General features: G+C 38.0%; 5 protein-coding genes across 12 annotated transcripts; 1 reads left to right on the top strand and 4 right to left on the bottom strand.

The window, feature by feature from the left end:
• The first annotated feature begins 59132 nt into the window (after window positions 1-59132).
• LOC104086495 (uncharacterized) lies at window positions 59133-68280 on the top strand. The gene is made up of 4 exons (XM_009590770.4): window positions 59133-59821; window positions 60268-61128; window positions 62294-63487; window positions 65200-68280. The coding sequence occupies exons 1-4, from the start codon at window positions 59644-59646 to the stop codon at window positions 68031-68033; spliced, it is 5067 nt and encodes a 1688-aa protein (XP_009589065.1). The 5' UTR covers window positions 59133-59643; the 3' UTR covers window positions 68034-68280.
• A 354-nt stretch (window positions 68281-68634) lies between these two features.
• Window positions 68635-88280, bottom strand: LOC104086494 (RNA pseudouridine synthase 5). Of its 8 annotated transcripts, none has more exons than XM_009590765.4 (14): window positions 88068-88278; window positions 87918-87975; window positions 87815-87842; window positions 87678-87724; window positions 87488-87593; window positions 85352-85520; window positions 84476-84560; window positions 83926-84010; window positions 83664-83739; window positions 83463-83530; window positions 83271-83340; window positions 82136-82214; window positions 81633-81726; window positions 68635-68980 (listed from the first exon to the last, which is right to left on the bottom strand). In XM_009590765.4, exons 1-14 carry the CDS (start codon window positions 88180-88182, stop codon window positions 68900-68902), a joined length of 1161 nt encoding a protein of 386 aa, XP_009589060.1. In that variant the 5' UTR covers window positions 88183-88278; the 3' UTR covers window positions 68635-68899. The 8 variants fall into 8 exon arrangements, with proteins under 8 accessions (XP_009589060.1, XP_009589062.1, XP_009589058.3 ...); XM_009590767.4 differs by having other exon boundaries at window positions 87488-87578; window positions 88068-88277; XM_009590763.4 differs by lacking the exon at window positions 68635-68980 and adding an exon at window positions 69167-70918 and having other exon boundaries at window positions 87815-87832; window positions 88087-88234.
• Window positions 88281-116980: 28700 nt separating this feature from the next.
• Window positions 116981-120705, bottom strand: LOC104093008 (uncharacterized). Its single transcript, XM_009598712.4, has 2 exons — window positions 120576-120705; window positions 116981-118426 (listed from the first exon to the last, which is right to left on the bottom strand). The coding sequence occupies exon 2, from the start codon at window positions 118400-118402 to the stop codon at window positions 117482-117484; it is 921 nt and encodes a 306-aa protein (XP_009597007.1). The 5' UTR covers window positions 118403-118426; window positions 120576-120705; the 3' UTR covers window positions 116981-117481.
• Window positions 120706-123431: 2726 nt separating this feature from the next.
• LOC104093007 (uncharacterized) lies at window positions 123432-126599 on the bottom strand. Its single transcript, XM_009598711.4, has 4 exons — window positions 126390-126599; window positions 125133-125288; window positions 124662-124940; window positions 123432-124248 (listed from the first exon to the last, which is right to left on the bottom strand). The coding sequence occupies exons 2-4, from the start codon at window positions 125265-125267 to the stop codon at window positions 123622-123624; spliced, it is 1041 nt and encodes a 346-aa protein (XP_009597006.1). The 5' UTR covers window positions 125268-125288; window positions 126390-126599; the 3' UTR covers window positions 123432-123621.
• A 4017-nt stretch (window positions 126600-130616) lies between these two features.
• LOC104093005 (uncharacterized) lies at window positions 130617-140495 on the bottom strand. The gene is made up of 6 exons (XM_033655324.2): window positions 140173-140495; window positions 134017-134125; window positions 133807-133937; window positions 133610-133684; window positions 133337-133483; window positions 130617-130892 (listed from the first exon to the last, which is right to left on the bottom strand). Exons 1-6 carry the CDS (start codon window positions 140431-140433, stop codon window positions 130776-130778), a joined length of 840 nt encoding a protein of 279 aa, XP_033511215.1. The 5' UTR covers window positions 140434-140495; the 3' UTR covers window positions 130617-130775.
• Between the last annotated feature and the right edge of the window lie 3684 nt (window positions 140496-144179).

The following is a 144179-nucleotide window of genomic DNA, read 5'->3' as shown; positions in this document are numbered from 1 at the left end:
TTGCAGCCAATTCCACCGCAGTTGCGGAACCTCTTTTGCGGTAAATTCCTTCACTTCTGCGAAAATCACTTAAGTCTCTCAAGGCTCGCACCTGCGCTCCAGGTTCCGCACCTGCGGATGCGCTTCTGCGGCCCATGATCCGCTTCTGCGGAAATAGCTCCTGGAACCGATTCCTCTTCTGTGGTCCCAATCCTGCTTTTGCGGGTGCGCATCTGTGCAAACACGTCCACTTCTGCGGCCATGCCTCCCCACACTCGTCAACTCTTGCGATAACGCTTCTGCAGTCTTCACACCGCACATGTGACCACTGGCCATCCTCCTCGCCTCCGCATCCGCGACTCCCATCTCGCTTATGAGACCGCACATGTGGCCAAACCCACCATAGGTGTGATGACACCAGAACCAGCCCAGCACCAGAAATCTTCTAAGTCTAAAAATTATCCGTTAACCACCCGAAACTCACCCGAGGCCCCCGGGACCTCAACCAATTATACCAACCAGTCCTAAGACATCATACGAACTTAGTCGAGCCTTTAAATCACATCAAACAACGCTAAAAATACAAAACGCGCATCGATTCAAGCCTAATAAACTTTAAAACTTCAAACTTCTACATCGGATGCCGCAAATCAAGTTCGATTGACCTCAAACTTTGCACATAAGTAATAATTGACATTACAGACCTATTCCAACTTCCAAAATCGGAAGCCGATCCCGATACCAAAAAGTTCACTCCCGGTCAAACTTCCCAAAAATCCTCCCATTTTTCAACTTTCGCCAATTGACACTAAAATGACCTACGGACCTCCAATTCGATATCCGAACACGCTCCTGTGACAAAAATTACACTACGAAGTTATTGGAACTGACGAAACTCCATTCCGGAGCCATCTTCACACAATTCAAACTACGGTCAATTTCTACGACTTAAACTTCTATTTTAGGGACTATGTGTCCCATTTCACTCTGAAACCAAAACAAAAACTTCCCGGCAAGTCACAAAACCCAAAAATAAAATAGAGGGAGCGATAATCAGGGGTTCGGGCTAATACTCTCAAAATGATCGGCCGTGTCGTTATAATTTTATTGTAGTTTCACTTGTGGGCTTGCCTAACGATGACTTTAGGTGCCATTACGACATATTATGGGTTTTGGGTCTGACAAAATGTATTGTGTTATGTGCATTTTAATATTAAAATTATAAAGTGCATTATTTCTTGTGAGGTAATGGTTATAAATTGGTAAAAAAGTTGTCATTATCTTTGGAGTAACTCATGAAACTACTAATGCTATGATCTATCACTAATTACGCACTAAAGGTTAAATTTAATATCCACCAATCATGTTCTATAACTTTATTGTCCCACTACTTTTCTATTTTATCTATTGAAGAAGCTTTACACCTATAAGTAGTGGTGTTTCTTTCATGTATTATGGTATAAAAAAATATATTGTAGTATGCATGGAAAAAATAAGATTGGTGAAGTGAAAAAAAGGAGAAAATCTAAGTCTCCAACTTATTCTCTACAAAAGAGAATATTATTTGTTGAAGGAAGGTGTTCATTTTAGTGGAGCTTTGGACTCAATAACTTGTCCAGAGTTTGTTCAAGTCATACAACATTGTCGGATTATTGTATCCTGGAGATGACAAGTCAAAAGTATTATTGATGGACCAGTGAAGATACTACTATGGTGGGCTTGAATCTCCTTAAAGAAAGCGAGATATTCGCGCCTCAACCTGAAGAATATTTATTTATTTTTTCATCTAATTTTTCAACTGTAACTACATGTTCACCCACAAAATGAGTTCCTAATAGTGGTAATTAGCTTTATGATCATGCATAGGTAAAAATATTTTCTTCATGAAAACATTACTGCAAAACACCACCCTTTTGGAGGGGCTATCATGTCGACAACAAATTAAAGTAGCAAAATATAATAATCGATGCCTAATAAATTCAACAGAAAGAAAGTAATGGGTGGTTTGGTAGGAGGTATAAGAATAGTGTTGAATAGGGTGTATTAGTAATGGTGGCATTAGTTATTTTGAGAATATTTCTTAAAAAATTAGTTGTTTACAAAAATATCCTCCACATTCTTTAACTTTGTGCACTTTGAGAAATTTGAGGGGCAATTATGTCTTTAACCATGCTTATGCAAGTATTAAAAACCCTTGCATTGCTAATACCATTATATTTTATGTATTAATTATACATAGGATAATATCAAATAAGATATATAATAAATATTGCACATAGGGTGAAAATATGTGACATCTCCAAAAATAAGGGATTATTAATGATCATATTTGTTTCAATCTTTTTTATGTGCTAAAGACAAAATTATTATTAAAGTAAATAATTCACACACATATTATTTTGTGGTATTATTATTTTTTGCATTATGATTTTATATTTGTAACGACCCGGCCGGTCGTTTTTAGTGTTGTAGCCTTGTTCCCTTATTTATTGCATATTCTATGTTTGTTTGTTGTTATGTAACTTGTCGGGATAGTCAGTTTGGTTCCGGGGATATTTCGGAATGAGTTAGGACACTTAGTCCCAAGGTTGGAAGCCTAAGTTGAAAGAGTTGACCGGATGTTGACTTATGTATAAATGACTCTGGAATAGAGTTTTGACAGTTTTGATAGCTTTGTATGGTAATTTTGGACTTAGGAGTGTGTCTGGATATTGATTTGGAGGTCTGTAGATGATTTTGGCTTGAATTGGCAAAAAGTGGAAAAATAGAAGTTTAGAGAGTTGAAAAGTTTAACCGAGAGTTGACTTTGTGGTTACAGGGCTCAGATTTTGGTTCCAAGAGCTGGAATAGATCTGTTGTGTCATTTATGACTTGTGTGCAAAATTTGAGGTCAATCGGAGTTGATTTGATAGGTTTCGACATTGATTGTAGAAGTTGGAAATTCATTAGTTTCATTAGGCTTGAATTGGGGTGTGATTCGTATTTTTTATATTATTTGATGTGATTTGAGGCCTTGACTAAGTTTGTATCGTGTTTTAGTACTTGTTGGTATGTTTGATTGAGGTTCGGGGGGCCTCAGGTGGATTTCGGTTGGTTAACGGATTGAAATTTGACTTGAAGAGTTGCTGAACTTTGCTGATTCTTGTGCTTCTAGTTTCCTTATATGCGATCGCGAGTGGAGGATCACGATAAGTCTTTTGGGCAGCTGGGGATTTTGTGTTATGTGTTCGCGTGAAGGTGTTTGTGATCGCGTAGCTTGGGAAGCCAGTGCTATGCGGTCGCGTGGTAGGGGGGCACGTTCGCGAAGAAGGAAGAGGAGGCCTGGGTTCCACACATTGTTCATTGCGATCGCGTGAGGCTGTCTGTGATCACATAAGTCAGGGATATTTGGTCACCGTATTCGCGACCTAGTCTGTGCGTTCGCGTAGAATGGTTTTGGGCTACTGAAGATTTTGTTCTTCGTGGCCGCGAAGGAAATTCGTGGATCGCGATGTGTAATCCCTGGGCAGAATATAATTTTTCAAAAATGAGGGTTTGAGTAAAATTTCATAATTTGATTTTGGGAGCTCGGATTGAAGCGATTCTTGGTGGGATTTTCAAGGAATTGATTGGAGTGAGTGATTTTAACTCGGATTTGGTTAATATACATGAATCTATCATTGTTTTTATCATTTAATTAGCGTTTTGGGTTGGAAAAATTGTAGAAACTTCATAGGCTTTAATTTGAGGATTTGAAGGTCTAGTTTTGATCGGAATTGAGTAATTTTGGTATGGTTTAACTCGTGGTTGAATGGGTGTTCGAATTTTGTTAATTTTATTGGATTCCGATACGTGGGCCTGGGATTGACTTTTTAACTTTTGCTTAAGAACTTAGCTTTATCATATAGAATTGATTCGTATAGCTTGTGTTCATTGTATCGAGTTATTTGTGGTTAGATTCAAGTCGTTCGGAGGTCGATTCGTGAGGCAAGGGCTTGTTGGAGTAGAGATTTTCACGTTTGAGGTAAGTAACACTTTTAAACTTGGTTATGAGGGTTATCCTGAATTACGTCACTGTCATGTGGGTGTGCACCGTAGGAATTATGACTCTGTCAATTCCGTGGAACTGTGTAGTCAAATAATCTTGTTATTATCCATATATTCTCCACGTGTTAGAGAAATTGAGTTGTGATTCATGTTAGAAATCATGCTTAGGCTATTTGCTGGTACTGTTAGGACCCACAAAGGTCATGTTGCTATTGAATTACTTGCTTAATTTACAATCATGTACTCAGTCATATTTATCATTTGCATATCATATCTATGTCTCTGTTGTCATATATTAATACATAATAGCATCATTGTTTTAGCCGATTGTCATGATATTCGTGAGCCCGAGAGACTGGAGAGATTGATGACTGAGTGAGGCCGAGGGCCTGATTGTGAGGATATTTATGGGATCGGGTTGCATGTCGTAGCAGGCTTTATTGATTCATGCCATAATTGGCTTATTTTAGCGCTTGGGCAGGATCCGCCCCTCCGGAGTTTGACTTAACAGCAGTGAGCGCAGGTATCTACTGAGTACGAGTGTCGAGCGATTGGGAGGACTGAGTGACTATGAGGACTGAGTAACTGTAAGGACTGAGTAACTGTGAGGATTGAATGACTGGGAGGATTGAGTGAATTGATACTCCGAGAAAATGCATATGGTTTATCAATGCATTGCATTACATTTGGCATGCATAATTGACATGTAGACATAATGATGTATCATTCCTTATTTCAGTCACACTTGGCATATATTGCCCGTATTGTACTTAAACTGATAATTTTGAAAGAATGTCTACATTTATGTACTGTTAATTCTGTATTTGGATTGTACATGTTGTGCTCGTCACTGCTTTCATCCTAAGGTTAGTCTTGTTACTTATTGAGTACATTGGGTCGGTTGTACTCATACTACACTCTGCACTTCGTCTGTAGATTCAAGTACTTCCGTGTACGGTGGCTGCTAGCTTTTGGAGCTTTATCTGTTGGAGACTATCGAGGTAGTTGCCTTTGCGTTCGCAGAACTTGACTTCATTCTTTTCATTTACTTGTATTGTTCTATCTTTCTAGACAGTGTTTTTAGTAGTTAGACTATGGTGTCATTTAGATGCCCATGTACTTAGTGACATCCGAATTTTGGGGGATATTGTATTGAGTCGCGGTATTTTCTTATCAGTATTTATGAGGTTTTACTCTTAAACTTATTTTGTTATGTTTTCAAATTTAAAAGATGTGTGGTTTATTGTGATTGTCGGCTTGCCTAGTATTGCGAAAGGCGTCATCACGACATGTAAGATTTGGGTCGTGACAAGTTGGTATTAGAGCCTAGGTTTCATAGGTCTCACGAGTCATGAGCAGGTTTAGTAGAGTCTTACGGATCGGTACGTAGATGTCTATACTTATCTTCGAGAGGCTGTCGAACCATTAGGAAAACTTTACTTTCTTATATTCTTGTCGTGCGAATTTGTTGATTCCAAAATAAAACTTTTGTTATTCTATTCTCCCACAGATGGTGAGGATACGTGCTACCGTACCGAGCGGACGGCCACCAGTACCACCAGCTAAGGCCACGAGAGCCCAGGGACACGGTAGAGGCCGAGGTGCAGCTCGTACAGCAGCTAGAGCAGTACTGTAGACCCACCAGTTGTTCCACTTTAGGAGTAGACTACAGATGTAGTTGAGCTGGTGGGGTCAGCTCAGGCACAAGTTATGCCCATTGTGATTCAGGCCTTCAGGAGGCTTTGGCCTAGATATTGACTATTTGCACTAGCCTTGCTCAGGCAGTTTCAGAGCAGGTGATGCAGGGACTTCAGACACTGGGGGTATTACCAGCCCAGCCGGTTGCAGCTGCTCAGGCATAGGCAGGTCCCATTATGAGGGATGAGGCACAGAAGAGACTAGAGAGGTTTGGGAGGCTCAAGCCTCCATCATTCAGTGGGGTTGAGTCAGAGGATGCTCAGGACTTCTTGGATAGGTGCCAGCGGATTCTTCGTATGGCGGGTATTCTGGAGACTAGTGGTCTCTCATTTACTACTTTTCAGCTGATGTGAGTAGCCTTTAGATGGTGGGAGGCCTATGAGCGGAGCAGGACAGTTGATGTTGCACCACTTTCATGGCACGAGTTCTATGTTCTCTTCTTGGAGAAGTTTGTGCCACCGACCCGCAGGGAGGAGCTGCATAGGCAGTTTGAGTAGCTATGCCAGGAGAGTATTTTCGTGACCCAGTATGAGATGATATTTTCAGAGTTGGCTCGTCACGCAATCTGGTTGGCTCCCACATATTAGGAGGTTCATTGATGGCCTCAGCTATGGATTGCATTTTGTTATGACTCGGGAGAATGCATCAGGTGCTAGGTTCGACGAGGTGGTTAATATTTTTCGACAGGTAGAGCTGGTCCGTAGTCAGGAGCATGAGGAGAGGCAAGTCAAAAGGTGTGATGACCCAAAATGTCATCTTTAAATTTAATAAGTAATTATGTGTTCTAAGACCTCGAAAAGTACTATTTATCATTCCTCGACTTGCGTGCGCAGTCCGTAAAATTTTTCGAAAAGTGTTTATGTGAAAAATGGATTAAAATATGAAATAGAGCCTTAAAACTCAACTGAGTTGACTTTGGTCAATATTTTGAGCAAATGAACCCGGATCATTGTTTTGATAGTTCCGGTAGGTCCGTATCGTGATTTGGGACTTGGGCGTATGCCCGAAATTTAATTTGGAGGTCCCTAGCTCAAGTTATGACCATTTAACGAAAACTAGTAATTTAAAGGCTAAAGATTTCCAAGTTTGACCACGGGGTTGACTTTTTGATGTCGGAGTCGGAATTCAGTTCCAAAACTTTTCATAGATCCGTTATGTCATTTATGACTTGTGTGAAAAATTTGAGGTCAATCTGACATGATTCGATAGGTTTCGGCATCGAATGTAGAAGTTGGAAATTTCATAAGATTAAAGCTTCAAGTGAGTACGCACAAGAGCTAACTTCAAATGAGCATAACTCTCATGATACGAAGTTGTGTATAATGTATTACCTATCAAATGAAAGATCTTTGAGTCTAGTTTCTAACTCTTCAAACCGTTCATCATTTAGACATTCCTACAAGAAGTTATGACCAAATTACCAAAGGCTGACAGAATGCGATTCTACGACCATTATGCGATCGCAAAATGGTTATGCGACCGCAAACTGGTCGCAAAATGGTCCAGAACAGCCCAGTCCTGGGCACCGATTTATGTGATCATTTTGTGACCCGCACGCCAATTGTGCGGTCCATTATGTGACCGCATACCTCTTTTCGGAGGGGTAATTTTCCTATTTTCATAACACGACCCCATTTTGATAAATAGGCTTTGGGATTTATTTTGGGGCATTTATCTGATGATTTTAGAGAGAACTGAGAGTGTTCTAGAGAAAGGAAGTAGATAAAATGTCTTGTTCATCAAATTCTTTTCCAAGCCTTGAAAACCAACAAGAAATTCCTCAAGTTCTTCATCAAAGAGGTAAGGTTCTAACCCCTAATCTTCAATTTCGAGTGTGGGTAATGATGGGTGATTAAGAGTATGATTCTTGGGGTAAGTGTTCCTTATCCTATATTAATTATATTTCATGATTCAATACTCATTTACATTATGAATCCGTGAATTTAGGGAACAAAAAACAGATTTTTATAAAATCTTCCAAAAACGAGAATTAAGATTTGAAGGTCCATTTGATATCGGAATTGGATAATTTTTGTATGGTTGAACTCGTAGCGGAACGGGTGTTCGAATTTCGTGAGTTTTTCTGGGATTTAAGATGTGGGTCCCACTGTTGAATATTTAAATAAATTTAGGATTTTTATCCGGAAAATTAGTAAATTCATATGGAATTAATTCCTATGATTCGTATTGAGTATATCGAATTGTTTGTGAATAGATTTGAAACTTTTGGAGACAAATTTAAAAGGAAAAGTTGGGGTCGAGTAATTGACTGGAATTTGCAAAGCGAGGTAAGTGTCGTGGTTAACCTTGACTTGAGGGAATAGAACTCTTAAATTATTTGTTATGTAAAATGCATGTGAACGACGTATAGGCGAGGTGACGAGTGTCTATACGTCGTCAAATTAATTGTTTGCCTGCTTACTTGAAAAATCATAAATTATTTTAAATCATAAATTAATTATTATAATAATTATTTCTCTCCTATTCTTTGTCAAATATTAATTCTTGAATTCCTGCATTAATTGTTATATGCTATTTGAATTATGTGTTTTAATTGTTATTTGACATTTAGTATATTAAATATTAAACTGCCAATTTTTTTCCTGATTTCCATAATAATTTGCTATTTGTCATTGTTTGTTTCATAATTAAATCATAATTATTGTATGCTTGTTGTTTTATAATTTTATATTAATTGTTGCATTTATTGGGGAAATTTCTTCTATAAGAATTGGTAAATGGATATATTGGAGGATCGGGTTGCACGCCGCAACAAAATTGATTGAAATGAATATATTGTAGGATCGGGTTGCACGCCGCAACAGACTTATTAAAAAGTCTATATATACTTGATTGAAATAAATATACGACAAACTTGATTAAAAGGAATATATTGGGAGAGCGGGTTGCATACTGCAACAGAATTGAATGTGAATATGTTATGAGAGCAGGTTGCATGCTGCAACAGATTTGATGGAAATGATAATTGGTTACGACTGCTGAATTGGCTTCAATTATTATAAATGAGTTACCTTATTTATTTCTATTATTTGTTGTTGTTACTAATATTGCGTACAGGTTAATGTAAGTGACCCGCCTTAGCCCCGTCACTACTTCGTCGAGGTTAGGCTCAGCACTTACCAGTACCTGGGGTCGGTTGTACTGATACTACACTCTGCACTTCTTGTGCAGATTTCGGAGTTGGTCCCAGCGGCGTACCGTAGACTTGCTCGGATATCAGCTACCCAGAGGAGACTTGAGGTATAACTGCATGGCGTCCGCAGTTCTGAAGTACCCGTCTATTTTACTTTAGCTGTGTGTTTATTTCCAGACAGCTTTATTTTATTCAGACCTTTATTTGTATTATTCTAGAAGCTCGTGCACTTGTGATACCAATTCTAGGATGGTATTTAGACACCGTTGTTTTTTTTATGTATTATTCACTACATTTCAGACTTTACTTCCGCATTTGTTCTTTGTTATTAATAAATTTAGAAATTGTTTTAAAATGGATAATATTATTCTAACGTTGTCTTTCCTATCAAGTGAAATGTTAGGCGCCATCACGGTCCGAAGGTGGAAATTTCGGGTCGTGACAAAAGGCCTCATGGTTTGGGTGGCTTCAGCAGTGTTCGTTCTAGGGGCAGTCCTACCACAGCAGGGGTCGTCCTTATAGGCCCACTCAGATGACTCGTCCGGTTCATCATGGCGCATCAGCTAGCTATGGTTCATACAGTGCCCGTCTGGGTCAATCATCTCTCAGTGCTCTCCCAAATCAGAGTTAATCCCGTGCTCCATCAGTTTAGGTTCATTTGTGCCAGGTCCTTCTAGCAGTTATTCTGGTACTCGGAGCCCGATTCAGTCCCCACTACTAGTGGGGAGTTGCTTCGAGTACAGGTAGTTTAGGCATGTATGGAGACAGTGTCCCCACCGCTTTGGAGGTCCAGTTCAACAGAGGGGTCAGGCAGTGACTTCCGCACCAGTCACTTTATCACCCGCCCATCCAGCTCAGGGTGGGGCTCAGGCAGCTAGAGGTCACCCTAGAGGGGAAGTCCGATCAAGCCAGAGATTGTTGCTTCAGACGCGGTGATCACATGTATTATTTCAGTATGCCACAAGGATGCTTTTATATTATTTGACCCTAGTTCTACTAATTCCGATGTATCATCCTATTTTACTCGTTATTTGGATATGCCCCGTGAGTCCTTAGTTTCACCTTTTCATGTATCTACGCCGGTGGGCAATACCATTGTTGTGGACCGTATGTATCGGTCGTGTGTGGTGACCATTGGAGAGTTGGAGACTAGAGTTGATCTCTTATTACTTAGTACGGTTGATTTTGGCGTGATTTTGGGTATGGATTAGTGTCCCCATGTCATTCTATTCTGGATTGTCACGCTAAGACCGTGACATTGGAGATGCCGGGGTTGCCGAGGATCGAGTGGAGAGGTTTTCTAGATTATGTATCAAGTAGGTTGATTTCATATCTGAAGGCCCAACGGATGGTTGTGAAGGGGTGTCTGTCATATTTGGCTTTTGTGAGAGATGTTGGCGCTGATACTCCTACTATTAATTCTATTCCGGTATTGCGAGACTTTCTGGATGTGTTTCCTGCAGACCTACCGGGCATGCGACCCGACAGGGATATTGATTTTGGTATTGACTTGGTGCCAGGAACTCAACCCATTTCTATTCCTCCGTATCGCATGGCACCAACAGAGTTGATGGAAATGAAAGAGCAGCTTCAGGAGCTTCTTGATAAGGGGTTTATTAGGCCTAGTGTGTCACCTTGGTGTGCACCGGTTCTGTTTGTGAAGAAGAATGTTGGTACTATGCGGATGTGCATCGACTATAGGCAGTTGAACAAAGTTACAATTAAGAACAAGTATCATTTGTCGCGCATTGATGATTTATTTGACCAACTTCAGGAGCAGGGGTCTTCTCTAATATTGATTTGAGGTCTTGGTATTACCAATTGAAGATTCGGAACTCAGATATTCTGAAGATGGCATTCAGAATGCGCTATGGTCACTATGAGTTACTTGTGATGTCTTTTGGACTGTTCAACGCCCCAACAGCATTCATGCATCTGATGAACAGTGTATTCCAGCCATAACTTGATTCATTTATCATAGTATTTATTGATGATATCCTGGGTACTCACGTAGTCAGGAGGAGCATGCTCAGCATTTGAGGATTGTACTACACAAGTTGAGGGAGGAGAAGCTTTATGCCAAGTTCTCCAAGTGTGAGTTCTGGCTCAGTTCGGTGGCGTTCTTGGGGCATTGGTGTCCAGTAAGGGGATTAAGGTGGATCCAAAGAAGATAGATGAGGTTCAGAGTTGGCCCAGACCGTCTTCAACTACTGAGATACGGAGTTTTCTTGGCTTAGCCGGATATTATCGTCGCTTCGTGGAGGGTTTCTCGTCCATTGCATCGCCTTTGACCAGGTTGACCCAGAAGGGTGCTCCATTCATGAGGAGAGCTTTCAGAAGCTCATGACTGCCTTGACCACAACTTCAGTTCTAGTTTTGCCTTTAGCGTCGGGTTCATGTACAGTGTATTATGATATTTCTCGGATTGATATTGGGTGTGTCTTGATGTAGGAGGGTAGAGTGATTGCTTATGCTTCGCGCCAATTGAAGCCCCATGAGAAGAACTACTATGTTCATGACTTGGAGTTGACAGCCATCGTTCATACATGAAAGATTGGAGGCATTATCTCTACGGTGTGTCATGTGAGATATTTACGGATCATCAGATTCTCCAGCACTTGTTCAAATAAAATGATCTAAATTTGAGGTAACGGAGATGGTTGGAGCTGCTAAAGGACTATGATATTATCATTTTGTATCATCCCGGGAAGGCCAATGTGGTTGCCGATGCCTTGAGTAGAAAGGCGGTGAGTATGGGTAGCCTTGCATTTATTCATGTTGGTGAGAGACCGCTTGCATCATATGTTCAGGCATTGGCCAATCAGTTCGTGAGATTAGATGTTTCGGAGCCAGTCGGGTTCTAACTTGTGTGGTTTCTCGACCGTCTTAAATGATCGCATCAGAGAGCGTTAGTATGATTACCCCCATTTTCTTGTCCTCAAGGACACCGTTCACCACGGTGATGCCATGGAGGTTACTATTGGGAATGGGGTGTTGAGGATGTAGGGTCGGATTTGTGTGTCTAATGTAGATGGGCTACGTGAGTTGATTCTGGAGGAGGTTCACAGTTCGCGGTATTCCATTCATCCGGGTGCCGCAAATATATATTAGGACTTGAGGCAGCACTATTGGCGGAGAACAATGAAGACGGATATAGTGGGGTTTGTAGCTCGGTGCCTAAATTGTCAACAGGTGAAGTACGAGCATCAGAGACCGGGCGGCTTGCTTTAAAGGCTTGAGATTCCTTAGTGTAAATGGGAGCGTATCACCATGGACTTTGAAGCTAGGCTCCCACGTACTTTGAGGAAGTTTGATGCTATTTGGGTGATTGTGGATTGGTTGACCAAGTTCGCGCATTTCATTCTTATTGGGACTACTAATTCTTCGGAGTGGTTGGCTGAGATCTATATCCGCGAGATTGTTCGCCTTCACAGTGTGCTGGTGTCCATCATTTCAGATCGGAGCACACAGTTTACATCGCAGTTTTGGAGGGCAGGGCAGTGAGAGTTAGGAACACGGGTTGAGTTAAGTACAACATTCCACCCTTAGAAGGACGGTCAGTCCAAGTGCGCTATTTAGATATTGGAGGATATGCTACGCGCTTGTCTCATGGATTTCAGGGGTTTTTGGGATCAGTTTCTGCCGCTTGCAGAGTTTGCCTACAACAACAGCTACCAATCGAGCATTTAGATGGCTCTGTATGAGGCTCTGTATGGGAGACGGTGTCGGTCTCTGGTGGGTTGGTTTGAGTCGGGTGAGGCTAGGCTATTGGGTACTGACTTGGTTCAGGATGCATTAGACAAGGTAAAGTTGATTCAGGATCGACTTTACGCGGCGTAGTCTAGACAGAAGAGCTACGCCGATCGGAAGGTTCATGATGTTGTTTACATGGTGGGGGAGAAGGTATTACTCAGAGTTTCACCCATGAAGGGTGTTATGAGGTTTGGGGAGAAGGGCAAGTTGAGCCCTTAGTATATTGGGACTTTTGAGGTGCTTGAGAGGATTGGAGAGGTGGCTTATAGGCTTGCATTGCCGCCTAGTCTGTCAAGTGTTCATACAGTATTTCATGTTTCCATGCTCCAGAAGTATATCGGCGATCTGTCTCATGTTTTGGACGTCAGCACGGTTCAGTTGGATGGTAATTTGACTTATGATGTGGAGCCGATGGCCATTTTGGATCGGCATATTCGAAAGTTGAGGTCAAAGAACATAGCTTCAGTGAAGGTGCAGTGGAGAGGTCAGCCAGTCAAGGAGGCTACTTGGGAGATCGAGTGGGACATGCGGAGCAGATATCCACGCCTATTTGAGACTCCATGTATGATTCTAGACCCGTTCGAGGACAAACGTTTGTTTACGAAGGGGAGAATGTAACGAACCGGCCGGTTGTTTTGAGTGTTATAGCCATGTTCCCCCATTTATTGCCTATTCTATGTTTGTTTGTTGTTATGTAACTTGTAGGGTGGTTGGTTTGGTTCCGGGAATGTTTCAAAAATGAGTTGGGATAGTTAGTCCCAAGGTTGGAAGCCTAAGTTGAAAGAGTTGACCGAATATTGACTTATGTGTAAATGCCTTCGGAATGGAGTTTTGATGGTTTCGATAGCTCCGTAGGGTGACTTTGGACTTAGTAGTGTGTCCGGATATTGATTTGGAGGTCCGTAGATGATTTTGGCTTGAATTGGCGAAAGTTAGAAAAATGGAAGTTTGGAGAATTGAGAAGTTTGATCGAGCGTTGACTTTGTGGTTACCGGGCTCGGATTTTGGTTTCGAGAGTTGGAATAGGTCCGTTATTGTGTCATTTATGACTTGTGTACAAAATTTGAGGTCAATCGGAGTTGATTTGATAGGTTTCGGTTTCGATTGTAGAAGTTGGAAATTCATTAGTTTCATTAGGCTTGAATTGGGGTGCGATTCGTATTTTTTGTTTTGTTTGATGTGATTTGAGGCCTCGACTAAGTTTGTATCATGTTTTAGGACTTGTTGGTATGTTTGGTTGAGGTCTCGGGTGCCTCGGGTGGATTTCGGATAGTTAACAAATTGAAATTTGACTTGAAGAGTAGCTGAAATTTGTTGATGCATGTTCTTCTGGTTTCCTTATATGCGATCGCGAGTGGAGGATCTCGATCGCGATGAGTATTTTGGGCAGCTGGGGATTTTGTGTTATGTGTTTGCGTGAAGGTGTTTGCGATCGCATAGCTTGGGAAGGCAGTTCTATACGATTACGTGGTAGGGGGCGCGTTCGTGAAGAAGGAAGAGGAAGCATGGGTTCCATGCGTTGTTCATTGCGATCGCGTGAGGCTGTCCGCGATCGTGTAGGTCAGGGATATTTGGTCACCGTGTTCGTGACCTATTTTGTGCGTTCGCGTAGAAGGCTTTTGGGCTACTGAAGATTTTATTCTTCGCGATCACGAAGGAAATTCCGCGATCGCGATGTGTAATCCCTCGGTAGAATATAAGTTTTCAAAAATGAGGGTTTGAGTTAAATTTCATAATTTGATTTTGGAAGCTCTGATTGAGGCAATTTGTGGTGGAATGTTCAAGAAATTGATTGGCATAAGTGATTCTAACTCGGATTTAGTTAATATACATGAATCTATCATTGTTTTTATCATTTAATTAGTATTTTGGGTTGGAAAAATTGTAAAAACTTCATAGGCTTTAATTTGAGAATTTGAAGGTCGAGTTGTGATAGAAATTGAGTAATTTTGATATGGTTGAACTCATTGTTGAATGGGTATTCAAATTTTGTTAATTTTGTCGGATTCCGAGACGTGAGCCCAGGGTTGACTTTTTGAGTTGACTTTTTGAATTTTACTTAAGAACTTAGCTTTATCATATGGAATTAATTCCTATAGCTTGTGTTGATTGTATCGAGTTGTTTGTGGCTAGATTCAAGTCGTTCGGAGGCTGATTCGCGAGGCAATGGCTTGTTGGAGTAGAGATTTGTACGGTTTGAAGTAAGTAACACTTCTAAACTTGATTATGAGGGTATGAATCACTGAATTATATGTTATGTGATTGGTATTGAGGTAACGCGCATGCTAGGTGACAGGCGTGTGGGCATGCATCGTAGGAATTATAACTCGGTCGATTCCGTGAAACTGTGTAGTCAAATAATCTTGTTATTATCCATATGTTCTCCATGTGTTAGAGAAATTAAGTTGTGATTCATGTTAGAAATAATGCTTAGGTTATATGCTGGTACTGTTGGGACCCACAGAGGTCGTATTGCTATTGAATTACTTATTTAATTTGCAATCATGTACTCAGTCACATCTATCATTTGCATATCATATCTCAGTCTTTGTTGTCATATATTGATACATCATATCATCATTGTTTGAGCTGATTGTCATGATATTCGTGAGCCCGAGAGACTGAAAAGATTGATGACTGAGTGAGGTCGAGGGCCTGATTGTGAAGATATTTATGGGATCGGGATGCACGCCGCAACATATTTTATGATTCATGCCATGATTTGCTTATTTTAACGCTTGGGCAGGATCCGCCCCTCCGAAGTTTGACTTACCAACAGTGAGCACACATACCTACTGAGTGCGAGTGTGAGTGCCGAGCGATTGGGAGGACTGAGTGACTGTGAGGACTGAGTGACTGTGAGGATTGAGTAACTGTGATGATTGAGTAACTGTGAGGACTGAGTGACTGTGAGGATTGAGTAACTGTGAGGATTGAGTGACAGGGAGGACTGAGTGAACTGATACTCCGAGAGGATGCATATGGCTTATCACTGCATTGCAGTACAGTTGACATGCATAATCGACATGTAGACATAATGATGTATCGTTTCTCATTTCAGTCACACGTGGCATATTTTACCTGTATTGTACTTAAACTGATAAACTTGAAAGCATGTCTATATTTCTGTACTGTTAATTCTATATTTGGACTTTACCTGTTGAGCTCGTCGCTGCTTTCAGCTTAAGGTTAGTCTTGTTACTTATTGAGTACATTGGGTCGGTTGTGCTCATACTATACTCTGCACTTCGTGTGCACATCCAAGTACTTTCGGGTACGGTGGTTGTTAGCTTTTGGAGCTTTATCTGTTGAAGACTATCGAGGTAGTTGCCTTGGCGTCCGCAGATCTTGACTCTCCTTCTTTTTATTTACTTGTACTGTTTTATTTTTTTGGACAGTATTTTTAGCAGTCAGGCTATGTTGTCATTTAGATACTCATGTATTCAGTGACACCCAAATTATGGGGGATATTGTATTGAATCACGGTATTTTCTTATCAATCTTTATGAGGTTTTACTCTTAAACTTATTTTGTTATGTTTTTAAATTTAAAAATGTATGGTTTATTGTTATTGTCGGCTTGCCTAGTATTGCGATAGGCACCATCACAACATGTGAGATTTGGGTCATGACAATATTACTATTCATCACATAAGCATTATTGGGATAACTATAAATATTTCTATGAGATTAAGATGAATCTCTTTATTAAGTCAATTGAAACTATTGATAATTACCTTAGATTTTGATGAGATCAATATTTCAATCTTTCTTCTTAGAATGCATTAATTTGACCTCACAAGCTTGACCAAACATGTTTTCATCATAAATTTGGATTTAAAGAGTAAATATTCACCTACAAATTTTTCTTCTATTATTATAAAATTTAAGATAATATAATTTTTATTCATCACATAAATAATCTATTCATTATTAATGAGTGAATAATTAACTTCTACGTTATAATCCTGCATAACTAATACGTGAACTAAATAATCCTTTAGGGATCGTTTGATTACAATGATAAGGGCTAATTTATTATTTCAAATAAAATATAAAACTATTTTATCTTGTGTTTAATTGCATTATTTAATTTAGTTGGATAGGTTGAAATATTTCTTTAAACCCTTTTTAAGTTGCGCCTTAAACGAACAAAACAAAAGAAAAAAAGAAAGAAAAGTTAAAAAGAGATGTTTGATAATTTGGGGGATTTTATTTCCGTAGTCCTATTCATCCCTCTTTGTTTGTTGGATCAGATATCGTAAATCAACTAAGGTAAAAAGCGAAGCTTTATAATGATCTTTGTCAATCTCTGGTAAAGTTGTAGTGATCTGTGATTTATAATTAGGTAATGTTTTTTTGTTATAAATATGCTGATAGTTACTTGCATGTTTTGTGGTTATGATTCTGACTTCTGATGCGTAAACTTCTCTCTCAGTGTAGAAATTTGTTAACAGAAAGCTCTACATTTCAATCCAAGTGACTTCCATAATTTATTACTCGTGTTTTTTTTAAAACATGTATTGGATGAGAACGGATTTGTTTATTACTTTTTTGATGATTTGTAGGATGGTCTGCTTGTTTTGATACTTTAATATATGGGACATTTTGAATACCAGAATCATGGTTAATAAAATTCTCATAGAAAAGGTCCATTATGGGTTGAATATTGGTTAAAGAATCATAGAGAAATTACTATCATTAAACTTTTTATTGAAGAGAATTCTATGGATTGATGGACGTAACTCCTCTCCATTTTCCCCATGTTCTTTTTTGGATGTGAGATACTTGTCATATTTTATAATCAATGGTTTATATTTAATTAGTTAAAATAAGGTTCTAACCATGATTAGGACAATAAATATTTTCATAACATATTTATGAACTTTTCCATAATTACTCCTCTTTCCAGATTTCTGAACTTCCATCTCCTTAACTCGTATTGATTTTCCTCTTTCCTCTATCTAAAGGATTATTAAATTGCAATACAGTAATTGAACATTATCGATGTAGTAAGTTGATTTAATTTTTTTTATTTTGCTTTACTCTTTACATTGTGCATCTTCTGGTATCATGCCCGTTCGTAGTATTTTTTTAATTAAAAAAAAAGATAAAAAGTTATTTTGTTGGTATTGGCTTGTAATATGCAGGTTCTGATGCACATTTGATACTAAATAAATGACTGACATTGTATTGTATTTCTTCCTCTGTTTTTCATGGATCAGATTAATATTGACTAATTAGTGATGCCAATGATCAAGATATTGACAATAATATATATATATATATATAGCTTATGGAGTTTGAGTACAGTTTTTTGTATTTGGTTAGACCAACGATAAATTTTTCAAATTTTAAATATTGTCATATTAATTTACATTTTAGCAAATTTGATCCAGTGCATTATTGATACTCAAAGTTTTCCTAAACAATAAAATATATAGTCAAGATAAGAGTTATATAGTCAATAGAAAGGTTAGAACTTTGAAAAATAATAAATTTATGGATGAGAAAAGTGTAGCTAGAATTATGAGATTGCCAAATTTTTATGGAGTAAATATGGCATATCTTTATTCTAACCATGGCTAGAACCTTATTTTAACTAATTAAATCTAAACCATTGATTATAAAATATGACAACTATCTCCGATCCAAGTAAGAACTTAGGGAAAATGAAGAGGAGTTCCATCCCGGATTAGTGTACTTTTTTCCAGGATTTAGTAGCCGTGGGCATGTGGTCCAAATGGAAACTGATAGAGAAAAATAGGTGTTTAGTTTTACAGTGAAGCAACGATTGATGAAATAATTGAAAATCAAGTTCAATTGTATGAAAGTGATAGTGATTTTTTTATTTCTAGTAAAGTGATAGTGATTTATCTACGAGATTGTGAGGAGCTAGGAAAGTGTTTAATTTGACGGTAATTTTTTTTTCCAAATTTTATCTTTAATGAAACATTAAGTGATACTTATATGAGCCTATTTCTAATGTAGAATGTGAGAATTTAGATGAGTAACATTGTTAAATACAAAGCAGCTGTAAACTAAACACTCACAAATGACATATCTATGTCGACGAATGTTTTTAGTTAGAGGAATGACTTAGATGAGGAAGGAGTGATGAGAGATAATGAAAAACTAATGAAACAATTGCGTGCACGAAGCAATACTGAATTATGTTAGACTTGAATTTAGTGATGGTCATCAATTTAAGGGTGCACTTGAATAGCATGCTATCAATATAAATGCTTAGAGAAGGGCTCAACTTGATCTAAGTCAGCAATTTAAAATGGTGTGTCTGACATGTTTGGTGCTTTAAGAGATCCAGTAGTTGGTTTTATATGCTTATTTCTTAAGATGGCCCTACGGAAGATGAAAGATATAGAAACGATAAAATAATCTTGTTATCATTGCAGTTACTGAATGAGTTAGGAGGTTTTGAGGGACAATGGAAAAGAGTGAAGTTAATAAAGATACAGTATATGATGCAGCCATTGACGTCGAAAATGGAGTAGTAGGGAAGGTTGATGAGGGGTTGGAACAACAGTCACTAAGTTAACTGTTCCGACCAAACACACTCACGCAAGTATACGCGGTCGTCAAGTAATAAAGTGACTCAAAGTCGGATGTCGAACCCACGAGGACTTATGATTAACTATTAACTAAATTAGCCTATCTTAATTATCTAAACAAGAATTAAATCTAAAAATATTTTATTCTAACTAATTAAATAAGAAAAATATAAATAATAGACTTTGAACAGAGAAAGAGCAGATTTTAAGGATCTCAATGTAATGAAAACGATCTAGGGTTATGGGCTATCTAACAATCCTATTGTATTCTTCAATTGAATTGACCGACTAATTTATCTAGCTTATTGGTTGACAGGGTTAATGCTCATAAGAATCTGTCGAGTTCTTACTCGCCTATTCAAGCTAACCTAACGCCTATATGTCTATGGAGTTAGAATCAACAAGAACGCATTTATAATTCCTGTAAATCAACCAAGCAAGGCAATTAGGTATATGTCTATCCTAACCACGAATCCGTTCCCCGATGCCCGAGTTCAAGAACTTGCCCTACTCAATCCTATATGCAATATAGAATTCCCACTTTCGAGTTCAATTCTAGATTCGTAGATAATATTCAATTGGTGATCAAGCAATTAAATAATTAAGTGCAAGATTGAATAAATAAACTAATATGATAAATCAAGAAGTCAAAATCAATATCCGAATAACAATAGTCATGAAAGAACCACAACCCTAGAACGTGAAGTTTAGCTCCACATAGACATGGTAGCCAAACAACAAATCATATAAAGAAACATAAAAATTACTAAGTTTGGTGGGAGAAAGAAGAAACTTGATGAATTCCGGCCTCCACAGCTTTTTCGTGGCTTTTTTTTCCTCTTCCCAATATGTTAGATAACCTAAAAGAGGCGTTTTTAGCTTATATATTGCGTACAAAAGTCGTGGGCCAAAGCTCTCCTATTCCTAGTCCAATTCGGCTTCAGGGATTGATGCTAAGGTGGATGCGACGCATCCACCTTGTCCTCCATTTCAATTTTTGCCTGCGAAGGTGGATGCGACGCATCCACCTTGTCCTCTATTTCTCAGCTTTGCACGCGATGGTGGACGCGACGCATCCAGCCTTCTCTTCTACTTCCCAGTTTCGCACGCGATGGCGGACGCTATGGCCCAACTTCACTGCTAAGGTTGCATGCAGGATGATGTTTTCCTAGGTTGGATGCGACGCATCCAACCCTTCTTCCTCTGGCTAAACCACCTTTTCTTCATATTTTGCACTCCGAACACCTTAAATCGTCACACATAACTTAATTAGTCATCAAACCAATAATTACACCATGTTGGGCGTTTTAAAGATTAAATAACATCAAGAAGTGGTTAAAACATGGGCAAAGTAACATCAACACATATCGAAATATGCCAAACATCATTAACTCAAAAAAAACCTTACAACTGCTTGGAGTGCCTTATGGACGTGGTATGTGTGCTATTTTGACAGGATATATAATAGCACTTTTTCCATGTAGAAATTTTTCAAAAAGTCATGTGCTGGAATTGTTTTTCCTATTCCTGATATGGAAGGAGTTGTTGCTCATACTCCTAATATATTTGCCACAGTGGGTTGAACAAGTGAAGAAATCCTACTATGTTCAAATGCTGAGAACAAATCTAAAAGGCATTCATTGTACGGGATAAAATCGGATCACATTAAATGCTCGAATGATAGAATAATACGTGAAACCGGAAACAGATAGAAGGCGAAGCAAGTAGAAATCAAGGCCGAGGACAATGGCTTCGATTGACACCGGGCAGACCCTGAGGAACATTGTTAACGGGGGAAGTGAATATTTGCCACCACGTGACATTCAATGAAGAATATTGCTCAGTATTAAATACACAATCTATTACAGAGAATTTTGGCATTCATAGCCTGACGTTGTATACTCACCAATGGCCCCCATTATTGTCATTTAAGAGGGGCATAATACTAGGACCTTATTCCCTAAGTATAGCTATAAATAGTGACTTCAACAGCCATTGTAACACATAAAAATTCTTACAAACTTATGCTACACATTATTCTAAGCTCAATAATACTTTATTTTTTGTCTATCAATATTCTTGTTGCTGTTTTCGGAAGCCTTGCTCCCGGGACCAAGTTGTTTGCTATCTTATCTCGATTTCAATGCTAAGTTTTGCATTCTCTTTAATTATTTATGATTTTTGGATCAAATCGATTTGTTTTTCTATAAACTATGTTATAAATTCAATTGTATCGTTTTACGGGTAAATAGTTTGACGCCCACTGTGGGGTTTAGACAGTTGCGTAATTGAGTTGATCCTAGCATCTATTACTAATCTGTTTGATTCTTTTTTTCCTAGTGAAAAATTGTAAAAGATGGCAGATAACGATATCAACATTGCGCACAATGTTGAGGCACAAGGAAATCCGCCTCAACACAAAGATTCGATCAGTGGCACCCACAATGAGGAGGACATAGCCACGCCGCTCTATGGCAGGCAATATCCACGACACGTACGTGAGGTGACTCCCGATGATGCCGAAGACGAGCACATTGCAAAAATAATAAGGATCTTGAGAGAACAACAAAAGGCCATCATGGGCCATCTCTCACGGCAAGACCAAGCCGTGACAGAATTGAAGCAAGCATTGTCGGGTGCTTCCAACAACGATAATTGAAGAGGTCCAGTTCTTTCTTGTGCCCCCGCAAATCAAACAGTGCAAAGGGTGATAGCAACACCCCGAAGGGTGAGGTCGGCTTCGATGGGGCCGGGGGAAATGGCAGCGGATCTGGTAACAACAACAGGAATGATCCCTTTAAAACCAAGCTCATGCGATTTATGAGGGGAATAATCGCCTCAATGGATCAAATTCCGGGCGCACCGCCAGTGTTGAAGGGACCGGACTCAAATAAATACACCCAATTGCTGTTCAAACCGAGTGTGGCACCAGAGTTAATCCTTAAGTGGTTCAAAATGCCAGACATACCAAAAATATGATAGGACCTCGGATCCTCAGGAGCACATCACCACCTACACAATGGCGGTGAAAGGAAATGACTTAACTCCGCACGAGATTGAGTCAGTCTTGCTGAAGAAGTTCAGGGAAACCCTCATGAAGAGGGCCCTGACATGGTTATCACTTTTACCCGAGCACTCATTAGATTCCTTTGAGATGCTCGCGGATTCTTTCATCAAGGCCCATGCCGGGGCCATGAATGTACAGGCCCGAAAGGTCGACATATTTAGAATTATGCAAGGAGAGTCTGAACTGCTGTGAGAGTTCGTGACCAGGTTTCAGAAGGAAAGGATGCTGCTATCGGTCGTACCAGATGAATGGGCAACTGAGGCATTTACTAAGGGGTTGAATCCGAGGAGCTCCGACGCTTCTCGGAAACTAAAAGAAAGCCTGCTCGAGTTCCAGGCAACTATATGGGCAGATATCCACAACTACTACGAATCAAATATAAGAATAGAAGAAGACCAGCTCGGTTTCCCGGCATCAACCAAGGGTCGGGATCGAGAAAAGAACAAGGATAAGTCGAAGGACGATTTTGATACAGATCGGCGATCTTCTAAGGGCCAGTTTTTGCCCTATGAAAGGGCCGAAGGACGCGGTAGAGGTTTTCGGTCGGCGGACAGGTTTGCTACCTGTAGGAGAACTGATCGTGGCCGAAATAACAAATCATTGTAGGACAAAAAGATATCAGGCTCCCGGGATTCCACCTACGCCAGACTGTCCAAGTATAATCTCGATGTCAGCATGGTGGAGCTGGTATCGGCGATGAGGAACATTAAGGAAGCACGGTTCCCGTGGCCGATGATATCTCATCCTAGTCAGAGGGATTCTTATCTATGGTGTGAGTATTATGGGACTAACGGCCACCGGACTGGGGACTGCCGACATCTGCACAGGGAGGTGGCGACATTGCTGAAAAACAGCAATCTCAGAAAGTTTTTAAGCGACCGAGGTAAAAATAACTATGGCTACAACCGGGATAACGCAGAGCCCTCGAAGATAGGAGAAGATCCTCCTCGACTAACAATCAACATGATTTTCAGGGGGGAACGAGATTAATAGTGTAACCTTTTCAGCAGAAAAAAAAAAGACAAAGGTATCGGTGACTCATAGCAAGAGACTCTAGGAAGTCGTCGAGGATGATATCACCCTCACATGGGAGGACGCCGATGGTCTCCTACTACCGCGCAGCGATGCCCTGGTAATTTCTCTTACTGTTTTAGATTTTAAATTAAACGTATTTTGGTGGACCCAAAAAGTTCAGTCAATATCATTCAATGGAGAGTAGTGGAATAAGCCAAACTAATCGGAAGCATCATTCTGCCCATAAAGTTGCTCGTCTGGTTCGACTTACTAAGTGTGACAACCCGAGGGGATATCTTTCTGCCCACAAACGTCGAAGGGGTCATGAAGACTACTTTGTTTGAAGCAGTAAACGGCGACATGGGCTACAACATTATTCTTGGCAGACCGTGGCTATATGAGATGAAGGTTGTGTCGACAACATACCATCAACTTCTGAAATTCCCAACTCCAGAAGGAAATTAAAAAAAAAAGGGGATCAACCGGCAGCAAAGGTGTGGCATATCAATTACAGGAACCGACGCCCGCTCCCAAACCAAATGAAATCGACAAAGGAGAGGGTCGTCGGAATCTTATCAGGTACCAAGGTATTTCCAGGTACTGAAAGAAACGAACGCAACCATCCACAACAGAAGAACTCGAACAAGTCGCATTGTTCGAGAAGTTCTTAGAGAGGAAGTTCCACTTGGGGACAGGATTAAACCCCGAGCTCAGGTCAGGATTTATAGAATTTCTTAAAATTAATGTTGATTGTTTTGCATAGTCGCATGTGGATATGACATGTATTCCGCTAGAGGTGGTCGTCCACAAGTTAAGCTTGGATCCCGGCATTCCTCCGGTAAGGCAAAAGAAGCGCCTGATTGCCGAGGTCAGAAACAGGTTTGCCAAAGAAGAGGTAACTCGATTACTTGATATCAGTTCGGTCCGGGAGGTAACGTATCCCGACTGCTAGCTAACGTAGTAGTAGTAGTTTCAAAAAAGAATAATAAATTTTGTATGTCTGTAGATTATAAGGATCTGAAAAAGGCGTGCCCAAAAGACTTGTTTCCATTGCCAAACATTGATCAAATGATTGATGCGACAGCCGTGCACGAATTGATGAGTTTCCTCGATGCTTATTCCGGGTAAAACCAAATCAAAATAAACCTGTAGGATCAGGAAAAGACTCCGTTCATAATGAGCTTTGACACATATTGCTACAATGTGATGCCTTTAGGGCTTAAGAATGCTAGAGCCACTTATCAGAGGCTCGTGAACAAAATATTCGAAAAGCAGATAGGGAAAACAATGGAAGTTTACATAGACGATATGCTGGTTAAGTCTTTGAATACAGGTGAGCATGAGAAATACCTCCAAGAAACTTTTGACATCCTAAGGAAGCACAACGTAAAGCTTAACCCCGAAAAGTGTGCATTCAGAGTCAACTCCGATAATTGGTTCCTGGTGTCACAAAGGGGGATCAAAGTCAATCCCCATAAAATTAAAGCCATCGAGGACATTCCCGACCAGTTGTCAAATATGAAAGAAGTCCAAAGGTTAACTGGAAGACTGGCCGCTTTAAGCAGGTTCATTTCTCACTTCTAAAGAAGAATAACAACTTCGAATGGACTCCAAAATGTCAGCAGGCCCTAAAAGACTTGAACAGGTATTTGTCAAGCCCTCAGTTACTATCGAAACCGGAGGAAGGCGAATAATTGCTAATTTACTTAGCGGTCTCGGAGGTAGCAGTAAGTGTCATTCTAGCCCGGGAAGACCAAGGTACGCAATCTCCTATCTATTATGTTAGCAAAATTTTAACGGGAGAGAAAAGTCGTTACCCCCACCTCAAAAAATTGGTTTTATCTCTCGTAGTCGCCGCTCGAAAGCTAGGCCTTATTTTCAATACCACCTGATAGTCGTGGTGACAACTTTTCCCCTGCAGAATATCCTTCACAAACCTGAATCGTTAGGTCTACTTTTCAAGTAGGCAGTAGAAATGAGTGAATTTGACATCGAGTATAAACTCAAGACTGCGATCAAATCACAAGTTTTGGCCAACTTTGTGGCCGATTTCAGTCTTGGACTGCTGTCTTTGGCCACCAAAGAAGTGGTGATGGTGTCGGAAATGACATTGGGAGTTTGGACCTTGTTCATAGACGGAGCTTCCAATGTGAAAGGATCCGGGCTCGGGGTATGTATTAATTACTCCCTCGGGAGAAACCCTGAGGCAGGCCATAAAATTTGTTCCCTTGACTAACAATGAAGTCGAGTATGAGGCTTTGATGGCAAGACTTGAACTGCCCTGGAGACTAGACGCCGAGGTCATTGAAATCAAATATGATTCTTAACTGGTGGTAAATCAGGTATACGGGATCTTCGACACCAAAGAGGAACGCATGCAACAATATGTGGCGAAAGTTCAAACTATGCTCGCACGGTTCAGGGAATGGTCAATCACCCACATTCCAAGAGAAGAAAATGCAGAAGCAAACGCACTGGCTAATCTGGGCTCATCCACGGAGATGAAATGATCAGATTCTGATCTGGTCGTGCAGCTTATACATTCGGTATTGGATGACTTGGTTTGGGACAGGAGAAATGAACTACCTTGAGCACGGAAAACTGCTTGGAGACCCAAAGGCATCCCGGGCACTCCGCACCAAAGTAGCTCGCTACAGCTTCTGGGGAGGCCAGTTATATAGAAAGTCATTCCAAGGCCCGTTGGCCTGATGCTTAGGAGCCTCCGAGGCTAATTACGTCATGAGAGAAGTTCACGAATGAGTCTGTGGAAATCACTAAGGTGCGGACTCATTAGTGTTAAAGTTAGTTAGGGTCAGATACTACTGGCCTCGGATGGAACAAGATGCTAAGGCAATCATTCAAAAATGTCACAAGTCTCAATGCCATGCATCGTTAGTACACCAACCGGCAGAGCTATTGCACTCAATATTATCGCCATGGCCATTCATGAAATGGGGGGTGGATATAGTCGGTTCGTTGCCACCGACTCCCGACAATGTAAGATTTCTTTTGATTTTAACTGATTACTTCTTTAAGTGGGTTGAAACAGGTCCTTATCAGAACATCGGCGAGCGCAATGGGGTCGATTTCCTATGGGAGAACATAATTTTTAGGTTCGGAATACAAAAGGAGATAGCCTGCGACAATGAGCCACAGTTCATAGGCGCAAAGGTCACAAAATTCCTTGAGGATTTGAAAATCAAAAGAATCATATCTTCACAATACCATCTGAGTGCAAATGGCCGAGAGGAGTAGACAAACAAGGTGATTATTCAAAACCTCAAAAAGAGATTGGAAGCAGCCAAAGGCATAGAGCCCAAAGAGTTACCAGGAGTGCTATGGGCATACAGGACAATGGCCAAGTCGAGCACGGGAGAGACACCTTTCTCTCTCATATACGGAGCAGAAGCCCTGATATTGGTGGATATGGGAGAACCTACCATGAGATACTCTTGGGTGGACGAAGAAACAAACAACGAAGCGTTGCTAGTCAAATTAGAGGTGCTTGACGAACGCATGGACCTGACGCACATAAGGATGGTGGCCCAGAAACAAAGGATGGAAAGATACTATAATCGAAGAACCAATCTCTGTTATTTCAAAGTGGGAGACTTGGTTTTAAGAAAGGTGACTCAAAACACCCAAGAGCTTAACGCAGGGAAGATGGGCCCGACATGGAAAGGCCCTACCGAGTTTCAGGCTTTCAGCTGTCAAAGGGAAAGGATCATATGAACTGGAAAACCAAGACATAGAAAAATTTCCAAGCAATTGGAATGTGGCACACCTCAAAAGGTATTATTTCTAATTAGCACTGCTTATACTGAAAGTATGTGCTGCACTATTTTTCCCTTCGTCCAGCTTTTGTCCCAATTGGGTCTTTCTGGCAAGGTTTTTAATGAGGCAGCAACGAAAAGCATACTATGAAGGAAACACCATCAGCAGAAATAAGACCTTTAAATAACAAGGCATGGAAATAACAAATCACTACGGTATGGTTAGATAGTATTTGGCTCTATCGCAAAGTTCCTAACGGGAAACAAAGCTTGCTATCGGACCAAAGATTATCCAACCATTCACTAGTGAAATCCTCAAAGGAGCATGAATTCTAGTGTTCCAATTCGCATTCTTCGCATTCTTCGCATTCGAACGTTGGGGGGATGGTATGAGAATACGGCAACCTAATTGCCACAGAAACTGGGACTACAAAATTCGGGAAAACAAATGTCTCGTCGGGACCTGGGACTGCGCAGCTAGCATAGTAGAAACAAGTTGTACAAATTAGCCATAAGTAATGGCAATTTCATTTTCAGCAAAATGATTGCTTATGTACTCTGAAGATGGAAGCAATAAAACATAGTCCTTTTATTTTTATCTTTTTTCTTGTCCAAACGATAAATTAATTTTATCATTTGAAAGTTAATCAAGTACTTCAAATGCTAGTGCCAGAATGAACATGAGACGCCCTCTTCAAGAGCACCGTAAATATAAAAGGGCCCTCTCTTATGAAACCCTCACAGTTAAGGGTTAGTTCCGCAAGAGTTTATACCCGGAACTCATATGCTATCGGGAAATAATGCACCCAAAGCCTTGCATAATTCAACGCAAAAAGTAAACTTTGCATAATTTTGAAACTAAAAGCACTTTTATATATCAAAACGTGCCAAGTAGCACAAGTACAAAAATACAAAAGAAAACAAAAAAAGGGAAAAGAAAGCAAAAAACTAAACTACAGAACCCCCCAGAACTTGGGGGGAAGAGAAGCATTTGTGCCCCCAAGAGAAGTAGGCGGATCTGCCTTCAGCTCGGGATCTTGACATTTATCATTATCCTCTTTAAGTTACTCCTCAGTTCCCGAGAACTCGGAACCAAAACCAGAAGAGTCAGTTGCATCGGGCCGAGCCGGGAGGCGCCTTCAAGCGGTTGACTCCAGCTCTCGGGCCTTGGCGATTTCGGCATCAAAATCAATGACGCCCGCTTTGGACTCTTCCAAGTTCTTTCTCCTCATGATATACATAGATATGTTTTCTCAATAATGAGGTAATCTGCTTGGCGCTAGAGTTCTAGTTTAAGCCGATCGACCTCGATCGAAAGGTCATCCCGCTCGGATCTCGTGGCCCTAAGGTTGAGATCAAGGTCACGAATAGTGGTTATGTGAACCTTATTATGTTCCATGACCCTCTTCTACTTCTCCTCCATCTGGGCACGCTTCTCCTCAGCAGAAACAGCCTCTTCAGCTTTGGAGTTCATGGCTGCCTCCAAGCTATCCAATCTCTCAGTAGAGGCAGCCTCGCACTAAGCAGTAGCAAGCACATCATTTTGGACCTTAGACCATTTAGCCTTGACTTCTTGAAAATTTACACTTACCTAGGAGGCTTCTTGTCTAAAGGTCATCACTTCCTGCTCGCTCTACTGCAATCGAGCCTCCAACTCACCGGTTTCAGGAACTTGTGCTTCCAGTGCAGGGAGGCGAGCAGCAACTTGGTCCCTCTCGGCCAGCAGTTGATCACGCTCGGACATAAGATATTCTTTATCAAGGATGAACTTCTGAAGGTCCTCGAAAGCAAGGAAGTTGGCCTGCGAAGCAAAAACCCAAGTTAGAAATCTTGTCATAACAAATTAAGAGAAAGCAGACAGTAAACACGAGTGCCATAACGTTGTTGCATTGTGTATGGCGTTGTTTATCACACACTCCCCCGAAAGAGAGTGTATTTTCTTCTTGTCTTTCTCTGAAGCCAACGGCTTCAGGTAATTAGCGAGCTCTACCGGTCGAGATAGTAGATGGCACTCGATAAAGACCGAGAGGGAGACACTTCTCCTCATCTAGGGATCTGCAAAGGGGGCGAGTAGTTGTGTCCCAAATTCCCATGGTCTATGTACTGGGGAGGAGGGACATCCTCCCCTCAGGTGTCCGCAGCTAGTGGGGGTGATGTAGCAGTTGCTGGTGATGAAGGTATGACCGGCATGGAAAAAGATGGAGTAGACGGTGTTGTGGGTTGAGAAGCAGCTGCGGCAAAAGCAATGCTGGTTGTAGGTTGCTCAGCAATTGAAGACGGAAGAGGCCTGGTTCTTAGCCTCATAGTACTGGGAGCAGCAGCTGGAACTGGAAAGGGAAGATCAGCATTCTCCACTAAATCAAACTCTCCCCAGAGCGCTTGGGCTTCGTCCTCGGTTAGGGTTATAAGCTCTTCAGATTGAGCATTTCGTTAAGCTGATGAAGGTCGTTGTCTCCTTTGTATAGAAATCCCTTCATCACTAGCTTCCCCATCATCATCAATCACCACAGTGATTGAGGCTGACTCAGGCAAGGCTTTCTTTACCTTTTTATTTTTTCCCTCGGGCGAGGAAGAGCGTCGCCTTTTTGGTTGCTTGCTCTCTTGCCGGGGACTCCGAGAGGAAACACTTGCACAAGAAGCATATCCGATAGTGCTTGTTCGAGTGAAGGCCTCCTTCAGAAACCTCGCAGACTCTGCGGGATTAGCCAAAATATCCTACTCGGGGATAGTAACAGAGCCACGCAGAAGACTTGAAATCAATGGAAAAAGAAGTTAACCAATTTACTTGCACACAAAAATAAGATGAAGACAAGATTGGTTTCGTCAGTCAACTTACCAAGATATTTGGCCTTCCACCCATATTTAGGGGCCAAATCTTACCACCGGCTGGTCTCAAGCGTGGTAATGTCCAGGATCTTCTCAACCCATTGGTCGAAGCCTTCAACCCTTAGTGGTGTCCACCGAGTTGCTGAAATAGTGAAAAGATAAGGATCAACAACAACATAAAATGATCTGTTTTCAGGGAAAAAACAAACTTTGAACTTACGTATACGAGTCCATGACTCAGGGAAAGATAGAGTTGTGGCCGGGATAATATCCCTGGTGGAAAAAACAACAAACCGCTCCATCCATCCATGGTCATTATCGTCATCCATGTTGGTGAGCAAAGCATGGTGGCCACGTTTGCTAAATATTATTACTCCCCCACAGAAAATCTTGGGTGAGTAGAGGTTCATCATGTGAGACAAGGTGAGTTATTCCTTCATCTCCTGGCACAGTCGCCGTTGACAATCCACCGTTCGCCACACTGAAGGGCCCACCTGTGCCAAGAAAAATTGATATTTGTGGCACAACTCCAAATACACCCAAAGTAAATGGGTACGTATAAACGTACATGAAACCCTTCATAGAGGGGGTTACTCGCTTCACCAGTTCGGGAGAGATGATATTCAGAACATGGCAATCACAATCCTCCTTCATATCAGGAATGCTAGAAGGACGGATGGAAGAAGGGTATATGCCAAGAGCCCATGTACAAGAACTCATAGAAGGGAACTTCTCTTCGAAATCCTTGGCTGTGTTGAGTCTTCTAGGAATGATGCTAACAGTAGGGAGTCAGAATCAACGATGTTTTCTTTGTTTTTAAGAGAACCTGAGTTCTTGGAAGAAGAAACCATGATTAGCAGAAGGTAATAAGAGTTCGTTGAAGAAGAAAAGAAGAGTGAAGGCAAGAAAGAGTTGAATGCAAAAAAATTAAGAGAGTTTGTAGAAATATGAAGTGTAAAAAGAGAAGAATGAGGTGTATAAGTAAAGAAATAGGCGACTAAAATCGTGGCCATGATTACCTCGAGAACTGGCGAAAACATTGCCAAATCGTGGAGTGACACGTGTTCGGAGTATTAAATGCGGAGAGACGTGCGTCTAATCAAGCGTCAGAAACTTTTCAAAAAGGATCAGAAAAACTTCCGTCAAGGAATCTTCACCAACTTCCCGATGACATAAAGATGTGCCACCAGAAAGCAAGGAAACTATCTGTATGGGATAAAATTGTTTCACATTAAATGCTCGAATGATAGAATGATACATGAAACTGGAGACAGACGGAAGGCGAAACAAGTAGAAACCAAGGCCGAAGACAATGGCTTCGATTGATACCGAATTCCATAGTATTAATACACAATCTGTTACAGGGAATTTTGGCATTCATAGCTTGTCGTTGTTTACTCATCAATGGCCCCCATTATTGTCATTTAAGAGGGGATTGATTCTAAGACCTTATTCTCTAGGTATAGCTATAAATAGTGACTTCAACAGTTATTGTAACACACAAAAATTCTGACAAACTATACTACACATATTCTAAGCTCAATAATACTTTATTTTTTATCTATCAATATTCTTATTGCTATCTTCGGAAGCCTTGCTCCTGGAACCAAGTTATTTGTTATCTTATCTCGATTTCAATGCTAGGTCTTGCATTCTCTTTAATTTATTTATTATTTTGGGATCAAATCAATTTTGTTTGTCTATAAACATGTACCGTTTTACGGGTAAATATTCATAGTGCAGGAAAAGGAGAGCTAATGACCCAAAAATTACCAACATGGTCAAGATATCATTCGATAGTCTCTAAAATGTATGGTGTTGGGCATAGCTTGTAGGACTGGCTATGTCATGACCCAAACTAATCCCTATCGTGATGGCGCCTATCGTGGAACTAGGAAAGCCGACTCATTTCCAAAACAAACCGATATTTTTATTTCAAAGATAATTCCAATGTTATTTAACATAAAAACCTTCGTAAAGGAGTTCCAATCAAAATAAAAGTGCGGAAGGAAAAGCCCGACATCGGGGTGTCACTAATCATGAGCATCTACAACAATCTGTCTAACAATATCAAGGCTAACTCAGCCTGAAAAATAGCTAAATACAACTAGAGGAAGATAAGAGGGAGAAGAGCAGGGGCTGCGATCGCCAAACAGCTAGCTTTTTATCTCCAAGAAAATCTGCAACCAGAATAATCAATAACTGCTACCATGTCCAGCTACACCTAAATCTGTACACAAGGTGCAGGGAGTAACGTGAGTATGCCAACTCAGTAAGTAACAACAATAAATAAAGACTGAACAGTAGTGATGAGCAATAAAGCATATAACATTCATATCGAGAAATCTCAGTAAAATACTACATGCTTTTAAAATCAGGGTTTGAATCAAAACATCTCGTTTAACCCAGTTCCAGTAAAAATCATTTAAAGATATTTTTCAACAGTTTTTAGACATAGGAAAAAATGCAAAGGTGAGCAAAAATGATGAAAACATAAACAACCCCTCGGGCAAAACATCACTCATATACAGCCCCTCGGGCAAACCTCACAGTCATTTGTGCCACTCGGGCATACCTCACAATCACTCTTGCCACTCGGGCATACCTCACAATCACTCATGCCTCCCAGTCACTCGCACTCGGCACTCGCACTCAGTAGGTACCTGCGCTCACTGGGGATGTGTACAGACTCCGGAGGGGCTCCTTCAGCCCAAGCGCTATAATCTGTATGGACAACTCACGTGCTGCACGGACAACTCACGTACTATGATAATAAAGTATGTTGCAGGCGGGCAGCCCCGATCCAAACTCATCCTCATAATCAGGCCCTCGGCCGATATCAATATGCTGCGGCGTGCAGCCCGATCCCATAAATATCCTCACAAATCAGGCCCTCGGCCTCACTCAGTCATAAACCTCTCAAGCCTCTCGGGCATTTCAGTAAAACAGGGCATTCGGCCCAAAACATTTATATGCATCAAAATAGAGTCATAAAACGGAGTTATGTGGTAAACAAGTATAAACATGATTGAGTATAGATTTTCAATCGAAAACAATGAGAGGATAGTAAGAAAAAGCCCCTAAGGGTCCAAACAGCACTGGCGCAAGGCCCAAACATGGCATTCAACCCAATTTACAGAAACTCTTTCTAAAACATATAAGTATCATATAGTTTCAACAAAGTATGCAACTTTACAGTTGCTACGGGATGGACCAAGTCACAATCCCCAACAGTGCACGCTCACACGCCCGTCACCTAGCATGTGCGTCACTAAAATAGTAGAATGATACAAAAATCCGGGGTTTCATACCCTCAGGAATAGATTTACAATCGTTACTTATCTCAAACCGGTCAAATCTCTACCCCGCAATGCTCTTGCCTATGGACTCGGCCTCCAAATGCTCCGAATCTATTCACAATTAGTACAATACTATCAATACGCGCTAATGGAATAAATTTCACAAGAAAAGCTACAAAATTAGACCAAAACCCAAAATTGGCTAAAACTCGGCCCCCAGGCCCACGTCTCGAAATCCGACAAAAGTCAAAAAAACTAGAAAGCTCATTCACTCACGAACCTAACCATACCAAATTCATCAAAATCTGACAATGTTTGGTCCTTCAAATCCTTAAATTACTCTCCAAATATTCCAAGCCGTAACCCCTCATTTTTACTAATTACAACAATTAAACAACGGAAAATCACCATATATATGAGTATTAGGGCTCAAGCAACTTACCTCACTGATAGCCCTTGAATCACCCTTCAAAAATCCCTCAAAAAGCTCCAAAAACCGACTTGAAAATGGTGAAAATGAACCAAATTCGCGAAGGGTTCTATTTATGGTTTCTGCCCAGGTTTTTCGCACCTGCGGAAACTTTCACGCTTCTACGCCACCGCAGCTGCGAAAAAATCCATCACAGGTACGGAACTCACTTAGGAGCCCAGCTTCCGCATCTGCGGCTCAAAACCCCGCGCCTGCGAAGGCGCACCTGCGCGTTTCCTCCGCTTCTGCGAAGCCTGCCCAACATCCCCCTTTCCGCATCTGCGCCCCAGGTTTCGCACCTGCGGGCTCGCAGATGCGACCTCCAACTCGCACTTGCGCAACCTGCCTAGCCCAGCATTGCCCGCACATGCGCACTCCCCACGCGCACCAGCGGCCTCGCACCTGCGACTCTTTCTTCCGCAGGTGCGAAAATAGCAGTAGCAACAGCTTCAACTGCATTTTCCAACTTCGACAAATCCGTTAACCACCCGGAATCACCCTGAGGTCCTCAGGACCTCAACCAAAAATATCAACAAGTCATATATCAATATACCAACTTAGTCGAACCTTCGAATCACTCAAAACAATATCAAATTATCAAATTACCCTCGGATTCAAGCCTAAAAACTTCTAAATTTCTAAATTCGGCAACCGATGCCGAAACCAACCAAACCACGTTCGAATGACCTCAAATTTTGCACACACATTACAAATGACATTACGAACCTACTCCAACTTCCGGAATTCCATTCCGACCCCGATATCAAATTTTTCACTACCGACCGAAATCGCCAAATTTCTAATTTCACCAATTCAAGCCTAATTCTACCACGAACCTCCAAATCACATTCCGGACGCACTCCTAAAGTCCAAAATCACCTAACGGAGCTAACGGAACCATAAGAATTCAATACCGAGATCGTTTACACATAGGTCAACATCTGGTTGACTTTTCTTACTAAGTTTCTACTTAAGAGACTAAGTGTCTCAATTCACTCTGAAACCACTCCGGTCCTGAACCAACTAACCCGATATAATATAATATATCTGAATAACACAAACAGAAGTAAAAATGGGGAAACGTGACTATAACTCTCGAAACGATCTGCCGAGTCGTTACATGCTAGAACCCTACTAAACAAAAATATTGAGGATCTTAGGTTGTTAGAACAACAACTAATTCGCACTCCCAAGTTAGTTTTGGTTGGATATATGTATCCTCACGCTATACTTTGACCCATTACCATTTTTCATCACACTCGGGTGAGTTCAGGTTGTTGATATAATTTACTTATTTTATAGTTTGTTCTACGTGTCCTATTGTCCAATATTTATGAACAGCTGGATGTGTTTTCAATTGCAAACAATAAAGAAATATGTCAGTACAAGCCATAAGATGAAAGGATATATTTATAATATATAAAGCTAAAGAGTGGCATGTAAAAGGGTTGGTTTCGGTTTAAGGGGAGGCAACCAAGTTAGAACCAGGCCACTAACCTTTGGGTGGGGCCCGTCCCTAAGCCGTACAATGGTTTTTTCTTTCAAAAGCAATTCTTCAAATAACTCGGTAGAAATGACACAAGGTAGCCACTTTAAAGAGCTGTTATTTAGGACTTAGCCAATGCATACTGAATTTGAGCTTTTCAGTGTAATTTTTCAGGACAAAAAATTTCTGAATTATCCTAAAGTTAAGATTTTTAGGTAAAATTTTCAGGACAAAATAAGTACTGACTAATCTCTAAATAGCATCCCTGAAAATGGCTATCGGTGCACTTGCCTATTCATTTTGAAACATTTTAAAAATGAAAATTTGATAAATAACCTATATGGTGTAAACTTGTAATTTTAAGAGAGATTGTGAAAGTAACTGTTATTTTAAACAAAAACTATAAACAATGTTGCGGCCAAACGCACGCAAGTATACATGTTCGAGAAGCAATAAAGTGATCAGTAGAGTATTTTTCTCACGAGGATTTGTGATTAACTACCAATTAAATTAAATTAAATTAATCTATCCAAATAATTTTCTAGAGTATGATTATTTACTAAAACTAATATAGAGTATTAAACTAAAGAATTAAAGAAAACAAGTTGTTAAGTTTAAATATGAATTCAATTAGAGAAAATATTCCATAACTATGGGCCATCTAATAATCCCGTTGAGTTTTTCCCTTAAATTGTCTAATTAATTTAACTAGTTTATCGATTGATAGGGTTTATATTACTCATAGCATTCTCTCGAAGCACTACTCGCCTATTCAAGATAATCTAATACCTATAATTCTATGAAAATAGAATTAACAAGAATGCATTAATAATTTCTGTATAGTAAACAAGCAAGGAGATTAGGTATAAGCTTATACTAACCGAATTTGTTCCTCGTGGTTCAAGTTCAAGATCTTTCTCTACTCAATCCTATATACAATATAGAATTCTCATCTTCGAGTTCAATTCTATATTCATATATAGTATTCAATTGGTGATCAAGCAATCAAATAATTATGCGCATGATTGAATAAATAAACCAATATGATAAAATAATACGAACAATTCAAGTTTCAAACTACAACATTCATGTAGCACCCACAACCCTAGAACTAATAAACTATGAAATTAAAGAAAGGAGACGAAAAGATAACTAGTTGAAAGCTTTATCTGAGCGTGGTCTGCGTTCACTGCCTCCAAAGTGGTATCCTCCCTAAAAAATTAGATTTAGAATCCCTTTTATTCAAGTTAAGGCGCTTAGGACCCAAAAAGTCCTTCTCCAAGTCGAAATAGGACAATTCTCAAGATTAGGCGACATGGGAAGCGCGTCGCACCAGCCTAAGCGTTGAAGATTTTGGAGTTTTATTTTTAGCACCATAGGTAAAGTTAGGCGCTAGCATGGATGCTAGAAACTAAACCGACAAAATTTTCAACTTGTTTTTTTATTCTACTCCTTCCGTCTCATATTATCAGTCGTGGTTACTAAAAATAGTTGTCTCAAATTATTTTTTATTTTAGAAGTTCAAGATAAAATTCATTATTTTTTTCTTTTTTACCCTTAGTAATAGTTATTCTCGAAGACTACAAACACCTCAATTATGGATAACTTTGTTCAAATACTAATGTAGAAAGATTAAATATTAAAACATGAATAAGGGTAAAGAAGTCAAAAACCCATCCTAATTATTTTTTCTTAAGGGGCGTGTATAAGAGAATCATGACAGATAATTTGAGACTGAGGGAGTACAATATTTGTTCTGTTATTTTGTTTGAGATGAGGTATTTCAAATAGGGTTAGCATCTTAGTCCTGACAATACTATGCTTTCAATGTATATTTTATCCCCTTTCAAAAGGAATACACAACTCTTACTATGTAAACTTTGAGAAAAATGATAGCTGACTTATATCCAATTTATATTATTCCTCATAAAAAAGGTCAAAAGTTATGTTTAGGCAATGATGCATCACAAAACTAAGTTAGTTGAAATAGGTGACAATAATTTTAAACTCAATGCCATGAGGTCAATGGTTTGAATCTTAATTGAAATTCTGGGAGTTGAAACTTTTGAGTTTTGACGAGGTTAGCGGAGGGAGGCTAGTCTATCTTGGGGCAATCCAAACCTAACAAATTACCATCTTTAGGCTTTTAGTAATTTTCTTTCTCTTTGGATCTTCTTGATTGTGTGTTCTCAGGTTTCTTTCTTTGCGTGTTTTCCTTAACCATTTTTGTTGTTCTTTGGTTAAATTTCACATATGAACTTCCCTTAGGATTGGACTCTTTCTTATAGTCCTTTTGCCAGCATAAATGAATCTTCTATCCAGGTTTAATTTCAACCCTTCTTCCAAGACACCTTCAACCAACTGTAGAGATATGGGGAGATATATGGACACTCTAAGTGCCTTGTTGATGTGATGCTCACACAACGAGGTGCTCTCTATTAATTAGATGGTGGACGAAGCTAAGTCAACAAAATGCAATAAGGTTTGGCGGAATTTTGTCAAATGTGATCACCTTGGGTACACGGCTCATTGCTTCTTAGCGACTATGTGTTGATAGAACTAATGTTGGTATGACCAGCGAGTTCGTTAGATAGTTGAATGCAAAGGTAGTTTTCGCAATGGACGAAGAGGGGTTGGCTTGTATCACTCATCTGAATGTAAACTTGAGCCGGGAGAAGAGACCATACTCTTATATTAGGTTAATTTGTAAGGCACATCATACGGAAGGGTTGAATAGCTAATATATTCAGTTTCGCTAAATTCTTCTCGTTTTAGTAAATGATTCTCTACTATCTAATTTCAATGGGGTAAATGATACAATTACCCACAAAAATAAAACTATTTACCGTTGCCTACCTATTTATTTTTCTACCAATCAAACTAATTATATTTCCTACTCATGATAACTTTTGTGGGTAATTTTCTCTTTTTTCTCCTTTTCTTTTACATTTCTCTGCTTCTTTTATTTTTTTTCCTTCTTTTTTCCTTTTCTTTTTTTCCTTTTTCTTTTTCTTTTTTTATTTTTTCTTCATTTCTGTTCATTTATTTTTTGCCCAAATTATATTATTATTATTATTATTGGTGGTGGTGGTGGTGGTGGTGGTGGTGGTGTCGTTATTATTATTATTACCGTAATTTAATTTCACACTAATTTTGGCTCCTTCTTTATTTTTTAATTTTTTTGTTTATTTTGTTTATTTGTTGTTTCTTTTCTAATTTTATTTAACTCCTTTTTTCTTTTATTTTTTTTTTCTCTTCATAATCTAATTTCACTGACTTTTTTCTCTTTTTTAGTATTCTTTTTTTTTTATATACAATAAAAAATAACTGATAAAGTAAATATTTGTTCACCTTATTTTTAATATAACTGGTATAATTTATATTTTGTCTTTTTTTTTCTTATTGTTTTATAATTCAATTATTAGAACAACTTATACATTATAACTATTTTCCTTCTCTTTTTTGCTTTAATATTTTTTTCTTTTTTAATTCTTATTTATCATTATTTCAAAATATTTTTTACTTCATTTTTTCATAATCTAATTCTGCACACATTTTTGACTCCTTTATTTTTTTTTATTTTTTTGTCTTTTTTTTATATTACTTATTAAAAATAACTTACTTTAGCATATAGTATATCAAAAATAATATATTAGTAGCAGTTGAAGTATATTATTGCAGTATACTATGATACCCACATGTTATACATCATATACTGACTGGGTATATGTTATCGAGAACTCTATTAGAAAATTGAAAAAGGACACAATGAATTTGGTTTTTGAAATTTTTTTTAAAAAAACTAAATTTAACTATATTGTTACATTATACCATATATTGTAATAGTATATTGTTGCAATAAATTATACACTATCGAATTAAATATGATATACCAAAATAGTATATAATATATTATTTTGGTATATATCATAAATTAGTCTTCTTCGCTAGTTCAACTCAATTTCAACCTAAATTTCAAAATATTACTCCATAATTTCTACCAAATTGACTCAAACTTTAGCCACAACCTCCAATCAAATATTTCAAACTAAATATTTTGGTTTAAGAAAAAAAATTAAAAAAAATATGAGAACTCCGTTGAAAAGTTGAAAAAGAAGTCAATGAAAATTTCAAAAAAATTCTAAAAGGACCAAATTATACTAGTATACTGTTACACTATATAGTATATTCTAATAGTATACCGTTGGAATGAACTGTATACCAAAATGGTATATAGTATATCATTTTAGTATATAATACAAATTTTTATTCGCTAGTTCAACGCAATAAGTTATACACTATTGAATTAAATATTATATACCAAAATAGTATATAATAGTATGTTATTTTTATATATAGTACAAATTAGTCTTCTTCGCTAGTTTACCTCAATTTTAAAAATCTACTCCATAATTGCCACCAAATTAACTCAAACTTTAGCCACAACCTCCAATCAAATCTTTCAAACTAAATATTTAATTTAAGAAAAAAAATTAAAAAAATATGAGAACTATGTTGAAAATTAAAAAAAACACAATGAAAATTTAAAAAGGACAAAATTGTAATAGTATATTGTTACACTATATAATATACTGTAACAGTATACTGTTGGAATAAATTGTATACCAAAATATTATATAGTATATTATTTTGGTATACAATACAAAATTTACTTCTCCGGTTCAACTCAGCTTTAACCCAAATTAAAAAAAATTACAGCAAAATCTCCACCATGGGAACATCATCTAAAACTTGAACAAGGATTTGAAAATTTTGTAAATCTAAAAAATGATCCAATTATAACGGTATACTATTGCAACATATTATATACTATTGTAGTATATTGTATATTATTGCAGTATATTGTATACTATTATGAATATTATTGTAGAAATATTATTATATGTACTGCTAAATTATATTGTACTAGTAAATTGTATAATATATCGATATACTTTTAGTATTTTGTATACGGTAATGATATATTGTTGGATAATTGTGTTTCTTCAGATTAAATATTTTCAAGCTCAACAATGAAAGGTCTTCAAAATTTTAATTCCAATAATCACCTCAAATGAGCTCCAAATGCAACCAAATTTCCGTATAAACTTCTCAAAGGTACTATAGATAACATAAAGTATCATTTGCGAAATTCATGCTGATTTGTTTAGTTTATCGTCGAACTATATCAAATTTTAAGCACCGAAATCACAATCAAATTCCGGAAAATAACTCGAACAAGGACAAATAATAACAAAAAAATATGTAATTTGCAGGAAGGGAGAAAGTGTTTTTTAGCGATGAACGGTATTCATGGGTCATGATTTCATTCAACAAAAAAATTAAATTACATGCATGTATAAGTTAATTGAATCGTAATTTGTGCATATTGAGCAAACCTCTTTTGATGTATACACAAAATTATTAAATAGCTAAATAAATATTGCTACTCCTTACACCCATTAATTTGTCAAAATTTTACTTTGTGAATATCATAGAAATATTGTCTATCATATAAATAATTCAACCTATAAAAATAAAAGCAAGAACAAAGAGAGGAAATTGATGAAGGAGAAATGAAAAGTTTCTACCGTGGGTTGAAGGAAGGAAGATCAAGTGTGGTTCGGTATAGGTTCATTTCACCTAAAGCCTTTAAAGACTTCCTTAATAAATGGGCATGTAATAATTTTATATGAAATAAGTAAGTTTAGTAATTATTATCCAATTGGATAAAATCGTATAATTACTTTAAGTTTAATAGATAGTCCCCGTAAATTCCTCATTTCTTCAATAGGGAAAAACAGCGAGGTGCAAGCCTCAATCATTTGAGAAATACATTTTCTTAATTAGTTAACATAAGTCCACCTCAACGGGACAAAAACACACATAAAAAGTGACCCCGAAATAAAACTTATAATAACATCTCCCTACATATTTACTCAACTACATGTACAAGTACAACTAAGAAAAATTGTCAAAATAAAATCTTTTCAAGCATACCGTGAATTCTAACTATTCGATGCTACATTGCGAAATCTTAACATATTAAAATCCCATTACTTGATCATGTCGAAATCCTTATTCATGGCTAATTTACAATGGTAGGGCTAGTGTCACGACCCAATTCAAACTATATGTCGTGATGGCGCTCAACGTCGCCGTTAGGCAAGCCAACAGTGAACATCCAACTTAATTTTTTATTTTATTAATTTCAAAATCGTGAATTTTATTAGATAAAGAAATTAACGCAATAAAATCATGGAAACTTACAATTTAAATAGAATAAATAATAAGAGTGTGTCAATGCTAAGTAAAACCACAAACAAATTCTAGAACAACCCAAAATCAGGTGTCACAAGTGCCTGAGCGTCTGCTAATGAGTACAATAATAATACAACATCTATCTGGAATATAAAATAGACATGATAAATTAAATAAATAAGATGGAGACGCTGAGGGTTGCGATGTATAGCATAGAAAGCAACTCACAATAAAGTCCCCTCAATAGTTGCGCCTACGTGCCGGGATGACCACCAAATGAACCTGTCAAATCATGCACGTTTAGTACAAAAGTGTAGCGTGAGTATGTAAATCAACGCCTACTGTAACGACCCGACCGGTCGTTTTGAACATTTATACTTCGCTCGGCAGTTTGAGGGCATGAGTAGCTCCGTATGATGTAATATGACTTATGTGAATCGTCGGTTTTGATTTTCAGGTTATTCAAATTTGAATTGAAAAAATGATTCTTAGTTAGAAGCTTTAAATTTGAAAGAGTCGACCAAGTTTTACTTTTTGTGAATTTGAACTCGCAATGGAGTTCTAGTTGTTCCATTAGCTCTATTAGGTAATTTCGGACTTTGGAGCGCGTCCAAATTGTGATTCGGAGGTCCGTAGTCGAATTTGGCTCGAAATGGCAAAAGTTAAAATTATGGAAAGTTTGAGCGGGAGTGGACTTTTTGATATCGGATTCGGATTATGATTACGGGAATTGAAATATCTTCGTTACATTATTTGGGACTTATGCGCAAAATTTGAAGTCATTCCGGATTGATTTGTTATGTTTCGGCACGAGTTATTGAATTTGAAAGTTCAAAGTTCATAGATTTCGATTTGAGGTGTAATTCATCGTTTTAATATTGTTATGCGTGATTTGAGGCCTCGAGTAGGTCCGTGTTATGTTATTGAACTTGTTGGTATATTTGGACGGGGTCACGAGAGGCTCGGGTGTGTTTCGGATTGATTTCGGATCATTTTCTTCAATGTTGCTATTGCTGGTTCTGGTATGACCGCACCTGCGGCTGGTTTGCGCAGGTGCGAGGTCGGAGAAATGATGAAGGGGTCGCAGGAGCGAAAATATTGCTGGGAGCAGGGTTCCGCAGAAGGGGAGATTGCTTCGCATCTGCGAAGGCACAGATGCGGTGAGTTGAGCGCAGAAGCGACAAGTGGGCGCGCACCTGTGAGTACGGCAGATGCGGGAATTTTACCGCAGGTGCGAAGGCATACCTCCAGTACTTCTCCGCAGAAGCGTATTTTTGCTCGCAAATGCGATGCCGCAGAAGCCGCTAATGTGTCGCAGGTGCGAAAGTGCTAGGCAGAATGATAAATACAAGGGTTCGCGATTTTGGCTTCATTTTAACATTTTCAAGTTCGGATTGAGGCGATTCTTGGAGCAATTTTCATATTGTGGACTGTGGTAAGTATTCTCTACTCATTTTTTATCTTATATCACAAATCTAGGATCGTTTTTAGTAATTGGATTGTGAATTTTATAGAGAAAATTGGGGGGTTTGGCCTAAAGATTCATAATATGAATTTTTGAGTTTTGAACATCGAATCAGAGTCAGATTTGAGTAAAACTAGTATGGTTGGACTCGTAATTGAATGGATTAGTGGATTTTATAAATTTTGTCGGGTTCCGAGGTGCGGTCCCGAGATGGGCTTTTGGCCGATTTTGGGCTTTTGATTCAAGATTTGATCTTTTCGATTGGGATTGGTTCCTTTAGCATTGTTTGATGTATTTGAGTTATTTTTTGTTAGTTTTTGAGCCGTTCGGAGGTCGGAACGCGTGGGATGGCATTTTAGAGCATCGCTCGGCTTGTTCGGTGTTGGAATTGGCTTGTTCGAGGTAACTCTTCTAATCTTAGTGCTGAGGGTATGAAACCTTGAGATGCGTGTTATGTGATTTGTGTTGAGGTAACGCATATGCTAGGTGATGGGTGTGTGGGCTTGCACCATGTGAATTGGGACTCTGTTGTTTCCATGGCATTGAATAGTGGCCTTATTTTGTTGATATCCGTATTTTCACTATGTGATAAAGTAATTGAGCTGTCAATCATGCTAGATATCATGTTTAGGCTTTATGCCGATATTGTTTGGACCCATAGCGGTCGTTTCTTACTGTCATCTCACTGATTTTATTTATATTTCATACTCAGTCATATTCATGAATTCATACCATATCTCAGTCTCAGATATTATTTATTGATACATCATATCATTGTTGTCGGGCTAGTTTCATAAAATTGTGAGCCTGTGAGTGAGACTGGAGAGATTGATGACTGAGTGAGGCCGAGGACCTGAGTGAGAGTGATATTTTGGGATCGGGCTGCATGCCGTAATATATTATATTGATTATATTTTATATGGATCGGGTTACACGCCGCAACGAGCCTTCGGGTATATATATATATATATATATATATATAATTTGATCGGGTTGCATGCCGCAACAATATTGAATCGGGCTGCACGCCGCAACAATATAGCTCTTAGGCTGAAGGAGCCCCTCCGGAGTCTGCACACCCCCAGTGAGATTGCTGGGAGCAGGGTTCCGCAGAAGCGATAAGTGGGCGCACACCTACGAGTGCGCAGATGCGGGCATTTTACCGCAGGTGTGAAGGCATACCTCCAGTGCTTCTCCGCAGAAGCGTGTTTTTGCTCGCAAATGCGACACCGCAGAAGCGGTTAATGTGTCGCAGGTGCGAAAGTGCTCGGCATAATGATAATTATAAGGGCACACGATTTTGGCTTCATTTAAACATTTCCAAGTTCGGATTGAGGCGATTCTTTGAGAAATTTTCATCTTGTGGACTGGGGTAAGTGTTCTCTACTCATTTTTTATCTTATATCACGAATCTACCTTCATTTTTGGTAATTGAATTATGAAATTTATAGAGAAAATTGGGGGTTTTGGCCTAAAGTTTCATAATATGAATTTTTGAGTTTTGAATATCGAATCGGAGTCGGATTTGAGTGAACGAGTATGGTTGGACTCGTAATTGAATGGGTTGTTGAATTTTATAAATTTTGTCGGGTTCCGAGGTACGGGCCCTGGATGGGCTTTTGGCCGATTTTGGGATTTTGATTCAAGATTTGATATTTTCGATCGGGATTGTTTCCTTTAGCATTGTTTGATGTATTTGATTTATTTTTGGTTAGTTTTTTAGCCGTTCGGAGGTCAGAACACGCAGGATGGTATTTTGGAGTATTGCTTGGCTTGCTCGGTGTTGGAATTGGCTTGTTCGAGGTAACTCTTCTAATCTTAGTGCTGAGGGTATGAAACCCCGAGATGCGTGTTATGTGATTTGTGTTGAGGTGACGCACATGCTAGGTGACGAGCGTGTGGGCGTGCACCATGTGAATTGGAACTCTGTTATTTCCATGGCACTGAATAGTGGCCCTATTTTGTTGATATCCGTGTTTACACCATGTGATAAAGTAATTGAGCTGTCAATCATGCTAGATATGTTTAAGCTTTATGTCGATATTGTTTGGACCCATAATGGTCGTTTCTTACTGTCATCTCACTGATTTCATTGATATTTCGTACTCAATCATATTCATGCATTCATACCATATCTCAGTCTCAGATATTATTTATTGATACATCATATCATTATTGTCGGGCTAGTTTCTTGACATTGTGAGCCCGTGAGTGAGACTGGAGAGATTGATGACTGAGTGAGAGTGACATTTTGGGATCGGGCTTACGCCGCAGCATATTATATTGATTATATTTTATATGGATCGGGTTGCATGCCGCAACGAGCCTTCGGACTATATATATATATATATATATATATATATATATATATATATATATATATATATATATATATATATTATTGGATCGGGTTTCACGCCGCAACAATATTGGATCGGGCTGCACGCCGCAACAATATAGCGCTTGGGCTGAAAGAACCCCTCCAGAGTCTGCATATCCCGCAGTGAGCGCAGTCGACTATATATATGTGGATCGGGTTACACGCCGCAACGAGCCTTATGGTCATATATGGATCGGGCTGCATACCGTAGCAGGTATTGTACAACACTGAGTGATTGAGTGTGCTGAGCCTTGAGCATAGTGAGAGAGAATGCGAGACAATGAGATTGAGTACTCTGAGAGTGTGCGTTCATGAGTTCATCTCTGAGATACATTGCATTGACATGCACACATGATATACAGGCATTGAGATGTATTTTCCTCATATCGTATGGTATCACATCATTTATGATTTCTCACACATGTTGACAGATGGGCATAATGATGCATTTGTTTTGCACTGGTTATCTAGAAAGAAAACAAATCCATATAAACTCATGTATTTAACTCAAAATTGTGAAGAAAGCACTTACCCTATTATGATTGATGAAGATGGCACTCCAATGTGCTCCAAAATCGGCTCCCATGGGAGAAATGAATTGAGATAGAGCCAAATCCTCATTTTAAAGAAGACACTGCCCAGCCCCGACTTCCGCACATGCGGTCACTTGACCGCTTCTGTGGTTCCGCAGGTGCGGCCCAACTACCGCTTTTGCGGTCTTCCACCAGACCCATCAACTCCGCATCTGCGGCCACCATCCGCTTCTGCGGCTCCACAACATAACTTTGGATGGGAATGTACTATCACACCTTTTAGTTGATGTCGATGAGAAATGAACGGACATGTACAACTGGTGAATGAGCACGGGCTCATAATGGGTTACTAATCATGTAGTAAATGTACCTAGTGCAATAATGTTGGAAGATGTCGGCATGTAATTTCCACAGGTGGGTTATCTCCTGTGAGCAGGTTAGCGGTCGCGTGGCTGACGAAGCCTCTGTGAAGAATTCTACTGGCTATCCGGTGAGAGGTTGAATATAAAACATGGCTAGTGATTCAGAGTGTTCATGAAATGGTTAACAGGAAGATTTTGAGGCGGATTAGTGGGTTGATTGTACAAGATCATGTCAATGAGGGATAAAGAGCCTTGGTAGATTCCAGAATTATGCAATGGTAGCTTCAAGCTAAGTAGGAGAGCCCTCACCACCTACGATGGGATTTCATGGTTGTCTACTAGTGAGATTTTTGCTTATTGGCATATTGGTGGGTTATTACGACTAAGGAAAGAGAACATCAACTGTAATTTGAGCAAAGGATTGAGGAATGTGTGCTATAGTTGGCCTTATTGACTCATGTTCGGGCTTTGGAAAGATTCAGGATTTATGCTTCGTGTAAAGGTGATTTACAAGGAAAGTGATTTACTCGGGTGCTTCTTGAGAGAGTGTTCATGTGCTAGTGGAGCCTTGGAGTTTGATTATATTCGGGACCAAGTCAGAGTGGGTGACTCTCACAAAGGTCCTAGTGGATTCTAAAGTTAAAGTGTGGTTCTTAAGGATTTCGAGTCCATAGTATGGTTAAGTATTGAGTTGCTGCAGCGGATTATAAAAGGGGCTTGGAGTGTTCTATGTTATCTTCGGTATGCGGTGTAGCAGTAGAAGAATGGGAGAAAATAACTTCGAAATCATAGGAAAATTATCAGAATGAGTGTACCCGTTGAAGATGCGAATATGCGCATAAGGAAAGTATGTGATGGTTCATGGGTTTTGAGACAAACGTGGTCTCATGAAATAAGGTCGCTCAGGATGAGTGCGGAATTGGGTTCATGATGTTTTGAATGGAGCAATTATTATTTCTAGGGCAAGTCCCGAGTAAATTAGAAGAAGTGGCTCGGTTGGTAATGGTTGAATCAACACGGTTATGGCATTGACCAGTTTCTCCAGCGTGAAGTTATACATGTGGTTTGTGGTTGTACACTTGGGCTTGAGCACCACCACAACTTGGTTGATTTGGGAGGTATTTGATTCGTATGGCTTTGTGGTGTAAAGGGATTTCCGAAAGAGTTATGCTAGTTTAAACCACTACTCGAGGTTTGTATTTTCTGTGGTTATGGGAATTTGACTGCGTGTTGCAATGGTTCTCTTGAAATGAGTTAAGTAAAATATTTCTATATGATGAAGTGTTTACCCTATTAGTGGTTTCGGAGTTATGATGAAATTTTTGTGCTCTTGCACATTGGAATGATTTAGTGTAGTGAGTAGCATGGGATTTGGAAGTTGAGGATCAAGGTTGCGGTTCGGTATTGACAAGAATGTCACGAGCTCGGATGAGCGAGAAAGGACTCAGATGGTTAGAGTCAGCTGGCATTATTTTGGCGTCATCTGAGATTGGTGTCTGGTGTAAAGAGGCTTTGCATACTGAATGCAGATTCTTGAATTGCTTTACAGAGTTGGTGTAGCCGGTAGTATGAATGTGCAGACTCGTTGTCTGGTGCGAAAGGTCAGGGGAGCATGTCCCACTGAAAGATTGTATAAGTATGACAGGTAGTCACTTAAATGATTAAAGATGGAAACCAAGTATGGAGGTTGTGGTACTATCGTTGATGTGAGAATTTATGCATGAAGGGCGCTCGGTTCATTTGGTTATGAACTGAGAATGTTTGTTCTGGATTTGGCGGCTATTCTTGTGTGTCGTGGGAAAAAGGTTTACCCTAGATCCTTGAAAGGTTGTTAGCCCAGTGCGGTACGGTCAGAATCAGTTTGAGGTCCGTGGATGGATCTAGATATGAATGTGGGGTCTATATCGGTCTGGATGTGTTCATTTCAGCATAGCGCTCCTTGTGGAGGAGTATTCGTACGTTGGATGTTATTTCGCCTCCGACTATTTCATGTAATACAATATTGTGCCGTGTGAGTTGTGAAACGGCTTGATGATTTCATATGTGTTGAGGTTCCGCGTAGCGATGGTGTTATGTGAGCAGGATGGCTCTCGAGAGTTAGATAATATATCGCACCTTAGTTGTGCTTGAGTTTTGTAGCGTATGGCGCTATCTGTCTCCCCAGGGATGGTATTATGCACTTGGCATGTTTGTGGCCGATATTCGGGTATTTCGTAGGTACGAGCATTTTAGCTCGGTAACTAATTCCTTACAGATTATTATGTGTGAATCAGGTGGCATGCCGCCACAGACATGTTGTTTGGATCGGGTTGCACGCCGCAATAGTGTGATGTTGAGTACAGTTCTCTATATCTATTCTTATGTGTTTTGTTTCTCATTTTCTGAGGAAGGTTCATAACGCCTTTTCGGTTGCTTAATTAGTTACGTGGGTTGAGTAGTTCTTTCCAGAGTTCGTTTTCCTTATGTATCACATTCAAGTTTGTAGTTTGTCGGCATATTGTGGTATCATATGAGATTTTTGGCAAAGTCTGAGGTGGATTATTGCCTAGGCAACTTATACTGGGAGAGACAGGATTATTGGACCTGGGGTTAGTGTGATCAGATCCGTATGAGGCATAGTTAAAGAGCAAATATCGGTATTCAGTCCAGAATGAGGTAATAGTTCTTGTCAAGGGGAGAAACTCAATGAATGGTTGACTCAACAGTTGATTGTAAATTTTTACGCATCTTTTCTGCTGCGGCAGCATTACAAGAGTTGGAGCAGGACATGTATGTGGCATGAGGTGTGTTGTGGACATCAGGTTTGTGGAATTTCGGCTATTGTTATAAGAGGATGTAATTATGGTCATGTGAATTATGTGGTGCATGGTGTGAATTCAGTAAAGGTATGCAGTCATGTTTTGGTACATCGTGTGGTGATTGATACGGTAATCGTATGTTGGAAACATGCATGGCAGAAGATTTCGGATGTTGGAATTTGGCTCTAAGGCAAATTTGACTAAACAAAAGGGGAATCTTCAGATTTACTCGAGCCAGTGTGCTCAATTGAGTTGTGGTAGAACGGGTAGGTGCACGAAGTTCTAAACAGTGATTTCGGATAACTCCAGCGCAGTTCTTAGCACGTTTGAGGACGAACGTATGTTTAAGTGGGAGAGAATGTAATGACCTGACCGGTCGTTTTGATCTCTAACGAGTCGTTCGGTGGCTTTAGGCCATGAGCAGCTTCACTTTAGGTATTATGACTTGTACGCGTGGTCGAGATTGAATTTCGGGAAGTTCGGATTTGAATTGGAAAGAAAATTCTCATTTCGAAAGCTTTAAATTGGAAGAATTGACTAAGATTGGATTTTAGAGTAAACAACCTCAGAATCGGGATTTGAAGGTTCCAGCAGGTTCATATGATGATTTCGGACTTGGGCGTATGTTCGGATTGAGTTTTGGATGCCTCGGGAGCGTTTCGGGACCTATTGTAGAAGTTAGCATTTTGGAAGAATTCCATAAATTTTGGTTGAAGTGCATTTCAATGTTATCAATGTCCGATTGGAATTTCGAGTCTGAGAATAGCTTCTTATGGTGATTTAGATATTGGGAGTGCGTCTGGAAGTGGATTTGGAGGTTCATAGGTCATTTTGGAGTCGTTTGGCGAAAGTTAGAAATTTGAAGGTTTTTGAGAAGTTTAACCGGAAGTGGACTTTTTGATATCGGGGTTGGAATCTGATTCCGGAAGTTGGAGTAGGTCTGTAATGTCAAATGTGACTTGTGTGCAAAATTTGAGGGCAATCGGGCGTGATTTGATAGGTTTCGGCATCGAATGAGGAAGTTCGAAGTTCTAAAGTTCATAAAGCTTGAATTGGAGTGCGATTCGTGGTATTAGCATTGTTTGATGTGATTTGAGGCCTCGAGCAAGTCTGCATTATATTTTGGAACTGGTTGGTGTAATTGGAAGGGGTTCCGGTGGCCTCGGGTGGATTTCGGGTGGTTAACGAATCGAAAATAGAATTTGAGGAAGGGCTGAAGCAGCTGGGCATCTGGTGTAATCGCACTTGCATGAAGAGGGACACAGGTGCGAGCCCGAAGGTGCGGGAAAAGGACTCGCAAAAGCGGATTTTGCTGGAGGAGGCGTGGATAACATATGCGGTCGAGATCTGCAGAAGGGGGACCGCACCTGCCGGCGTCGAGCCGCAGATGCGGAGTTGAGGGGTCTGGTGGAAGACCGCAAAAGCGGTAGTTGGGCCGCACCTGCGGAACCGTAGAAGCGGTCAAGTGAACGCAGGTGCGGAAGTCGGGGCTGGGTTATGTCTTCTTTAAAACAGGGGTTTGCTCTATCTCATTTCATTTCGCCCATGAGAGCCGATTTTGGAGCACATTGGAGTGCCATATTCATCAATCATAATGGGGTAAGTGCTTTTTTCGCAATTTTGAGTTAAATACATGAGTTTATATGGATTTGAACATGGGAATTAGTAGAATTTGGAGCTTTTGTGGAAAAACCTAGAATCTTGTATATTTGGATTTTGACCACGATTTTTGGACATGGAATTGAGAATAAATTATATATTTTAGTCCATGATGTCATGGGCAAAGTTTATCTTCAAAAATTTTCGGAATCCGGGCACGTGGGCCCAAGGGCGATTTTATCGACTTTTCAAGCGGAGTTGGGAATTGTTGTAAATAGGATTATAATGAGTATTTGAGTATATATTAATGGGTTTGCATAATTATTGACTAGTTTTGGAGCGTTGGGCATCAGTTTGAGTCGTCGGAAGGGCTTGGGAGCCGGTTATGGAACTTCGGAGTGAGGTAAGTTTTCTTTCTAACCTTGTAAGAGGGAATTTACCCCATAGGTGAAATAATTCAATATGTGCTTTTATTTGTGGGGCTACGTACGTACGAAGTGACGAGAGTCCGTGCGTAGCTACTATTATGGTTATGTCTGGGTAGTCTAGGACCCAAATCGCGTTATATTTGTGATGTTTGCATCCTACTTGTTAATTTAACTGTTTAAAACATATTAGAACTTGATAAAGGAATTTTAAAAGGTTAAACTTCACCTACTTGGGTTTTCAGATGGGTCACTTGACCGTTAATGAGAATTGATATTTCTTTGAACATCAAACCTAAATAAATCCTTAATTTGGTTGTTTGAATGTGTTTATCTTTTGTGGAACGGGCTGAATGCCTCGGCAGATTAAATAGATGCATCTATGGTTCGCGTCGTTCGACCCTCCGGCAGTGCACAATTTAATATTATGTTGGATCGGGTCGTACGACCTCGGCATGATTTGTGCATGACATAATTGATTGTTTTGGAATTTGCAATAAATGATATTGCCTCCTTGGCCTGAGATAAATTGTTAAATAATGGGAGATAAATTTGGAGATTTCTTAATTATAAAAGAACTGTTTACTTACTTTAAAATATTGAGCTTGCAACTGTTCATATAATCCATACTTAATTATATCATTGATATCCTATTTATAGCCCATAGTAAGTGTCGAAGTCGACCCCTCGTAACTACTTCTTCGGGGTGAGGCGGGATACTTACTGGGTACACATTGATTTACGTACTCATACTACACCTGCTGCATATTTTTGTGCAGGTACATATATGTCTAGAGGCCTTGTGGGCGCAGAGGCACGGTTATTGCGGGAACTTATGTGAGCTGCACTCTCTACTACGATCTACAGCCAACAGAGTTTCCTTCAGAGTATTTATATTTCTCCTGTCCAAATTTGTATTCCGGACTGATGTTGTATTTTATTTTCCTTCATAGTTGATGCTCATGTACTTGTGACACCGGATTTTGAGATGATTATGGGTTGTTCTGTATTGAATTTGTTAAAAGTATTATTATTACTCTGTAAATTCCCATTCTTTACTATTTAAATTGAAGGAAAATATGATTTCAAAAGTAACAAAATGAGAACCCAACTAAGTATTTATTGTTGGCTTGCCTGACAGTGGTATCCGGCGCCATCACGACCTTATGTATTTTGGGTCGTGACAAGCAGGGCAGTATGACTGTTACTCAGTATGAGTCCCGTTTTGTGGATTTAGCTCGTCATGCTCTCCTTTTACTACCTACTTAGGGAGAGAGAGTGAGGAGGTTTATTGAGGGACTTACTCACCCTATCAGGCTTCAGATTGCCAAGGAGACCGAAAGTGAGATTTTCTTTCAGGCGGCTGCTAATGTCGCGAGGAGTATCGAGATGGTTCTTGCACAGGATAGAGTGAAGGGGTTTGATAAGAGGCCTCGTTAGTTAGGTGGGTTCAGTGGTGCCTCGTCTGGGGGCATGGGTAATTTTGGTAGGGGTCATCCTCCCAACCCATTTCATTCAGCACTTCAGGCTTTTCACGGTGCTTCAGGGAGTCATAGTCATATTATGCCTTACTTTGGGCAGCCAATATTTAGTGCATATTCAGCTCCTATCAGAGCACCACCACTCCAGAGTCACTACAGCAGTTATCCAGCCCGTTCGAGTCAGCTTCAGTTTCAGCAACCATGGCAGCAAGATGGGTGTTATAAGTGTGGGAACATTGGTCACATCAGGAGGTATTGCCCTAGGTTGTCGAGTAAAAGATCTCGGCAAGATTCTTGTGCCATCATACCAGCACCGGTTGCTTCATCGCCTGCTCAGACAGCTAGAGGTAGGGGTCAGACAACTAGAGGTGGAGGTCAGGCCATTAGAGGTGGAGATCAGGCCATTAGAGGTGGAGGCCAACCAGTTAGAGGTCGTCCCAGAGATGCAGTTCAGAGTGGTGGAGCCCAACCCCGATTTTATGCTTTTCCAGCTAGGCTTGAGGCCGAGTCATCTGATGCTGTGATCACAGGTATTATTCCAGTTTGCCATAGATATGCTTCAGTTCTATTTGATCCAGGATCTACTTATTCATACGTGTCCCCCTATTTTGCTTCATATTTGGTTATGCCTTGTGATTCTCTGAATGCTTTTGTGTGTGTATCTACACCGGTGGAAGACTCTATTGTAGTAGACCATGTCTATCATTTATGTGTGGTTACTATTAGTAGTCTTGAGACTATTGTGGATCTTCTACTTCTTGATATGGTAGATTTTAATATAATCTTGGGTATGGATTGGCTGTCTCCTTATCATGCTATATTGGATTGTCACGCCAAAACGGTGACCTTAGCCATGTCGGGGTTACCTCAACTAGAGTGGAAATGGACTCTTGGTTATTTCACCAGTAGGGTTATCTCTTATGTGAAAGCTCGACGTATGGTCGAGAAGGGGTGTCTAGCTTATTTGGCTTATATTCGCGATCCCATCGCAGAAGTTCCTTCTATGGATTCAGTTCCAGTTGTCCGTGAATTTCCATATATATTTCATGTAGATCTGCCGGGGATGCCACCCGATAGAGATATTGACTTATGTATTGATTTAGCTCCGGGCACTCAGCCCATTTCTATTCCACCATACCGTATGGCCCCACCGGAATTGAAAGAATTGAAGGAGAAGTTACAAGACTTGCTTGATCAGGGATTCATTAGACCCAGTGTCTCGCCCTGGGGTGCACCAGTGTTATTTGTAAAGAAGAAAGATGGTTCAATGTGAATGTGTATAGATTATCGACAGTTGAACAAGGCTACTATCAAGAACAAGTATCCACTGCCAAGAATTGATGACTTATTCGTTCAGCTTCAGGGTGCCAAGGTATTTTCAAAGATCGACTTGAGGTCTGGTTACCATCAATTGAAGATTAAGGCATCTGATATCCCTAAGATAATTTTTTAGACTCGGTATGGGCATTACGAATTCCTAGTGATGTCATTTGGGTTGACAAATGCCCCAACAACATTTATGGATTTGATGAATCGGGTGTTCAAGCCCTATTTGGATTCTCTTGCGGTTGTATTCATTGATGATATCTTGATTTACTTCAGCAGTCGAGAGGAGCATGAGCATCATCTCCAGCAGAAGCCGCATTTTCAGTCGCAAAAGCGACGCCGCATATGTGGACATTTCATCGCAGAAGCGAAAATTGACAGAACATTAAGGGGTCGAAAATTACTATTTTTCTTCATTTCGTTTAGACTTTTAAACCTCAGTTTTTGGGCGATTTGAGGGAGTTTTTCAAAGGTTCGAATTGGGTAAGTGTTACTTATCCTATAATGATTATATTTCATGAATCCATGTCTATATTCATCATTTAACTCGGATTTAGATGGAAGAAATTGAAATTTTTGTAAAACTTTTCAAAAACGAAAAATTAAGATTTGAAGGTCCATTTGACATCGGAATTTGGTAATTTTTGTATGGTTGGACTCGTCTCAGAACGGGTGTTTGGATTTCGTAAGTTTTTTTGAGATTCGAGATGCGGGCCCCACTGTCGATTTTTTAGATGAATTCGGATTTTAATCAGGAAAATTAGTAAATTCATCCGGAATTAATTCCTACGATTTGTATTGAGTATATTAAATTGTTTATGAGTAGATTTGAGGATTTCAGATACGAATTTGTGAGACAAAGGTTTATTGGAATCTTGAATTTGGTTGCAAAGCTAGGTAAGTGTCGTGGTTAACCTTGACTTGAGGGAATATAACCCTTGAATTATTTGCTATATGAATTTCATGTGTAATGATGTATAGGCAAGGTGACGAGTGCCTATATTTTGTCAAATTAATTATTTGCTTAATTATTTAAATATCTTAAATTATTTTAAGACATGAATTAATTGTTATAATAGTTGTTTCTCTCCTATTCCTTGTCAAATATTAATTCTTGAATTCCTGCAATAATTGTTACATGCTTATTTGATTTATGTGTCTTAATTGCTACTTGACATTTAGCATATTAAATATTAAACTGCCTATTTTCTCTCTAATTTCCACAATTAACTGCTACTTGTCATTGTTTGTTTCATAAATAAATTATAATTATTGTATGCCTTGATGCTTAACAGTTTCTCATTGAATGTGGTATTTATTGGAGTATTTTTATTACATTTAAGAGTTGTTAAAATATATGGGGGGAACGGGTTGCACGCCGCAATAAATTAATTTAAAGTTTATATTGGGGGGAATGGGTTGCACGCCGCAACAAATTTATTTAAAGTTTATATTAGGGGGAATGGGTTGCACGCCGCAACAGATTTATTCTAAGTTTATATTGTTAGAGCGGGTTGCACGCCGCAATGAAAACAAGTTGAGGGATTATGACTGCTGAATTGACTTCAATTATTAATATTATTTACCGGTCTTACTACTATTCCTGTTATTATTATTATTATTATTATTATTATTATTATTATTATTATTATTATTATTATTATTATTATTATTATTATTATTATTATTATGTACAAGTTAATGCAAGCGACCTGCCTTAGCCTTGTCACTACTTCATCGAGGTTGGGCTCGGCACTTACAGAGTACATGGGGTCGGTTCTACTCATACTACACTTTGCACTTCTTGTGCAGATTTCTGAGTTGGTCCCAACAGCGTACCATAAACTTGCTCAGATTTCAGATACCTAGAGGAGACTTGAGGTATAACTGCACATCGTCCACAGTTCTGAAGTCCCCATCTACTTTATTTTAGTTGTGTGTTTTCTTTCAGACAACTTTATTTTATTCAGACCCTAATTTGTATTATTCTAGAAGCCCGTGCACTTGTTACTCCAGTTCTGGGATGGTATTTAGATATCGCGTTTATTATGGATTATTCACTTTATTTCAGACTTTATTTCTGCATTTGTTTTTTTGTTATTAATTAATTTAAAATTGTGTTAAAATGGCTAATTATATTCTAACGTTGGCTTGCCTAGCAAGTGAAATGTTAGGTGCCATCATGGTCCCGAAGGTAGAAATTTTGGGTCGTGACACCCTGTGGAGACGATAATCAAATTGTATTATCTTTGGCTAGCGAGCATCAAGTTTGTGTTGTGTTTTACGCTCGTTATTAAGCCGGGGCCGATATGTGTGTGTGTGGGGGGGGGGAGGTTGCGGGTTCATGTGTACCCATTTTCTCTCCATAAGCCATGTATAATAATGTTATATTTTTCTAACCTACTTAAATATCTATATGTGCACCAAAAACTTCAAAGAGTCATATGGTACAATATTTATTAGGCGCACCTTAATTTGTAAGTGAGAATGAAGAATCTATTTTTTTTCCTCCCTGTTGATTCTCTTTGATCCCCCTTTGTTGGAGTTGTTGCTCCTTTGGTGATTCTAACCCACAAACCTGGAGTTGTAGGTGAAGGGTGCTGAGCATCTGAGCAAACCTCTCTTGTCGAGAATGAGAAATCTAATCCCATGATTTACGTGTTGTTTTTATAGTTTTTATTCATTTATTTGATTTATTCTTTCAAAATTTCCAAGTCCTACGCATTAAAGTTCTTATTCTTCCCTTGTTATTATTATACCAAATGACTTCGTTAAAACTAGTACGAGCGTATGATGTACTAATGTAGCATATAATTAATGGATTCAATTTATTGTAATATTCATACAATTGATGGATTCAATTTAATGTAATATTCATATTTTTGATTCAGAATATATATTTATGTTAAAAATTACTTTTAAAAAAATTAAATATTAATCTTTAATATATAATTTTAAAAGTGTGATGAGTTCAGTGGTAAGAATCTAAAAGTTGTATTTGTTAAACTTTAAATTTTGAATCCATCTCTTCATATAGTGCACACATCTTCTTAAAACCTAAACCCCTCCCTAATAATTAAGAATAGGAAGAAGAAAATGTCTATGACTCATACTTAGATGAGGAATTTGATTTTATAGAAAAAGTTAGAAATATTTTTTACCCCAATCAAATACTATCACATACTTCTTAGTTCATATATAGAATAATGAAAATATACTTTACTCCGAATTGTCACAATTGAACAAAGGCAATTTACTAAAAAATCTAGTAGTAACCGCTCTTTTACCCATAGACGCAAATGAAAGAAGAAAAAGAAAAGACAAAATAGCTTAAACCCCTGTAAATTTGGTAAGGATTATTAGTTATACTCTTGAACTATTTGTGGTCTTAATTACTTTCCTATAGTTGTTACCCTTTCGACGATCTCATCCCAAGAAAGTGGCATGCACTCGCCTGCCACGTTAAATTTCCTGTCCATGTGGCATGTTTTGAAAAATAAAAAATATATTTTTACCTTTTTAAGTGTGTTATCTTTTTAGATAATCTTTTTCGGATAATATTTATAATAAAACTTGGCTAGAACTATATTATTTAGGCTATTTTTTTTATTTTGCTAAAAATAATAAAGTTTTAGTTATTCTTTTTTAATTTAACCCGAAAAAAAGAAATATACAATTAAAATAAATAGTCAAGGCATCTAAAAAAAATATAAAAAGTATATTATTTAAACTTCATTATTATGGCTATAATTTTTTATTTAGATATAAAATATGGAGCTCTAAGAAAGTATTTTTTCTTTACAGATTTTACCAGTATAAATATACAGTTGAAATAAATAGCCATTGCATCAAAAGAAAAAATAAAAAGAGTATACAATTGCAAGTTCATTATTTTGGCTATACCTTCTTTATTTGATAAAAAATAATAGAGTTGTAGCCAATTTTTTTTTACTGATTTGACTCAAAAATAAAAATAAAAAGTTAAAATAAATAGTCATTATATTTAAAAACAAAATAGGAAATACACAACTAGTACTCTATTATTTTAGTTAAAACTTTTTTTTTTGGCTAAAATGATGAAATTCCAACCAATCTTTTTATAAATTTGGCCCGAAAAAGAAAAAATATGCAGTTGGAATCCAACAAATAGACTTATATTTATGGAAGAAATTAAAAGGAATAAAAATCGGGGTACTTAGTATATTAAGATGAACCATGAAAAAATACATAGTTAAAACCTACTTGGAAGTTGATTTTTCAAAGTTTCTTCACTCCCACGCGCTTAAAAGAGAGTGCATCCATACTCTTTACCACATCAAGGGGGTTAATGACTCATAAAAAACCAAGTTAAGTGGATAATTAAGAACATGAATAGTTTATGAATGTAACTAATAATTTGTGTCCATTTTAGGATTTTTTTAGGTATTCCGCCAAAACAAAAAACAGGAGAACAATCTGAATGTGCTTGGGGCTCGATTGGATTCAACTATGCACTCGCATAAAATCAAGCATAGCAATGCATACCATTTTTATATATACACAATAATTCAGAATTACTTGTACGCTATTCAATTTGTTATTTTTGTTGCTCACATAAATGACACACTCAATTAAATTATAATACGAGTGTATGTATTATCCTAAGGGAGATAAAAACAAAATAAAAATACAATGATTAATAATTTGGAAATAAATAATAACTAAAATAACCCCTTATATTGAACAAATATTTTATTACAAAGTAAGTAAAATATGTATTGAAATTGTTTTATTGCTATTAATCCTTGCATAGTTAGTCTTAGACCAAATGACCTAATTTTCTCAAGGTACATCTATGATGAAATAGATAAGATCTTTTCACCTTTAATCGAATATTCTATAGTTTTGAGAATGAAAAAAGAATTCAGGATAAAAATATTTTTCTTTTAACGATTTTTATCGATATGTATTTGAATTAGTCGGGTATCCAAGCGTTGGACATAGTATGGGAAACCAAAACAAAAGAAAAGGTATTAACCAGGATTGTAAATCATCCACAGAGCTAAGGGCATAATTGTAAATGATAAAGCACAAAGTAAAAGGTGGTAAAACGAGGGAAGGGGGTAGACAGAACCGCGACCAGTTCAACAGTTTCGATTTCCCAAGTTAGAGAGAACAACCTTTTCTACTAAATTTTTATTTAAATAACCCACAAAGGAAAAAATAAATGAAAATAATAAATGCACGTAGATACTAAACAATTAAAATAAATACTAGTAGCAATAGCAATAAAAAGAAAAGGAAAATAAAATAAGAATCGGATGCAAAAGTTGAATGAAATGTGGCATAATAAGTGGGTTGAGATCCGTATACGTTCCCTCCCTCTCTCTCTTATCTCATCTCATCAAAGAGAGGGAGAAAAAGAAAAGAGAGAAGAAAAACAAATTAAAAATCCTTTTTTTCTTCTTTCCCTCTCTTCTCTCTATTCTCTCTTTCTCTCTCTCCGGGGTTGCCTCTTTTTTTCCTTTGTCCCTTATCAACAAATACACTCTCTTCTCTTACCCTCTCTTTTTGGTTCTCTGATTCTCCATTGAAGAATCACCACAAGAAGCAGAAGAAGAAGACAGCAAGATTCGACAAACTCTCTGTTCAATATTTGTTTTTATTTTAGTTTTGGAAAACCCTAACCCTAGTTTACTTTTTCTTTTTTTATGGTGGCGCGGGGTGTTTGGTGCAGTTTTGGGATCTTTTATTTGTCACGGCTGTTATTTCCTTTTTTCTGGCCCTGATTTTTGTCTGGGGTTGTTTCGATTTTGGTTTGGATTTTTTGTTGTTTGGTTTGATTTTGGTGGTTGTTGAGGTCTGGTGGAAGTTTTAGCTTGATATTTGTGTGTGTGATGCAATTGAGGAGAAAAAGAATAGATGCCGTCGGAGCCATTACCTTGGGATCGGAAGGATTTCTTCAAGGAGAGGAGGCAGCACGATCGTTCAGAACTGTTGAGGGGTGGGCCCCGCTGGAGGGAGCCTCCGCCGCGCCACCACTACGGTTCTTCTCGTTGGGTTCCTGCTGATTTTCGCCCTACTAGAGGCGCCCCTCCTGGTAAGTTTTTTAATCTTCTTTCTTTACTGCTGCCCCTTAATCTAGGGTTTCTATTTTGTCGTCCTTTGGGTCAATTTAGCGCTTTTCTCGATCTAGAAATTCGTGCGGGTCTTATGGTTTTTGTTTTAGATCTATAATTATTTAGTTCTTTGGGGTTTGAATAAATATGGTTTCTACGGTATATATGAACTTGTGTCTAGGGCTGATCTGTTACCTAAACTGCACAAAAGTTGACTTTGGGGTTGATTTTTCTCCTTAATTGTGTGTAGATCTGTGATTTTCTTGCTTTATCTGTTGGTGTATTGTTTTGCACAAGTTAGAAGTCATGTGAAATTCGTCTTTTTGCCCTCTAAAAGTCTGGTTATTTATTTTGTTTATATCTGTTGATTTTTGCCTCCTTTTTTGGTTACCTTATTTTTTGGGGGTTTGAATTTTTTCTGCTGAAGGTCATGGTAAGCAGGGTAGTTGGCACATGTATCCAGAAGAATCCGGACATGGTTTCATGCCTTCTCGTTCCAATGAAAAGATTGTGGATGATGAGAGCTGTCGGCAGTCTCGTGGGGATGGTGGTGGGAAGTATGGCAGCAGGAGTAGTAGCAGGGAAAATAGGTCTTTTGGTGGTCAGAGGGATTGGAGAAGAGGTGGTGGTCTCTCTTGGGAAGCTGCTGCATCCCCCAGTGGTCCTGTAAGACAGCACGATACTGCTACAAATGATCAGCGGCCAGCGGATGTTATGGTCCCACACAATTCTGAGCATGTCAACAATACATGGGAGCAGTCTCACTCTAGAGACCAGCACAATAAGAGTGGTAGCGCTAATGGAACAGCAAGCACGGGGCAAAGATTTGAGAGGGGGAACTCGCTGGGTTCAATTGAATGGAGGCCACTGAAATGGGCTCGGTCTGGAAGTTTATCGTCAAGGGGATCGTTAAGTCATTCAGGCAGCTCGAAAAGCATGGGAGTCGATTCTAACGAGACAAAGCCTGAGTTGCAGCCTGGAAACTCAAAAGCTCTGCAATCTCCTACCGGGGATGCAACTGCATGTGTAACTTCTGCTGCCCCTTCTGAAGAGACTTTTTCCCGGAAGAAGCCGCGCCTGGGTTGGGGTGAAGGACTGGCCAAGTATGAGAAGAAGAAAGTCCCCGAGGATAGTGCTGCTAAGGTGGGAGCTTGTATCTCTGGTGATAGTGTGGAACCTGGTCATCCTCACCCCTTGAACACGGCAGATAAAAGCCCAAGGGTTGCTGTTTCTCTGGATTGTCCCTCTCCTGCCACACCTTCGTCAGTTGCTTGTAGTTCTTCCCCAGGTATTATTCTCAAGTAATTCCTTATTGTAATGCTGTTAAATAGGCGCACACTGTGGATTTACTCCCATCCTTTCTGTAGTGGCAAATTGCCAAAATATAAAAAGAATGCCAAAAAACAAATAATTGACGGGGAAAAGAACACTGAAAAGTATACATTAACCTTATCCAAAAGAAAGAAAGAAGCACGCTGGGAACGATGGGATCAAAGTAGTTGTTTGTGTGTTAAAGGACCTGAACTGTCAGGAACTGTACTTAGGCATTTTCTTTGATCTGTATGTCTTTATTCTAGCAACTTGGACACATTTTCAGTCTTAATTTGAGTGCTGAAGAGTTATACGTCGGAAAATGATTATGTAGTTCAATTTAAATGTAATATCCCCACTTTCAAAATTTAATTGGATAGGGTGAAGGTCATGGATTTCTGATTTGATTCAAAATCATCGAACTTTTGCATTTGCAGGCATAATATGTAATGCAACCTTCACCTTTATGAATACATTAAAAGACAAGTTTCACAAATTTGCTAGTAACTGAAATGGTAGAGTTATTTTACTTGGTATGCTCCTAATTCAACAAATCCCACTATCTATTGCTTGGTACTTTAACTCTTTCTGTTATTTTTGGATTCTCCGCAGACCCAATATGTGTAACGGCTCACTAACTTATAACATTTGTTTGGTGTGGGAGCATATACTTTGCATCGGGACTACTGCATATCCCTGTCTTGAAAGATTTGATACTCGTTGTGGAGCTTTTGTAGTAGTCAAGAAAGATTTAGCTTTTATTGCTCCCATTCGTTGGTTTGCTGAAGGATCAAGACATGCATCTGATTATCTATGTTTCTTATCTGTATTATGGTTTCGTAGCAGAATCCTTCCTAGAATCTCCTTTCTCTGACTCCATTTATTAGAGAAAATTGATATGTTCTTTGTCTTGTCTTCTGTATACATAGGCTTGCCTTTTTTATTTCTGTCCCTGTATTTTCTTTTTAAGTGGGTTGATATGATATTATGGTTTTGCAGTTGAATACCAGATAGTGAGACTAGTTAACCTTCTTAAGTACAAGAGATTAAGAAAAGATAAAAATTATTCACATTTTGTTTGTGTTTGGTTGAGAGAATTAGCATCTAATTCACAGTTTTTGCCCATGATATGATAATAACAGGTCTTGAGGATAAACAACCTGTCAAGGCAACAAACATTGACCAGGATGTTGGTAATTTATGTGGCTCCCCCAGTATCATCTCCCAGTATCACTCTGAGGAATTTGCTTTTAACTTAGAGAATTTTGATCTTTCACAAATCTCCAATTTGAACTCTTCAATCAATGAATTGCTACAATCCGAGGACTCAAGTTCCGTGGACTCTGGTTTTATGAGATCAACGGCAGTGAACAAGTTGCTAATCTGGAAGAACGATATTTCAAAGGTGCTAGAAAAAACTGAAGTTGAGATTGATTCACTTGAGAATGAACTGAAGACAATGATATCTGAACCTGAATATACCCAGCTTGTTCCATCTGGGTCCTGTTCTCCACGAAAAGAGTGCAACTCAAACTCTCATGAAGATCGAGGCACTACTGATATAGCTTCTAGACCTGCTCCATTGCAAGTTGTTATACCCGAAGATGTAATTGGACAGGAAGGGACTAATATACAGGAAAAAGAGCACACTGAGGTGAAAGTTGAGGACATTGATAGTCCAGGCAGTGCAACTTCAAAGTTTGTTGAATTACCCTCAGAGAAAGATACGGCACCTGTTGATGCCATGAAACATGTTGGTGGAATGTTGATTTCAGATGACAGTAAGTCTTTAAGTAATAATGTGAAAGTGTGCAGTTCCACTGAGGACAAAGCTAAGTCTAGAAGTTCAGATGTGAAAGTGTGCAGTTTTAGCGAGGATATGGCAAGGGATACACTTGCCTGCGGGGAGAGCTCCCAGCTGACTGCCCGTTGTTCTCGACCTGTTTCTGATGGCAGTTTGAACTGTGGAAAAGATGCTTTATATAATTTGATATTAGCTGCCAACAAAGACACTGCATACAGAGCATTTGATGTATTCAAGAACCTACTGCCTGCTGGCAAATGCAGTTTTGATTTTTCAAGTGTGTCTTCTTTGCAAATTGATCATGCGGTTAAGGAAAGATTTGCTAGGAGGAAGCAGTTTAAACAGTTCAAAGAAAAGATCATTGCCCTCAAGTTTAGGGTACATCAGCACCTTTGGAAGGAAGATATGCGCATGCTTTCTGCAAGGAAGTTTCGTGCGAAGTCTCAGAAAAAGTTTGATTTTAGCCTGCGCCCTGTGCAGATAGGACATCAAAAACACCGTTCTACAGTTCGTTCACGATTTTTGACTACTGGTATGTTATTTCCTTTATCTTTTCTTTCTGCACCTTGAACCCCCTTGCTTTTTTTTTTTTTGTGTCAAAATAACCCGCTGTTAGTTTATTTGCTATGCTATGAGTGTACATTTTCGGCATCATAATCCTTTTATTTTATGCCTATAGTTGTGCTTGATGAAAATATGTGTTTGAATGACTTTATCTGTCTCCTGGCGGGTATCTTTTATAGATTTAAAAATTCTGCTATACCAAAGTCGAAGAAGTTTCAAGATGGGGATATTTTGGTGCCGTGCTGCAACCTTACACTCTTCTTGCCAAGTTGGTTCCACTATCCATTGAGATAAATTTTAAGTGTGATACTTTTGTTTAATATGTGGGTACAACATTCAACATTGTGGTCCAGAGTTAGGGAGTAGTTAGATGAATTAAAGTTAAGCTGCTATTCTATTATTTGGAATTAATTGTACTTAATTTGTTGTTCGTTGCCCGGAGGGTAGTCAGACAATGTTATAGCTCCTACGAACTAGGGGTTTGGGGTTGGGGGGGAAAGACTTCGTGCTATTTCCGTGGTCCTCTTTTTACTAGTTCATGGCATTGGCCCTCATGAATTAGAATCTATTTTGATAATCTAGACAGAGTTTCTACTTCGATTTTTTTTCCCAATCTTTACCACAATTTTGCTCTTTGATTTGAAAGGTACTTTCTTTTTTTAAGTTTTAAAATGTGGAATTCTATTTTTAAGCTTTCTTGTCTCTTTACGTGCTGGAGGTCTGATCCAGAAAAAATGTTTAGTAGGTTCTTGCTAAGTTGCTCGGACTCGGGTGTGGGTATCTGATATGGGTGTGGATCTAGAGGTTGAATCCAACATTTTGTAAATTTTAAGATTCATGGATACGGATCCAGATAAAGGTCCGGGGATTTGGCTGTATCTTAAATAGATCTATAAAAATATGCCTAAATCATGAGACATTATGTGGAGAACGTACATGTAGCATGTAGAATCCGTATTATTCTCAAGTTGTAGGTAGCCATCTAGAAATCCACAGTAGCTTTTGTCCTGAGAAATCAAAATGCCAAATCTTTTCTCTAATTTTTCCTTAGGTTGTGGTCATCGGTCAAAGTACCAATGTTTATTGACCATATCCGGTACGTATCCCACACCCAAGACGTTTGCAATAGCTTTTGTGGAGGACTAAAATGGGGCGATGTTTGAAATACTCTTGTATATTTTAGTCATGTCTTGCAGGTTGTGCGTGGCTGTCTAATGCTTTCAATAAGTAGCGCATTGTAAATTCTTGTTGGAATTTAGATATCTACAATTCCACTTCATGAAAGTTTTTGTTTCTCACGTTATAAGTAGTGTTTTAAAGCAATTGCCGAGGGGATGACTGGGGATGACTGACTGGTTCAGGCGTATAAGTGACAACAGGCTAGCAACCCGAAGAACCAAGTTTTATATCCCAACTACAACACTCAGTGTGAGAGAGCCCATCTGTACCAGCTTCCATGGCAGGTTTACCCTTGCTTGTGGGAGAGGTGCGTGAAGCTGTTTTGGACGCAAAAGAAATTACAACTTCCTTGAGATATGCATCCTATGTCTGTAAATATGTGAAGCTGTTTTCATCTTTTTCTTCTTTAGCTTTAGCTTAGCAATATCCCAGTGGCTTTGTTTGCCTTCATGTTCGTTTTCTTTGCAATACTGATTTTAAAAATGTCCATTGCCAATGCAGTTGGAAAGTCAAACCTGGTACCCTCATCGGAAGTATTGAACTTTGCAAGCAGGCTGCTCTCAGATCTTAGGACGAAGGTCTACAGGAACACGTTAAGGATGCCTGCTTTAGTTTTAGATCAGGAGAGGACGATGTCAAGGTTTATTTCAAAAAATAGTCTGGTGGAAGATCCCTGTGCTGTTGAGAAAGAAAGGTCTGTGATCAATCCATGGACGTCAGAGGAGAGAGAAATTTTTATTGACAAACTTGCTATCTTTGGGAAAGACTTCAGGAAGATCGCTTCTTTTCTTGATCATAAAACAACTGCTGATTGCATAGAGTTCTATTACAAGAATCACAAATCAGATTGTTTTGAGAGAACAAAGAGAAAATCAGATTATTCTAAACAAGCAAAAGTTTGTTCTGCAAATACCTACCTTGTTGCTTCTTCTGGGAAAAGATGGAACCGTGAGTCTAATTCTGTTTCTCTTGATATCTTAGGTGCTGCATCAGCAATTGCAGCTAATGTTGAGGATAGTATTGAAATTCAGCAAAAGTGTACGTCAAAGTACTCAGTTCGAATGGTCACTGAGCACAAGACGTCCAGACACAATGAGTTGGAGAGGTCAAACAGTCTTGATGTATGCCATAGTGAAAGAGAAAGAGTGGCTGCTGATGTTTTGACTGGTATCTGTGGTTCCTTATCATCAGAAGCTATGAGTTCCTGCATTACAAGTTCAATTGATCCCGCAGAAGGAAACCAGGAATGGAAGCACCAGAAAGTGGGTTCATTGACCAGATTGCCCCTGACTCCAGAGGTTACCCAGAGTGTTGATGATGAAACCTGTTCAGATGAGAGCTGTGGCGAGATGGATCCTACTGATTGGACGGATGAAGAGAAATCAATCTTCATCCAGGCTGTGTCAGCTTATGGCAAAGATTTTGTTATGGTATCAAGATGTGTTAGAACAAGATCCCGGGAGCAGTGCAAGATATTCTTTAGCAAGGCCAGGAAGTGTCTCGGACTGGATAAGATTCTTCCTGGACCTGGTAATTTGGTGAGGCAGGATGTTAATGGTGGAAACGATCCTGATGCTTGTGTTATGGAGACTGAGCTGTTTTGTAATGAAAAATCAAGTTTGAAGTTGAAAGAGCTATCTGATTTATGTGTGAGTGCAGGGATTTCAAAGCCTGATATGACCAGCTTTGATGATAAAGATGGGGCTGGAGAACTGGATTCAGTAGATACTGAACTTGTGTCAAAGAATTCAGTTCAGGTAAATTGTCATGTGGATAAGCAAAGGGTGGAATTTAACAGGCATTGTGAGATTCATATTGGTGCTTGTACTGAAAATGGCCGAGGGGATGAAAATATGGTTACGGTTTCTCAGGAAGGTGGTGTTCAAATTGATGGAGATGTCTCTGAGAATGGTCCGGCTGACATATTGTGTGCCAATAAAGTTTCTGGCGAGCATTTAGGGGAAGAAATAAAGGAAGTAGTGCCTGAACGTGATTTTAAAAATAGAAAGGCAGATAGCGCTGAAGTAAGTAGGTCAAACTTCTTTTTGGAAGATACCGAGTCCAGTATGGTTTCGTCCAGGAGTAATTCGCGTCTTGCTGCTGTTAGGGGAGGTGAATTGTGCCCTCTTAATGGATCTCAGAATACGACTCTTCTGGAATCTGATTCTGAGTGTAAGCCTGATGTCAATTACTCAGAAAGCAATATTTCAGTTCAGAGGAAAAAAATGCCTCGAGCTTCTAATGCTGTTTATTTATCAGAACTAGAACTTGAGAATGTTGGTGATCAGCAGCGTGAGAATGCTACTCAATCAGCTGAGCAGCCCTTGCCGAGTACCTCACAGATAGCCCATGTTGATTCCAGGCAGATTCTTGGCAGCTATTCATTGGGGGAGTCAGCCACGAAGGAGAGTGGAGATGGCTGCAGTACATCAGCTGCATTGCAAGAAATCCAGAAAGTGGGTAAGAATCTACGTTCAGATACGTCATCTACAACTGGTTTCTTTCTCCAGAGGTGCAATGGTACTAACCGAGAACAGACAGTAGGAGGTAGCTCATCAAATGTGGATAAACCTTGTAGGAATGGTGATGTGAAATTGTTTGGACAGATTCTCAGTAAACCATGCCCTCAAGCGAATACCAGTTCTAATGCGCAGCAGAGTGATAGTAGCAATCAGCAGTTGAAAGTTTGTAGCAATATGTCCAGTGCAACTCACAGTTTAGATGGGAATTCAGCTACTGCCAAATTCGAGCGCAATAACTTCCTGGGCTCTGAGAATCATCAAGTAAGAAGTTTTGGTTTCTGGGATGGAAATAGAATACAAACAGGGTTTTCTTCGTTGCCTGACTCTGCTATCTTGCTGGCAAAATATCCTGCTGCATTTGGTAATTATGCGATAGCTTCCAGCAAAGTGGAACAACAGCCTCCTTTGCATGGGGTTGTGAAGACAGCCACTGAGCGGAGTTTGAACGGTGTCCCTGTCTTTCCAACTAGAGATGTAAGTAGCAACAATGGAGTAGCAGCAGCAGATTATCAAGTGTACAGGAGTCTAGATGTGCAGCCTTTTACTATAGAAATGAAACAGAGGCAAGATGCGGTGTTCTCTGAGATGCAAAGAAGAAATGGGTTCGATGTGGTGTCTAGTATGCAGCAACAGGCAAGGGGTGTGGTTGTTGGTAGAGGAGGGATTCTGGTGGGAGGGCAGTGCACCGGCGTCTCTGATCCGGTGGCTGCAATCAAAATGCATTATGCCAAAGCCGAACAATTTAGTGGGCAAGCGACAAGCATCATCAGAGAAGATGATTATTGGTTAAGTAAGGGGGACATCAGCAGGTAGTTGATCGCAAGGGAGGCCACAGTGGATGGTCTCCATGGCAATTCTCTTTTTGCCACAATGTACAATAGTTTTTGTAATTTTAATTCAGGAAACTTATAGGCAGTAGACGGTAGCAGTTGCCGTCTTTTTGGTTACGGAATTCTAGGTGTCTGTAATATTTGCCAGTAGCTTTGTATTTGTTGTATTTGATGGAAATACAGCAATAATTTATCAGAAGCTTGGGAGGTGGAAGAAATTTATCTTACAATGTTTTTCCCTTCTTATCTTGTCCTTACCTACAGCTACATGTTTTTCTTTTTGGTGTTTGATATCATTATTAAGTGGCTGCTGATTTAGTTCGGCGGCTCGTTGGGGTGGTTATTTCTAACTGCAGCAGAGGATTACAAGGAATGTTGACTGTGGAAAGAGAAGCTTGTCTCTAGTGGATTCTTTTCACTTGGGATGATGATTGCATTTGGATAGATATTGGTTGGTGACAGCTGGCCTCTTTGACAGGTGATTAAAGAAAAAACACGGGGTTTCTTTTTAGTCAGGTCCCACCGCACCTATCACTGACTTATTGTTTTCACAGGCCCAGCCGCAAAATATCTGCCTCAGGACATGCTGTAAATATCCCACTAAGTTTTTTTTAGTCTTGTCTAAATTTAAAAATTCTCCATTTCTCTTCTTTCCAAAATCTTTTGACCAAAGAAAACGGAAAAAAGAAAAAACACGCTTCTTAAGTTATATAAACTTACAAGTCACATTAACCAACATTTTGCCATGACTTGAATCTTTAAATCATTCTTCTGCATCTGCAGGCCAAAGAGGTAGGATAAGCTTGACTACCCAATTATTGGCACAAGCAGGGGCCACGGAATATACTTCTAGCTGGAATTTGGCTGATTCGCCTTGCGTTCTTCTCGTGTTTGAAGGATAGATGGTAGAGGTGCTGTAATCTTGATAAGCTGCAAGATGAACAACTACTGTCAATAAGTTTACTTTGAATTGAAATGCATAGCAACGTACCCTTGTTTAAACCAATAATTAAATATTTACACATGATCCGCTTTTTATAGACCCCAAACAAGATCCATAGAATAAAGGTAATTCAACTATTGTTTGCAAAAGAGGATACTGAAGTTGGTCACTTTCGATGCTACAATTCCTATTACCATCGAAGGAGTAAATCACCAAACGACTATGCCCTTATACTTCCACCCTCACCTTACCAATTGTTTAAATGGAAAAGGGCCAAATTGCCCCTTTGCTATTGGAAATAGAGCAATTATACCAGTTTGATTGTAGTCCCAAAATTACCCTCGCCGCTAGTCAAATGGCTCGTTTATGCCCCTAAAAACTGACGGAGCTCTAGGTGTGATTTTAATCCCACTAAAATAATATTTTCTTGCTGACATGGATTTCCAAAATCCATGGGAGGGGTATTTTATTCCAGCATAAGGCCACATGGAAAGGAAATTAAAATATTTAGAAAGTCTTCCTCAGTTGGTTTCCCCTCCATGGCTGTCGAAACTTAAAAGAAGCACGTATACACAAAAAGTTGAAATCTTCATGCAGAATGTCATTACATATATATAAATGAAAACCAAATAAGCAATTGAGAATAGCATTAAACTAATAATGGTTCAATTATCTTAGCAGGGTAGTCAGAAACAGCCAATTCTTGGTCCAGCACCAGCTCCACCATCGCTGGTGTTGCAGCCGGTGCTGTAGTGCCGGTTGTTCATCAGAGCATTTGAACCAAATGTTTCAACTCCCGCTAAAGCTTTTTGTTCAGGATTTGGGAGTTCTTCGACTTCGTTACTTTCTTCCTTAAGCGAATAAGATTCAGTAACAACAATTCCTTCCATATCAATTTCAATCTTCATGTTTCCTTTGTCTCCGGAGCAGAAGATTTCTCCCGGAGTCCCGGGAAAGATATCGGTTCAGGTTGGGGGGTGGTTTCCTTCTCCAGCACGAGGACATCAGAGACGACAATCTTTTGGGTCAGAAGCTAGTTTATCGGCCATGTTGAGATATATACTATTAATCATATGTTTAGATATATGATTTATTCAATTTTAATAAAGATTTAAATAGATCATATATTCGTCTGTTTGTCCATTTACTTGTATAGTACTCCCTCCGTTTCAATTTGTGTGTCTTACTTTTCTTTTAGTTTGTTTAAAAAAGAATGCCTCTTTCTATATTTAGTATCTCCTTAACTCCAACTTTCCACATGGCAAATTTAAGACCACAAAATTTAAGGGTATTTTGGTACATTACACACATCTTTAGTGTAAACACAAGATTTAAAAGACTTTCTTACTTTCTTAAACCCCGTGCGAAGTCAAACTAACACATAAATTGAGACAGAGGGAGTAAATGATTTAGTGTATATAGTTTTAGCTTACGGAGAAGGATCAAATATATCCCTGTACTATGAGAAAAAGTTTAAATATACCTCTCGTTATACTTTGTGTCCAAATATACCCCTTCTGTTATACTATTGGTTCAAATATACCCTTCTTCTGTTAAGTTTGTCCAATGTAGATATCCAATCCTACATGGCACTGACATACACCACAGTGCCCCTAACTCATTTTACCCTCCACCCTTCTATTTTTTTCGCCACTAAAATTACTTAAGTTTTGAAGCACCTAAATGGAAAAGAAGTAATTTCTTTCCATTGTAGAAAACATCAAAAGATGAGCATTGGCACCAGTGACAATGATGGGCTTATCACAAGATTTGCCCTCAGCTTTGTGTTTGTTTTGCCTTTTTTTCTTGAAAGCCAGGCCTGCTAACATTATGGCCTCCGATGAACTAACTGTTCCCACTCCAATTGCTGTCTCCTCTTCCAATGGCACGCTGAATAAACGTGCTATCATGTTCACGCACCGATTCTGCAATTTTATTTAAGTGTCGAGCTTTTTAATAATAATACAAAATAATTAGTGTCCTAATAAAATAATTCATTGATTATTAGTCAGTAGTGTTTTTTTACCTAGTTTACATAGTCTTATTCCAAAACAGCAACCTTCTGTCTTGAACACCATAATGAAGCCAAGTAAAATGAAACATGAAAAGTAGTGTTTGTTTTTGTATACGATTTTTCTGGGCATGGGCTTGACATTGATTGCCATTAAAACCCCATGCCCTTAGCTCTCCTCAGTAAGTTCCTAAGCTAATCAAGATTGGATATTTAACACTTTCTGCTTTGGAAATAACTTCCGCACACTTTGATGATGTTACTTGATTTCTTTTATCTTCTAGCAAAGCAGATATAACTATGTTCATCAAAATTTTGATTGAATAAAAAGGATTACCTGCGGTTACGGTGGCAATGATGGTGGAGGGGAAAAAATTTTAGTGGTGGAAAAACACATAAAGCTGGGGTAAAATGGGTTAGGGGCGCTGAGGTGGATGCCTCATATGTCAGTGCCAATAGTATATTTGATGTCCACCTTGGATAAACTTAACGGAAGATGGGTATATTTGAACCAATAGTATAACGACAGGGGTATATTTGGACTCAAAGTATAACGAGGGGTATATTTGGACATTTTCTCATAGTACAATGCTATATTTGGATCTTTTCCGTTTAGCTTATACACAGAAGATTAAATTATCGGTTCTTATAAGAATAAAGTTTGAGTTCACAATCTAATGATGAAATTGGACAAATCATCAGAATAATTAATAGTTTAATTACGATTTCTTGTGCTAGTACATTTATACGTATTGAACGGACCAAGTAGAGATGAGTATTTTATACTGATTTGATAAAATAATCCTCTAGTCCATTAAATATACTTATACTCTAAATCTTGATATAATTATTATCACTTGTGTATATTATTTATTATTTTAATTTATTAAAAGGCGAGATTCTTTTGTGAGTCAATATGCCTGATAAATTGGCCAATAATGATATATATTAGCGATGTAATGATTAGTTGAAGGAATTCATGTCTCCATATTGAGATTGATGATACACCTTTACTGGCCGATGAATTTTGTATTCGATACATAAAATAAGTTAAGTGAAAGTTTAAAGGAAATAAGTAATAAATTAAATTGTCATTGATTAATATCTGAATCTTAACATGAGGAGTTAAATAAATTTAATGGAAGAATTTTAAAATTGAACTGAGGAGTGCAATTACGAATTTTTAGTGGAATAATTCGTGATTTATTATGATAGAATTAATTCAAATATTTCAAATTAATTCCATAATAGGAAGCATCATTAATTAAATTATGTGCTCCATGTTGTGCCTAAATATTAGGAAATAAAAGAAATTCCAATAGGTTTTGGAGAAAGGCTTTAAACCCTTAAAATGTGTGTTATAAATGCATGAGTTTTTCCATCTAGAGGTAGGCGTTTTCTCTAGCCGTATTTGGGACATGTTTTCCGAGAGAAATTCGTTCACTCGAATTTTGCTATTTTTGGGTATTATCTAGGTAACACGGGTGAAGACGGTGGAACTGTTGGATCATGATCTTGCTGGTCAGGAGTAAACTTGGTGGTGTTTTCGTTGGCCATCCGCGAAACTGGAGTGCTACTTGATCGACGAGTTGTGCTCATGCTTCAAGAGGTAACCCGTATAACTTTGTATATGCTAGTTGTCTAAATTACATGTGATTTTGATACTAGTATTGCTTCTGCTTCATATAATAACCCATCAGGCCCTATGTGATGAATCTCAAAATCATATGAAAGACAAAAAGAGGGATATGTTTTTATTTTTCTGAAATATTTTGATTTCCTTTCCATGTAGTTGTAGACTTTTGCTGAAACAAAATATATGCGCCTAATTGATTTTGGAAACGGTAGATTTTGAGAAGAAAAGGCTTTTTGTATTTCTGTGTGTTTTTTACATCCCTAAGCAAAGGTATTTATACACTAGGTCTTATGACTATTTTAGGAAGGGAAATAAATCACAATCAATTTACAATCAATCAGAATAAAATCAAATCTCAATCAGAATCAAATCTTTCCTAATAATTAAACCAATCAACACTCCCCCTCAGGTTGGTGCAAAGATGACGCACATGCCCAACTTGCAAACCAGTATATGAAAAGTATGTTTGTGAAGACCTTTGATAAACACATCAACTAGTTGCTTTTCTGATGACACATGAAACAAGTTCAAGGCACCAATTGTAACTTTTTCTTTGATGAAGTGTCGACCAATTTCAACATGCTTTATTCGGTCATGTTGGACTGGATTATAAGCTATGCTGATTGCAGCCTTGTTGTCACAATATAAGGAGCGTTTCCGCTTTTCAGAGATTCTCAATTCCTCTAGTAATTTTAGTAACCAAAGTTCCCAGACACCCTAGGCCATGGCTCTATATTCTGCTTCCGCACTTGATCTAGCAACTACACTTTGCTTCTTGCTTCTCCAAGTAACCAAATTCCCTCCTACGGGTGTACAGTAACCGGATATAGATCTTCTATCATCTAAAGATCCAGCCCAATACGCATCTGTATAGGCCTCCACATGAAGGTGACCATGTTTGGAGAAAAACAGACCTTTGCCTGGAGCAGATTTCAGATACCGCAAGATGTGAAAGCCAGCTTGCATATGAAGATCTCGGGGATAATGCATGAACTGACTCACCAAGCTGACTGAATAAGCTATGTCAGGTCTAGTATGAGAGAGATAAATGAGTCTTTTAACCAACCTCTGATACCTCCCCTTATCAACTAGCTCTCCAACTACTGTTTGTAACTTGTGATTACTTTGCGATTCTGCTGATTTGCAACCTGTCATACCGGTTTCTTTCAAAAGATCCAAAATATACTTTCTTTGAGAAATAAAGATTCCTCTTTTTGATTTAGCAACCTCAATTCCCAAGAAGTACTGCAATTTTCCTAGATCCTTGATCTCAAATTCCTGTGCCAATAGCTTCTTCAATCGGGTCATCTCCTATTTGTCATCTCATGTTATTACTATGTCATTAACATAAACTATGAGAATAGTGAGTTTATCCTTTTGATGTCTTATGGAGAGTATGATCAACATTGCTTTGTTGGTAGCCGAAGGAGATCATTGCTTTGCAAAATCTGTCAAACCAAGCTCTAGGGGATTGCTTCAGTCTGCACAACTTTCTTTGACTTTGTTCAGTATCAAATCCAGAAGGAATCTCCATATACACCTCTTTTTCTAAGTCTCCATGAAGAAATGCATTTTTTACATCAAACTGTTGTAAGTCCCAATCAAGATTAGCTACACAAGATAAAAGAATTCTGATAGTGTTTATTTTTGCAACAAGGGGCAAATGTCTTTTGATAATCCACTCTATAAGTCTGAATGAATCCCTTAGCCACCAATCTTGCTTTGAATATTTCAATCGAGCCATCAGCTTTGTTCTTCACAGTGAAGACCCATTTGCAGCCAACCAACTTTTTGTCTGGTGGTGAAGTGACAAGTTCCCAAGTCTCATTTTTTGATAAGGCCTTCATTTCTTCAATCATAGCTTGCTTCCATTTAGGATCTGCAAAAGCATCCCTCCAATTCTAAGAAATAGACAAGGCAAAGGCTCTATAGGAGGGAGACAAAGAATTATAGGAGACAAAATTAGATAAAGAATGTTTAGTGGTACAAGATCTGACTCTTTTTTTGTAAGCAATAGGCACATCTAACTCATTAGGAAATGTAGATAACTCACTAGTAGAAGAAGGTTCAGCTTCGGTAGATTTCATGATGGCTTCGTCTACTCTATTTCTCCTTGATTAAGTTTTCAAATCAAGCCTATCCAAACGCCCAATAGTCTCTCCCTGAATTCTTTCTCCAATTTTGCTTTCCCCTGTGACAATATCATCAAGATGTCCAGTAATGGTACTAGGTAGAATCACACTACCTCTTCCTCCTTACTGCTCTCCCACTGAAGAGATGATGAGGTAATACTGAAATAGGATTCAGATTCTCGAAAGGTAACATCCATGCTAATAAAAGATCTCCTACAGGGAGGATGATAACATTTGTAACCTTTCTGTGTCGGAGAATATCCAATGAAAACACACTTTATAACTCTAGGATCAAGTTTCCCAGAATTCCTAGTGTGGACAAAGCAAACAAACCCAAACACCTTTGGAGGAACAATATATTCATTCTTACCCTTTAAAGCTTCCAGGGGACTATGAAAATTGAGGGTTTTAGGTGGCATTCTGTTGATAAGATAGGCATCCACTAGAATAGCATCCCCCAGTAAGGTTTTGGTAGATACATGGTGATCATAAGAGATCTTACTACTTCTAACAAATGCCTATTTTTTCTTTCAGCGACCATGTTTCATGCACTAGTGTAAGGACAACTAGTATGATGGACTATCCCATTGGACTCCAAATAAGCACCAAATCTTTTATCCATGTATTCGCTGCCATTGTCAATTATCAAAAATTTTATTTTGGCATCAAACTAAGTACAAATCATCTTATGAAATGACTGAAAACGAGAGAAAACTTCACTTTTGGCTTTTAACAAATATACGCAAGTCATCCTAGTGCAACAATCAATGAAAGTAACAAATCATCGACCACCAGACAAAGAAACAGTTTGGGTAGGACCACATACATCAGAATGAATAGTCATAAAAGGAGTTGTGCTTCTATTATCACTCACAGGATAAGAGTTTCTAGTATGCTTGGCACATTCACACGCATCACAGAACAAAGATTTAAATTGAGTCCTTGAAAACAAATCAGGATATAACTTCTTCAAAACAGAGAATGATGGGTGTCCTAACCGTCTATGCCGCTATATTATTTCGTGGTTGACATCCTTACTTCCCCAAAAAGGCTTGACTAGAGTTTTGAATTCCATCTAATATATACAAATCATCACGCAATCTACACTGCCAATCATTTCCCCTGTTTGAAGATCCTGAAAAATACAATGATCGGGGAAGAACTCGATTTTACAGTTTAGAGCTTTCGTGATGGCAATAACAGGTAAAGGATTGACAGGGAACCTAGCGACATGGAGCACGGATGATAGTTTAATATTAGGAGTACAAACGAGTACAAACGACAAAATCTATTCCAGAGATAGGTGTTAAAGAACCATTGGCTATTTTAACATTATCTCCTTTGAGACACAAAGAATAGTTTTGAATGCCTTTAGAAGAGCCTGTCATGTGTCTATTTGCACCAAAATCAACAATCCAAAAATTAAGGTGAGCAGCAAAAGCAATATATGATTGCATATAATTGGATGTGGCAACATTAGCAAAGTCAAGTTTGGCTAGGAGGTGACGGAGAAGCTGAATTTCATCCGAAGACAAGATTTCTCCAAAAACCGTCTCCTCGAATGCCTCTATATTTTCTGCCCATCAGAAGGAAATCCGAAGAAAATTTCTCAAAAATAATCTGCCTCGCCGAAAACTAAATTTGTCTCGATGGAACCTTAACTCCGGTGAACGGAAAAATCAAAACTGGTAGGGATAGGCTCGGAATGTTCCAGCAACCCCAACAGAAAGAAATTCCAACCAAAAACTGAACAAAAGGAGTTTATGCTGCGGACAGCCACCAAGAGAGAGAAAACTCGACCTCTTTGATAAAAACAGAACCTTAGTGCTGTGAGGGAGATAACTCACCTAAAAAAGGCAGCAATGGTTCTGATACCATGTAGATTTTGAGAAGCAGAAAAGGCTTCTTGTATTTCTGTGTGTTTCTTACATCCCTAAGCAAAGGTATTTATAGACTAGGTCCTATGACTATTTTAGGCAAGATTTGATTCTGATTTGATTCTGATTTAGGAAGGGAAATAAATTACAATCAATCAGAATAAAATCAAATCTCAATCAGAATCAAGTCTTTCCTAATGTATACAGACGAGGGTATAATTGCTCTATTTTTAATAGTTTAGGGACAATTTTGGCTCTTTCCCTTGTTTAAATCTCTAATCAATCACATTTGTTTTTGAATGATACTTTCATACACCAACCAGCCAAATCAAAATAATTTTCCAATCTCTCATGTGGATGCATTTCGAGGCTAGAAGGTAATTTCACAAAAGAAACAAAAGAAAGGGAAAAAATGAAAGGCCAAACTTGGAAAAAAATAGGCAAAAGAAAATCACATTGAAAAAAGGCATCTGGAGCCACCCTCTCTCTCTCGGAGCACCACTATGACCTAACATGAGCCCCCATTTACCTCGCCATTCTCCTTCCCACACCTTATCTCTACTCATTGCCCTTCCACATCCCTTTCACTTTTTCTCATGCCCACGCATGGCATTGGCTCCGATAATACAACATCAAACAAAAAGTCTTTGACATTTATAAGAGTAAAAGCAAAGACTAAGACTACTACTTATACCCTTCTAGCAAATCAAACTCAGCTATGAAGCTGGTGGGTGATTAGTTGGCTAAATTAAACAAAACTTAGGATTTGTACATGTCCTAGCTTCCCACCATCCCTATTCAACAATGGGATATCCTAGAACCTGACTTGGTCTTTGGGCCTACTTTTTTTGGGGTTAATTCGTCAAATTCTATCGACTTCATCTCTCCCTTTGTTGGTCTTAGTCGCAATTGACCTCAAATTTTATGAACAAGAAACTTGTTCCTTTACCCTTTCCAACGCTGGGAGCAAGTTGGCTCAGGCATCAGAAGGCTACAACAGTGATCTCCTCCCAACTGTCGTGAGGAGTGGTAATTGGCATCAATTTGGCTGTTCACTGAAGTTCTAAAGCAGTCAGCTCTTCTCAACCTCCTGTAGAGTCGTCAATATGAGCTTAGCCCGCTAGGCCGGCATAGCACATCCCGTGATTTGATAGGATTGGGCTAAGATTTTTGAAACCCATCTAAGTACGAGACATTTTTAGCCTGACCTAAATAAGCCCATCGCCTATAAGGCTTGAACGAAGCTAGGCTGGCTGGCCCGTGGGCCAAATAAAAAATTTATTTAAATGTTATTAGTTTTTAAAATTTAGTTATTTCTTAATGTTTAACTAATTAACAATGCATATGAATTGTAGATATAGATGAAAATAAAGATGTTAAGACCACCTTGTCACAAGTGGATTCGAATGTGCTTGACGTAGATGATGCGTTAAATATGTCACAAGTGTCATGAAAGTTTTCTCTGAGTAATTTGTTTGAGTTTTGACTTTTAACAAATATAATAGTGTCCTCCATTTTTTGTGTTTTATTGTAATCTATTAGAATAATGTCAAAAGTTATTAAGTTTTGCAGAAACTTTCTGTCTAACAAGATGTTTTTTGAATTGCAAATACATTATAGGTTAGAACTTAAATTTTAAAAAATATGAAAATATTTTCAAAAACTGGTGGGCTGGCCCATGGGAGCCTACAAGTGATGGTTGGCAATCAACGTCGATTTTGGCTCCTCACTGAACTTCTAAAACTGCACATTCCCCTCCTTCCCCCACCTTGCAAAATACACAGCTCTCGACTTCTAAAAATTGCACATTTGTCTTCCATATCCCATTAGTTTATGAACTCTCATCAAATTATTCATTAGACATCTCCTTTATAATACCTCTTATTATATTTGGAAGTCAAAAGGAAGAATATCTATCTCACTGAGACCATTCACACGCTACTTATACAATAAGATGTTCTATCCTTGTAACTTTTGAAGTTTGAACAAAGATGTTTTACCTTCTATTGGCCGATATCACCTTCTTGAAACTTAGCCTCATCCCGTACCTCCCTTTGAACATCTCGACACCTCTATGGTTTTACCCGCAACACCATTAGAAGATTCTACATTTTTCCTACATCTCCCTTCACAACACATATACTGTTGACCTTGTTTTTTTCTGTTGTTTTTTGTAAAGATCAACACTTTTGACTTAGGCTCGTCACTAGCGTCCTATGCTATATTTGGATGTTCACATCTTGCATCGGATCCTTCGCCTACAACTTGTCACCTACACATAACTCACTAGTGGTCGTTTACAAAGGTATCCTACTACTCGTACTCGTTATTACCCATTATGCCTTTTTGGGTCGTATTTGTCCTTTATTTCAATTCTAAATCTAGAGAAGAAACTTTTTCTGATTCAGTCCCGTGACAATTTATGTTTTAGATATGTTTGATTTACACTCTAGTGATATCTTGGAGCTCATTCCTACTTCTAGGTAAATCAATTGTTGGTTGCCAATGTGTGTTACGTTAGTGAGGGTTAATCTTTAAGGACAGGTTAATCGGCTTAAGGCACATTTGGTTGCCAAATGTTATGTACTGATTTTTGTACTAGGTATAGTGATATATTCTCTCCCGTGGCTAGGATTGCTTCTATTAATTTTTTCCTATCCATCATTGTTGTTAGTGATTGGCCTCTTCATCAATTGACATCAAAAAATGCATTTCTCCATCAGGAACTTGAAGATAAAGTATACATGGAGAAACCACCAAGTTTTGTTGCTCAAACGAAGTATAGTGATCTTGTGCTTTGATCACTATATGATTTGAAACAATCACCTCAATCATGGATTGGTAAGTTTAACACAGTTATTCAGGAGTTTGGCATAACCCACAATGAAAGTTGATCATTCAGTGTTCTCTTGACACTTCATCAGATATGTATATTTGGTAATGTATGTGGATGAAATGCGTGTAAGGATTTGGAGGCATTACCAAATTGAAACATCATTCGGTCAGTATTCTTGTACCAGGATCTAGGCAAGTTACATTGAGGTATTTCCTAAGCACTCACCTCAATCCCGATTAGGTATTGCCATTTCATAGAGGGAGTATGCTCTCAATATTCTTGAAAACACAGGCTTGACAGATGTTACACCTATTGACATCATATGTATCCAAATGTTAAGCTTATAGAGGGTGAAGGGGAGCATCTTGGTTTTCCAGGAGGTTGATCAAAAAGTTAAACTATCTCATCATAACTTGACCTGGTATTATGTTCTCAATAAGCATTGTAAATTAACTCTTGGATTCTCTGTGCGCACCTATTGGGATGCAGTGATATCGTTCATATAAATCTGCTTCATGAAAAGTAATGCTCTATGAGGATTATGAGAAAACTGCTGCGTACACGGGCACATTGAGCAGATCAATTTTAAGATGTTATACTTCCAAATAATGCTTTCTAACTGGTATCTTGGTAGAGTAGAAACAAAATGTGGTTTCAAGATCCAATGCAAAAGCAGAATATTGAGTCATAGTACTACGACTTATGAAATTCATATGAATGATGAATCAATCAACAAAGAAAACTGAAGTTCAGAGAGATTGATTGGATGGACTTATGTGTAATAATCAAGTCAATTCATATTGCATTTACTCCAATGCTTCATGAGAGGACCTCAAGTACACAGAAATCATTTGTTATTTTGTCAGAGAAAAGATACTCTCAAGATACTCTCAGGACATATTGTCACACAACTTATAAGGTCAAATCACCAAGTCCCTCAACGGTCTTTGAAATAATTATAAACATAGATTTCAATACACCATCTTGAGGGAGAGTGTTATATAGGTTGTATAAGTGCTCTACATTGGGAGATGTAATTGTATACTTTGAAAAGCGTGAGTATAAAACAATTCAGGCATAAGACATTTGTCTCATTCTTTCTCCCAAATCTCTCTCCCATGTCTCTTATTTCTCACCAAGCAGTTTGAGGGCGATAGACAAGTCATTGTTTGGGTTGTCAACAGTAATTGGAAGGATTATTTAGAGTTAAATGCAACAAATTGAGGATCAAATGAGAATAACTGACAGAACGAGAATCAGATCATTACTAAGGTCATAGTCTTGGGACTCGTTTGGAAAACTTCCCTTCCTTAGGTTTCTAGGGAGAGGTTAGATTCATTTAATCTGTGCATATTGAAGGCCTTACATGCAAAATTTTGTCCAATAAAACGAGCAATTAGTGGGGCTTAATGGAGCAATATATTGAATTTACTTGTTTAATCTAGGTAGCAAAACTTTTATTCATCCATAGCTTTCATTTTAAAAGAATTATTAGAGGATATATGGCTAATGACATCAAAACAAGCATCTTAGTTAAGTATTCCTCTGATCAGTTATGTAAAACTGCAAATGACCTAAGTTGCTCCGACATAGCAGTTTAGGTGCCGCACCCGTGTCGACACGACACTAGTATGGGTGTGGGTATGGGATCCGTTCAGGATCGGATCAAATAATTTTGGGTATGTTGTCCATGACAGATGGAAATATTCGAGACGAGATACAATTTGATTCCCGAAATCAGAACTAAAACGGTGGTAAATTTGAATAAAATAGCATACCTTATCTAGGAAATCAATCTTTTACTTATCTACAACTTGAGAATAAAAAAAAATCCACACTTTACTAGCTATACGTAAGTATTCCACAAAATTTCTCATAACTTAGGGATATTTTTACATTTTTATTTTTTGAATTATTTTTAGCCGGATCCCTGCACCCGGATCCGGATCTGTACAAGGATCCGTATCCCCGAATTTTAGAATTTACATCTCGAAAGATCCGACCTCTAGATCCGCACTTGTGTCGGATACCGCACCCGTGTCTGAGCAACTTAGCAAATGACTAACGTAGATTTTTTTTTTGGTGGTAGGTAATGACTAGCATTGAAATTACTGGCTTCTAAAACAATATTGTGAAAAACAACTAACCTCATTTGTGATTGGGTGTATAAGAACTATTTGATGTGCATGCAGGTTATATCCACAGTCTCCAGGAACAGGATTCTCAGGTCTTTGATAGCCGCTAATGAAAAAGTAAAGCCAACTAAAATCAGGTCACGATATTAGCAGCATCAGCAACTATTGTTATTGTTTAAAGTGATTAGACAAAATAAAAAAACTCAGGTACTTTCTGTCTCAATTTTAAGTAATTTGACTATCTTCAAAATTAGCATAAAGAATAAAGCTTCTTTTCGTCCAAAATAGGCATAATTTATATGCCTCTAGAGAAATCCGTAAGCTTGTTGTCCATAACTGTCATGAAAAAGGACTGTTGATTACTACTTCCTTGTTTAATATGATAAAGCTGTGGAAGCAGGGTACTATAAATAGCACACAAAACTACTGTTTTCTACCATGAAAGCAATAAGATGTCTGACCGAGGGACTAATTAATTAAAATGAAGTGCGACAAACAGAACTCTAATTCCATACCCATCTTTCTCAAAACTTTCATCCATTAATTCAGGATCAAAGCACTTTGGTTGCCCGCCAGAAACATAAAGAGGATCACCTGGTAAGATATACAATATCTTATTAATCATAAAAAGAAAGGAACCAACAGAAGAGCTGCTTGACTACTTAACAAGAGCAGAAGAACTGCTGTAGCATGCAGAGAAATGTTACAAGAGCAGTCCTTATTATTTGCAAAAACTAATCGATTTTGGTTGGTTAGTTTGTTCAAGGTATACAAATTAAGATTTCAGAACCAATCTCTTTCAACAGACCCAGTAGGTCCAGGAAGGCAGTAAGATTATTACCTAGAATTCAGCTTCGACAGAATTACAGTTAGCTCAGGCTAACATTCTTAGCCTTTTGCATTGACCACATAGTGCAGGGGAAGCATACACAGTATAAAATCTGAACACAAGATACTTGTTGAGGAAATTACATTATGGATGATTCCATAAGGAAATGGTAATTGTTCCTTTTTTAGCTTGGAAGTGTTTGTCAATGGAATAAACATCTAAACCTGCAATTTTTATTGTTTTTTGATAAGGTAAAGGTTTATTAATTAATGTACCAAGATGGTACCAGAGGAAAAAATAAACCTGCAATATTTATAACTATTTGATAAGCCAATCATATTTGCTTGGCTATAACCCAGAGAATGAAAACACATTCCAACCCCCCACAGTTTCAATCACATACTATCTAGAAGTAGAGGGCCTCGTATCATCTTCATCAGAATGGTCATTGACATTCTGTAACAAAAGAAGATGCATAGTCCACAGATTAAGTTGAGGAAGTATTCCAAGATCATTCTCTTATTATCATAACCCAATGTATAGTCTGAGGTTCTTCAATAACCTTTTCTCCATTACTCGTGCACTAAGGTAGATATTACTGATATGGTTTCATAGAACTAAGAACTATGAACGTGTGCGTTGCACCAAACCAGAGTCGAAGTACTGGTCAACATATGGCTGGTCATCTGAAGTTGGTGAACTTCGTGTGTCATTAATTCTTTTTTTGGGCATTTCTTTTAACAGACAAACTGATTTCTACTTCTATTTTTATTTTTATCTTTTTATGATGGGGGAGAATGTCTAATAAAATTTCAGATTACCAATTAGTGGAAGTCCAATGAAAGAGAGGTGGATACGGATTTGGTGTGGCCTTCCAGATTGAATTTCAACCTGTTGAAAACATACAACATGAAGGAAAGAAAATATTAAGGTTACATCTCCTTCTCCAGGGTAGGGAAGGTTAAGGAAGGTGGCTATAATAATAAATTTCTTATGTCTTTGACTTCTAATACCTGGACCAATGTGCTGTTATTCTCTAAATCTCTTTCAAGAACGTGAACACTGCTCAGAGCTGGCTTCCCTGGAAAAGAAGTTCAGCAAGGAATTAAGCCAAAAATAGTGTCTTTTGAAGCAACACTGGAAATGGTAACTGAAGGAATCTTTATAAAAACTAATCCAGGAGACTGTTTGTCCAAAAAAACAAATTTGAAAACCTGAAGGAGAAGCAACATACAACCCTTTAGCAACTCCAGGATATTTAATCGTCCCAATCGGTTGCTTGATGAGAACCTATCAGTCAAAATTACTTTTAATTTCCAGTAACCCAGTGGATTGGCTACCCTAAAACAGACACTCCAACAGAAAAAATGAAACCAGACAAACTGAGGCGAGAAAAAGTGTTAGAAGGTTACAATGTAAAACATGCATAGAAGGACAAAAGGGGGAATGTAAGGGAGAGTAATGCTATAATATTACCTCATCCATATCAATCACACCACTTACAAGCGCCCGATATATCTTGCTAATTTTCCTCATTTTCTTGCACTCTGAGTTGGTGTATCTATACAAATAAAGTTCACCATCTTTAACATAATGAAGGTGGCTATAAAAGCTTCTTATTAAGAGTAAAATGGGAAGTTTAAGTTAAATTGTTTCCAAATTTAGAAAGCTATTATTCTTTTTGAAACGGATTTAAAAGGAAATGTTGCCACATAAACTGGAACGGAGAGAGTATTATCTTGGGACTGAAAAGTGTTATATGTTGATAGCTAGTGACAATTTAAAGATAGTACGCAGACTAGCATATGCTTCCACAATTTTCTCCAATCAAGAGAGTTTTGCATGCTTAATTAACAATCTCTTTCAGAACATTAATAAGACAACTCGATGCATCAGCATCCAACACTGGAACATAGACATCAAGCTGCGTTTATTATTTTATCACTCTTAATGAAATTAGTAATAGCAGCATAAGGCATGTCAGGAAAATAGGGCATGTATAATTGGTGAAGCAGATTCAACATACTTGTCTTCAACAACCGATGTCCCCTCAGCAAAATATGCCGCAAGGCGAGATTTAGCGAGCTTTGTTTTCGCACAGAGAAGTATTCCTGGAACATCCCATAAAAGGAATAAGATTGTTTTTTCTTGCTTGATTTCAGAAAAAGAAGACAGGGAACTGTCAAAATGAAAATTTTATATTGTTACAAAGTGTTCATAATTCCAGAAAGAAGCGCTGTAGCATGATGACTCGACTTCGTATCGGTTACTAGATCTTGAGAATAAGATCATGATTAAACTACTACTAGGCCCTATTAAGAAAAAGGGGGAGACAAAATTCACATTTCTTGAAAACTAAAACTAGGCAAGAATAACGTGCTGCCATGACAGAGCACGATTAAAGCTCCACCTTGTGGCAATTACATACAGAATACCATGGAGAGTTTCTTCTAAGATGGACTAATATACTGATTTTTAGATCACGTAAAAATCCAAGAGTGAAGTTGGAGGCCAACAATCATGACACTGATTGTCACATTGAACGACAATTAGCATTGAAGGGACAAAAACTATTTCAAAAACCATATCATTATCACTTCGCTTCAATGTTGTCCAGAATCGGCAATTAATGTGTTTCTGTTTTCTTTGCTGGATGGAGGTGAAAGATAGCTTGAATGTTAATTTTTTATTACATTTACATTTAGTATTTCCATTCAGTAATTCAAATATAAAATTCTCTACTACCATTGATACAGGTTTATGTAATTCTGTTCTTTTTCAATAAAGGAGATACCATGACATAACATTAAAGTCATCTTTCATATTTTACTTGTAGCAGAAATTCATTCTTTATTCAATAAGTAAACTTGGAGCAGAAATTCATGTACCCGTGATAACTCACCTGATGTACCCCTTCCTAGGCGATGAACTGGAACAGGATGTGTTTTTCGACAACCCGATGAAGAGGTTGTCAGCTTGCTCACATGCCATTGGAGTTGTGTCAAGACAGTCCGCTGCTGGAACAACCCTCCAGGAAGAACTTGCAAACCAGAAGGTTTATTTAGAGCAATCTGAAATGTGAGAATCCATAACATGAATATACCTTTGGCCCATATAGGAAAGCGAGAGAAATTCTCTACGAGCTATGCTACAATATGCTCTTTGTTTCACTTGTATTTGTTTCATTCTCTTTATGCATCCACTTACAAGATTTCCAACTGCAGGCTAATTTATTTTAACTTGTTAAAATTTAAAATTTTCGTTCAAGATCAAAACAGGGCCTGTAGAAAGAAAATCGATGAGATTACAACTAAGCCTGAATTCCAAGCAACTTGGGTCACTATATAGATCCTTTATATCAATTATGGTCCATTTGGGCCTATTTTATTCCAATACTGGAATTTGCCTTTAGTAATTTGAATACTCGAAACCTAGGAATTCTTTAAATCTCACATTTATTCCTACAAGAACATACAAATCCCTAACCAAACTAAAAGGACTTTTGGCAAACACAGATCCTGTAAGTGTAGCAACAACGACTAAACCTTAATTCCAAACTGTTCGTATTGCTTATGGATATATGCTTCCATTGTGTTATGTTCTTTGTTAAATCTGTATGGATGTGAAGGGATTGTAGGTCCATTGAGACAATGTCCCTCCATTTGATTTTTGGTCTACCTCGGTTCATTTGATAAATCATCTTAGTGACACACCTCCGGATTAGTGCATTTGGAGGTGTACATAGGATACAATCAAAGATCTTAAGCGGGTATATCTAATTTTATCCTCTGTGTATGCTACTTGCACTTTCTATTGAATGTGATTACTTTTAATCTTTTCTAATGTTGTAAGATAGCACATCCATCTTGACACAAGCATTTCTACAATACTCATCTTATGGATATGTCAAACCTGAGAGGCCCTACATTCATCTACAATCGTTCTATAGTCTATGCTTCCCTAAAAGGCTAACGCCATAATCCCGTCTAATCTCACACCAAGTTCATTCTTCTTCCCTGAACTAGTAGTGTATATATTCTTACTTTTACTTATCCAAAAACTCTTGCTATCTAAAATGTTTCTCGATAATTCAAACCATTGATTGACCCTTTCAGTAGTTTCGAATATTGTTTGCAAATAGTATTCACGGTGGAATCCCATCATATATACTATTAGTTAATCTATAAATAGGATAAACTAGTACAGACACAAAGTAGATCCCCGGTGTAAAGCCACAATTATGATATCATAAATAGACTAGACTTATGCTGGTCGTCAACCTACAAACTTCTTCTAAAGAAGCAAAGTAAGGCACTATGAAACATAAACTTCCAAAGCTCAGTGATAAATGCCCCTTTAGTTAAGTGATCACATCACTTGACAGGATTTTGCAGAAGATAACAAGAATTGCATCTAAAGTTTGAGTACCATAGAATCTACCAAGGCGGTTCTTTAATTTTTTCCTGCCAATCAAGTTTTCATAGAAAACCTCTTGAGAAAATGGTTAACCAGCAGCCATTTTACAAAAATTACAAGGAAATTGCATAACTTCTTTGATTTGTTACTTACCTTCTCAAAAGAAATTACAAGGAAATCGCGTTTATTTTATTTGGGGGGGGGGGGGGGAGGTGGAAGGAATCTAGTGCAAAGATTTCAGTCTTTTACTTTAAGGTTGGTTAAGCCCAATATGTATCTAGGTGTCTTTAACTTTTCTATTATTCACCTATGTACGCAAGTAGAGTCCCCTCTCGACACATTATCAACACACGCATGGACATCAATTTTTCCTCTTGAATTTCCCAGTTTTTCCAGATATTTTTCTATTAACCAATACAAACCTTTTTGGATGAACATACAAAAAGTTTCAAATTCATCAATGATACAAAGAGCTACGCAGTGATGTCAGTCCCACACTTCGATTGGCAGTGTCAATGATCAACATCATAATAAACGGAGATTCTTCCTAGACTGATTAATACGATCACATTAATAAGTTATAAAACTTTGATAATAAAACAGAAGCTCAAATTTAATTTACCAAATAGTCATCTTCAAATAGTACTTGTAACAAGTAAGGTGCATCAGGTTCTCTCCAAGGAAGTCGATGATATACTAGTTCTGTACCAGCTCTGCTCATCCAAAAACTACACTTCAGAATTCAGATATTGAATCACGCAACATAACGTAGGCTAAGTATTGCGAAAAGGAATTCATTTTACAGAAGTGACCTGAGTTCAGTATCTGGTATAGTAACAACTTTACTGTCAACTGTTATCTGCAACAATTAAGCATGACCAAGCTTCATAATCTCAATAGTCCATGTGCATTAAACATCCAATTTAACCATTATCCTTGAGGAATTTACCTGCTTATTTTGAATTCTCTGCAACCAACTGCTTTACAAATTAGTGTCTGAATCTTCAACAATACAATCACAAAAAAATTATTAAATTTTTTGATAAGCTTACCCTTGTAAAGGAGCAGAACTTTTGTACTTTCTGGAGTAGAATTCGATCAGTGTAAGACCTGTAGATTTTGCCAAAAAAAAAAAAAAAAAAACTAAATTTTTTTAAACAAAAAGGTTTGTGGAAAAATGGGTATATTTTGTGTAAATATACCAGCATCAATGGGTCGGACCATGTCATGGTAAGTTAATCCGTCATTAAATTCCGGCCAGGGCTCTCCGAAGTACGCCGCTGACGGCGGCGCAGCTAGTTCTGCTTTCTTCGACATTCCTAAGTCGGAGTCGGGAAAATGTTGACGGAAGCCACTTACAATGGCATGCGCGTGTATGGCCAAAAATATTTTGTTTTGCCCCAACACTTCTTTTAACAAACACTATTAACTTTTAAAACTTAAATATATCATTAAGACGCAATTCTAATCTAAAAATAAACTAATGAATTATTTCTCAAGATTTTGTGTTACACCGCAAAAACGTTACTAATCAAAAACTATTTTATATGTAGCTATATATATTGAATATCCAAATAATTTTGTTTCAAATTTCTTGTCCTCGAGCTCAGCTTTGCCCTTTTTCCTTTGAGGAATGTCTTAGGGATAAGGCAATATTTTTACTTCGCAGTGGTTTAGTGAAGCAATGGAAAATCTTAATTTAAATCTTATCACTTTTGAGTTCTTAAAGACTCTTTTTCTAAGAAAATATTGTTAAAGATATAGCATAATTTGCTAAAAAATAAGAGAGAGAAATCCAACTTGTTTGCTTATTTAACTTTCACGAGTTTTGTTTTATAAGCACTCCTACCAAAATTATTATTTATTTGTTAGTGAAAGGAGTATAAAACTTTTCGAACTCACTTCTAAGTCTTGAAACGACAAATTTTAAAATAATAACGTGTGCTTTAAAGTACAAAATTAAATGGTTAAAAAATATAAAAAAATCTAAAAAGAAATATTGAAACATTTAATTTTCGTTCAAGAGATGGGAATGCAATGATTTACATATTGATCTCATGAGTCACCGCAATCATATCATAGTTACCAATAAAGTAATTTTTATGTATTTAATTTTGAATTAATTCAAATGCTTAAAGTAATTTTTATGTATTTAATAGACGTCAAACTCACATAGTTACTAAGAACTTTATTACATTTTAATATTATTTTTTCGAGACTTTTACGAGTAATCATGACTTTAAAAGCTACATATATATCGGAGTCTTACTATTTGCATCATGAAAACTAATAAATTAAAATGGATATCGAAAAATATCTCAAGACAATCCAGCTATTGGTTGATTGATATGATTGGGTTATTTTCTAGTTCGATCTAATAACAATTTTCAGTCACAACAGAAGGTAATAGAGTATTGCTACACTCAAATCTATTGACCATGGATTCACCGTCAAAGATAGAGCTAGAGTACAAAATATGTGTTCATGGGAAGCTAATAGCTTTTGCTCAGTCATAACTGTATATTAATTTGATATCGTTGTAGAAATAATATAAATTTCAAATTCTAGATCCGGTTTTATTCACCATGCCTTCGAAGTTGAAACCAATAAAGTTTAACGAGTCTATAATTAAAAAATAATAATAATGGAGATACATGGCATGTAATGTAGAAGAGCTAAAGTGAAAACTCCTTTCTATTTTTACCTCCTTCCTCTAACATTCCTTCAACCACATATCATTATTTACCTGAAAAATTGGATGGCGTTAAATTTATGTATGGTTCTAAGGATACGTAAAAACTACATATATATCGGAGTCTTACTATTTGCATCATGAAAACTCATAAATTAAAATGGATATCGAAAAATATCTCAAGACAATCCAGATATTGGTTGATTGATATGATTGGGCTATTTTCTAGTTCGATCTAATAACAATTTTCGATCACAACAGAAGGTAATTGAGCATTGCTACACTCAAATCTATTGACCATGGATTCACCATCAAAGATAGAGGTAGAGTACAAAATATGGGTTCATGGGAAGCTAATAGCTTTTGCTCAGTCATAACTGTATATTAATTTGATATCGTTGTAGAAATAATATAAATTTCAAATTCTAGATCCGGTTTTATTCACCATGCCTTCGAAGTTGAAACCAATAAAGTTTAACGAGTCTATAATTAAAAAATAATAACAATGGAGATACATGGCATATAATGTAGAAGAGCTAAAGTGAAAACTGCTTTCTATTTTTACCTCCTTCCTCTAACATTCCTTCAACCACATATCATTATTTACCCGAAAAATTGGATAGCGTTAAATTTATGTATGGTTCTAAGGATACGTAAAAACTACATATATATCGGAGTCTTACTATTTGCATCATGAAAACTCATAAATTAAAATGGATATCGAAAAATATCTCAAGACAATCCAGATATTGGTTGATTGATATGATTGGCTATTTTCTAGTTCGATCTAATAACAATTTTCAGTCACAACAGAAGGTAATAGAGCACTGCTACACTCAAATCTATTGACCATGGATTCACCATCAAAGATAGAGCTAGCGAGTACAAAATATGGGTTCATGGGAAGCTAATAGCTTTTGCTCAGTCATAACTGTATATTAATTTCATATCGTTGTAGAAATAATATAAATTTTAAATTCTAGATCCGATTTTATTTACCATGCCTTCGAAGTTGAAACCAATAAAGTTTAACGAGCCTATAATTAAAAAATAATAACAATGGAGATACATTACATGTAATGTAGAAGAGCTAAAGCGAAAACTGCTTTTTATTTTAACCTCCTTCCTCTCACATTCCTTCAACCACATATCATTGTTTACCCGAAAAATTGGATAACGTTAAATTTATGTATGGTTCTAAGGATACGTAAAAACTACATATATATCGGAGTCTTACTATTTGCATCATGAAAACTCATAAATTAAAATGGATATCGAAAAATATCTCAAGATAATCCAAATATTGGTTGATTGATATGATTGGGCTAATTTCTAGTTCGATCTAATAATAATTTTCAGTCACAACAGTAGGTAATAGAGCATAGCTACACTCAAATCTATTGACCATGGATTCACCATCAAAGATAGAGCTAGAGTACAAAATATGGGTTCATGGGAAGCTAATAGCTTTTGCTCAGTCATAACTGTATATTAATTTGATATCGTTGTAGAAATAATATACATTTCAAATTCTAGATCCGGTTTTATTCACCATGCCTTCGAAGTTGAAACCAATAAAGTTTAACGAGTCTATAATTAAAAAATAATAACAATGGAGATACATGGCATGTAATGTAGAAGAGCTAAAGTGAAAACTCCTTTCTATTTTTACCTCCTTCCTCTGACATTCCTTCAACCACATATCATTGTTTACCCGAAAAATTGGATAACTTTAAATTTATGTATGGTTCTAAGGATACGTAAAAACTACATATATATCGGAGTCTTACTATTTGCATCATGTAAAAACTAATAAATTAAAATAGATATCGAAAAATATCTCAAGACAATCCAGATATTGGTTGATTGATATGATTGGGTTATTTTCTAGTTCGATCTTATAATAATTTCCAGTCACAACAGAAGGTAATAGAGCATTGCTACACTCAAATCTATTGACCATGGATTCACCATCAAAGATAGAGCTAGAGTACAAAATATGGGTTCATGGGAAGCTAATAGCTTTTGCTCAGTTATAACTGTATATTAATTTGATATTGTTGTAGAAATAATATAAATTTCAAATTCTAGATCCGATTTTATTCACCATGCCTTCGAAGTTGAAACCAATAAAGTTTAACGAGTCTATAATTTAAAAAAAATAACAATAAAGATACATGGCATGTAATGTAGAAGAGCTAAAGTGAAAACTGCTTTCTATTTTTACCTCGTTCCTCTGACATTCCTTCAACCACATATCATTGTTTACCTGAAAAATTGGATAACGTTAAATTTATGTATGGTTCTAAGGATACGTAAATTTCCTTCGATACAAAGATAACAATATAAGTATTTTGACTATGAGAATAGGAAGAATGAATAAGATGAATTAAACAAGCACAAGGAGATATCTTTTATCTATGAGAAAAAAATCTATTTTTTTCAATTTATTTCGTGCCCCCATAGCTTACAAGGATCACCTCTTTTATAATAGAGGGTCATTGCTTTATCTATAATAAAATAATAAAATAATACATATAGTGGAGGACCCATGATGATTTATCTCTTCCTCGATTCCCGTCAAGATTCTTTCCCTTGGTGCGGTTGTAACGGCTCTTGTCTGTGAGTTCGATACTGGCTCAAACTCGATACTGTCTCAAGTTCGTTATTGGGTCGGCCCTTTGGTCTTACCTCAAGTTCGACCTTCGGGATGGGCGTGGTGCGTTTCCGACCTTGAAGCGACGCCTTGTAGATCGATTTGGTCATGGACTCGATAAGATTATCGAGCCAACTCCTCGAACAGCCTTCGGGCTCGAGGCTCGTTTGTACTACCCTCAGAACTCACTCCCAAATTCTACTCCGGTTTCTTGCCATTCGAACTCGATCGAACGTAGGAAAGCCTAAATCTATTTTGACTGTATACAAATAGTCCCCTCGATTCTCATGAAGGATGCGGTGAGAATCGACATGATCTTCGACGGGTCTATCGGGCAACAAGCTAACATTTTATCAGGGGTCGATTATGACGTATGTGATAGATATCCCCTCGATTTAGTCTTTCAAGGTATTTAATGCTTGTCAGATGGTGGTCGGCCACCTCTGATATTGAACCGTCATGATGCGAGCCTATAAATAACCCTTCCATATAACTTTTACCACTTTTGCGCCTTCTCTCTTCCAAATTCTCTTATTTTTCCTCTCTATTTTGTTGCTTTAGAGCCATCTACACTAGAGTTTTGGTGCCATCAATTTTTCACTTTCCTTTGCATTCCTTCCTCTCATATCAATGGCGAAAACTTCAAAAGTTGTAACTCAGAAGGAGAAAGCTTCTTCTTCACGGTCGTCCGACGACAAGGCGCCGGTGGAGAATCCTTCATTCGTTCCGAGTCGATGCGAGCATGTGTTGATGTACATGTGCTCTAAAATGGAGGGTCATCTCGAGGACGTCAGAAAAGGCTGCAACTGGGTTCCTGAGGTCGTGTTGCAAATTCCATTCCCTGAAGAGAGCGCCATCACTCATATAGAGGGTTTTTTAAGTGTTTACACTTATCCCTTCACGTTGGGACCCGTCGACCCAGTGGTTATCGATTTTTGCAAAAGATATCAGGTCACCCTCGGTCAAATTCATCCCTCTTTATGGCGTATAGTGATCTTACTTCGCTTCTTCTCTATCAAAGCCGGGGGCTGGATTTTTCTATGAATCACCTCATACGATTGTATCGACCTCAAATATTTTGAGGACTAATCAAACTTCATCGTCAGGCATCGAAGGCTTTGATGTCGAGCATCGACGAAGACAAGGATCGGGGTTGGATGGGTCGTTATATTCGGGTGAGGACCCGTGACCTTATTCCGGAAGAGAAGATGACGTTCCCCGAAGAATGTAATTTCGACCGTAAGTGATTCTTGTTTGCTTTTCATGTCTTTTCCCTTTTTTTCTGATGTCTTTCCCCGATATTCAGTTTCCCCTTGGATGCCACAAGCGGTACCTGACCTCGAGGATTGGGTTCGGAAGTTAGCCTCGACTTCCTCTTATGCCGAACGCGCTTGGCGTGATTTGGCTAAAGGTAGATGAGAGGCCAAGAACCATGGTAAGGTTTTGCTTCTTGTTTCCTTCGAGGTATTCTTTGTGTTCTATTTGTTACCGATTTCCTTTCATGTAGGTGTAACCAAGGATGCCGCTCTGAGGCTTTCGAGCGGTGAAGAAGGAACCAAGTCCCCGGTCCCGCAACCGGGGAAAGATAAGAAGCGAAGAGCTGCCTCTCGGTCAGAGGACCCCAAGCCCAAAATTCGGAGGGTGAGGAGGAAGGCAATTGCCCTTCCAATTGATTCGGTCCAACGACTGAGAGAAGAAGAAGAAGAAGAAGATAATGCCTCGGCTTTGGTGATCCGATCTGCGAAAGCTATCGAGGTTACTAGAGCTCCCAAGCCGATGGCGGCTATACCGGTCGGGGTCAGTCCTGAAGTCCCGAGTTTTGATCGGAGCACCCCGAGTGATTTGCTTGGGGATATGACAGTGGGTCATTCGCCTTCTCTTCCAACTTTTTCTAAGGAGGCATTAAAGGAAGCTCGAGAATCGAAGACCCCCGATATGGACGGAGGCTCTAGCGTAGGGGACCATTTTAGGGATTGCTTTACTGGAGTCGATGATGCTTCCGATATTGGTGACGCTTCTCTTCTACTAAAGGAGGCTCAACGTTTCATTACTCGGGTAATGATTTTTCTACACTTGGTTTCTTTGTTCTTTTCTATACTTGACTTGTGTTTTTTCCCTACTGTGTAGGCCATTAGTAGGTTTTGAGTCGATCTTAGCCAGTGTAAGGCCGAGCTTCGGAAGGTCTCGGGTGAGAGAGACGCCCTGCGTCTTCTTTACAGCCAAAAGAACGAGGCTATAAAGGACCTCCAAGCGGATTTGGCTAAGGTCTGTGAAAAAGAGGCCGAACTCGATAAACAAGTGAGCCTCGTTCTGTTAAAGTATGGGTCTGAATCAACTGTGGAAGTTAACCCTTCATTGTCTCAGCTGCAACAAAAGGTTGAAAAGATCGGGTTACTTCAGGAAGAAGTTGATCAAATCCAAGTTGAATGCAATCGGTGGAAGGAGACTCTCGACCGCCTGGCTGCGGAAAAAGAAACCATTTTGACCAAATTATTATCGGCCGATGTTCAACTTCGAAGCGTCAAGCAAAAGGGGTCGGCTCAATCTAAGAGGATCTAGGAGCTTGAAACACGGCTTGCTGATGCCAAGGCGAAGGTTGAGTCATCGAAAGTCTTGGCGGATAAGTCCATTGCTGTGTATCGGGCTGATGCTGCGGCTGCTCAGATGGAGGCCTGGGAGGCTGCCGACGCTCAAGCTCATTGGGTTGCCGAACTTGCTAAGTGTAGGTCTTGGAGGGAGACCCTCGAGGAGATACACGCTCAAGGTTTCGACCTTACTGAAGAGATAAAAAAGGCTAAAGAGCTTGAAGCTGAAGTTAAAGCCATGGCTTCTGATGATGATGATGATGGCGGCAGCAAGAGCGGATCCGAGGATGGGGAAGAGCTCGACAAAGAAGCGAACACCCCTGAGGATGACCAGGAAGCTTAGTTTTAAATTTTTTTACGTTTGTAATCAATCATGTAGGAAATTTTGTATATATACAACTTGGTCGACTTGTTTTTGTATTGTGAAGACCTTAATCAAATTTTGGCTTCGTAGTCTCTATGATCGATCGATAGTCTTTTCAGACTTGAAGTGATGTAGCCCTTAGGCTTGCTAGTTGAGTCAATGATTCAAACTTGAAGAAATATAGCCCGTAGGTGTAATGGTTGAGTGAGTGTTCGCTCAAACTTAAAGTGAAAGTAGCTTATAGGCTTATTAGCCGTTGAGTGAATGTTTCGAACTCGAAGTAATGTAGCTCGTAGGCGTAATGGTCGAGTGAGTGCTTGCTCGAACTCGAAATAAAAGTAGCTTGTAGGCTTATTAGTCGAGTGAATATTTCAAACTCGAGGTAATGTAGCCGTAGGCGTAATGGTCGAGGGAGCGCTTGCTCGAACTCGAAATAAAAGTAGCCCGTAGGTTTTTTAGTCGAGTGAATGTTTCGAACTCGAAGTGATGTAGCCCGTAGGCATAATGGTCGAGGGAGCATTTGCTCGAACTCGAAATAAAAGTAGCCCGTAGGCTTTTTAGTCGAGTGAATGTTTCGAACTCAAAGTGATGTAGCCCGTAGGCATAATAGTCGAGTGGGTGCTTGCTCGAACTCGAAATAAAAGTTGCCCGTAGGCTTATTAGTCGAGTGAATGTTTCGAACTCGAAGTGATGTAGCCCGTAGGCGTAATGGTTGAGCGAGTGCTTGCTCGAACTCGAAATAAAAGTAACCCGTAGGCTTATTAGTTTAATTTAACTTAATTATGTTTGCGTAATAAATCTCCAAATATAGGAATTTTCCTTGGATATAAGATATCGGTAAAGAGGAGAACTTTCTTCACAAGTCACTACACATGTGTTCCTGTTTCGCGTCTGGGTTCAGGCCAATCTACATGAGCATGGTTCGTTTCGGCCATTTGGCTTTTACAATTTTTCCTATTGGAACCATATTGTTATGAAATAATTTTCTTGCATCTAAACTCGATGTATTTGAGGGCCTAATGCCCCCCAGTATTCGAGGTCGATTGTACAGAGGTCTCGGATATTTTTGTGAGTGTAGCACGATCAATGGTTTCCTCATTAAAAACTTTGCCGAAAAACCCATTTGGGATAAAACCGGTCTAAGGGAAAAAGAGTGCAACGCGTGCTTTCAAGCGAAAGATCCATCTTAGCTCTTGTTCGGACTTCTGCAGGGGTCGGTTTTGAAATGTAAATGAATATGGAAGGGTTGTACCTTAGCAATAGTACCGTTTTAGATGTGATACATTCTAGCTGCTTGATAGCTGTTTGCCGTTTATAATGTCGAGCTTGTACGATCCCTTTCCGATGTTCTCGAGCACCTGATATGGTCCTTCCCAATTTGGTCCTAGTTTTCCTTCGTTCGGATTCGTTTATTGATGGTGACTTTTCTTAACACTAAGTCCTCGGGCTTGAAATGGCGGAGCTTGGTTCTTCGATTATAATATCTTTCGATTCGTTGCTTTTGGGCGGCCAATTAGACGAGAGCAATTTCTCGTCTTTCGTCCGATAATTCAAGGCTGGTATTCGTAGCCTCGTTATTTGATTCTTCCGCCGTGAACCGAAATCTGGTACTAGGTTCACCGACTTCGACTGGTATCAATGCTTCGGACCCATATACTAAGGAGAAAGGGGTCGGCCCCGTACTGGATTTTGACGTTGTCCGGTATGCCCAAAGGACTTCGGGTAGGATTTCTCTCCATTTTCCTTTAGCGTCGTTCAACCTCTTCTTCAGGTTTTGAAGAATAGTTTTGTTCGTTGATTCGGCGTGTCCGTTCCTACTGGGGTGGTATGGTGTTGAAAGTATCCTTATTTTGTGATCTTCGAAGAATTTTGTTACTTTGCTGCCAACGAATTGCTTCCCATTGTCACATACAATTTCTGCGGGTATCCCGAATCGGCATATGATATGATCCCAAATAAAGTCTATAACTGCTTTCTCTCTTATTTTCTCGAACGCCTGCGCTTCAACCCATTTAGAAAAATAGTCAGTCATAAATAAAATAAATTTTGATATACCTGGGGTTGATGGCAGAGGGCCGACGATATCTATTCCCCATTTCATGAATGGCCATGGGGATAGGACTGAGTGAAGTTGCTCTCCAGGTTTATGGATCATTGGCGCAAACCTTTGACATTTGTCACATTTACGAACAAATTCCTTAGCATCTTTGCCCATATCGATCCAATAATAACCTGCTCTGATTAGTTTTTGAACTAATGTATCGGCACCAGAGTGATTCCCACAAGTTCCGTCGTGCACTTCCCGTAGGATGTAATCGGTATCTCCCGGACCCAAGCATACTGTCAACGGTCCATCGAATGTCCTTCGATATAGCGTTCCGTCCGAAGCCAGCGTAAATCGAGCAGCTTTAGTCCGTAGGGCCCTGGAATCTTTAGGGTCCGATGGGAGCTTTCCGCTCTTTAAGTATTCAATATACTTGTTTCTCCAATCCCAGGTTAAGCTAGTAGAATTTATCTCGGCGTGACCTTCTTCGATTACCAATCTCGAAAGTTGAACGACAGTCCCCGAGCTCAAGTCATCTACCTCGACCGACGATCCCAAATTCGCAAGCGCATCAGCCTCATTATTCTGTTCTCGTGGAGCATGCCGTAGAGTCCATTATTTGAAATGGTGCGAAGTGACAAGCAGTTTGTCTAAATACCTTTGCATTCTACCTTCTCGGACTTCGAAGGTTTTGTTTACTTGACTCACCACCAGCAAAGAGTCACAATTGGCTTCAATGACTTCTGCTCCCAAGTTTCTAGCTAGCTCGAGACCTGCAATCATGGCTTCATACTCGGCCTCGTTGTTAGTCAGCCTGATAGTTTTAATAGCTTGCCTAATAATGTTACCCGTGGGTGGTTTCAAAACTATGCCTAGCCCGGACCCCTTCACGTTCGAATCCTCGTCCGTAAAAAGGATCCATACCCCCGATGATGTACCCGATTTCAATAGGAGTTCTTTTTCGACTTCGGGTACGAGGGTTGGTGTGAAGTCGGCCTTGAAGTCTGCTAAAATTTGAGACTTGATGTCCGTACGAGGTTGATATTCGATATCGTACCCACTGAGTTCGATGGACCATTTGGCTAATCGGCCTGATAGTTTGGGCTTATGCAAAATATTACGAAGTGGGTAGGTGGTTAATTACACATATGGGGTGACATTGAAAGTACGGTCTTAACTTTATAGAGGGACTTATCAGTGCAAGTGCCAATTTTTTTAGGTGCGGATATCTAGTTTCCGCTTCTCCTAAGGTCCGACTTATATAATAAACGGGAAATTACGTACCTCGCTCTTCTCGAACTAGGACACTGCTTACGGCGACTTCCGATACTGCCAAGTACAAGCAAAGTTTTTCATCTGTTTTTGGAGTGTGAAGTAGTGGTGGGCTCGATAGATATCGTTTCAGTTCCTCTAATGCTTGTTGGCATTCCGGTGTCCAAGCGAAATCGTTCTTCTTTTTGAGTAGAGAGAAATAATTGTGACTTCGATCTGATGATTTCGAAATGAATCGGCCTAAGGCTGCAATCCGTCCCGTTAGCCTTTGTACAGCTTTCACGATGTCCACGATGGCGATGTCTTCGATGGCCTTGATTTTGTCGGGGTTAATCTCGATTCCCCGATTTGACACCATGAAGCCGAGGAACTTGCCCGAACCGACCCCGAAAGCATATTTTTTGGGGTTGAGCTTCATGTTGTATTTCCTCAAAATCTTGAACGTTTCCTGCAAATGGGCCAAATGGTCCTCTGCGCGCAGGGACTTAACTAGCATGTCATCAATATAAACTTCCATTGATTTACTTATTTGTTCTTCAAACATTTTATTTACTAGGCGTTGGTAAGTAGCCCCCGCATTTTTTAGCCTAAAGGGCATCACATTATAACAATATGTTCCATATTTGGTGACAAATGAAGTCTTTTCCTGGTCCTCCGGGTTCATCTGGATTTGATTATACCCGGAATAGGCATCGAGAAAGGTGAGGATCTCGTGGTCGGCCGTGGCATAGATCATGCGATCGATGTTGGGAAGCGGAAAGGAATCTTTGGGGCATGCTTTGTTCAAATCCTTATAGTCCACACACATTCTAAGTTTGTTCCCTTTTTAGGCACTACAACCACATTGGCTAACCATTTGGGATATTTCACCTCCCGAATGGACCCTATCTTGAGAAGTTTGGTTACCTTGTCCTTTATGAATGCGTGCTTTTCCTCAGACTGGGGTCTTCTTTTTTGCTTCACCGGTATGAACTTAGGGTCCAAGCTTAGCCGATGCATCGTTATGTATCCCTGTTATATCTAAATGGGACCAGGCAAAACAATCAATGTTATCGATAAGAAATTGATCAAGTTTCTTTCTGAGTTCGGGGTTCAACCCCGTTCCCAGGTATACCTTTTGTTCGGGCTAGTGCTCGATTAGTATGACTTGCTCCAGTTCCTTAATTGTCGATTTGGTGGCGTCGGAATCATCGGGGATCACGAAGGACCGAGGGATCCACTGATCATTCTCTTCTTCGATGTTCTGGTTATCTGGCTAGGTCGAAGCCAACATCTGTGATTGCTATTTGGTGTTTCGTTCTCCTTTTGAGCCCGATCCCTTTATCGGTGAAGGCGAGGATATTGATTTTACTTCCTCGACGGCGAACATTTCCTTTGCGGCCGGTTGTTCTCCGTACACTATTTTGACACCGATCGATGTTGGGAATTTGAGGACCTGGTGTAGGGTCGAAGGCACAGCTCTCATGTTGTGGATCCATGGCCTTTCAAAAAGGGCGTTGTATTTCATATCGTCTTCGATCACGTGAAACTTTGTTTCCTGGATTATTCTGGCCACGTTTATCGGTAGGATTATCTCGCCTTTGGTGGTTTCACATTCCATATTGAATCCGTTTAGAACCAGAGTTGCGGGTATGATCTGGTCCTACATGTCGAGTTGTTCTACGACCTTCAATTTGATGATATTGGCCGAGCTACCTGGATCGATTAACACACGCTTAATTTTAGTTTTATTCATAAGTACGGATATTACCAGTGCATCGTTATGAGGTTGGATGACTCCCTCTGCATCTTCATCATCGAAGGACAAAGTCCCTATGGGTGCATAATTTTGAGTCCAAGATCGCTTTTCCCTCACAATCGATGTTTTAGTGCGTTTAAGCACCGGTCCATGAGGGGTATCGCCGCCGCCGATGATCATGTGAATGACGTGCTGCGGTTCTTCTTGTTCGTTTTGCTTGCCGAAATCCCTGTTCTTAAAATGATTCTTCGCCCTATCACTCAGAAATTCCCGAAGGTTCCCTTGGTTAAATAAGCGGGCTACTTTCTCTCTTAATTGCCTGCAATCTTCCGTTCTGTGGCCATGAGTGCCATGATATTCGCACATTTATTTGGGATTCCTTTGGGCAAGATCGGTCTATATGGTTCGAGGCCATTTATTATCTTTGATGCGTCCGATAGCCGACATGATGGTGGATGCATTAATGCTGAAGTTATACTCTGATACTCGAGGTGCTTCTATAGGATCAGTATATTTATCAAAGCCGCTCTTGCTCATAAGTCCCCGAGAATTTTTCCCTCGATCAATCTTTCGATTGTTCCAAACTGTATTACGTGCTGAACCGTTGTTCATCCGATCTACGTCGTACAGTTGATATCAGTCTCTGTTCGACCTTTGTTCTCTGTAGATCTCCCTCTGGTTTTTAGTAGCTGTCCTGTTCTGATGCACGGGTCCATACAGATCTCCCAACTGTTCATCCTCGACCCTAATTTTCAATTTATACCGGTTGTGTATATCTGCCCAAGTTATTGCTGGATAATCGATCAAATTTTATTTCAGCCGATGTGATGCTGTAGAACTTAGCTCGTTCAACCTTTGGGTGAAAGCTTGTACGGCCCAATCGTCTGTGACTGGTGGCAATTCCATGCGTTCCATTTGAAATCGAGATACGAATTCCCTCAGCATTTCAATACCCCTTTGCTTTACTTTAAAGAGGTCTGATTTCCTTGTTGCAACCTTTATGGAACTAGCATGTGCCTTTACGAACGACTCTGCTAACATGGCAAAAGAATCGATGGAATTTGGTGGCAAATTGTGATACCAGATCATTGCTCCCTTCCAGAGGGTCTCCCAGAATGTTTTCAACACGGATTCGATCTCATCGTCCTCCAAATCGTTACCTTTGATGACACATGTGTAAGAGGTGACATGTTCGTTAGGATTGGTCGTGGGAATTTCAGGCATACGGAATTTTTTGGGGATTGGTTTTGGGGCCGCACTCGAGGGAAAAGGCTTTTGTATGAATTTTTTTGAATCAAGCCCTTTTATCATTGGTGGAGCCCTCGGGATTTGATCGACTCTGGTATTGTATGTTTCCACTTTCTTGTCATTGGCTTCGACTCAATTTGTGAGTTCATCGAGCAATTTAGTCGATTCGGGAGTGGTCCCCGATTCTTGCTCGTTTGATTTCACTATGGCGGGCTCCGTTCTGGGGGTGATTTCTCGAAGTGGATTGGAATTCGGCCTGCTTTGTATATGAGTTTGGCTCTGTAACTGAGCTATCGCTACTTGTTGGGCATGTAGCATCTCGAAGATCATACGCAAGCTGGCCCCGATTTCCCCCGCATTTTGGGTGTCTCAGGCTACGGATCGAGTACCGCCCTGAATCCTTCTTTCTGGTTCGGAACGCTGATTCGCCTCAAGAGCTATTTGTGAATTGACATCCAATGGTACTTCAACTCGAATTTTGGGTACTTCGATTCGAGCCTTACTGCCATCGTTAAGTGGCCTTCCGGCCCCGGGTGCCAAGTTGTTGGTTTCATCTTGAAGGCCTGCTTCGAGGTCGATAGGTAAGGCCATTGCCGATTTGAAGTTGTAAGCTGGTGTGTACTGTAGATTTATATCAAATAATCTTTGTTATCCTTAGCCCCACGGTGGGCGCCAAACTGTTTACCCAAAAAATTAGATAAAGTTAAATTTATGTATGGTTCTAAGGATACGTAAATTTCCTTTAATACAAAGATAACAATACAAGTATTTTTACTATGAGAATAGGAATGATGAACAGGAAGAATGAATAAGATGAAGTAAAACAAGCACAAAGAGATATCTTTTATTTATGAGGAAAAAATATGTTTTTCCAATCTATTCTGTGCCCCCATAGCTTACAAAAATCCCCTCTTTTATAATAGAGGGTCATTGCTTAATCTATAACAAAATAATAAAATAATGCATATAGTGGAGGACTCATGATGATTTGTCTCTTTCTCGAATCCCGTCAAGATTCTCTCCCTTGGTACGGTTGTAACGACTCTTGTCTGTGAGTTTGATACTGGCTCGAACTCGATACTATCTCGAATTCGTTACTGGGTCGGCCCTTCGATCTTACCTCGAGTTCGATCTTCCGGATGGGCGTGGTGCGTTTCCGACCTCGAAGCGATGCCCTACGGATCGATTTGGTCACGGACTCGATAAGATTATCGAGCCAACTCCTCGAACAGCCTTCGGGCTCGAGGCTCATTTGTACTACCCTCAGAACTCACTCCCAAATTCTACTCCGATTTTTTGCCATTCGAACTCGATCGAACGTAGAAAAACATAAATCTATTTTGACCGTATACAATCATGTAAACCGATTTTTAATTATTCAATTCCATTTGGAAATTTGAACGGCATGCTGATGCCATATTTTGTTGTTCATGGATAGATGGCATTAAAATTCAAGTTAGACACGTAATTGAAGGTTCTGCTGATAATTTGAGGCTTTAAAGTTGAATTTTCAATGACGTATGAGTTGAGAATACTTCTCGTTATGATATTTTAATTTGGACTGAATATTACCAGTAGTATATTTGGTGAATCACAATAAGAGTGATCATGTAACACTTTCTGGTAAAAATTTTATGTGGCGCTCAGTTTTGTGACGCCCATTAAATTTGTGACTTAAAAAAAAAGTTTAACTGATACCCAATTTTTGGATAACTTTAAATAAATACTCTTTTTTCTTCTTCTTTACTTATGTTTTCTTCTTCTTTGTGCTAAGAGTTTCTTATTCTTCTTAGTTGTAAAATGGGTTTGTTACATTTACCGTTGTCTTGACAATTTGATGATTGATATTTGTTTTTTATGATATTTGAAAGTTATGTTTCAAATTGAGTTCATTCTAAGTAAATTTAGGCATTGAATAACATATCGGTTTGTTAAAATTTAAAGAACAAGTTTATGTTTCATAACTTAAGATTTGAAACCTAAAGTTGTATTCAATAAATTAAACTATTTAAGATTCAAATTTATGAGGTTGCATTTGAAAGACAGAAAAATCATATTTGATTTCTGAAGTTGCATTGAAGAGATTAAACTACTTCGGATTCGAATTTCTGAAGTTGCATTTGAAAGATAGAAGAACTTCAGATATAATTTCTGAAGTTGCATTACATAGATTGTACTACTTTAGATCTGAGCGGGTACACTTTACAAAGTTTTGTGCAATGCAGGTATAACTTCAATGGTGATACCAAAAGTGGATATATATGAAAATGCCCCCACTTGCTATTATACCTGTTGTAATCTTAGACCGAACATAGAGGCATGACCTTTTTCAGTTTATAAATTATAACTTACTGGGTTCCTATAACCTGAACGAAGTCATTGGTATAATCAGTCAGCATAAAGATTACTAAGGTTGACATATTTGAACAACTAGTTTATATCGGGTAAAATATGTTCATATTTAGTGATCACATGATAAAGCGACACGTGGAATCGAAGACAGAAGATGGCCAAACCCGGAGGCAATGATCCCGCTTGTCATCGGAGAGAATGATACTCATAAAGACAAAATAAATGTCGTCATCTGGTAGCATTCAATGAAGAATATTCGACGGCATTAAGTGCATGATCCGTTATAGAGAATCAGACATTCACTGTCCACCGTTACACATTCTTCAATGGCCCTCATAATTGTCATTAAAGAGGAGCTTAATCCTAGGACCTAGTTCATTAGGTATAACTATAAACAGTGAGCTCTATCATCATTGTAAGGACACGAATTTTCTGACAAGCATACACTATACTTCATTAAAAGCTCAAATAATATTTTACTTTCTTTTTTATTTGCAATGTTCTTATTGCTCCCGGTAGCTCTGCGCCCCGAACCAAGATATATGTCGTTTATCTCAATTTTTAAGGCTAAGTCTTATATTTCTGTCTAATTCATCTATTATTTTTGGATCAAATTAATCCATTTGTCTATAACCCACGTATAAATTCAATAGTACCATTTTAAGGGTAAACAATTTGGCGTCCACTGCGGGATATAGATAGTCGTGTAATTAAATTGATCACTGCATATGTTACTAACTTGTTTGATTCTCTATTCTTAGCAAAAATCATTAAAAATGGCAGATAATGGTGTTAACAGCACACACAACGTTGAGGCCCAAGGAAATTATCCTCAGCATGAGGATTCAATCAATGATACCCGCAATGAGGGGAACGAGGCCACGCCGGTCCACGACGGCCGATATCCGCGACATGTTCGGGAGGCGACTCCTGATGACATTGAAGAAGAACACGTTGTTGAAGCAGTCAAGGTCTTGCAAAAGCAACAGGAGGCCATTATAAGCCATCAATAAGATAAGGTCATGATGGAGCTGAAGCAGGCATTGTCGGGAGCTTCTAACAATGCGAATGGAGAAGGCCCAATTCTTGCCTGTGCTCCCGCAAACCAAACGACGCAGAGGATCGACATTCAACAACAACACCCCGATGGGCGAGGTCGGCTCTGATGGGGCCGGGGGAAATGCATACCATCACAACAGCGAGAGTGATCCCTTTAAAATCGAACTCATGCGATTTATTAGGGAAGTAAATGCCTGAATGGATTAAATCCCGGCCGGACCACCAGCGCTGAAAGGCACGGACTCAAAGAAGTACACACAATTTTCGTACAAACCAAGCGCGACATCAGAATTGATTCCGAAGCGGTTTGAATTGCATGCGTGCCAAAGTATGATGGGACTTCAGATCCTCAGGAGCATATCTCCACCTATAAAATGACGGTGAAAGGAAACAATTTAGCTCTCCATGAGATTGAGTCAGATTTGCTGAAGAAATTTGGGGAGACTCTTATGAAGGGAGCCCTGACGTGGTATCCGCTTTTGCCCGAGCATTCCATAGACTCCTTTGAGATGCTCGCGGACTCTTTCATCAAGGCCGATGCCGGGACCAGAAAGGTACATCCTCGAAAGGCTGATATATTCACGATTGCTCAAGGAGAGTCCGAGTAGCTGCGGGAGTTTGTAACCGGGTTTCAGAAGGAAAGGATTTTGCTCCCGGCCATACCGGATAAATGGGAGGCTGAGGCATTCACCAAAGGTCAGAATCCGAGAAGCTTCGATGCTTCCCGGAAGTTGAAAGAAAGTTTGCTCGAGTTTCAGGCAACAACTTGGGCGAATGTTCACAACAGGTACGAGTCAAAGATAAGGATTAGGGATGATCAGTTCGGTTTCCCGGTGTCGGTCAAGGGTCGGGACCAAAAGAAGAATAAAGAGAAATTAAAAGACGATTTCGACACAGATCGACGGTATTTGAGGAGTCGGGTTTTGACCTATAAACGGGCCGAAGGTCGTGGCAGAGGTTTCTGGTCGGTGGATTAGATTCGCTACCAATAAGAGAACTAATCGCGGCCGAAACAACAGGTCATTCCAGAACAAGGCAAATGTCAGGTTCTCAAGATTTTTCCTACCCTAGACTTTCAGAATACAACTTCAACGTCAGAGTAGTGGTGCTGGTATCGGCTATGAGGAACATTAAAGAAGTACGGTTCCCGAGGCCAATAATATCTGATCCCAGCCAGAGGGATCCTAATTTGTGGTGCGAATACCACGGGACAAACGGTCACCGGACTGGGGACTGCTGATATCCGCGCGAAGAGGTGATGACATTGCTGAAAAACGTCCATATCAGGGAATGTTTAAGTGACTGGGCTAAACACAACTACAGTCACAATCGTGATAATGCAGAGCCTTCAAAAGCTAGAGAAGATTTTCGGCGATCAACATGATCAACGTGTTAACGGGGAACGAGATTAACGGGGTTACATTTTCGGCGGCAAAAAGACGAAGGTATCAGTGACCCATAGCAAGAGACTCCGGGAAGTCGCTTAAGATGAAATTACTTTTACAGAGGAAGACGTGGATGGACTGCTACTACCGCATAACGACGCCCTAGTAATCTCTCTAAATGTCTTATATTTTAAAATTAAACGTGTTCTGGTGGATCCGGGAAGTTCGGCCAATATTATCCAATGGAGAGTGTTGGAGCAAACCAAGCTCACCAGAAGTATCATTCCAACCACAAAACTCCTCGTCGGGTTCAATCTTGCAAGCGTGACAACCCGGGGAGAGATCCTGCTGCCCACGAATGCCGATGGGGTGATGAAGATGACCCTTTTCGAGGTAGTGGACGGCGATATGGGTTACAATATCATATTGGGGAGACCATGGTTGCACAAAATGAAGGTTATGCCATCAACAAATCATTAGTTGCTGAAATTCCCAACTCCCAAGGGAGTTAAACAAATAAGAGGTGACCAACCGGCACCAAGGGAGATGAATGCAATCTCAGTCTCCAGTAGAAAATGGAAGGAGCTTGCGGCATAGCAATTACACGAACCGACGCTTGCTCCCGAGCCAAGAGAAATCAACTAGGGCGAAGAGTCGTTGGAATCCTATTAGGTACCAAGGTACTTTCAAGTGCCGGAAGAGACGGACGTAGCCACGTCTACAACGGAGGAACTTGAATAAGTCGTATCATTCGAAAAGTTCTTAGAAAAGAAGTTCCACTTGGGGACAAGACTACACCCCGAGCTCAGGTCTGGATTTATTGAATTTCTTAAATTTAATGTCAATTGTTTTGCATGGTCGCATGCGTAAATGGAAGATATCCCACCAAAATTGGTCGTACACAAACTAAGCTTGGATCGCAGCATCCCTCTGGTAAGACAGAAAAAATGTCATATTGCCGAGGCCAGAAATAAATTTGTCAAAGAAGAGGTAACTCACTTACTTGATATCGGTTCAATCCGAGAGGTAAAGTATCCTAATTGGCTAGCTAATGTAGTAGTAGTTCCAAAGAAGAATAATAAATTTCGCATGTGCATAGACTATAAGGACTTAAATAAGGCGTGCCCAAAAGACTCGTTCCCATTTCCAAATATTGATAAAGTGATTGATGCAACGGCCGAGCACGAGTTAATGAGTTTCGTCGATGCTTACTCTGGGTACAACCAAATCAAATGGACCCGGAGTATCAGGAAAAAACTTCATTTATCACGAATTTCGGCACATATTGTTACAATGTGATGCCCTTCGGGCTAAAGAACGCCGGGGCCACTTATCAACGGCTCGTGAACAAGATATTTGAAAAGCAATTAGGGAAAACCATGGAGGTTTACATAGATGATATGCTTGATAAGTCTTTGAACGCATGTGATCATCTCAAACACTTGCAAGAAACTTTTGACATCTTAAAGAAGCTTAACATAAAGCTTAACCCCGAGAAATGTGCGTTTGGGGTCAACTCTGGTAAGTTCCTGGGATTCCTGGTGTCACAAAGGGGGATCGAGGTTAACCCCGATAAAATCAAAGCCATTGAAGACATCCCGAACCAGCTATCAGGTGTAAAAGAGGTTCAAAGGCTAACGGGGAGATTAGCCACTTTGAGAAGATTCATTTCCCGGTCTTCTGAGAAATGCCATCATTTCTTCTCGCTGCTCAAAAAGAAGAACAACTTCGAATGGACCCCAGAATGTCAACAAGTTTTGAGGGATCTGAAAAGGTATTTGTCAAGTCCTATGTTACTATCGAAACCGAAAGAAGGCGAAAAACTTTTAGTCTACTTAGCAGTCTCGAGGTAGCGGTAAGTGCTGTTTTAGTCCGTGAGGACGAAGGTACGCAATCTTCTATTTATTACGTTAGTAAAATTTTAACGGGAGCAGAAACTCGTTACCCGCATCTGAAAAAATTGGCCTTATCCCTCGTAGTCGCTACTAGAAAGCAAATGTCTTATTTCTAATGTCACCTGATAGTTGTGGTGACCACTTTTCTCAGGCAGGCTGGCCAAATGGGTCGTCGAAATGAGAAAATTTAACATAGAATATAAACCTAGGACTGCAACTAAGCCACATGTTTTGGCCGATTTCTGTCCAAGACTTTTACCTTTGGCTACTAAAGAAGCAGTAATGGTGTCGGAATCGACATCAGGAGTTTGGACCTTGTTCATGGACAAAACTTCCAATGTGAAAGGGTCCCGGCTTGGCGTAGTATTAACCACACCTTCGGGAGAAACCCTAAGGTCCGGGCTTGGCGTAGTATTAACCACGCCTTCGGGAAAACCACTAAGGCAAGCCATAAGAATTGTTCCTCTGACTAACAATGAAGCGGAGTATGAATGTTTGATTACAGGACTCGAGTTGGCCCGGGGACTGGACTCTGAGGTCATAGAAATTAAATGTGACTTCCAGTTGGTGGTAAATCAGGTCTACAGGATCTTCGAAGCCAAGGAGGAACGCATGCAACAATATATAATGAAGGTTCAGGCTCTGTTTGCCCGGTTCCGGGAGTGGTCAATCTCACATATTCTGAGGGAAGAAAATGCAGAAGCAGATGCACTAGCTAACCTTGGCTCGTCTACGTAAATGAAAGAATCGGACTCTGGTACGGTCATACAACTTATGCACTTGATACTGGACGCATATAGCTATTACGAGGTAAATGCGACTAATTTGGTCTGGGATTCGAGAAACAAAATTATTGACTACCTCGAACACGGGAAACTGCCTGAAGATCCTAAGGCATCTCGATCGCTACACGCTAAGGGAGCGCAATATAGTTTCAAAGGAGGTCAACTATACAGAAAATCTTTCCAAGGCCCGTTGGCCTGATGATTGGGATCCTTTGAAGCTAATTATGTTATGCGAGAAATTCACGAAGGGATCTGCGGGAATCCCTATTGGCCACGGGTGGAACAAGACGCCAAAGCTTATGTTCAAAAATGTGATAAATGTCAACTCTACGCACCGTTGGTACATCAACCGGCAGAGGTGTTGCACTCAGTTCTGTCACCATGGTCGTTCATGAAATGGGGGATGGTTATCGTCGGACCACTGCCCCCGGTCCCCGGTAAGGTAAGATTTCTTTTGATTTTAAATGACTATTTTTCTAAGTGGGTTGAAGCAGATCCTTATCAGAAGATCAGCGAACGTGAAGTGGTAGATTTCTTATGGGAGAACATAATTTGCAGAATTAGGATACCAAAAGAGATAGCCTGCGACAATAGGCCGCAATTTATAGGAACAAAAGTCACAAAATTCCTCGAAGATTTGAAAATCAAGAGGATCACATCATCACCTTATCATCCGAGTGCAAACGGCCAAGCAGAATCAACAAACAAAGTGATTATACAAAATCTCAAAAAGAGATTGGAAGAAGCTAAAGGAAAATGGCCTGAAGAGCTTCCAGGTGTACTATGGGCATACCAAACAACAACCAAATCGAGCACAGGGGAGACTCTTTTTTCTCTTGTGTACAGGGTAGAAGCCCTGATCCCGGTGGAAGTAGGTGAACCTACCATGAGGTATTTTTGGTCAAATGAAGAAGCAATGTTAGTCAGTTTGGAGATGCTCGATGAACGCATCGACTTGTTGCATATAAAGATGACAGCTCAAAAGTAGCGAATAGAGAGATATTATAATCGAAGAGCCAACCTCCGTTATTTCAAAGTAGGAGACTTGGTTTTAAGGAAAATAACTGAGAACACCCGAGAACTCAATGCGGGGAAGCTAGGTCCAACATGGGAAAGCCCCTACCGGGTTTCAACTGTCATCGGAAAAAGGTCATACGAGTTGGAAAATCAAGACGGAGAAAAGATACCAAGCAACTGGAACGTGGCACACCTCAAAAGATATTATTGCTGATGAGCATCGCCTACACTGAAAGTATGTGCTGCACTCTTTTTCCCTTCGTCTAGTTTTTGTCCCAATTGGGTTTTTTTGGCAAGGTTTTTAACGAGGCAGTACCAGAAAGCATACTACGAAGAAAGCTTCAGCAATAAGACCTTTAAATGACAAGGCACACAAGCAAGGAACCACTACGGAGCAGTTAGATAGCCTTTTACTCGAAAGCAAAGTTCCTACCGGGAAGTTGAGTTTGCTATCGAACAGATATTACCTGACCGTTCACAAGTGCAAGACACTGGGGGATTGTTAGATAATCTTTGGATCGATAGCATAAATTCCTAAGGGGAAGCAAAGTTTGTTACCAAACTGAAGATTATCTAGAAATTCACTAGTGGAATCCTCGAAGGTGTAAAACTTACAGTATTCAAATTCGCATTCGAACATTGGGAGGGAATGATATGAGGATACGAAAACAACGACTGCCACTTCGACCGGAGAAACCCGAAAATATAATTGTGTCATCAGGACTAGGGACTAGGGACTGCTCGACCAGCCGCGTAGAAACAAGTTGTACAAGTTAGCCAAAAGAAATGACAATTTCTTTTTAGCACAATGAATGCTTATGTACTTTTGAAAATGGAAGGAATAAAGTAAATTCCTTTTATTTCTACCTTGTTTCTTGTCTATATGATGAATTAATTTTATCATTTGAAAGTTAAACAAGTACTTCAAATGTTAGTGTCGTAATGAACAGAAAACGTCCTCTTCAAGAACACCGTAAACATAAGAGGGCCCTCTTTTATGAAAACCCTCACGTTAAAGGGTTGATTTCGAAAGAACTTATACCCAGAATCCAAATGCTTTAGGGGGAAAATACATCCAAAGCCTTGCATGATTAGACAAAAACAGTAAAACTTGCGCAAATACTTAAATGAAAAGTGTGCAGAGACTTGCACAAATACTCAAATAATTCACAGCAAAAGTTGCACAGATACAAAAATATGGAAAAGAAAAGAAAACTTAAGCTACTGCATCTCCGGGACCCGGAGGAAGAGAAACGTATGCGCCCCTAGGAGAAGTGGATGGATCCGCCGCCGGCTCATCATTTTGGCCTTCAACATCATCACCTTCCGCTTCTTCTTAAGTTCCCGATAACTCAGAACCGGAACCAGAAGAATCAGTAGCATCAGGCCAGGCCGGAAGACCACTTTTTGCAACTAACTCCAACTAACGAGCCTTAGCGATTTCGGCATCAAAGTCAATGACACTCGCTTTGGCCTCTTCCAAGAATTTTCTCCTCATGTTATATATAGCATATATTTTTTCAACAATGAGGGAAGTCGCTCGGCGTTGAAGTTCTTCTTTAAGTTGGCTGACCTCAGCAGAAAGTTTATCCCGCGTGAATATGGTGGATCAGAGGCTGACATCAAGCTCGTGGACAGTAAAGCTACAAATTCTATTATGCTCAACGGTCCTCTTATGCTTCTCCTCCAATTGGGCATATTTCACCCTGACAACAATAAGGTCTTCAGTTAGGGGTCGGCATAAAATCCAAAAAACCAAAAAATCGGACCGGATCGAACCGAACCGAATTAGTTCGGTATTTCGGTATCGGTTCTTTGATTTTTCAGTACTAATTCGGTATTATTTTTTCAATAGTTCGGTACTTCGGTACGGTTCTCGTATCGAAATTTCAATACTTCGGTAAACCAAAATAGCGAAGTACCGAACTTTTGAAAAAAGATAGAGTTGATCTTTAAGCAAATAAAGGTTTTTGTTGTTTCCGAAACCTTATAAAAAGATTATTTATTACTCTAAAAATGCAAACATTTTTGTTAGAGATATATAACTAGGTTTGGGTCATCTTTTGATGAAGTTTTCTTCTATTTTATGACAGTGCACTAGTTTTTTATCCCATGGTCGGAGAACTTCCTTTTTGTCTTAAGATGCTATATATTGGAATGATGGTGGTAGTATATATATACTATGTAATACCTCTGGACCACACTAAAACTATAGATTGTCCAAAATTAAATAAATCCATGCTTGCAGACATCACATTTTTGGACTATTATCCCAACATTTGTGGAACATAGTGATGTAGCCCAATTTTTTGTGCTTCAAATTATAATTCTTCTCTGAATTAGTGTAGTGTGATTGATGTCTTGTTGCCGTTTCTTCTTTATCTCTAGTTCTTTCATTAGAAAATACATTAGAAAAACTGATCTTACCTCTGGAAATACAGAACAAAACACATTAGAAAAACTGATCTTATATTCTTATGTGAAATCTTGAATTAGAATTCTCCATTTTTTCATTTACAAAGACTTGGTACGATACCGAAACCGTACCGAATCAAATAAGAAAATACTGAACCGTACCGAACTATTTTGATACGGTATTTGATATGCACGATTGATAAACCGTATGCCGAAATACCGTATCGAAATTCTTAAATACCGTACCGAAGTACCGAACGCCCACCCCTATCTTCAGCTTTGGAATTTAAGGCCGCCTCCAAATTATTTAATCTTTCAGCAGAGGCAGCCTCACGATCGGATGCAACAAGAACGACATTATGGACTTCGACCCATTTGGCCTTAGTTTCTTCAAATTGATCCCTCAACGAGGCGATCTCTTGGCTAAGGGTCACCACTTCTTGCTCGCTATGCTGCAATCGAGCCTCCAACTCAACAACCGCAATAGCTCGAGCATCCAGTTATGAGAGGTGAGCAACAATTTGGTCCCTCCCGGCCAAAAGCTAATCCCACTCGGAGGTAAGTTCCTCTTTATCACGAATCAACCTTTGAAGGCCCTCAGAAGCAAGGAAGTTGGCCTGCAAAACAAGAGTGCAAAGTCAAAATCTTACCATAACACAGATAAAAGAAACAACAGAGAAAGCAAAGACTATACCGTTGCTGCATTATGTATGTCATTGTTCAACAAGCACTCCCCCGAGAGAGCTTGTATCTTTTTCCTATCTTTTTTTGAAACCAAAGGCTTCAGATAATTTGCAAGTTCCACCGGTCGGGACAACAGATGGCATCAGGTAGAAATCGAGAGAGTAACGCTCCCCCTCCTTTGAGGATCTTCCAAGTGGGCATCATAATTTTACCCCAGGTTCCCATGAACTGGGGAAGAGGGACGTCATCCTCTCGAGAAACTGTGGCCGGTGGAGATGATGTAGTAGTTTCTAGTGGCAAAAATAGAGTTGGTGAAGAAGGAGATGAAGATGATGGCGTTGAAGGATGAGAAGTGGTTGCGGCAAGCACAGTGCTGGTTGCTGGTTGCTCTTCAACCAAATACGGCAGGAACCCAGTACTCAACCTCACAGTGACAAGCACGACGATTGGGATTCAGAAGCGGGAGTTGGCATTTTCAACCATATCATACTCTCCCCAGAGTTCCGAGGCATCATCCTCAGTTGGTGTAACTAACTCAACAAATTGAGCATTCTGTTGAGTTGAGGAATGTCGTCTTCTTCTATGTAAAGAAGCTCCCTCCTCGTTGGTTTCTCCTTCATCGTCGATTACCACGGTGTCTATGCCGGCTCGGGCGGGGGACTCATCGCCACAACTTCCGGGGATGACTCGGGTGCGGCACTTTTTGCCTTTTTATTTTTTCCCAAACGCGGAGGAACGCCTTCTTTTTTGTTGCTTGTTCTCCGGTCGGGGACTTCCAGAAAAAGCACTTGCACTAAAAGCAGGCTCGGAGATACCTGCTCGTGTAAAAGCCTCCGGCAGCAGCCTTGTCGCGTCAACAAGATTAGCCAAAACGTCCTCCTTGGGGACGACAACTGAGCCCTCGGGTAGGCCTGAATTCATCAAGAAAGAAAGGCTAATCGACTTACTTATGTGAAAAGCAAGGATAAGATAAGTTCAATTTACCACGATTTTTGGCCTTCCACCCGTATTTGAGGGATAGTTCTTTCCACGTGCGGGTCTCGGGCATGGTAACGTCCAAGATTTTCTGGACCCACTGGTCCAAGCCTTCAACCCTAGGTGGTATCCACCGAGTTGCTGAAACGAGCGAAAGAAGAAGGGTCAATAAAATTATGGAGCGATCTTTAACAGAAGGAAAGACAAATGGAGAACTTACGAGTGCGGTTCCATGATTCCGGAAAGGATGAAGTCGTGGCCGGAATGATGTCACTGGTGGCAGCTGCAACGAACTATTCCATCCACTCACGGTCGTTATCATCATCCATGCTGGATAGCAGAGCATGGCAGCCACACTTGCTGAAATATATCATTCCCCCGCGAAAAATCTTGGGGGAATAAAGATTCATTAACTGAGCTAGGGTTAGCTCCTCTCCTGTCTCCTGGCACAGATGCCGAAGACAAGCGACTGTCCTCCACACAGAAGGACTTACTTGAGCCAAACATACTTGGTAGTGGATGCAGAACTCCATGATGACAGAGTCAAGCTCACCACTCAAAGAATACACCCCCAAAGTAAAGGGATACATATAGAAATACCTAAAATCCTTCTTGGGTAAGGTTATCCGCTCGGCCAGGTCGGGAGCAATAATGTCTAAATCTTGGAAATAATAGCCTTCCTTCACAACAGGAATACTGGAAGGACGGATGGAAGAAGGGTATATGCTCACGTCCCATTTATGAGGGTTAGCAAAAGGAAATTTCTCTTCGAAATCTTTAGTTGTGACAAGACTCTTTGGGATGATGTAGCTCACCGTAGGAGGAGGAGCATCATCGGCTTTACATTTGTTCTTTGAAGAACTAGGGTTTCTGCTAGAAGAAGTCATTTTTTATTAGAAAAAAAAAATGACACGTGGAATAGAAGACAAAAGATAGTCAAACCCGGAGGCAATGTCCTGCTTGTCAACGTAGAGAATGATACTCATAAAGTCAAAATAAATGCCGACATCCGGTAGCATTCAATGAAGAATATTCTACAACATTAAGTGCATGATCCGTTCACGGCATAATTTTCCATAGTTCTCACTGTTTTCATGATGAGGCTTCATATCAAATTTTTGGTATATCTTTCCTTCCACAGAAAGCCTTCCTACAAAATAGAATTTTCATTCAGCATGATGTGAAATAATCTCACAGATGCAGCTGTCAAACCATTAAGAGGTCCTCACCTTGAGCTGACTCGGAAAATATAGACATCGGAACAAAATCTGTAGACATGTCCATGGAGTAGAGAGTGGGCATGTTTCCAGATGAAGTGCCAGCCAATTCCATGGTAAACTGGTCATCATGCAAATAATGTATGAAAATTGGAAGGAAAAAGATATTGATAGCAAAGAGGACTGGCATGCTAATAAATTACTGCAACTCTCTCCTTGACCTGAAAAGATTGACAGATGAAATGAAAAATGACTGATGTTACATCAAAAGCATTTTTCGCAAGATCTTATAAATAACAGAGCAGAGAATTTGTTGACTATTTTGTAAAACACATGGAAAGTCGGTTGCATCCTAAAGCACATTAAGCCCCAGTCCTTGAAAGAAGAAGAGGAACTATTTACTCTGTCATAAGGATATGGAAAAATGTATATACAATAGACAATATAGAAAAAAACAAAGCTTACACCATTCGTTCTTCTTTAAAAAAATAAAAATGAGTAGAAGGTTTTTTCATTAAAAAGCTCCTGAACAGGGATCTTATCTTCTTACAGCAGAAGGGTTGGATGATCTTCACTTTATATCCTATCTGAACCAGTTCATAAAAGATTTGAAGATCTAATTTTGACAGTACAAGTATGACTGTGCTGTCAAACAATGCAAAATACTTCTAAAGATGATTAATTGTGGGAAGGGCACGTCCCTTGCATGTTCAACATGTCCCGTGTTTTACAAAGGTGTGGGAGTCTTTCAGAAGAATCTGGTTTCATAAGCATAGCATACAATCAGACATTTTTTAATGAAGTATGGAGATTCACTAAATAGATATCAGACACACCTATCTCTCCAATTCAATTCATTATTGCCATGTCTTTCTTCTTAAGTACTCTAGGTAATGCTCTTGATATACTAACACAGATAAGCTGTAAAAAAAAAGGAGCAGAGAACCCACCAGGTATAGGAAAGAGTAAGAAAATGAGAGAAATGAATCAGCAATCTATTAGGCTATGTTTACTGAATTCTATATAAACTATGTGTGAGAATGTACCGTAGAAAAATCTATTTATTAACAATGATACAATGAGCCCTATATATAATATATATTCTACTCCTACTACATATGGGAATAGGATTATTTATATATAACTATTTAACACTCCTCCTTAAGCCGGTGCATACAAATCATATGTACCGAACTTGTTAAATATGTAACTAATAGGAGAATCAGTGAGGGACTTGATGAAAATATATGCAAGCTGATCATTCGACTTCATTACGAGTCATGACAAACTCCTGGATAACTGTGCTGAACTTACCATTGTAAGGACACGAATTTTCTGACTAGCATATACTATACTTCATCAAAAGCTCAAATAACATTTTACTTTCTTGTTTATTTGCACTGTTTTTATTGTTCCCGGTAGCTCTGCTCCCGAAACCAAGATATCTACCATTTATCTCGATTTTTAAGGCGAAGTCTTATATTTCTGTCTAATTCATCGGTTATTTTTGGATTAAATTAATTCACTTATCCATAAACCATGTATAAATTCACTTGTACCGTTTTACGGGTAAACATAGTTTTTGGCCATGTGAAGAAAGGCAGAGATCATTACCTCTCTCTTCATTATTATAGACGTACCACAAAGAGGGAAAAGAGGAAAAATAAAAAGGAGCCCAACGATAGCCAGACTTCTAGAAAATAAAGATAGTTTCTTCACAAAACAAAAGGCATTTCAGAAGCTCCTCAAAGACCTAAGGGTTATTGTTCATCATCTTTTGAAATAAGATTGAGACAAATGTATCGAGCATATACAAAAGGAGAGACAATGGTGCACCGACACATTCCTTTACTGTGCATAATGTCACATGCAATGAATAGTGCAGCCCTAGCATAGCTCAAATATCAAACAACAAATAGGAATTCCCTTTGATAAATATAGAGACTTTAAGAAGAAAAACAATGGGAAGACCTTATTTGGTCCGAGTGGCGGTTAAAGAATCACCATTTCACCCTCTACTAAGACAAAGATCTTTAACATTGTAGAGAAAATGACTCCCTCATATATGGGTGGGGAGTGGGGACACCTTACATTCTTGAACCGATAACCATCTTCTGGAGCTGATCTACCGCTCTGTTAAACTAGCCATCAACACGATAATCCCTAGAAAATCAATGTACAGAACTGCATGGCAAAACCATTCGGTTGTGTGTTGAAAATGCTGTAGGCCACGTTAGCGGAAAAACTCAACATGACCAGCAATATCCCTGCACAACATTTTTGCCTCGCTTGCCAACTTCAAGCTTCTTGAAATCACAAGTCCGGTTTTTTTATGTGTTGATGTTGGTTTATATAATTTGGCATCCTCCTCATTTCCCAATGAAAGAGCCTCCCTAGCAGGAACCACATTTTCCCACCAAAATTCCCACAAAATTCCATGCATTAACTCCCAATAACTCCGCTCTCTGTAGACACGGAATATTGTGCTTCCATTTGGTGTCCAGCAATACACATCAACCCAATCTCTGTCCATGATTTCCATTTGTCCCTGCACCTGAGGCATGTAGTAGAACGGCATAGTTTCCCATGGCAGCCCCTTTTCTGGCTTTCCTTTGTTATATGGGCATTTCACTTCCAGGATCCCACCCCCCGGCAAGCATCCAAGGAGACCATCCGGAGAGGCACCAACCCAACCCAATCGCTCATCCGAATGGACTGCAAACCCAAGTGAGCTCACATCGCGGCCAGTGATGCTTTTATAGTGCTCTATGGCTACTGCTTCCATGAGAACACCCCAATCCATGGCACACCTGCTAGCAGATTGAATCAATTGGACATCTGGAGAAAATACCTTCTCATGCCAGAGCTCATTTCGTCGATTCCCTTTCCAGAATCCTAAAGCAGTGCTGAAGGTGCTTGTAGTCAGTTTGTCCTTGCGTAAGGCAAACCACTCATCAGAACGTTGTGGAGCATTTGATTGGGTCAGGCACGCTGTCAAAACATGTGATGGTGGAGGATAACTGATGAGAGGAAAACTTGGTGTTGCCAAAGTTGAGAAGCTCCTCAAGAAAACAATGCCGTGATAGTTTCTGCCAGGAAGTGGCACCGCTGCTTTCTGAATGCTGCTGAATCTAGAAATGCAGGCATTTGTCATAGCTGATGGCTAACTGTTTCAATCCTGCAAATCAATAAATAAAACCATGAAACACATGCAGAAAAACAGCTTGCTCGACAGAGCAAGTTTAGACTGTAACTCAATGATCGGGAAAATGGTCAAGGCAAGACAAGAATTTTCCAAAACTAATTCCTAGATCATTTTGGTGTGAACAAGACAGTAGACAAAATGAAATTTTTGGAAACTAATGGAGGATACTGGTAGTGGCGATTTTGTTTTTTCCTAATACATATTAAATCAAACTAGCTCAATTTAAGGCAGCAAAACAAACAACACTACTTTTCCAATCACACCGCGAAGGCAAACATTTAGAGAGATTCTTTTCCTTCTTTTTTTTTCTTTTTTTTCTTTAATAAGAGAGTTTCTTGAAATTCTCAATTGCTGTTTTTTCATTCAATTCAATTCAACATAAATCCGAAAATTCATCATCCAGCACACTCTCAAAAAACATCCAGGTCTAGGGACAGGACCGAAGGTTTATGCATGGAACAATGGCCTTCCAAGTAGTCACATCTTGCACTCCCATTAGAAATATGTATGAAAGACATGCATATGCATCAATTACCATTCTTATGTTTAAGAATCCTATTTGACGAGAGTGGAGCTTGAGCAGAGGCGGATTTATAGCTCAAACCATGGGACACGTGAACCCATGGTCTCTCCGTCAAATTAGGTATTTTATGTACGTATTTTCTAGAATTGGTCTAATATTATCTATTGGCACCCATGCCCCAAAAAGATTGAATGTTGCACTTGATTGAATATTGAGTTATTTACCCAGAGGATCATGGATCAATTCCCACTTAATACATTTTTTTTAGTAGTGCACCCATGTTCAAGAAATCCTATATCCATCTCTGAGCTTGAGAGCAATCAAGAAACGAGGGATTTGGGGAGCTTGCAACAGGACAAACAAACTATATAAAGGAAATTTTTCCTACTCTCATTTAGTCATATTGATAGAAACTATCCCGTACCAAATTTACAATTTAGCAAGAAAAATGTTTTAGCGCCCGTTTGGATGAAGATTGTCCCTGTTAGGTCAAATTCAAAGCCTTAATTTTTTTCCCACCTATTTGAATATGCTTAAAATTTTGGATTTGAAAAACAGACTCAAATCACAGCTTAGTTTAGCTCTAATTTTGGGATTCACTCCAAATGACACTTAAAAATGTGAATGACTCAACTGAACTCTAGAAGTTTGAGGTCGCCTTTTGAAGTCCAAATGTTTCCATCCAAACAGACCATTAAGCTAGCATTTCGCCATAGATTCCCAAATTTATTTTGAAAAATCTGATTTGGGTGAAGTTTGGTTTGAAGATGAAAATGTGTTTGAATTTCAAAACATATTTGTCTTATACCAACAAGTTCTAAAAACTATCACAAATACCCAACATTACCTTCATCAATAACATTCATTATATTATCGCAAACCATAGTCCTAAACATAAATAAATTTGGTACAAAATTATCATTTTTAAAATGAACTACATAATACATTATCAGATGACCGAGAAGACGAAGCAACATTGTTACAAAATAATAAATGGTGGGTTCTTTTATAAAATACAAAAGTTTGGGGCAATTTTTAAAAAATGTAATAGTAATATTTTGGGCTGGTTTTGGGATTTGAGTTTTAGGTTTTGGGAATTTGTCAAAATATGAATAAAATTTATGAACAAACATGTATTTGCCAAAAAAAAAAACCAAATATATTTTGGCAAAATCTATGGCCAAACGGGTACTAAAGATATACACCCCACTATTCAGAAAAAGTTCAGATTTCAATCTTATCTTTTACATACTCAGCCAAATTAAACTAAAAAGAATGACTTGTGGAAAGGGATACAAGGTGTTTGAATAATTGCCTATGAGAACATCTTTCCAGTTTTCGTGAAACAAAACTAATGTTATTATCCTAGAGACAGGAAAAGGAGCTCAGAAACAAAATCTAACAAAAGGGTGTTATTTTTTGCTTATAAAAATGAAATAAATCAACGGGAACTAAAGAATCCCACATTAAACCCTGCAATAAGGAGACTCTCCCAAGAAAGGGTAATCTGAAAAGCTACTCTTTTCTAACCAGTTGAAGGTAAAAGGCTTATCAGCTTAGAAGCTGGAATTTCGAAATGAAAGTAGCTGTTGAAAATACCTGCATCGGAAGGCGGGAAGCGGGTCGATGGAGCTCTATCCAAGATTGCGGCAAAATGTGGAAAAAAATGATTTTTAGGCAGACCACAGTCCACAAACATCTCTTTTAACTGTTGAGGTAGCGTAGCGGTAAAAGAAAATGAAAATCTATATTCACTATTAAACTTTAACGGCAAGAAAATAACAGATTTTAGGTCACGTCTAAGTTTTAAGCATTATCACATTACTTTTGTCACTATTAATTCATTGGGATATTTTCCCCTTTAATTTGAACTAAACTAACCAAATTTAACAAAACTTATAATACTAGTATTGTCCAATTATTTATTTTTATATATGCCTAAGGACTAAATTAAATCTACCTCTATATTTTAAGAAACGGTAAAGGGTCAAATATACTCATTTATTTTCGAAAATGGTCTAAGAATACCCCTCGTTATACTATTGGGTTATCTATACCCTTGCAGTCATACTTTAGGTTCAAATATACCTCTCATTTAAACGGAGGGACACGTGTCATCGTCCTGTTGGTCAATTCTAAATATCTTCTAATTAATTAAAAAGACTCATTAATCATACCCGAAAAGTAATTTTTTTAAAGCAATTTTTTTCTAAAAACTGGAAAAAAACTGAAATTATTTTTTTTTCCAGTTTTTACAAAAAAAACTGTTTTAGAAAAAACTAAAAAATATTTTATAAAATAATGTTTTTGAAAAAATTAAAAATAAAAGCTGAAAAGTAATTTTCTAAAGCAATTAAAAACAGAAATATTTATAACTAAAAACTGGAAAAAAAAAATATTTTTTCAGTTTTTACAAAAAAAACTGCTTTTAAAAAAAGCTGAAAAATATTTTCTAAAACAATATTTTTGTAAAAATTGAAAAAAAAAAATTCTAAAGCAGTGTTTTTGTAAAAACTGATTTTTTTCCCAGTTTTTAGTTATAAATATTTCAGTTTTTAATTGCTTTAGAAAATTACTTTTCAGTTTTTTTTTAGTTTCTACAAAAATAATGTTTTAGAAAATATTTTTTAGTTTTTTTAAAGCAGTTTTTTTGTAAAAACTGGAAAAAAAAAATATTTTCGTTTTTTTTCAGTTTTTAGTAAAAAAGTGTTTTTAGTTTTTACAAAAAAAAAATATTTTTCGGGTATGGATAATGGGTCTTTTTAATTAATTAGGAGATATTTAGAATTGACTAACAGGACAATGACACGTGTCCCTCCGTTTAAATGAGAGGTATATTTAAACCCAAAGTATGATTGTAGGGATATAAATAACCCAATAGTATAACGAGTAGTATTCTTAAACCATTTTCAAAAGTAGAGAGGTATATTTGGCCATTTGCTGTTTAAGAAAGCATTTTTGCCTTTTCCCTATAAACTTTTCTTTGAAACTAGATACGCGAAAGGAAAATAGAAAATAAAAAATTGAGAAAAATAGTTTTCTTTTCTTTTGTAAAAGATATCTAAGAACAAAAAATAACCATATGCTAGTTTATAATGTATGAATTATTTATGCAGTGAATAATATATAATAAGATGATTGTTATAATGCATGAATTGCTATGCGGTAAAGTATAATATAAGAGGAATGTTATATAGTTTTACCGATTTTAAGTATGTTTTGTATTTAAATATTTTTATTAACTCATTACTAATATACATTCTTATTAACACATTATTGTCAACCAAACACTGCATGAAATTATACATGAATTATTTTTTCTCTTATATGATTAACCAAACGCCCCATAAGTTGAGTGGGAAATCATTCTTCATAATCCTTCTAATTAAATACTATATTATGTTATGCAAAATTTCATGATGGGATTATTTCTTCAATCACTCCAACTAAACGACCACATGGAGAGATGATCAAACTCCCTTGGGTTCTTGTGTTTATCGAAAAGGGGTAGAATTTGGTGAACCAAATTCAAAAATGATCTTACATCTCCAATTAACTTTTGGCAGACCAAACGAATAAGGAAAATGAGAAAATTTCCTAAGTTGAGACTACTTTGCCGAATAAATAGCATTGAAATAAAGTGCAATCAGCTTTTGTGTTACACTTATCATTCCACCATTAAGACCAAGTTGATCATAAGGATGGCAATAGGATAGAATAGAACTGAGTTAAAAACAGATATACAGTGTAGGGTATTAATAAGTCTTTGCGGATTTACACGAATTTACCCAATTAGACAGGAATGCGGGGTGGGACATGATAAGCCTTCGCGGGTTTGCTCCGCGACCGCAATGTACCTCACCGCTTGCCATCCTAAAGTTGAGCCAGGGAGGTGTGACCGTGGGGAAGGATGCAAAAGAAGCAAAAAAAAAGAAACATAGAATCAAAATTTAAGTTTTCCTTTAGGAGAAAATAATACAAGGGCACAATAACAAAAAAAAAAAAATATATATATATATAATTCCACAAGTGGGAAAATTTTTACTATGTGCCTCACATACACTAATTTGGGTCTAAAGAAGGTAGTGTGTACACAAACCTTACCCCAACTTTAAAAAAGTAGAAAATTCGTTTTTAATAGGCTCTCGGCTCAAAGAAGGATTAAAAAAAAAAAGCAGTAGCGCCAAGCAGTAAAAAATAATACATGAAAAATAAATTTAAAATAAATAAATAAATAAACTGAATGACTAAAAATCAAAATTTCAAACTACGGCACATGTTGTAGGTTGCAAAACTGCTCAGTTATGCTATCAATTACACTTTTAGTACATCCATAAAAAATTGTCTCGTATTTTCCCTTGCATTAACGAATCTTCAACGTGTGGGTTGACAATTGCTAAACACAGAAACTTTGACATTCAGACTAAAGCTCAGATAGAAAATCACTTTCACGTATTCTGCTACAGAAAACACACTCAAATTTTATAAATATATCAACTGTGTCAATAAACGAGAAACAATGCTCAACCCCTCCTTTATTTTTCAATTGCTGAATGTTGTATGCTGATAAAAAGAAACATAAAGAAAAGATAGATCAAATGCGACCTCATGAAACATATCATTACAACATCAACGATTCCAAGCATCAGCTAAATACACTGGTTGTTGAAGCGGGGCCAGCAATCTGCAGAGGACCTTTGCTCCAATCAACAATCTCACCGCAGTGTCCACCTCTAACTCCACTAACCACGAGTTGACCGTTCGCAGGAGTTGAGTTTTCAGTAAGTATCAATTTTTTACTTGCAACGGCTTTCAGCCTATATCGTTCAGCCCTAGAGCCTATGACTTGTCCCAAGATAGATGCTGCTATGGTAAATGCCATGGCCGCTTTAGGCATCAACACAGACTTCCTGAGCATTCCAATGAATGGTACAGCTGCATGTACAGCTGCAAACCATGATGGCGAAAATTTTTCTGTGTGTTCTCTCCATATGCCTAAAGGAATATTTGCAGCCATGCCCATAACACCAATCACTAAGACTTTTGCAGGTAGAGGTTGTGGCCGTAAGTTCTTTGCGAAGGCAGTCTTTGCTAGAGCAGCACGCGCAGCAACTATTGCAGGGGGGCACCTGAGGTTCATACCAGGAGGGGGCTGAAAAGCCTTTGCCACAAGAGGAAGGACATTACTCACTGCACGGTAGGACTTCGCAATAGGACAATTCCCACTCTGCAACCACTCATTGCTTAGCGCTTCATGTTTTGAGTCTCCTCCCTGAAATACCAAAAGGGGTAAATTAGCAAAGAAGTTATCAAGTTGAGCTCTGGTTACCATTTACGAAACCTTTCCTATTTTTTTCGTGATAGCAATAAAGAGTTCCTTTTAGATGGAAATGACAAAAAATTTGGAGTTCAAATAGTTCAGCAATTTTGACATATGGCTAATCCATTAGAATTAATTTGGATCAAAAGTCAAACATAGTTTTTTCACTAAATACATGTCATAAAACATTTGGCATAATCTACAGTTACATGATTGCTTAAGATGCTTGGTGCAGAATCTCGACTCTAAATTCCACAATTCTAACGTCGATGCTATTATAAAAGATCTTTTTCTTATAAGGAATTATGAAAGAAGATCTTATAATATGAAGCTCTTTATGATTCTGAAGTAAAACCAAAACGTACCTTGGAAGAAGAGTCTTTTTTATTTGATTTGGAGTTCAACTTCTTCCACTTCTCTGAGAATGCATCAAAACCAAAAGGACCTCCAGATCCAAAAGCCGAGAGGCTTATGGTAGCTGCTTTTGCTGCCAGAGGGTTGAAATTAGGTGATGCAGGTGCAGCATCGGGCTTCATGGATGATCTCCCCGAAAGTGGAACAACACCATTCTGCCCATGGAAAAGCCGGAATGCCATGTCAAAATTAGGACCATCCTCAAAGATAGGACCTTTCCCGTCACGTACCTATGCAGATGCAAGGAAAACATTGAGCTCACACTAATTCGTTTGACCAAAAACAGCCTAACCACCAACAATTTAGCGGTATACTAAAATAAGAACCCATTAGGAGGAACAGTTCATCAATATGTAAAGCATTGAACAAATATAATATGAAAAAAGCTATATCAACAAATCATCCAAAAATTGAGAACTTACTGGAAGTGGGAAAGCCATGGAGCTTGAGAAGGAAAAGTTTGTTGGCTCATTGATGTTCCGCAAAAATGGGCACCTAACAATATCTTGCTGGATAGTTGAAGAATCATCATTTACATTCCTAAAGAAAAAATCCATTCTACCGGAAATGAAGCTAACCTACACAATTAGAAAAGAAATTTAAGCAAACGAAGCTTCACAAATCCTTTTCATCAGAGCAAGCAAGATCAACAAATAATATCACAAGAGCAACCACCTTTTTAATAAGATCATGCTTTAGGAAGTCAAAGCTAAGAAACAACAAAAGGGGGAGAGCACAACTAAAATCCATTTAGAACTATAATCCCTAGAAGAGCCCCTTTAATGATTTTCCGTAAGGAAAAAACAAGCAACACAAAACAACAGCTGAAGTTTAAAAAGTACAATTCATATAGGGAAAATCTAAAGGAATTGATGTAAAATAGTCTATTTGACAAGAGAATGCGCAGAAATTAAGGATAAAAAACTATCAAAAAGCTAAATACGAAATGATCCTCCTCAAAGAACTTGATACTATCAACAGAAAACAATAAGCGCAAAAAATGACCAGGATGGCTTTACCTAATCTAGAAACATGTAATCTGAAACAAACATGTGCAACCTACAGCTGAAACTCTACTAAAAATCATGACTATAGGAGGTTCAAACAAACAGTATCCATTCTAGTATAACGTAAATTGGAGAGGGCCAGCAGTACAAGAGACCAATACATTCAGTTAGTCAGATCTTATAGACAGAAAATTTGGGATCTATTTCAGCACCAAAATTTGATTATTGTTTCAACAAACAAGTACAATTAACTTACTAGTTATTAGAACAAAAGTCTCATAAAAAATCCTATAAACCAAACCTAAGTCCTCCAAACACACATTGTTCCTTGTATCAGAGAAGCAGAACAAGTACAATTTTTTTGTCTAATATAACCATTTCCTAAGAATTCACACAACAGTATATCTAATACCATAACAAAAACGCCCACAAACGATAACAAAAAAAGAGCTAAATGAAAGAAACAATAATTAGCTTCAGCTATAAGATATGTATGCAAGTCAAACATCAATAGAGATCAAAATTCAGCTAAAAAACACAAAACCCCCATTTCTCAATACTAAAACCAGCAACGATCAGCGTCAAATACCAATTTACCAAATTTGACCAAAAATTTTAGCCCAAAAAGGAAAAAAGAAGACTCGTAAAAACAATTGATGAAAGAAAAAGTACCTTAATAATAAACCACTATGCAAACCCAGGAAAAAAATTAGATCTTCTGAAAAGGGAGAGATTTAGAGAGAGAAGAAGAAGAAGAAGAAAAAGGAAAGGATCAAATTCAAAGGGAGAGGTGGGAGTGGTTTATGGGGTAGGTGATAGGGAGAAGAGAAGAGAAAAGGAGAGAAAGTAAACGACGCCGTGTTGAACACACGACAATGTGGAATACACCCAACACACGATCAACGCCGGCTTTTAGGAATAACTACTCTCTTACTCCTACTTTTTTGTTAGGAAAGTTATTTACTACCCTTTGCTCTTTCTATATTCAATAACAATAACAACGACGAGTCCGTTTCCAACGACAATAAGAGTCCGTTTCCAATAGAACATCGACATCCTTTTTTTCAATAACTCTCCATCTTGGTCTTGGGTGACTCGAACTCGAATTCACAACTTCTTGATTGAAAGTGGATGGTGCTTACCATCTTTCTATATTCAACAAGATTACCTAAAATGTTCTCCTAATTAACATAGTATTATACTCAATACAACTAGTAATTTGGAAAATAAAATAAATAATCTTTTATAGCAGATAAATCCTAAATGAAACTAAATGGGGTTCAAAGACTTTATACTAGCGAATGGGGAGAAAAATTTGGAGTTAATTTTTTATAAGAAAATTATTTATCAGTTAAGATTTATTACTCTTTTTTATTTTTGTAATTTTTTTTGTTTTTGTCATCTTTATTGTACTAGTAATAGTTTCTAAAATTATTTTCCTTGCAATATATTGTGATTTCTCGTTGTCATGGCCTGATTTAGGTAACAACTTCAAAAAGAACCACATTTGAGTACTTCATTTCCATCAGAATATTAATATACCTCTCCAATTTTTTTAAAATAGTCAAACTATTTTGGGATAAATAATATTAAATATTCATGTAATTAATGGTCATTTCCTATTAAGAATTTTAAAAAATGCATGTTTCAAAATATATTTGTTCTCTTTTAATCAAAGACGTGAATAGAAATTTTCAACAAGAATGTTTATTCTCTTAAGTTTCATAAAATTGAATAGTATATAAGAACTTAAAATTTTGCACATGTAATTTTGATTTATCTTTTACTAACTATGTTTCAATATATATGATTAGTTACTGATTTATCTTTAGTTTTTCAAAACTAAACACTCATAACACCTAGTAAAATGGAAAATATTATTCAAGCTAAATATTTGTAGGATTTTCATAGTGTAATTATTTTGTTCTAAAATACATGGAAAGTATCTGCAAGTGTCATATTAGAGGGGGATTATTAGTGTAATTTACCCTTGCTATTTCATTCATGCTCATGGATGAAGAAATTTGTTCAAATATCGTAATCCTTGTTTTGGTATGAAACCAATGCATTTAATTTGATGGTGATCTTAAATTTTCAGAAACGATTATACTAGTATAATCCAATGTGAAATATTAATAAAGAAAAAAGCACACATGTTTATTTTGATTCGAATATTTTTCAAACAAAGTTTTTTATGCTTTCTTAAAAATACTTGTCACGTAAGCATTATTTTTCTATAATTGTTGAAGTTTTATATTTTAATTTTACAATATGAGGTGAATTCGTTCCTCAAATTGGTCAACATAACCGTGTGAAAAAATAAAAGAAATAATTCAAATTGAGACACAGGGAGTAATATAAATAACAAGAAATGAAATCTCAAATTGTTTAAACCTTCTAAAAATGTAAAGGTGTATACTATTGGAGGAAACACCTACTTAAAGCAAATACGGAGGGAAGTTCCTACACATTTAGTTTTACATCTCAATAATTCTTTAATATAAGATATTGTGACAAGAGTAAATCAACTCAAAGTTTGAATAAATAGCAAGGATAAGGTGAGCTTCTCGAGAAATGGGACATATATATATATATATTACTTTTATCATTTTTGAAAAACAATTCCTGCAAAATAAAATATCCCTTTTAGCTTAGAAAATGAACATGAGACAATGGAGTAAGTTTGTCTATCTTTCAACAGAATGCTTTTTCTTTCTTTTTGCGTACCTTTAATTTTTTTTCAGGAATGCATTGCCTAAAAATTAATCCAGTAGGTTAGAAAAGAAGCATGTAGTAGGTAGTATGAATTAAGTTGGCCATTGGAAAATATTAGGCACACTATTAAGTTTGGCAAACTAATACGAGAACAACTAATTCGTAGAGACTGAAAGTCCATCTAATAATTTCATAGGAAACTGAATAAACGGAGTTCATACACACTTAGGTAATTAAAAATAAAACTCTTGCCCTAGAGTTGACACACCAAATCATATTGCAAGTTTCATCCCTTTTTAAACAAACGGGTTTGTTTACCAAAGTCTTAATTTTCTCTAAATTAAAATTTCAGATGGCCAACTAATATTTGCGCTAATGTGACAGGTCAACTACCTGAACAATAGAGATGATATGAAGCCATTAACATAATAAAATATAGTATATGGTACTATACTTAAAATACTAGAACAAAGTTGACTTCATCTGATTTATTTTTTACCTATGACTCAGACAATACTCTCTTTTCATGAACTATACTCAAAATACTAGAACATATCTTTTGACATTGTAAATAATAATGAAACAATTAGTTTATTTTGACACCACTTTTGAATTTATCTTAAAGACGTATTCTTGTAGTGTTTTGAAACATGAATCCGATATTGTGATAGCTAGCAGCATTACCTTGTTACGTCCATTACTATGTGGTTCATCTGAATATCAAATGTTCCAAAAATTCTATAGAAAATGTCAATTCTGTAATTTTCAACATTTTGTGCCGAATTTTGGCGCATGTCTCTCGCACTGACTTTTCGTAAACAAACTTCGCAACAAGAGAATTGGTCAAATTTACAAACACCCAATCCCTTCATACGTGCACCAAAGGGGGTGGGAAGGTATGTCAAGGACATTGTCAAAGTTGGTAAGACGACTAACCACGAATCTTCATGCAAAATTTTGGCAAGAGAACACGAAAGTCAAAACATTTAAGAGCCAAATTCAACTCAAGTTACTCATACCTATTACTATAGGTTACATATCTCGGGTTGGTTCGGATTTTCTAATTACCAAACCAAACCAATTGTATCGGGTTATTAAATCTAAATACCAAATCAAACCAATAAAAGTCGGATTTTTTAATTTCGATTTTTTTCGGATTTTTCGAATTTTTTTTCATGAAGTCTTCATAGCACAAAACGTAAAATTTGTGCTCCAAATATTTCTTTAATCCTAGTAAGACAGAACTATATAAGGTGTTTTTTTAATAAAATAACATAAATATGAGATGAGTCATGGCATTGTAATAAAATATTCAACAATAAAGATAATAAAATCGCATAAAATAAATATTATTAATAAGCCATAATTAAAACAAACATAATTTAAAACTACGACTAATAAGTATTATTATTTACATGACTAACTACTAAAAGAAAAATAAGTTATACATTTTATCTAAACCATAAAAAAACTAAAAAATAGATATCCAACACTATTTTCATTTATAGTACAATTGAATTGAATGTCTTTTATTAGCATTAATATTGATTTGATTTTGGTTTACGATTTATTTGAGTTACTAACATTTATGGACTATAAAACTTATTGGAGCATCCAAAAATTATAAGCACAAGCTTGAAATAATACGTTAAAAGATAAAACTATAAAAAAACTTAAGAAATATTTATAAACTACACTACAATAAATATGTTTAAGCATTAAATATATTTAAAACATCTATATATATATAATGTCGGGTTGGTTTGATTTCGATTTGACTTTTTTTAGTTAAAACCAAACCAAACCAAATATGGTCGGGTTTTTTTTTCAACACCAAACCAAATCAAACCAAACCATAGTCGAATTTTTTTTCTCGGTTTGATTCGGATTATCGGGTTGGTACAGTTTGTCGATTTCATTTGTACATCCCTACCAATTACCTAATGTCCACCTTTTGTGGCCCATCTCAATGGGCTAAATAAGGAAGAACGTGCGTATATTTAGCTTAAAGTCAAAGTTGACAACTTGACATCTAATAAATCTGCCAGCAAAGAATAGTTGTCCAGTGACGTGAATGTCCTTATGATTTTTAGATACTTCCCTTTTCCAAAAATATATGCTTCGTTTCTGGCGGCTTTTCCTCTATCACTCTATTATTCTAGTTTGCTGAAAAGATAAGCAATCTAAAGGTAGAAGATAATTGATTTGAATAAAGCAAATATACTAGGATTTCTCTAAACTTGATCTTATGCACAAAAAGAATTGAAACAATTGGTGTTTTCTCCTGGCTGATGGCTAAGGCCTCTGACAAGAAAGCTTAATTATGCAATGAATAATCAAGATTCAAGAATCAGGCTTGTCTTCTGACCTCTTGTACTCAGGCTTCAGCTCGTAAGTGCCTTGATGAGCGCCCTTATTATTGTAGATGCAGAGAAGTTTGAGCATGTCTTTCATAAATTGCTGCAACAAGACAACTAGGTTAAATAGAAGAAAAAACATCTGCTAATCATTCTCATGAAACAATAATCCATCAGAAGTGAACACCAGACTGTCGGTCTAAAGTAATCAACACTTTGCAGCTTCTGATTTATAATTGGTAGTCCTGTTTAACTCCACTGGTTAAAGGGGAAACTATACTAACAAGTGAACATGGCAGAAACACTCTTCAAGAAAAGAAAAAAAAAAATCTTCTCTGGTAAGTTTATGCTCGAGGAAACTTCACGATTACGGGTGTCTTTGGTACGGAGGAGAACCCTAGGAAAATGTTTTCCCATGGGAAAATAAATGGCTTCTCACATATGTTCTGGTGTTTGTCAGGTGAGTAGAGAATAACTTTTTCAATGTTTGGTTGGCCAGACCATCTAACAAGAAGTAGTTTCCAGTACTCCTACTCCAACCCCACCCACAAAACAAGATATGCATCCATTGTGGTTGCGGATCTATGTTACGCGGACTCTCCAAAATATTACCGCACCCGTATCAGATCCTCCAAAAATGCTCTACTTTTGGAGGATCTGACACGCACCCGGTGACATTTCGAAGAGTCCGACCAACATAGTTGCGGATACAAGCTGTAGAGAAAGTGAAATAATTTGCCTAACTCTTGCAAGCCCATTCTTGCAATATCGATATAGGTGGGAAGGGAGATGTTACACAAATGTGCAACTATTCTAACTTGCAAGATTTGGAGTATTTCATCTTTTCTTTTTTTGGGAAAAAAGGGGGGGGGGGGGGGGAGCGGGCGGGAGAGTACAAAAAGGAGAGCAAAGTGAAGTTTTGCACATGGCCAGTCAGGATTAAGAATATGCAACTATTCAGCAATGCACAGTAGTCAGAAGTTATGAGCGTGTGTCTAGCGCCTGAGATGTGCATGGAAAATGACTTCCCCTAGCATGCCAGGGAAGTTGTTTTCCAGCATTTTAAGGAAAAGTAATCTTAGGCCAACCAAATGGGAAAATTGTTAAACATTTCCCAAAATATATTTTCCTCCATACCAAACACATCTACGTCTGGAAACAATCTGAAAACATTTTTAGGGGTGAGAATATACTCTATTAAGTTTTTTGCCTTAGACAAGTTAGTGCACATAGATGAACATTAATACTAGCTAAGAAGAAACAAATATGTAATACATCAATCAACTACTCCGCAATCGCAAATCAGTTGTACTATATGGATCCTTTATATCCATTCCCCTCTATTTAGGTCAATTTCATTCCAATACTTAATACTTGACTTTTAAGACAAAATTAAGAGTTATCTAAATTTCACATCTAAATTTCACATCTGTCCACGAATAACTATCTCTATGCTGAAACAAGATAATCTCTAATAATTTGCTAATTGCTCCAACAATATTTTGATTTATATGTCGTTCGGAAAATGCATGACTCTTCTCATGCATAATGTCTACTTAACCCAAATAGCTAACTAATCTATTCTTACTCCTAGGCACTTATTAAAAGCAAGGGCATTCTTATTGTAGGGCCCGCACCACGCTTAAACCTTGTAAAGGAGAAAGTAACCTGCTCGATAAAAATTAACTAATAATATTACAGACAATCAGCAGCGCGCATGAAACATTGTTTTAAAGTTTAAAGGACTAAACCATAAATGAGATGGAGATCTGGTTTGAGACACAAAGATGTCCTGCATCCAACAGAATCAGGCACAGTACTAGGAGATTGATAGGGCCTCGAAGCAAAAAAAATATAATCTGCTAAACTTCCAAGGCAACTGAAAATAATTGAATCTGGTGGCATATGATGATATATTAATCCAAATGACAATATCAAGTACACCTGAAGTAACTTGAATTTGAGTATTCGACAAGGTTCAACAAAACCATGAGATGTATATTTGGATTCCGGTCACAGCAAGAACGATAACAGCCTTATTAAAGAGGAGCTATGGTAGCTGTTTGCTGGTCTATTTCAATGCAGAAAAATAACAGGATACTTCAGTATCAATTTCTCTTAAAACAACATATATGGATTAGAGTTGTGTTTTTGTCTTACATTAGTAGAAGGTAATCCTCTGCTCTATTTTCCACTGGTAAAAAAAATCCTTCTAATGAAAATAAATAAATAATTAACAAAAATAGTCAAGCAACATGGTCAGTGAAGATTCATATAGCCGACTAACTTGTTTGGGACTGAGGAGTAATAGTAGGCCGTTGTTGTAACAAAAATAGTCAAGCAAGCATAAAATCTAAATTTAGGTTAATCACAAGAACACACGGAGAATGATGCTCAACAGCTCTTTAGTACTTTGATAAGCAAGCAACTGTGCAAAACAAGATCCAGCAATTCCATCTAGACCATGAAAGTACTCAACTGATGAACGACATACTTTAAAAGAGGGGCAAAGGAACAATTGGGAAATTGAGCTCTAAGCAGACATACCTCAGGCTGGTCCGTCTCATGGACCAGCTGTTTCAGTGTCCAATTTGGTTGCCTCTCAAAGAGTTTAAACATGATTTCTTCCATTTCATCACGGTCCCTCCTTGTTCTTTTCATTTCTAATCCCTTACTTGGTACCTTCTTCTTATCCTGTTAATTAAAGGTGGTTATTTTAACTTTGTGACCTAAATTTGATCATATTCACACATTCTATCTTTGTAGCCACAAGATTAGATGCTGAACACAAAAGATTAAACATTAGAAGCTGAAAATTACTGCAGATCCAGAAGCCTTAGTAGCAAAAAATCCAGGCATAGGCCTCATATGTCTCGCATTATCGTTGTCAATAACCTGCGAATCAGAAAAAAGCAGGTTCAAAAGCAACTAAAAAAAATAAATCAATATATCCAACATCGAAGTGGCTATACAAATAAGCCAATATCCAACCAGGAAAAAGGTACTAGTAACCGTACCTGAATCTGTCTACTTTTTGTCATGTACTTATTGGTCCTCTCACGGCATAATTTTCCGTAGTTCTCACTGTTTTCATGATGAGGCTTCATATCAAATTTTTGGTATATCTTTCCTTCCACAGAAAGCCTTCCTACAAAATAGAATTTTCATTCAGCATGATGTGAAATAATCTCACAGATGCAGCTGTCAAACCATTAAGAGGTCCTCACCTTGAGCTGACTCGGAAAATATAGACATCGGAACAAAATCTGTAGACATGTCCATGGAGTAGAGAGTGGGCATGTTTCCAGATGAAGTGCCAGCCAATTCCATGGTAAACTGGTCATCATGCAAATAATGTATGAAAATTGGAAGGAAAAAGATATTGATAGCAAAGAGGACTGGCATGCTAATAAATTACTGCAACTCTCTCCTTGACCTGAAAAGATTGACAGATGAAATGAAAAACGACTGATGTTACATCAAAAGCATTTTTCGCAAGATCTTATAAATAACAGAGCAGAGAATTTGTTGACTATTTTGTAAAACACATGGAAAGTCGGTTGCATCCTAAAGCACATTAAGCCCCAGTCCTTGAAAGAAGAAGAGGAACTATTTACTCTGTCATAAGGATATGGAAAAACGTATATACAATCGATAATATAGAAAAAAACAAAGCTTGCACCATTCGTTCTTCTTTAAAAAAAAATGAGTAGAAGGTTTTTTTATTAAAAAGCTCCTGAACAGGGATCTTATTTCTTACAGCAGAAGGGTTAGGCCCTTGAGGCCCACGGAGAGCGTGATATATCCAAAAAGCAAACATAATCAGAAACTTCCGGACATGAGACTTCTTTGAAGTTCAGGAAACAACATTACATGGAATAGTTTAGATAAGAGATCCATATTAATGGTACTATACAATATGCATGACGATATCAAATAACAAAGCATGTAAAGAGAAACATATTCTCACATAACTACAATTGCATTGCTGTCACAGGCTTTACGCAATCGATCTGATTAGATAGATGTCCCTTCCACATAATTAGGAAGTGATGGATGATCCTCACTTTCTATCCTATCTGAACCAGTTCATAAAAGATTTGAAGATCTAATTTTGACAGTACAAGTATGACTGTGCTGTCAAACAATGCAAAATACTTCTAAAGATGATTAATTGTGGGAAGGGCACGTCCCTTGCATGTTCAACATGTCCCGTGTTTTACAAAGGTGTGGGAGTCTTTCAGAAGAATCTGGTTTCATAAGCATAGCATACAATCAGACATTTTTTAATGAAGTATGGAGATTCACTAAATAGATATCAGACACACCTATCTCTCCAACTCAATTCATCAGCTATTGCCATGTCTTTCTTCTTAAGTACTCTAGGTAATGCTCTTGATATACTAACACAGATAAGCTGTAAAAAATAGGAGCAGAGAACCCACCAGGTATAGGAAAGGGGAAGAAAATGAGAGAAATGAATCAGCAATCTATTAGGCTATGTTTACTGAATTCTATATAAACTATGTGTGAGAATGCACGGGAGAAAAATCTATTTATTAACAATGATACAATGAGCCCTATATATATTACATATTCTACTCCTACTACATATGGGACCAGGACATATTCTACTCCTACTACGTATGGGACTAGAATTATTTATACATAACTATCTAACAATATCCGAGATGTTGGGGTAACTTTATTTTAATGCTAGTACATCTTAAAAAACACAAAATCGTTGACTTCCTTGTGTAGGTAACTATTAGACAAATTAATGTCATTTCATTATAAGGCATAAGGAGAATACTGAAAAGGGAATATAAAAGATGCACAAGGCTCTATATTACAAAAAAAAAAAAGCAGACATCCACACAATGACGACCTTTTTTTCCTTTTCTCCAACAATATACAGAAGAAAAGGTAATCTTCCAATTAACATTTTCTACATTATTAAAAAACTGTGAGTTTCACTATTGAAAAAAAAACATGTGAGTTTCTTTTTCTTCAGATTTAACATCGGGATAGAAGCCATTGGACCTCAAAGAGACACAAAATGATGGACCAAAAAAGAAGAAAGTGAAACAACATTACAGTGAAACATTTAGATAATCTACATCCTTTGCTTCCATAATGTTTGCACTTTGAACACATGCCATCAGATAAGTACACTCCTCAGTTGTGACGATTGCACTTTGGGTTTCATCCCAAGCGAAAGGCACATTGTAAAAGTTATGTTTGACTCCATGAAGCTAAGGGGAATGGTAAAGGATAGAAGACACTCAATGATTTACTTCCTTTAAGTGGATTACGGCACTTTTATTCCAATTGTTAGGTAGGGTCGGAAGGAAAGAAATAGAAAGATACTTCTCATCCAGATCAGCTTCAGAGGGGGATGAAAAGAACACGAAAGGGTAATAATCCCTCCACTTTTATTCCACTCTCTACGAATTCCATACCAAGAGAAAAAACCCAGACCTCCTTTTTATTTCCCCTGCTCCCACACAATTCTTTCTACCCAAACAAAACGTGGCAGTTCATACTTTTGAGCTCCAAATAGCTCTCCGACAGACCGACTTGCTGGGACACTTATGCAAAGATAGCAGGATATGAAGGTGTCAAAATAATTCCATCTTGTAGTTATTACGTCTAAACCAAGTGGTATTATCATGTGTTGCACATTACGGGTATAACTGAGCGAACAATTGAATGCAAAATCAATATATCATATTCAGTTTTGAGATGCAAGATAATCCTAGTTTGGCCTTATATCTAAATGTTCTAGATCATGTGCAATCCACTTCCCAGCTCAATTACTGCACTTACTTGTACCAAATGCATTTAAAAGCTATTGGACAAAGTATCACATGAACCACTCAAGAAAACATATACTAGGACAAGTATACGTGAATTCCTCTGTGCAACTTCTCTATCCATGTAAAAATTTATCCGGCGGAAGTTTACGTGAAACCAAGTACCATGCAACCAAAGCTTAACTAGTCCCCTTCCTGGATAGAGAACTGAAAGCATTTTGAGCAACCGAATATCTACACATGTTATGTATACCAGATACACAAATAATCCATCATACATACACAACTACATATAAATCTCAGAGTTTAGTCCCCCTTCAAACCAGATTTTCCAGCCAGAAATCTGCCATAGAAGTTTAATTACTTGAGCTCAATCATATGAAGGAACTGTACTATAGTAGGTTTAAGAAACACACTATCATAACCACAAGCACTGCCCTTCAAATGGATTGTGCATGGTGTACTATGCTAGAGGAGCACTTTATTATTTTAACCAAAGAGATGTGCCAATATAGAATGTTTGACAAATTGTACTTTGGATAGCTATACCGGTAAAAATGAGAAAAAGAATCAGCATTGTAGCAACAAAAAGAAAATTCTCAAATTACTGATTTCAGCAATATCGTCTTGTTTGAATACTATCAGAGAGTGTTATAGAAGTTATAGATCACCAAGAAAAAGAACATAAAAGATAACAGTCTTAATCCATACTTCTGTAGTGAATAGAAAAACCTCTTTGCAATTGCCTCTCGTATATCCAGTTACAATTGTTGACATTGCTTAAACATAGACCATAAAGTAACACTGTCCAAGTAACAGCAATGTATGTTTTTCCATTTAGAGCACACTTTCAGGTCCTTCTCAACTTACTATAAACTTATTTTTGTGGCATCTAGCCTAAGTAGCTAATAGGCCCTCAATTAGTTTCTACTGATGGATTTGTCCACAAACAAAAGTAAACTTATAAGTTCCTGCTTCAATCCATAGCCACTGCCCCCCTCCCCTGGGGGAAATGCTGCTGTTAATTCTATCTTTCCTCTTCACCTTTTTATAGCTTTTCAATTATCATGCATATTAGTTGAGCATTTCACTAAAAAAATGCTTCATCATGCTATACATTTCAATAAATATATTTTAAGCTTTATTCTTCAACATGTGCTTAAAGGAGACACAAGAGGCTGGAGTTTCCTTGATATGGTAGTCTTTTCCTTAAAGAAAAACAAAATTCCTTGCAACTTGTTACCTTTTCGAAAACTAATGGGCAAAATTATTTGAAAAAAATTAAATGGGCAAGATTAGTGGTTGCTGGAGCAGGTTAGGTTTACTGTGTAATTATTTGTTAATTGTTCCACTCACCATTTATTTGAGGAAAATGGAAGTTGTTTATATCCATTTTATTCCAATGAATAGGAAATAAGAATCAGGAAGTTACATAGCAAGAAAATGGAATAGACATATGTGCTCTTACACCCCAACCCCAGAAAAAGGAAAAAAAAAAGGGCCTCTTCTAAACAAGAAATCAGTAGATGATACATCAGGTTCATCTCAAAACTTGCTGAGATATCATATTTTGTTATACAGGCTCCAACTCAACAATGACACTAAGTTCCAGCATATACACCCATGGGGTAAAATGACCACTGCTAGAGAGAGATCGAGTATAAAACTGCAACCAATGTAAACCAGAAAACATAGCTTCTTAATATCACTCCTAAGTTAGATTCCACTTCAACATTGTCTACTAGATGTTTAGCTACCAAAGTTAAAGGAACAAGAAGGTTAAACATCTATGGCCCTTTACTACTAATCAAACAATTCATCACCCGTTATCAATAATCAAACATTATATACCCATGGGACAAAATGCAACTGTGAGTTCCTCTAAGAGATCAAGTATAAAATTGTGACCAAATTTAAACTAGAAACATAGCTTCTCAATATCACACCTAAGTTATATACCTCTTTCATATTGTATACTTGATTTATAGCTACTAGTGTTAAAGAAACAAGAAGAATTAAACATTTCATGGCCCTTTATTAATGATCGAACAATTTATCATCCTTTATCAACAACCAAACAATTTGTTACCTCACTACAGTCACATTACTAACCTCTTAGAATCGTAAATTTCCTTCTTTGAATTTACATGATATCTGACACCATTCTATGCTTTTAGGAATTAAAATTAATTAACGAGTTCAGTTTGATATTTGCTGTAACACTAGTTAAATTATTCAAAAAAAAAATTAATATGCTCTTCCATGGTAATTAACATCTTAAACTCCTCATACAGATGAATGCAAAAACATAATTATCCAAGTCCTCCTGAAATTTCAATTCAAATCAAAAGCTGGAACCTTGACAAAATGTACGTGCTCCCTCGTAGTTAGGCTGTTATTTTGAGCCACTAGTTATAACTACCATTTGACTTCCTTAAAACCAATTGAGAGTAAATGCGAGTCCAGTTGAGAAGTTAATGCAATTTCCTCCTTTCTCTTTCTCTCCCTAAATTTTTCTTTCCTTTTTTCTGATTACACAATAATCTGGTCCATTACAAGAGTTCTATCAAAGAAAAAATTTAATATATGTTCTTCAGAAGCACTCATTTCCTTCCCTGTTTCAGTATATCATTTGATATCAGAGTCTGTTGATTATGGGAGAGTAATCGGAATCAATGGTAGAAAACACCCGCTATAGGGAACTCTAGCGAGAAAATTTGATGGCAATACAAGGTTGATGGATGAACTTTGAAGGATGACTGACGAGAGACATGCTTTATCTCTAGGAGATAAGAGAAGTACTGATTCCCCAGTTCACATAGATAAGCCCACTGATGGATGCGCAGCCTTCTAATGTTAGTGATAACACTCCCACCAGGAGTCATAGCATTGTGGTCCCACCCTTTGATGGCATTTGGTTAAGCAAGTGGCTCTATCATATTGAGTAGCTTTTTATTGGCGACACTATTGCACTGGATACTTGTTACCTCCTACCAACACAGATACGGGTAACTCTCCACCACCAAGGCTTAGGCAATCATAGTAAGTAGCTATTCTAGGTTAATTAAATACGTACTTAGTATGGGTAAAGTACAAGTATATGTCTATCTGGTATGGGTTTTATGCTAATCTTTAGTCTATTTGAAGAATGCCCACAGAGTATCCACACCCATCGCAAATCAAACCCCTCCCCCGGGACCAGAAAAATGTGAGACAAGCAAACTAAGCATTCTTCTAAAAGCTTCATACATCTAAAACCAACACATTCAATCAAAGAATCGTAGAAAACAATATAAACCCTACAAGCCGCAGTTAACTGCTCATCAGAAGACCAAAAAGAAAAACTCATATAACACCCCCTTGGAGTGTGGCCCTTCCCGGACCTTGCCTGATTGCGGTATGTTTGTACACCGGGGCTGCCCTTTTATACATACAACCGACATTGATAAAGAGTCCGCAATGGAAAAAATAACGACAAATTAAATATATTTTTTACAAAAGAAGCAAAACAGAGGAGACTAAAAAACATAAACTTCAATATTAATTTGCACGTGTGTAAGTAGGTACCTGAGTAGCATCATTGGAGAGGAGAGGATCAACGGCGACGACGACTTTAGCGACAGGCGCAGGAGAAACAAAGGAAGAGAGGCCGTCATTGTCAATGTTAAGAGGATTTGAAGAAGAATGTAGATGTTGCTGGAAGAATGTGGAGACAAGGGTAGGGCATTTCATCAGCCACACATTTCTGTCCGGTTTATTCATCTCCAAATGGCTGTTCATCGTCACGGCTGCGCTCTTGAGGTTGCTTCCGCTGATTTTCTCCGCCATTTGCGATTGTCGTGGTGCTACGCTATACGGAAGTTGGGGTTTTCGGATTTTGTGAGCATTTAAAGGAATCCTCTGTAACGAACCATGCAAGATTTTTCCAAATTAAAAATAATAATAATGCTTATATGGGAAAATAACGCGAAGGGAAAAAAATTAAAAGGAAAAGATTCTGGCGGAAAAACATTTATAATATCGAATTTTTTCTTTGTTATAAATATATTATATTGTGCATGTACGTACTCCGTTGTAAATAAGTTTCCTCAAGAATCTTATCCATATTAGATGTCGTCGTAAATATATTTATCTATTTAGTACTCTATTAGAAATAAGCCTCCTCAAGAAGTATATCATTTCGGTACTCCATTGTGGATAAATATTACTCCCTGTAGAAGATTATCTATAGCTGGTATAATAACAATTTACAAGAGGCTTACACAACAGCTTGCAGTAGAAGTTTACAAGCATCTTATACAGCACCTTGCAGTAGCAACTTATATAACAGCTAGCAGTAGCAGCTTACACAACAACTTCATTTTTTCTATATATACAGGAGATTTCAGTTCATTATGTACATCTGTTTGAAGTTGAATAATATATCAATCTCTCTCTATACTTGTCTTTGATTTATTTATCTTACTGTTTTTATTTTATAACACGTTATCAGCACAAGACTCTGCCATTTTGAGTACTTACTTCGAATTTAATTTCTATTTCAGTATTCATCTTCGATGTAAGGCGATGCTCTTGCGTCCGTGGTTAGATCTTGTTCATTCTGAATCATAAGGCATATTATATCCTTGAGGTGGTGAGCTTTCCTTATTGATAGTAGTGATGTAGATATCACTTACGTCTCGATTGGCCAAATTTGTGTAAAGTAATTTGAGCATTTTTCTTATATTTGGTTTAATATCTTTATCATCACTTGCTTGGTTATGTATTACGTATACAGTACCTATTTTGGTATTTGTTTTCATCCTAATTATCTTAATAAAGGATTACAAAGTGGATAACATTGTTAGATCAACTTAAACTCCAGCAGAGTTTACAAGAAATATACAACCACCAGAAGTGCCTATGTCTCGTATATATCATTGTAACTAAATTTTGTAAGTTAGAGAAAAATTTTCTATATTACATGCATACCTCGATTTGCTCCTAAAATAGCAACTATATTAAAAGAGGTTAGACATCATCACAATTTAATGTGGTTATTGCACATTCAGATAATTATGTTCCATCTCGTGAAGGAAGAGAACTTTTGATAATACTAATCTATTCCCTGAAGTGAATGTGACAATATTAATAAAGCTTGTAAATATGAACGCACTCTTGGTTGTGAAGATGTCACAATTTACCTCCAAAGAGGTAGTACAATTGAGAGAATATATACTCAATATTTTGTATTTCAAATTTGCCCATGAAGTAGTAAGCAATTGAAACATCCTCATGAAGTAGGGAAATATTATGAAACAATGTCTTTATGTGCTTAAATAAAATAATGAGCTATTCAAAGTTATTTTTGAAGCACGCTTTCATTCCTTGAAGTGAATGAAGAAATGCCGCAAGTCACCTCCTAAAGAGGTAGAATAACAAAGGATATAAATATATTTTTGTGGCATAAACATCATTGCCGCACGTACTTGTTATACATCAAACATTTTGGATAATTTTATTAAGTATCCTTCTATGGTAAAAGAATTCTTGTAGAATGCTTTATATTATAACCACATTGATATATTATGGTTAGTTGTTATTGATTTTCTCAAAGAAAATAACAATTCATGTATCTTTCCTTGAAGGATGTAACAACTATGTAGAAATATTGAAATTCTTAATTTTCTTCATTTATGAATTTAATAAGATCTTTATATTGTTTATTTGATTATGATTTTCTCTTATGATATCAAAAGTGTCTGAGCAACATTTGATAGTAAAAAAATATATCAAAAACTCCTAAAGAGCTAACTGTTTGTCTAGAAGATACATGACACCAATATTGCCCGAATAATATTAGATTGTGGATAATAAATAAAGGCTCTCGAAGAGCTTATATACAAATATGTAATTTATATTATATGATTATGGTCAAAATATATGTTGTAGTAAACCCGAAGTTTACTAATACAAATGGCTATCATATTAAGACTACAAATGATTGAAAGATTGAAAATCTTAATGTTTTCACAATCATAGGGGGTAAAATAATATGTATGTGAGAAGTTACCCACCTTATTCTTAGATATGTACTACATTACGTGTCACACTAAATTCGAAGTTTACTAATGCAAAAACAGTCGCAGTAAACCAGAAGTTTTACTGAGGCAAAAGTAGCTATTGCAAACCAGAAATTTACTGATACAAAAGTAGCCACAGTAAACCAGAACTTTACTGATGCAAATTTTTATGTCATAAAAAATCAGAAGTTTACTCAAAGATAGCACATGTCATGATAAACTTGAAGTTTTCAAGTGCAAATAAGGTATTAGCCAGTATAACCGATATTGCCATCTGATTTAAGTATGATGAACTAATTGAGAATTATGATATGCATATATTGAAGAATTAGAAGATTCTTCAAAAATTCTCATGTGTTGCTTGTTTTCATAATAAATTGATTATACCAGCTAAAGTTGGGACTAAGACCCTTGAATTCTAGAATATATAAAAGGTGAATATGAGCCCATTCACCTATCATGTGAACTACTTATAGATGCATATATTAGATGGTTACATGTGTATTTATTATCAACATAGAGTTTGGCATTTAAAATTGCTTTTTTCAATTAAGAGCATAATTTCCAGATTATGAAGTCAAGACATATCATCTTGATAATGCTGGTCTATATCCAAATTAATTTAGCATTGAATACCTTCTATTATTATCTAACCTATTGCTTATAAGAACAAAGCTTCCTGTGTTGGTCTATAATTTTCTAAATTGCATACAACAAAACTTTTATGCATCAGACCAACAAGATATGATAAGTCCTCCATCACAATTGGTTTAGGATCAGAAATCAAGTATTTTTACTATCTCATAACTTTAGATATGTGGTATATGATTAGTTTCTCTATTACAATGCACAAAGATAGGTTTTCCAAAGAAGATTGGGGATATATGTTAGTTTTTCTAACATTTGGGGATGGAATAAGCAGCTGGAAAATATGCTATATGAATCGAATTATCACTAATATGATCCTCATTCAAAAGGTAATTCAAGTCAAATGCCAGAAGCATTTTCTCATCCAAAATTAAATATCATATTTCAGCTGCAAATGCTCCTAGTAAAGTTAAAGTCCGTGAAGGATAGAGTTTACTGCATGCATAAAACGTAGTAGATCGATCGGTTCTAAATGTAACAATCCTTGACAAAAGATATGAGCAAATGATCATAATAAGGAGGAAATGAGCTCTAGAAGAGCATAATATTTCATGAAACTACAGAAGAAGTTCAGGTACCTGAAAATAAAGAAAGTAATGAGATCTCAACAAGTTATATCGCTTGGAACCGATACAAAATGATCGTCGATGATATATTTAATACAATATAGTTCACAATATTGTAAAAGATTGTGAGGATCAAACTTGTAGTCTAGACACCTGAAGAGGTCATGCCATTTAAATGCAAGTCATAACCTATATGACTCATTTGATTAAATCTACATGAAAATTCTTGAAGAATTTAAAATTCTTGAAGCATATTCAAATCTCGGGAAAGGTATTCAATCATATTACAAAAATCTGT

Source organism: Nicotiana tomentosiformis, chromosome 5, assembly GCF_000390325.3.
Source record: "Nicotiana tomentosiformis chromosome 5, ASM39032v3, whole genome shotgun sequence".
Lineage (NCBI taxonomy): Eukaryota > Viridiplantae > Streptophyta > Magnoliopsida > Solanales > Solanaceae > Nicotiana > Nicotiana tomentosiformis.
The sequence above is the reverse complement of the archived record's forward strand: the minus strand, read 5'-3'. Positions and strand labels throughout refer to the sequence as shown.

Coding starts and splice junctions, on each gene's coding strand:
- LOC104086495 (XM_009590770.4), top strand. CDS start 59,644: ATGCCGTCGGAGCCATTACCTTGGGATCGGAAGGATTTCTTCAAGGAG. Junction 61,129..62,293: donor TGCTTGTAGTTCTTCCCCAG/GTATTATTCTCA, acceptor TGATAATAACAG/GTCTTGAGGATAAACAACCT. Junction 63,488..65,199: donor TTCACGATTTTTGACTACTG/GTATGTTATTTC, acceptor TTGCCAATGCAG/TTGGAAAGTCAAACCTGGTA.
- LOC104086494 (XM_070175088.1), bottom strand. CDS start 88,182: ATGTCGAAGAAAGCAGAACTAGCTGCGCCGCCGTCAGCGGCGTACTTC. Junction 85,521..87,487: donor TATTTGAAGATGACTATTTG/GTAAATTAAATT, acceptor CTCACATTTCAG/ATTGCTCTAAATAAACCTTC. Junction 82,215..83,270: donor CATTGGACTTCCACTAATTG/GTAATCTGAAAT, acceptor ATATCTTACCAG/GTGATCCTCTTTATGTTTCT.
- LOC104093008 (XM_009598712.4), bottom strand. CDS start 118,402: ATGACAAATGCCTGCATTTCTAGATTCAGCAGCATTCAGAAAGCAGCG.
- LOC104093007 (XM_009598711.4), bottom strand. CDS start 125,267: ATGGATTTTTTCTTTAGGAATGTAAATGATGATTCTTCAACTATCCAG. Junction 124,941..125,132: donor CCATGGCTTTCCCACTTCCA/GTAAGTTCTCAA, acceptor GCATCTGCATAG/GTACGTGACGGGAAAGGTCC. Junction 124,249..124,661: donor AAAAAGACTCTTCTTCCAAG/GTACGTTTTGGT, acceptor TTGGTATTTCAG/GGAGGAGACTCAAAACATGA.
- LOC104093005 (XM_033655324.2), bottom strand. CDS start 140,433: ATGGCGGAGAAAATCAGCGGAAGCAACCTCAAGAGCGCAGCCGTGACG. Junction 133,484..133,609: donor CTAAGGCTTCTGGATCTGCA/GTAATTTTCAGC, acceptor TTTAATTAACAG/GATAAGAAGAAGGTACCAAG. Junction 130,893..133,336: donor ATGAGACGGACCAGCCTGAG/GTATGTCTGCTT, acceptor GTCTTGTTGCAG/CAATTTATGAAAGACATGCT.